Source organism: Alligator mississippiensis, chromosome 7 (genome assembly GCF_030867095.1).
Source record: "Alligator mississippiensis isolate rAllMis1 chromosome 7, rAllMis1, whole genome shotgun sequence".
NCBI classification, from domain to species: domain Eukaryota; kingdom Metazoa; phylum Chordata; order Crocodylia; family Alligatoridae; genus Alligator; species Alligator mississippiensis.
The window spans coordinates 83,493,243-83,609,846 of record NC_081830.1 but is presented as its reverse complement, the minus strand read 5'-3'; the positions used below and the strand labels follow the sequence as shown (position 1 = coordinate 83,609,846).

Here is a 116,604-nt window from a genome sequence, read left to right as displayed (position 1 = left end):
CGGTGGACGTTGCCCCCTCTCCCCTCCCCTGAAGGGCCAGGTGCTGAAGGCTTGGACAGATGCTGGCTCTGGGCTGGACAGATGTACGGCCCCCAGTCGGTGCTGCTACTTTGGTGCAGAGCAAGCAGTTGCCCCCTCACGCCAGGCTGGGTGGGGGTCATGGAGCCCCAAAGCCATGGGGCTGGCTGGGCTGCTGAGGTCCAGGCAGGACTGTTTAGCGTGGCAGCGCTTGCCCTGTTTACCTGCTGCAGTGTCTTGTCGGGGGCACCAAGCATCTGGCATGGGGCACCCCTGCTGGGGCAGAGCAAAAGGGCGTGGGGCCAGTCCCAGCACTGGGTGCAGGGCAGTGTTGGGACGGCTTGTGGGGGCAGGAGGGGATCAGTGGGTCCTGACTGGCAGGGGCATCCTGGATGTGCTTGGAGCAGCCAGGTGCTGGATGGAGCCCAGCACCACAGTTCCCTTCCATTCCTGGGGTAGCCTTGGTGTGGCCTTGCGTTTGCTGGCTCCAGGTGGTGATGCTTCCTCTGGGAGCTGTGCCTGGTCCAGGCCATCAGCAAGCAGAGATGCCCAGCTGGGGAAGGCCCAGCAGCGTCCTGGAGCGTGCTAGCTGGAGTCTGCGGTGCCTGGACCCTGCGTAGCACCTGGAGAATTGCGCTCCCTGCCCAGTGCATCCCTGGCCATGGGGCCTACCTATACCCAGGGTGGGTTCTGGGGGCATGGCCAGGCCCCTTAATGCTGGGGCAGGAGGGATCAGGTCTCCACTCCCAGCCCTGCTGCCAATAGTCCAGCTCACGGCGCTGTCCTAGCCTTGCCTTTGATTGCTCCCAGGATCCGGTGGGAGTGACCGAGGGTGGAAGTCAGTTCTGGGTGTTGCATCCTGCTCCTGTGCCATGTTTTCTTGGCTTCACACCTGGGAGTCCCAGAAAAGAGGCCGTGGAGCCTGTGGCTTGTGGAGCAGAGAGAAGAGGCACAGTGATGCTCTTGGGGCTGGGTGAAGCCTGTGAAGCTGTCTAGCTCCTGGGAGCAGCTCCCCTTGCACTTTCAGGGGTGGAGGTCTGGGTGCAGCACCTTGGGTGATCCCCAGGTTCCTGCTAGCAGCAGCGCACTGTGCGCACGTCCATGGGGCTCTGGCATCACAGCCCCGATTGCTCTGATGGCACGTGTTCCCGCAGGGCTCGTGCAGCCGGTTGCAGTGTCATGGGCTATCATTGGGTTTCAGAGTCCATGCCTGCCCTGAAATGGGGAAGCCAGTCCCCTGCTCCCCGGCGGCTCTGTGCTGTAGTCAGACCCTGCCATGCGTGGAGCTCTAGGCAGCCCATGTCCCAAGGCCTGATCCAGCCCAGGGTCTCTTGCCCCGTGGCATGCATGTCCCAGCTGGGCCCTGGGCCCCAGCCCTGCTACCCCAGCTGTCTGCACTGCATGCCCCCCCCCCCCTCCAAACCTGAGCATGGGTGCCCCATCTGTGTAGCGCTGTGCCCGCTAGGTGGCAGCAGAGGACTGTGGCACCTAGTCGGTCTCAGAGGGGCACCGGGGAGGTGTCCAGGGCCTTGGCTGGGCTGGTCCTTCCAGCTCCTTGTGGTTGTCTCCTCGGTTCTGGTGCCTCCGTGGCCTGGCCCCTGCCCCCACCCCAGGGCTCCTCAGCAGGGTCCCCACCCCTGCCTGCCAGGGCTCCCAGCTGCCAGCTTGGTGCCTGCTCTACCCCTTCCAAATACCCCAAGGGCTGGTGAGATGGGCCCAGGGCTGGTTGCACTGGTCACGGCAGAGGATCCCCGAGAGTCCTTCCTGCCCAGGTCTTCTCTGCCCCTAACATGTAACCCTGCCTGGTACCGACGCAGCTCCCGGCTCCATCCTGAGCAGAGACCCTTCATTTGCTTCATCCACAGCCCAGCCTGGAGGGTTTCCATCAGTGCCTGCCTCCCACCCCGCAGTCCCCGCTCATCCCAGTCTCCTGTGCCCCGGCTAATCCTCCCCCAGCCCTCTGCCAAAGTCCAGCGCCAGGATCAGCTGCTCTGCCTTTTGTCTAAAAATAAGCCCTTATCTTACTGTGGAAAGGTCAGGCAACAGCAGCCACCACTCCCAGCGCCGTGGAGCCGGGCTGGGGCGTGGGGCGGGGCGGGGTGGGGTTGTGGCTGCCTTGGGCTGGGTGCACAGGCTGGGGAAGGGCCTTGGTGGGGACAGGAAAGCGGGGCTGGATGGAGGTGCGGGTGTCAGGCAAACAGAGCAGCTGCAGCACGAATCCCTGTGTCTACTGGGTGGGTCTGTGCATCTGGTCTAGCCCTTCCCTGCCTGCTTTGCCGAGGAAGCGGGTCCTGCAGGGGGCAAAGGGGCTCTGGATAGCAGCCTCTGCTTGTGGAGGTGGGCAGGAGGATGTGTTGCAGGGGAGGAAGGTGTCAGAGCAGAGAAGAGCCTCTAGGTGAAGCCGAGGAGTTCAAGCAGGTTCACTCAGGGCTGCCCACTCCCCGAATCCCCACCTTTCAGTGGGGAGGGGCTCTGAGGCTGCCAGGTGTGGGGGGCATATAGGGCAGCTGTGGGGCTTGTCCCAGCAGGGAGGTGCTTCCAGGCTGCAGGACCGACCCCACAGCTGGGAGCTTACAGCTGCTAGGAGCCTCAGGCCTTGCCCCCACCACAGGCACCATCCTGCAAGGGTTGGCGCAGGGGCAGAGCAAGCCAGTCCTGGCCCTGTAGGTCTGCTCCCCACCCAGGAGTGGCAAGTGCCTGGTGGCTGTCCCGTGGGGGTGGTATTGGGCTCCCAGAGCAGTGGCACGTGTGTCCTGTCCTCTCAGGCCCTTTGCTGGCACCTGCGAGAGCCTCTAGCAGCTGGGGATGCTTCAAGGAAGGAGCAGCTTTTCTCTGGAGGCCTTGCTGGAGAAATGTGGCTACTCAAGGCTGCCTTAGCTGCTGTGGCCACAGACAGGCCCCTCCAGCCCTTCCCTGCTCCTCCGTGGGCCCCTGGGCTGGCTGGTAGGGGTATCAGACATGCCCACACCCATGCCGTTGGTGCAAACCTGCAGCAGGGCTGGCTGTTCCTGAAGGACTGTTGTTCAGGCCGTGACTGTGTTTCCAGGAGGTGCTGGATGGTCCTCTTGGCCCTGTGCTCTGCTGCTGCCTCCCACTGACTGTGCATGAGTTCTTGGTCCACGTGCCTACCCAACCTGCCCCATAGCCTTGATGCCACCCCCCTGGACAGGCAACCTGTGAGCACCTGTCCATCCTAGTGTACGGCTTATCCTCTGTGGCCTCCCTCCAGCTTCTACCGCTGCCAGCTAAACCCCACTTAGTGTGGCCTGAGACAGGCACTTAGCCCCTGGCACTGCCTGGGATTCATTCTCATGGATGCTGGTGCCAGTGTCTCGCCCTGTCTGAGCTGATGGCAGCAGCCCAAGAGTTGAGGTCCCTACAGAGCTGAGAGGTGACTCCCAAGTGCCTGAGCTGCCCAGGGATCCTTGCTGTTTCTGGCCTGGGAAGTGGGTGCCCTTGCTTGCCCCTCCCTTGGCTTGTGCATCATTTCCTCCTTGCAGGGCTGTCCCCATGAGTCGGCCCCTGGCGCAGGTGGCTGGGGGTGCAGAGGGGCTGTCTGGCAGGTGTCTGTGCCCCAGCATGGGGGGAGTTCTGGTCCCTGCCTGAACTCAGGATGTGTCTCGAGTGAATCTTCCTGGCTGCTGGCTCAGCTGCTCCTGCTGGCTCGATTTGGGGATCGCGGGGAGACTTTGGGGACTTCTGCTGTGCCATGCACAGGGCTCTGCTGTGCATGTGTTGTGTGTACCCTGAAACCACAAGCCCTCCTGGGCCCAGCTCTGCTGCACACACATCTCCCCAGGGCAGGAACATATAGCACATGCTGGGAGCTGAATCGGTTGCTCGCTGGCGAGGAGCATGGCATGGGGCCCAGGTGGACCCGAACGGCCCAGCCTGCAGAGAGGGGGAGGAGAGCTACCAACGATAGGCCTTGCTTCACTTTGGGCTGCCCATGCAGCTCTGGCCTGGTCCCCCGGTGTAGCTGCATCCCAGTATCATTAGTGATGCCATGCCAGGGGCCTTGCCCACCTTTGGTAAAGAGCATGAAATGCCAAGGCTGATGGTGGGTTGGATTCCAGGCACCAAGCACTGAGCAGGTGGCCTCATGGCTGCAGGCTTTGCATCCTCCCTCCCCCTGCTCCCATCCCTGCTCCTGACTCTGTCCCCTTCCTCCCTTTTACTGTCCCATCACTGTGCTGCCTGGCATCAGCACTGAGCACCCAAGGCACATGCTCTCCCTGCTCTCCGCAGCTGGTGGGCAAGTGCTGCAGGGCTGGGGCAGTCCTGGGCTGCAGCATGCTCTGGACTGCTCTGCAAAGGTCCTGGTTGGCTGGAAAAGGGCTGATATAGAGGCCTTCCTTGGAAAGGGGTGCCGATATAGTGCCCAGATTTAAGAAAGGGGAAAAAGGAGGATGCAGGGAACTACAGACCAGTCAGCCTCAACTTAGTCCCTGGAAAAATCACGGAGCAGATCCTCAAGGAATTCATTTCATAGTTTCATAGTTGGTAGGGTCGGAAGGGACCTGAGCAGATCACCAAGTCCAACCCCCTGCCATGGGCAGGAAAGGATGCTGGGGTCAAATGACCCCGGCCAGGTGATTATCTAGCTTCCTTTTGAAGACCCCCAGGGTAGGAGGGAGCACCACTTCCCTTGGAAGTTGGTTCTAAGGGAAGTTTTTAAGCACTTGGAGCAGAAGAAGGTGATTAGGAACAGTCAGCACGGATTCACCAGGGGTAAGTTATGCGTGACCAACCTGATTGCCTTGTACGATGAGGTGACTGGCTCTGTGGATGCAGGGAGACCAGTGGATGCGGTGGACCTTGACTTTAGCAAGGCTTTTGATGCAGTCTCCCACAACATTCTCATGGGCAAACTACAATCCATTCATCCAGTCTGTATTTCCTTAAAGTGGATAGAAAACTGGCTGGAGCATCAGGCTTAGAGAGTAGTAATCAATGGCTTGATGTCTAGTTGGCAGCCGGTATCAAGTGGAGTGCCCCAGGGGTCGGTCCTGGGGCCAGTTTTGTTCAATATCTTCATCACCAACCTGGAGGATGGCACAGAGTACACTCTCAGCACTTTGCAGATGATACCAAGCTGGGGGGAGGGAGGGTGTAGTAGATGCACTGGAGGGGGAGGGCTAGGATTCAGAGTGACCCAGACAAATTGGAGGATTGGGCCAAAATAAATCTCATGAGGTTCAATACAAATAAGTGCAAAGTCCTGCACTTGGGACAGAACAATCCCCTGCACCAGTACTGGCTGGGGGCTGACTGTTTGGGAGCAGCTCTATAGAAAAGGACCTAGGGTTACAGTGGACAATAAGATAAATATGAGCCAGCAGTGTGCCCTTGTTGCCAAGAAGGCTAACAGCATCCTGTGCTGCATTGGTAGAAGCATTGCCAGTAGGTCAAGGGAAGTGATTATTTCCTCTCTATTCAGCACTGATGAGGCCACATCTGGAGTCCTGTGTCCAATTTTGGGCTCCCCCACTACAGACAGGCTGTGGACAAGTTGGAGAGACTTCATCGGAGAGCAACAAAAATGGTTTGGGGGCTGGGGCACATGACTTATGAGGAAAGACTGAGGGAACTGGGCTTATTTAGTCTAGAGAAGAGATGACTGAGAGGGGACTTAATAACAGCCTTCAAATCCCTGCAGGGGGGTTGCAAAGAGGATGGAGCTGGGCTGTTCTCAGTGGTGGCAAATGACAGAACAAGGAGCAATGGGCTCAAGTTGGAGCAAGGGAAGTTTAGGTTGGATATTAGGAAGCATTTTTTCACTAGGAGGGTAGTAAAACACTGGAACAGGTTACCCAGAGAGGTGGTGGCATTTCCATCCTTGGAGGTTTTCAAAACCCAGCTAGACAAAGCTTTGGCTGGGATGATCTAGTTGGGGCTGGTCCTCCTTGGAGCAAAGGGTTGGACTAGATGTGACCTCCTGAGATCCCTTCAACCATAACTTTCTATGATTCTGTGAGGAGGATCTGCGGAACTACAGAGCAGTCAGCCTTTTCATACTCAAAGATCATGGAGCAGGTCCTCAAGGAACCCATTGTGAAACAGCTAGAGGAGAACAAGGCAATTGGGAGCAGCCAGCATGGATAGTGAGAGCAAGTCATGGCTGACCAACCTGATTTCCATCTCTGATAAGGTGACAATCTCTGCGGATGGGGCAGAGCAGCGGATGTGATAGCCTGTGACTTGAGCAAGACTTTTGATCCTGTCTCTTGAGACACTCTCATTAACAAGCTAAAGAAATCCAGATTAGGTGAGAGAATCGTAAGGCTGATACATAGCTGGTTGGATCATTGTACTCAGTGAGTGGTCCTCGCTGGCTCCATGTCTAGCTGGGAGGAGGTATCAAGTGGGGATTCCCAGGGGTCTGTCATGAGTCTGGTATTGTTCAACATCCTCATTAAAGCTATGGCTGGAAGGAGCTGCAATGGGCTGGGGCAGGCAGTGCAGGCAGAGGCTTTGGGAGCTTGAGCTGCTCAGCCCCAAAGAGTCTCTAATGAGCGCATGCAATACAGGTTGCTCAGGCTTACTGCATTTCTCTCAGGAGGAGGTGCCTTGCCTTGTGGCCCTACAGCTATTCAAGGCCTCCTTTCTGCTTTGAGTCCTGCTGATGTACTTGGGATAAAATGTGCTATTGCTGCTTCCTGAGACATCACCGGGAGCATCTGTAAGGCTATATAGAAGAACTAGAGAAGGTCCAGGGAAGGCCAACAAGGACGATGAGCAGTATGGAGGGGCTTCTGCATGAGGAGAGACTGAAGAGGCCAGGCCTGTTCAGTTTAGAAAAGAGATGCTTGAGGGGTCACATGAGAAGGATTTACAAAATACTAAATGGTGAAGAGCAAGTCAACAGGGATATATTATTTACTGTCTCTCGCAATACAGGAATGAGGAATCACAAAATGAAACTAGGAGGTACTAAGTTTAAAACTAACACAAGGAAGTTCTTTTTACATGGTGTGTAATTATAGCGTGGAGCTCCGTGCCACCCGATGTGGTGGAAGCGGACAGTTTAGCCAGATTCAAAAAGGGATGGGACAGTCTTGGAAGAAAGGGGCATCAATAGTTACTGAGTGAAGGAGTTAGGAATACGGTCTCTGAATCAGAACTTCCTAGACCAGCAGTTCCCAATCTGTGGTGCGGGTACCACCAGTGGTATGCAGACAACCTGCCGGTGGTACACATTAGCAGCTTTATTATAATTACTTTATATGACAAAAATTTGCTGGTGGTACTTAATGTTGTATCCTTTTAAATTGGTGGTGTGCAATCTGTTCCAATTTGGGAACCGCTGTCCTAGACCTTAAATGTTGGAGGTTGCAAGAGAGAGAGGAAGAGTGGAAAAAACCGTGGTCAAAGCCAGTTCACTCTCCCTTTCAGCATCTGCTCTCTGCCCCCATGTGTGTCAGGCCTATTTGTCCCTTTGAAGGATTGTGGGCCAGTGCCCACCAAGTAAAGCTATAAGGCTCCCTTAAAAAGGGGGCTACTGGGCAAGTGGCAACTGATTTCAGGGGACAAATGATAAAACAGGGATGGGAGGGAAGGCCAGAAGTTAACAATGAATGAACTGAGGTGGGACACAGAGTAGAGCATACCTGATAGCGCCCACTGGCCATCAAACAAATCCAAAGAGCCAGCGGATGCTACCTAGTGAAACTCTTCCTGGAGTTTGAATGTGTGAGGGGCTGGAAAGCAGCCCCGCAGTCCCTGGGTGTCCTCCTGGCCAGAGCCTGGGTGTCGTCTTGGCCAGAGCCTCCTTCCTGGCGAGAGACATCGCTAGCTTGGCTAGGGCCTGGAGGAAGTTGATCAGGAGGTCCCAGGACTTGGTGGGGCTGTGGACAGGGACAGCATAAATAAACAGGCAGAAGGGACAAGTGTTGGAGACAGTCCATGAAGTGCACCAGATACTTGCCTGTGGTGATGGCTTCATGGAGGAGTTACCCGCTGAGGTCCTCAGTGGCTCATGGGATCAAGGTAGAATACAGACTTGTCAACTGGGGACCCCTGTCTTCACTGAGCATGTCCTGCCACTTGTTGTCAGGGCAGGATGGTGAAAGGGGGTGGACCATGAGTGTGTAGAGCTGGTAGTGATGGACAGTTCAGAAGTAGACCGGCTCGGTATCCCCCGACCTACTGAGAGGGTGGTGCAGGGAGTACCATGGGGCCTGCTGAGGCAGGGGCCCCACAACAAGCTCCAGTGGGCTGGGGGATATCAGGGGGCAGGGACTGCCCTCTCACAGGGCCTGGTTGATGTTGGTAAGGGCAGGATGGCTTTGACCTCTTAGAGTAGGCAGCAGGGCACATGCAGTGTGGGCAGCTCCATGCACTGGGCCAGCACACTGGGATCCACCCATGCCTGCTTGGCATAATACAGGAGGTCTCTGATATGGGTGATGTTGGCCAGGAGCATCCTCAGGTGCACCCAGGGCACCCCTGTCATTGGCACTGCCAGCTGTGGGTTTTTCAGCAGGGGCCCGGCAAGGAAGTCAGGGCCCTGGGTGACCGTTCCTGGGGATACAAAGGTGGAGACCAGCTTCCACACCTTGAGAAGGTCCTGGTAGAAATCTGGCAGGTCCTCCATGTCCTGCTTGTGGAGACCTCACAGGTAGAAAAGCTGCTGGATGTATTGTACCACAGGCCTAGTTGGGCCTCACCACAACACAGAAAAGTATAAGTGCCCCTTAAGAAGGGAGGTCACTGGAGACATACCAACTGATTGCTTGGGACAACAGAAAAGAAAACAGGAACGGGAGTGAGGTCATAGGGTAATAACTAATGCATCGGGAGGGGACATCGAACAAAGCACACTGACCAGTGCCCACTGAAGGGGCCAAGGGAGCCTGCAGATGCTGACCAGTGAAATGATCTGGATATGTGAGCAGAGTCGTGCCAGAAAAGCAGCCCCATACTTGCCCAGGCTTCTCCCAGCCAGAGCCTCCCATACCACAGGAGACTGGGCAAGATGGCCCTATTGTCTGCCCCAGGAAATGGCCCTTCTTGCCCAGTGTTTCCTATCCTGCCAGCCAGGCCTTGTGCTCTCACTGGCCACCAGCTGACAAGGGAGCAGCAATGCAGCTTGGAAGTGTGACACATGTACATGGCTGTGCTGCTCCTGGGCTGATTAAACTCCAAACCCGAGCCAGTAAGGACCAGTTCAAAACACCATGTCCACTCCCAGCCCCAGGAGATGTACTATTTGGCCAGGTTTGGGCATGGAGTCACAAAGCGGCTCCTGGTATCATGGGCCACGCTGTATTTTGGGACTCCCCTGGGGTGTTTCATCATCAAACTTGCATGAGTTTCCCTTTGGCATAGTAGAAAGGGAATCCCTCCTCTCCAGATCCAACCCCATCTGAGGAAGGGCTGAGCTGCTTCAGCTGACACTCCCCACCCCAGAGGAGCTCAGTTGGAGACAGGGCACAGGCAGGGTCCATTTAAGCCCAACTGGATGAAACCTGGCAACCTTCTCAGTGAGATGGCAGGTCTTTGGGTGGGAAGAGTCCAGCCCTTCCAGCTCCGTCAGTGGCACCATCACTGCGTTGGCCGTGTCGGAAGGGCAGGACACTGCAGCAGGGGAGTCGAGTGGTTTTCTAAACTGGAGTTGTGTGCTCTGGGACTGAGGCATGTTTCACTGTCCCCCAGTGTCACTATGGGGGCTGTTTGGGGCCTGGACATTGGTGTGGGGATGATGCCTGCTTCCTGGCACTGAAATGGCTGACTGTTGCTCCCATAATTGCCACTCCACCTGACAAGGCCAGTGCCCAGAGAGAGCATGCAACAGTGGCTGGAGGAGGCTTGGATGGGCATCCCTACTGGTCCTTCCTTTGCCAACCTTTGCATTATCTTTGAATCTCTCTGTTTTGCATGTGAGTGGCTTAGTCTGCCTCTGGCCAGGGTAAGTTGAAGTTAGGCACCATTATCTAAATGAGGCTGAGGGCAGTAGTGGAAACACCAGTGTCTCAGGGAAGAGAGTTTTCTTGGCAAATCCAACCCTGTCATAGGCAGCAGGTCTTGGTCAAGGGTTCTGCCTTGTCTGATGGGAAGATGCAAGATCTTTCTGGCTGTATTGGTCACAAGTTTCATCATGTTGTGTTGGAGCCTCTGGAGGCGGGGGGTAGCCAGGGACTCTGTGGTCTGAGAGGGCTTCCTCTGGCACCCTTGGCTGAGGTTCCCATCTGTAGACATCATGAAGACCCAACACCTTGTAGGATGTAGTCTCTGACTTGGGGATCCATAAGAGCCTGGCTGCCTGTTGGACATCCTTAGGATTTCCAAGGTGAGACCACTTTTAAGCGGGTCACTTACCCAGCTTTCTCCTTGAGGCCAGTCAGCCCCACGTCCAAGGTTTCCAGCCCACGTATTTCACCTGGGATGGCCTTGTCCCCACAGGAAAAGAAAATCAACAAACCAAGCAAGCATGCCGGCAAACAAGCCCAAACTTACAGTCTGTCTTCAGCCTTTGGGAGGTATGAGATGGACTCTGTACAACTTCTTTCCCCCTCATATCCTCTCCTCTTGGTGCTTTCTTAACCCTCTTTGTAGCTCCAGCCCTAATTGCTGTTCACACTTTGCAGCTGGCTGGGTATGTCTCAGGTTTCTGGGCTTTGCTGGATGCTGCCTGGGGCTGGAAGAGAGTCCTGTCTGCTTGCCTTTTCTGTAATACGGCAGGTGTGTTTTGTTCTGTTTTGTTTTTAAACCTCCCTCAGAGGCATTGAGTGTTGGCTGCAGCCAAGTCTGGGGATGGGGACTGGGCTGTGCCAATGCTCCTACTGGACCAAAGCCAGAGGTTCCTGGCTAGAGGGTCTTGCTCCTCCGTGCAGGGTCAGACCGATGCCACATTTGGGTCAGGAAAGAATTTTACCCCTAGGTCAGACTGGTATGGACTGGGGGGGTGGGGGGACGGCTGCCTTCTTCTGTAGCAGCAGGTGTGACCCTCTACCTGGGATCTTTTAAGTATATTAGCACGGTTTTATAGCAGCAGGACATTGGCTGCTGTGGTCCCCCTGCTTACCTGTGGCATGTTCGCTAGTGATGTCTTGTGTTGTGTCAAGGTTGGATTGCAAATTGGCTGAAGGGTCGTACTCAGAGGGTGGTGGTGGATGGGTCATATTCGACCTGGGGGGAAGTGGGCAGCGGAGTCCCCCAGGGCTCGGTCCTTGGGCCCGCACTGTTCAATTTCTTTAGCAGAGATTTGGACGATGGGGTGAAAAGCAACCTGTTCAAATTTGCTGATGATACCAAAATCTGGGGTGAGGTGGGCATGCTAGCAGGGAGGAAAAGACTGCAGCAAGACCTGGATAGGTTGCAGGGGTGGGCTAACAAAAACAGGATGTGTTTCAATACGGACAAGTGCAGGGTGCTGCACTTGGGCAGTAGTAACCAGCAGCACACTTATAAGATGGGAAACTCCTTTCTTGAGAGCACGGAGGCAGAAAGGGATCTTGGAGTCATCATTGACTCCAAGATCAACACGGGCCGACAATGCGAGGTCACGGTCGGCAGGGCTAACCGGACCCTATCGTGCATCCACAGGTGCATCTCAAGTAGGGCCAAGGAGGTGATCCTCCCCTTCTACGTGACACTGGTCAGGCCGCAGCTGGAGTACTGTGTCCAGTTCTGGGCACCCCACTTCAAGAGGGCTGAGGACAGCATTGAGAGGGCCCAGAGGAGGCCACCCACATGATCAGGGGACAGCAGGGCAGACCCTACAATGAGAGGCTAAGGGACCTGAACCTGTTCAGCCTTCACAAGAGAAGGCTGAGGGGGGACTTTGTGACTGTCTATAAACTCACTAGGGGGGCCCAGAAGGGTTTGGGGGAGACCTTGTTTCCCCTAGCGCCCCCGAGATAACAAGGAATAACGGCCACAAGTTGTTGGAGAGTAGGTTTAGATTAGACATCCGTAAGAACTACTTCACAGTCAGGGCGGCTAGGATCTGGAAACGACTTCCAAGGGAAGTGGTGCTGGCTCCTCCCCTGGGGGGCTTTAAGAAGCGGCTCGATGCCTACCCGGCTGGGGTCACTTGAGCCCAGTTTTCCTCCTGCCCAGGCAGGGGGTCGGGCTTGAAGATCTACAAGGTCCCTTCCGACCCAACTTCTATGATTCTATAAGGTTGATGGTAGTTTTACAAAGAGTTTTGAGGATGGGTGTGTGTGGGATGGTTTGGATGGGGTTGATCCTGCCTCAGGCAAGGGGTTAAACTAGATGAGCCCTGCTCACTGCTCTCTGATTTCTATGAACTACCTGCAGGTGGGTTTCAGCCCCCTGAAGGCCAAGGACCTCCTTCCACTGCTGCTTTCCGCTGAAGTCTGTCTAGATCTGTATTGCAGTGTTCTTTATTTGCCAGCAGTGCTTGGCACTGGAGCCTTTTCCCCAAAGTTTGCGTTCCCTCCATGGAGGACTCCAGGGCTGGCCAAAAATAACGCTCAGACCCCCCCCAGTCTCCTCCAGAGGTCAACACCCTCCTCACCCCCATGTCCTCTTCTCTCTGAGACTGTGCAACCCCAAGCAGGTAGGGAGCTGTGTTGTTCATGTCCCACCTCCCTCCTCCCCAGCCCTGCAGAGAGAGTCCTGTGGGCGTGGAGCCCCTTTGAATGCCTAGAGGTAGAAGGGGGCAGGTGACCCGCATGTGGGGAGGCCTGGGGAGGGAGGTGACTCAGCCTTTCTCCCCCAGCTCCCAGTACAGAGGTGGCATGCTGCAGAGGGGCACTTTGCCCTCAGCTGCCTGGCACTGGCCTTCCCTCTGCCCTGCCTGCTTTCTCTCACCTGTGACCAGCCTGGACCCTGGCCCGTGCCCAGCCCATACAGGGTTAATTTCTCCATGCAGCTCAGAGGAGCTGCTGGGCACTCCCCTCCACCCCAGAAATGTGGCTTCTGTGCCCAGTATTAGATGCCAGGGATGAAACAGGTGCCCCCCTGCCCTAAGGCTCCTGCAGCATTGCAGCCCTATCACACTTGGAGACCCCTGAGCTGGCCATGAGCACCAGACTCGTGTGGCTGCCCATGGAGAGGATGGAGAGTCCTGTGCTGCTGTGGGTGGTGGGGATGGGCTTCTCCAGAGCTCTGGTTTGAAGAGGCAGGTAGGGATGAGGTTCTCCAGTGGGGGGTGGGATGCAGGATTTGGCGAGATCAGGGCTGTGCTGGGGGGAGATTCTTGCAGTGGCTCAGCTTGGGGCCCCTCCACCCAAGCAGGTGCCTGAGACCCTGAAGGCTTCTGCAGCGTGGGGCAGGAACAGAGATTTTGCCCCAGCTGCTAACTTGGAGACTGAGGGCAACCCTGGCTGGGGAGATCAGCCCTGCCCACCTGCTCCTGGCCCGTCAGCCCTGGGCAGGGGGCAGTGGGACACCAGGGAGTACCCTTGCCCCTGTGCTGGGCATCTGGGTTTGTGCTGCTCCAGGGCAGTAGCTCAGGGCTCCCCCAGGCTGGCGGCTGGGTCCTGGGCTCCATGCAATGTGTGGGGGTGGGGGAGCAGGTCTGAGGGCTTCCTACCCCTGTGGCACAGATGCCCCCCACCACCAGACCCAGGCTCCTGAAGAGAAGGAGCCAAGTGGGACCTAAGGAGTGGGGCAGGACCATAGTGAGGTCACTGACACAGTTGTGCCCATTTCACAGATGGGGTAAGTATGGAGGTGTAAGTCCGTGATGCCACCAGACATGTGACTGAGCTGGCAATGGAACCGCTTCTCCTCCTTCCCCGGCCCCTTTGCTAATACCCCATACAGGCCCTACCTGCACCTCTGCCTGCAGTGCCCATGGGCTGGCCATTTCCACCCACCTCCAGGGCTGTGACTGCTTGCTGAGGTGTCTTCAAGGGATGCAGGAACGCTCCCCTGCCAGGCTTCCCTATGGACGGCTGCAACCATGGGGTGATGTCCTGGGCCTGGCAGCTTGTTGCAGGGGCTGATCCCAGAGTGGGGATAGATGCAGGGTCTCATGCTCAGCTCCCTCTTCAGGTGCATGTCTGAACACCAGCCCTGGTGCCAGCTCCTCCTTCATGCTCCTTGCTTGGACAACCCTGTGCTGACCTGCTGAGGGCAGGGGGCTGCCTTCTAGTTGCTCCCCGCAGAGCTACACAGACACCCCGCAAACTTCAGAGGCTGGCTGGTACTTCCCATGTCCAAAGCCCATGTGAACTCTGAGCCTGCATGAAGTGATCCCTAATGGTGCTTCCTGACCCACCCATTCCCTGCTGGCACCCAGCACTTGGGGGCTGCTACCTGGATCAGTGCCGGCTGGGTCACAGCCTCATGTCCCAGGGTGCAGGTATGTGGCTGGGGGAGGTGGGGTCATGTTGTGGGCCTGCACGTGATGCCCTAGAGCTCATCTGCCCTTCTCTCGTGGAGATGTCCCCCTTGCTCTGTGCTGCTGGAGCCACAGCCCCTCAGCGAGCCAGGCACCGGCATGTGGGGGCCGAGCTGCCTGGCATCCTCCCCCCATCTAAGCTCACCAGCTAGTGCAGCACAAGGCCTCTGCTGCTCACTAATGCAGGGCTCTAGGCCAAGGGAAGCCCATTATCCAGCTAGGCCCAGGCCCGGCAGTGCTCCAGGAGCACATTACCTTGAGAGTCATGAATTAATCATGGGTCTTCCTGGGCACCCGCTGCAGCCCCCAGCTGAGCCCTTTCCCAGGGGCTCCCAGCTCCATCTGGGTTTCAGAAGAGAAAGCTTCTTGACCCTGCCCTCTCAATGGCTCCCCCGGGTCCTGCCTTTGAGGCAGCTCCTCTGTCCTTAGCTGGGCGCATGGGACTCGCAGGGCTATAGACAGCCAGCACCTGGGTCCCACAGCTGGGAGACTGGGCTCCCACCAGGCCTGGCGCTGCTCAGGCACCTAGTTAGAATTCTCCATCCAGGCCAGTGGTTTGGAGGCGGAGAGGGAGAAGGAAGGGTTAAAGTGCCCTCCATGGGGTGGGGAATGGGCCCCTTTTGTGCCCCCCCCCAGGATACTCTGTGATTTTTGGCATTTTCTTTCCCCCTCTTTCCCAGGGAAGCCCCATGGCTTCTGTGTTTGCTGGCCAAGAGATTTGCAGCAATGGTGGCCTCAGCTCTAAAGAGCCTGATACTGAAGAGATCAGCGCAGCCAGGGCTGGGCTCCGTGCAGTGGGGTTTGGAAGCGGCTCTGATTTTACGGGCCAGGCCAGAGTACATGTGCAACTCCTGAGAGCTTGGAGGGAGCTGGCTGCCTAGGACAGCCCACACCTTGGGGTGGGGGGCGCCCTCCAGGTCTGCATCCCAAAGCTTTGTTCATGTGGGCTCCCAGTGATGAGACACCTCTGTCTCCCCCCCACAGGTTATATCCACTTTCTGCAGAACTGGGGAGATCCCCCCTCCTCCTTCCATGTCTGACTGCAAGCCCATGCAGCCCCAGTGCAAGGCTCCCGTGTTGCTTTCCCACAATTCTGGGCTTTGCTGGTTGCCTCAAGGGGCAGGGAAAAAAATGTCCCCCTCCTGCTGCTACATGTGTCATGAGTTTTTCACCTCTCTCAGGGGCATTGGGTGTTGGCAGTAACCCAGTCTGCTGATGGTGACTGGGCTGTGCCAATGCTGATGCTGGGACTTAAAACTCAGAGGTTTCTGGCTAAAGGGTCTTGCTCCTTCACGCAGGGTCAGAACGATGCCATATTTGGGGTCAGGAAGGAATTTTACCCCATGGTCAGACTGGTACGGACTGGGTGGGGGGGTTGCCATCCTCTGTAGCAGGGGACATGGGGGGGTCTCTTGAGTGTAGGTTAACAACCTTGTACAGAAGCAAGGTGTTGGCTGCCCTTTTACCTGTGGCTGGTTCGGGTGTGCTGTCTTGTGTCGGGGTCGACTGTATTTTTTCTAAGAGTTTAGATTATGGATTTGTACAGGATAGTTTGGATAGGGAAGATCCTGCCTCAGGCAGGGGGTTGGACTAAATCAGCATTTCTCAACCTGTGGGTCGTGACCCAAAAGTGGGTCACAAGAATATATGAAAGAGCAGTTCACAAAGTTTAAAAACAGATCAAAATTTTTTAAAAATGGATTGTCCTTTAAAGGAGAAAAATGTACTGGCTTTCCCCTTGCAGGCAGGCAGAGTTCCAGCTTGCAAGGGGATGCTTGGGGTCCCCCATGCCCCCCCCCCCCAGCCCCACATACTCAGGGGGTGGAGGGCAGTGGGTTGGAAGTGAGGGGCACTGGGTCAGGACTGGCCATCAATGTCTACAAACGGGTCCTGGCACAAAAAAGGTTAAGAACTGCTGGACTAGATGACCTCTGGAGGTCCCGTCCAGCCCTACTTCCCTATGACTTCAGGGGCCTTTGGAACGGGCCCTGAGATCTGCATCTTGCACAGGGAGGGAGATCACTTCTGTATCTTCCGTCTGAGGAGTGAATTGCAGAGGCGTTCCTCAAGGCAGGCAGGGTGGGGTGCCTCAGCCTGCCTGTCTTGTTCGGAGTCTTATCGCCCTAGCAGCAATTTCCTCTGCTGCCCATCCTGCTGCCGGTGTCTCCGTGTCTCCTCCCAGCCCTTTATTTCCCCGGCATTTGGTTCGTGCTGTCTGCATGTGTTTATCCATCCACTCCATCACGTGACACTTGGTCACCTCTGGGTCACCTCTGCCGTACGTGGAGATATGCGTGTGGCTGGTGACAAAGCCAGTGTCAAAGGTCCTAGAGACAACGTGGGCAGATGTGGGCCAGGGCACAGAAGGGCCTGGCTGCCCCTAGCTTTGAACTGGGAGAGGAGCCCAGGCTTCCCAGTTGTCATCCTCAACCTCTGCAAAGGCACCAGGGAAGGCAGGATCCACAAGCCCCCATGTCACTATTGCCACCAAATAGCAATATCTCCCATTGCTGGTGGCCCTGATGGGCTTTGACCCAGCAGCTGAAAGCCAGATCCCCCTGGGGCCATCTGGGTTTTGTGATCCACAGCTGATCCCAAGGTCTCCAGTCTCCCAACACACCACTGAGCTGGGTAATAGTCAGTGCCTCCAGAGACCTCACACCTGAGCAGCTGTGGTTACTGAGGAAGCATCAGGCTCTGGGTGGACACATTATGGGTGTGGACCTGTTCCAGCTGGCTGCCAGGGAGTCCTCAGCACAGTGTCTTCCTGGGGCAGGGAATGGCACAGCTGCCTTCTGTGGCAGAGGGATCAGTGTGGGCCAGGTGCAAGGTGCCCGGCTGTCACAGGGAGGGGTCTAGCTACACAGCTCAGGGGTGAGGGGTCCTGGAGTTTGCTGAAGGGATGGATGGTGGTTGTGAGCAGCTCAGCCCAGGGGACTTTGGCCTTGAGACAGTTGTGTGTATGTAGTGGCAATGCCTGGCCAGTGGACTGGAAGAAGGAAATTCTCCCTTTACAGCAGCCCAGAGAGGGTGTTGGCCCTGGCTCTGGGCTCTCTGCATGCCTGATGGTCTCTTCCTGGTCCCCAGGCATGCGTTGCCCTGGGCTGCTGGGGGCTGTGCATGGGGCTGGCTGCCAGGGTGGGCATCACTGCTGCAGACTGGAGAAGGGCAGTGTTTGGGGGTCACGCTGGCAATGCCCCGTCACTGGAGCTGCCCATGAGGATCTGGCTGTCTGTGGTGAGTTCTGTGCTGGGCCTTTCTCAGATGAATCCCTGGCTCTGTGAAGGCTTCCAGCTTGGCTTTGAACCCCGCATCCCTCTAGGGTGCAGCCAGAGCCTGAGGCTTGGCCTGGGCTGGGACAGAAGGGCTGGGGAGGGCTTTGGCAGCCTCAGTTCTGGTTGCTCCCTCCCAAATGGGCATCAAGGTGGAACTGTCAGGGACTGCAGAGCTTCCTGTGCCCTGGGCTGGCTCTGAGGCTTCCCCCTGTAGCAGCCAGCCGAGGTGCAGCTCCCTGCCCTGCAACCCCCCTGCCCTGCCAGAGCTCGGGCAGGGCTGGAGACTCGCTCTGCCCGTTGCACATGAGCACTGTCCGTGCTGTGGCCTTGGGGTAACGTAGTGCCCCCAGCCCAGGTCCCAGCCCCAGGCCCTGCCCACGGTGCTGCCTGGGTCGTGCAGTGCCCCCAGCCCTGGGTGGTACCCAAGTGTTGCCCCAGGGTCCCACAGCGGCCCCAGCCCCAGCACGGGCGCTGTCCATGGTGCTGCCGGGGGCACCCCAGCATCCCCTGCCCCAGTCCGGGCGCTGTCCGTGGTGCTGGCGGGGGCACCACCCCTGCCCCTGCCCCTGCCCCTGCCCCTGCCCCTGCCCGGCGCGGTGCTGCGCGGTGCTGAGCGCTGCCGGGGCCGCGCCGCCTCCCCCCCCGCCCCCCGCTCCCCGGCAGCAGTGACGTCGTCGGCCGCGCAGCCGGGCCCGCCCCGGAGCCGAAGCGGAGCCGGAGCCGGAGCCACCCGCCGCCGCCGGGCAGAGCACAGGGAGCGGCGGGGAGCGCGGCCCGCGGAGCCTGCAGCCGCCCGCTCGGCCCATGCGGCGCTGGGGCCATGCCCGCCGCCGGCAGCACGGGTTGACGCCCGCCCCCGGCCCCCCGGGCGAGTATGGGCTGTATTGGCTCCAAAACCACCATTGGTAAGAGCGGCGCGACGGCCGCGGCCGGGCCGGGCGGGGCGGGGCGGGGCGGGGCGGGGGGCTCCGCGCAGCCCTGCGGGCGGGCGGGGGGAGCGGGGTCGGCGGCCGCCCCAGCCGGGACCTCTCCCCGCAGCGGCGCTGTGCAGCCGCCGGGGCTGTGGCGTGCGGAGCCGGAGCAATTAGTATGCAGCCAGGATGGCTGTTGCCAGGGAACCGGTCTCCTTAGGAGACCTTCAGCGTCCCCCGAGCCCGCTCCCCCGGCAGGCACCGCCGGCCCCGGCTCGTGGCAACGCCGCCCCCGCGGCAGAGGCTGGTGGGGCCCCGGCCCGGCCCGGCCCGGCCCGGCGCAGCGCTGCGCTGCGGGGCGCCCGGCCGGGAGCAGTGCAGCTCTGCAGCCCGGGGCCTGGGGCAGGGTCCTGTGCTGCCGCCCCCGCCCCGCACCTGGCCTTGCTGCATCCGGGTGGGGGCGAGGGGCACTGGAAGACGGAGTGCCCCCACCCCGGGCAGCCTCCCGGGCACACACGCCCCTTAGGCACGGCGCTGGGCGTGCGGCGCCTCCCGGCTGTGCCTCGAGCGGCCCCGGCCCTGGGAACTAGCCTTGCGGCTGCGGGACGCGCAGCTCCTGGGCCACAGCCGCCGCCGGGGGAGGTGCGGCGTCCCCTTCCTGCTGTCCCAGCACCAGGCCCGGGCAGCCGTGCCTGGGGGAGCGAGCACCTGTTCCGGCGCGGGCCCTGGGGCATCTCCCGCGGGGACAAGCTGCAGCTCGGGGAGAGCCCCTGCTCCCCCCCCGCAGGGCCCAGCCAGGCCCCGTCCCCTCGACCCTGGGTCCCTCTTCTCCGATCCGTGCCCCGGTGGATGTGCAGGCTCTGGCCCAGCAGCTCCCGCCTGGCTCCCTGTCCTGTCCCTTGCAACACCTGCCCTGCCACTCCCCTCCCACCACCAGAGCCTGGGCCCAGCTGGCCCCAGGCAGCCCCCAGCCCAGCCCAGCTCTGCTGAGTCTTCTCCCTGCCCCATAGCACCCCCCTCAAGGCACATGTGGGTTTCCCTGCTGCAGGCACAGCTGGGCTCTTTTGCTCTGTGCCCCCTTCCCTGCTCGGGGCTTTGGCAAGTCCTAGTGGGGCCCTGCCTCCCTGGCCATGGGTGCCCCAAGCCTTGGCTGAAGCACTTCCTGGCCTTGTTCCAGGCTGAGAGCCACGGTCATGGCCCCCCTGGAGCTTCTGCTTGGTCCCCTGAGCCGTGCTTGGGCCTGATCCTGCCTGGTCCTGAGCTCCCTGGAGGGTGTGGGGTACAGAGTGCTGCAGGTTCCTTGCTGCGCCTGGTTGTGTCCTGCCTCTTGGGCCCAGTCATGCCCCCATGGGGCCAATGCCATGCTGCGTGCCCATGCCAGCCATGTGCTTTGGCAAGCATGTGGGCTGGGTCGGATCCTTTCCTTCTTCCCCCCTCAACCTCTGTTTGCTTCCCAGACACCTTTCAGGTTCATGCCAACCTGGTGCTCCCAGTGGGGCTGGTCTGGGCCCTGGTGGCTCCCTCTGTGCAGCCCCAAGTGTGCTGGGGTCTCTGGCGGGGGTGCAGGGGCAGCCTCTTCTGCTCCCCTCCCTGGCTCTTCCCGTATCCCATTGATTTGCACTCCCCTTCCCACACCCCTGCTGCATGGGCCCATGCTCCCTGCCAAGCCCAGAGTGAAGTCCATGGAGCTCTGGCCCTCAGTGTCTCCTTCGCGTTAGTGCCAGACCACTGGCACGGCCCTCCCAGGGCTATTAGCTCCACTTAGCCGAGCTCGAGCCCGGCTTCCCCTGGCACAGTGCCATGCTCCTCACCCCGCCTCACCTGGGGACAGGGCCAAACAGGAGGAAGGAGCATGGCCTGTGTAGGGTTTTGGCATCCAGGAGGGGAGCAGTTTGGGCAGGGGCTGAGTTGGGCTGTGGGGCTGTGTGGGAGGAGGCTGCTGTTGAAGGGGTCTCCTTCTTCTCTAGGCAGGCCCCTCACCCACAAATCACAACCCAGCCCTTTCTTGCTGAGCACCCCCCTTACCATGCTTCTTGCTTAGCACCTGCTCATGCCAGATTTAGGCATCATTAGGACACCTGAACCCCAGCCCTGGTCCATAGCATGGGCAGTGGTGTGTGCCCAACTCCACATCCAGGTAGAGCTAGGAAAGGGTCGAGCTGCACAGTATCCCCAGCCCCAGTGCCAGAGAGGTGGCAGCCATGGCCAGCACATACTGTGGGGCAGTGGGCACCTGGCAGGGCAGAGGAATAGGGAGCTGTTGCCAGGGAGAGAGGAGGGCTGGGTGGGTGTGCTGAGGCTGTGGGGGCTGTACTCTGTGGGGGGGATCTTGAGTGGGGTTTGGTGTGTTCCACGCACGGGTGCCCATGCAGGTGTTTGGGCTCATCTTGGTGTGTGTGTTTGGGGCCCGTGGGGAAGATCCTGGGGCCAGGGCCCATCTCCCCCCACTCCTTCCACAGCCCATATTTACATAGGGTGCCCAATGCACCATGGGGCCCTCTCCTCCCCCAGCACTGGTCCAGATCACAGGGGCAGCCCTCCCCTCTGCACTGGGATGAGTCCCACAGTTGCTGACACCCTGGGTAGGAGCATTGGACCTGGCCCCTGGCACTGCGCAGGTGGTGCTGCCTGCCCCAGCCTCACGCGCATGCATGAGCAGGCCTGGCTGGTGCGGAGGTGGGTGCTGCCCATGATGCCAGGGCTTTGGCATGCACATGGCTCAGTGGGAACATGATGTCCCTGCGTTGGAACGGGCTGGAGCCAGCCTGGCTTCCTTGGACAGGAGCCTGCCTGCAGGATGCCCAGGCCAGCCCCCTCCTCTTCCTCATGGTCTGCATGCTCCAGGCCCGCTGCCACTCCAGTTTAGGGGCAGTGGCCCCTGCCTACCCCCCCAGCTTCCCATGGCTGGTAGAGCTCAGCACCTCCCATCTGCTTGGCTTCCCCACCATCCTGGCACTGGCCCTGCTCCCTGCTCCCTGCCCTGCCAGGAGATCCACATGCCCCCTCCCCCCCGCCCCACCCAGCACCCCAGACTGCTACTCTAAGCATGTCCCCACCAGCAAAATGCAGACGCTTCTGGGGTGGAACGTGGCAGCTGCCCAACGGCTACATGAGCCAGTGTGAGTTGGCTGGGAATGTGGTGGGGTCCTTGCTGCCCATCATTTTTCAGACCATGGGAGAGGCTGCCCTCCCTCCCTGACATGGCCTGCGAGTGCCAGGCGCGGCCCTGGATCGGTGCTGGTGCAGAAGGACAAGCACCCGCAGTGAGTCACCAGCCCCCTCCCTGCAGGGCTGGCAGCTCTGTAGAGGCCTCCCCTCTGAGCATTGCTCAGCTCAGCCCAGCCCGAAGCAGTCTGGTTTCCTGCCCTCCCCCTGTTGCCTTGGGCAGCTGCTGCGGGCACTGCCAGGCTCTGCGGCACCCACACCACCCCCATGCTGCACCTACAGCTCAGTGCTGGGTGTGCCATGGACACAGGCAGACCCTGGAGCCTTGCTGTCGTAGCCACAGCTGTCCTTGGCCTGGCTGAGGGTGCCTAGGGTTGAGGGTGGGGGGCAGGTAGGGCTGTGTCCCCAGCTCAGGTTGGCAGGGCCCCAGGGTCCTACTGGTCTGCTCTGCCCAGATCCCTCTGCCCTTTCTCCTATTCCTTGGGGACTTTGCTGGCTGTGAGTGCAAGGGACTGGATTCTGGAGGCCCCTCCTGGCCCTAGTGTAGCCAAGACTCTGCTGCCAAAGAGGCAGCCTGGCCTAGTGGTGAGAGCATGGAGTGGGGAAGCTAACTGTTGGCTCTGCCGGGGGATGCTGTGGGCTTGGGGGGCGGGAATTCAGTAGCTTGGAGGTGAGGAAGCTGTGGTGGGGAAGTGGCCAAGTCAGAGGCAGCATTGCTGTGGGTGGGGGCGTTGTAGGTAGGCCTGATGGTCCCTGCCCAAGGCAGTGCATTGCATGCTGGGAAATGGCAGCCCTGGGGGCTGTGGGGGAGGGGTGCTAGGCTGGTTCTTTGGTAGGAATCCCCCCCCCCCCCCAACCTTGGCGCTGGCTCTGCGCTGGCCCCTGGGCTCCTGCCCAGACATGTAGGCCTCAGCCCTGCTGCTGTCATGGTGCCCCTCTAGTGACAGGCTCTGGGGCAGCAGGGCAGCGCTCGGCTGGGCACAGCTGGGCCCATTGCAGCCCCAAGGCAAGGCCAGAGACCCTGGGAGTGGGTAGTACTGGATGGGGGCGAGCAGCTCTGGCCTCAGTCACTGCAGTGGTGCCCATCGCTGCTGCCCTGCCTTGGCACCCTGCTGACACCACTTGGGGACTGGGGGAGCACTACTGCACCTCCCAGGCTGGCAGCTGGCATCGAGCTCTGGATTCAGGCCCCAGTGGCCCCTGCCCACCCAGCTATAGGTGGCACCAGGCATTGTGGTGTGAGATGCCAGCTGTGCCTTGCTCATGCACTGGGGCCGTGCATGCTGGCATGCCTTCCCCCTGCCCACCTGTGATCAGCCCTGTAAGCTCTGCCTGCAGCCTGCCTGACAGGGCTGCTTCTCCCTCCCCTTCATAGAGGTCTCCTTCCCTGCCCTGGGTGCAGTGCCCCCCAGGACCGCACTAGCCTGTCAGAGCCAGCCAGGGACTCACTGGGAGCCTTGCCCCTGCAGGGCATGTGTTGCTCTCAGCTCTGCCAGGGGAAACTTTGTATTTGGCTTCTGACCACCCCCAGCCCTTGGGCACATGTATGTGAGCCTGCCAGGGCCCTGCCTTCAGGGTCCAGGGAGACATCTGTTCCCTGGGCTGTGGGTAGGGGCTGGGCTGGCTGGGACTCCCAGCAGAAGGGGCCTGGACCAGTTTGGAAGGCTGCCATCAGTGCTTACCCCTCACTGGGCCAGCACGAAACTGGGCCCGGGGGGACTGAGTATCACCCCAGCGTCATCTCGCAGAGCCGGGGCTGTCTCCACACCACCAGGCCCTGTCTGCCCTGGAGGCTTCCCCCATCTGTCCTGGCAGCATCTGGTGTATAGGGTGCTCTGGCTCCATTGGAAGTAGTTGCAGCTTGAAACAAGCCCTTGGCTAGAGAAACAGTGCCTCTGAAATGCTCCTAGCATGGTGTGTGTGTGGGGGGGGTGGGTTGGCAGCCAGGCCAGGGCCTGTCCTTCCCAGGTAGATACACAGGTAAGCCCTGGTGTGTGCTACCTCCCAGCACCCGACCTGCAGAGGCCAGCAGCCCATTACTACCTGAACTTGCACTGTCACTGAGGGCAGAGGCCAGGTGCGTGCATATTACAAACATTATGACAGTGCCTGGGGGGGTGCAGAGTCTGTGTGTGTCTGGGAGGTCCCAATCCCAGGCCAATGCCAAGCTGGGGGTGGCAACAGGTGGAGCCTGCTGGCTGGCAAGGGGACTGCACAGTCACCTGGCATTGCCCAGGGATACTGGAAGGGGTGCTGCCACTGGCACCCGCTGTCCAGGACTGTGAGATCCCACCTGGCTGTGTCTGCACATGCCTGGCATGTGTGTGCTTTGCTGGTACATGTGTGTGCATGGGGATGCTCTGCTCTGCAGGGGAATTGTCCTCTCTGCAGGCGCCACCGGGGCCAAATCCCCAGGCCTGGTGGGGCCAGGGTGTGGAGCGCTGGTGCTGACATCCCGCTGTGCTCTCCCCACAGTGGCCGTGGACACAAGGCTGCACGTGGAGTGGAACGAGGTGAAGTCCCTGCGTGCACTGTCACCCGTGGGCAGCACCCGGACCTCGCTGGTGCACCGCCTGGCTCGCCACAGCTCGTTGGACAGCCAGGACTCTCTCGAGGTGGGTGCAGGACGGGTGCGGGGGGGAGGGCTGCAACTTCCCTGCATTTCTTGTTGCAGGGGACCCCGGGCGTGTGCTTGCTTGGGGTCCTGGGATGAGGGGGTGAGACAGAGCTAGGGAGGGGTGGAGCAGTTTGGATGGGTCCTGTGCCCCCCGCCCCACCTTAGCAGTCACTGAGCTTCCAGGCACGTGCCCTGAGCCACCCGGCAGCTCCAGTGTTCTTCGGTTCCAGCCCCCCTGCCCCTTCTGGCATGTGAATCACAGCAGCCCCATCTCTGACATGCCTGCAACCCCCCAAGATGGTCCAGCCTGGCCACGGGCCTGTTGAGAGGCACTTGGGCCATGTCAGGGCAGTGCCAGGCACTGGACAGTGTCCCCAGGCATCACAGCCAAGAACTGACTGGCAGCCCCCCTTAGTCTGGCTGAGAGCAGGGGCTCCTGGGCATGGGGCTGGGGTACAGGGCTAGGCTGGGCGGTGTGGTGTGGATTTGGTATTAGGGTCAGACTTGGCTAGGAGGTGCAGCGCCATGGGGTAGGGCCAGGCTGGGCTGCTCCGATCGCAGTTACTGGGAGAGCAATTAGATCAGGGCATGCTGCTGGCAAGGACATGACCGGGGCAGCCGGCGCTGGCTGCTGGGTCCCTGGGGGGCTGGCCCACTTCATCGTGCTGCTGAACTTGCTTCCCCTTCCCCCAGGCTTTCTGCGTGGGGATCCCTCGTCCCTGCCCTGCCCGATCCAGGCTGGCCTGAGGTCTGGGTCTGAGCTGGAGGGTTCGAGCTGTCAGCTCCCCGCTCTCTGGTGAGGCCGTGCAGAGCGTACAGCTCCCTCGGTTCCTGCCCATGCTGGAGCTATTGCCCATTATGAGCATCTCTCTGCTCCCCTGAGTGCCCTGTGCACCCACCCTGCTGAGCTGCTGGGCATCTGGCATGATTGTGCCGGCTCTGGGGGGTTGTGCCCAGGGGTGTGGGGGCAAGAGCTGAGGCTCTGATGGGGCAGTTAGGAGCAAGGGCCGGGCTGATCCATGCTCTTTGAGTTCCCCTGTCCCCTCAAGGAGCATGGCCCCTTTCCCATCACCCACGCTAACCCCCAACCTCTCCCCTGACCCAGACAGCACTGCCAAGGCCTGTGTTGTCCTGTCCCAGCCACAGAGCCAGCCTGGTCCTGGTCTAGCTCTCGTCAGACCTTTAGGTGGGGCTGGTTGGGGCCTCTGCTCCAGGCAGTGGCTGTGGTTGGGTCCATCGTGCCTTCCCTTGCCAGAGTCTGCCAGGGCCCCTCATTCCCTGGGCATCCATGGCAGTGATAGCAGGGGTGAGGCCTTGCCCTGCAGCCCCCTCCCCACTCCTGCCTTGCTACCCCCAGCCCCTGTGTGTCGGGGTTGAGATAGCCCCCAACCCCAGGATGCAGCACCAGGCAGCATGAATGAGCACAGTGCCCTGCTTCTCAGGCTGGGGGACATTGCGTGGGCACCCAACGCAGGGCAGCTGGTGCGGATGCTTGGCACCAGCGCAATTGGCAACAGCTGGGCTGGGTTGGTGCTGGCCTGGTGCCCATCTCTGCTGCAGGCAAAGCCCGAGTCCCAGCTCCTGCCTCAGCTTCATGCCCCCCCACCACTTGCAAGTGAGCCCCACCTCTGGCAGCTGGGACTCCAGAGCCCATGGGAGTCTTGGTGGCTGCAGGGCAGGAAGGGATGGGAAGGGGCAGGGGTCGCTGCCATGTTGCACTGGTGCAGTTATATGGACTGGGGTGTCCATGGAGGCTGGGGGCTGTGGTGGCCTGGCCAGGCCTCTCTTCCCCTGGGACTGGCTGATTTCTCCTGCCTGGCTGGGGCTGGCATGAAGTCAGCCTTGCACCATGGCAGGGTTCACAAGGAGGGGACCGGTGGCATCAGCGGACCATGAGCCTGCAGCTGGTACAGTAGGGCACCGGGGGGCTTTGCCCCTGCCCCTCCACGGCCAGCAGTGCCCAGCCCACCTGGCCCCCGCCTTCTGCACCCTGTGCCTTCGCCTGGCTCCCCGCGTGCTCCCCTCCCGGGCTGCACTGACGTCAGTGCCGAGCCGGCCTGTATCCTGGGAGAAATCAGTCCATGGTGACTGGTTGCCATGGAAATACACCTTGTTGCAAGCTACACGTCCGGAGCAGCTTCCCAGGGAGGCAGCAGCCGCCAGCGGCAGGCAGGGGCTGGGCAGTGCCCACAAGGCTCCCTGCAACGCTGGCGGGCGGGGGGCGCCGGGAGCTGTTCCAGAGCTGAGCTGAACTCACTCCCACCGGGGTCTGAGCTGCACCCAGGGCTGTTCCTGCAGTGATGGGCTCATGGCCGCATGTGGCAGCAGTGGTGGAGTGCCTGGTGTGGCCTGTGCTCTTGCTGTCTCCCTGTCAGGGCAGCTGGCATTGCCCCTTGCCCTGCCACTTGCATGGGGTGGGAGAGTCATGCCGTGGGCTGGGGGCAGGGCTTGGCTGGGGCTGCTGGGCCTGGGGGTGGAGCTGGGCCTGTCCCTCCTGGCCACCCCAGAGCCCCTGTGCTGTGTGTGCTTCCCCTACCCTGTGGGTGGCTGGTGCCCATGGGCCGTGCGGGTGCCAGGAGGTGCTGCCTGCCTGGGCTGGGCCTGGCGATAGCACTCGAGGCTTTGGTGGGAGCTTCTGGCTGGAGTGAGGCAACAGAGGTGGCTCTGCTAGGTCACACAATATCATGAGATTGGGGGTCTTCCCCCCTCTGCCTGGTATGGCCTCTGGGGCATGGGGCAGCTGGAGCAAGTAGGTGTGTGCATACATCACTGATGTGTCACTCCCATGTGTGCGTGTGTGTGAATATGTGTGCGCCTGCCCACCCCCAGACACCGTGGGAGACTGCAACAGCGTGGGTGCACATATACAGTGTGAACGTAGGGCACCCACCTGCCTGCACGTGTCTCATGCGTGCACAGCCTGGGAGCTGGTGTGCCCAGCACGGGTGCGTAAGTGGCTGGCTAGCGGGTGAAGCTGTGCCTCTCCAGTATGCTAGTGACGATATGATGCCAGGGAGGACATATGCACATGTGTATGCGTGTGTGTCTGTAGCATGTGTGCGGGAGTACATGCATTGATTGTGGGAGGGTATCTCAATACTGTGTTCACAAACACACACACACACACACATACTGTGGGAGAGATTGTGTTGCCATGCAAACATTGCCTGCATGCATGTGCACATATATGTATGCAGAGGACACGTGTGTATGCTGCATGAGTGTGTGTTCCTCCCAAGACTGTCCTCTGTGACCCATGTGCTGCTGCTCACGTCCCAGCTCCGGCCTCCCCTGCTTGGTGTTTGCTTCTTCCTGCCATGTCAGGCTGGCACCTGCCATCGGCAAAGGGTGGGTGCAGCATTAGCCCAACAGCCTCATATTGGCGCAGCCCCAAACTGGGCACAGATGGAGCTAGGGGCAGCCAGGCGGTGAGCAGGGAAGAGCTGGGGCACAAGACATGTGCAGAAGCTGGCTCCTGGGCAGCTTGGCCTGGCACCGCTGCTGGGCTGTGCCCTGTGGCTGTGGGCTGTCAGGCCCTAAGGGCAGAAACCCCTTCAAACACTGATTTTTTCCCCCTCCTGCTTCAAGCTGAGTCCAGTGGGTGCCAGGGCGGATTTCAGCCCCCCGTCCCACTGCAAGCTCTACAACAGAAGCAGTAGTAAGTTGTTACCCTCTGGGAGGCTCTGCCCTTGGAGGCAGTGGAGGCCCGTGGTTCAGCGGTGGGTACTCAGTGGCACTCAGGACTCCTGGGTTCCTGTTGGTGGTGTCCTGTAGGACCTTACAGGCCCTCAGTCCCACCTGCTTGGCTGCCCCCTTGCCCCTTTCCCAACAGCCCTCCCCCTCTGTGTGCCAGCCTGGCCCCATGGCAGGGGTGGGGGCTGGCATGGGCTGGGTCTCATCCCTCCTTCTCCTCTGGCTCAAGGTAAATGTTGAAGACACTGTCGAAATGTTACCCAAGTCCCGGCGAGCCCTCACCATCCAGGAGATCGCTGCCCTGGCCCGCTCCTCCCTGCACGGTAACACATGGGGGCATGTGTGGGTGTGCGGCAGGGGGGCGGTGTTTGGGGGGCACCGTGAGAGGCCAGGGGAGGGGGCTCACAGGGACAGAGAGGGTCTGTAGGGCATGGGAGGTGCTGGGGTGTGAGCACCTGGAGGGGGCGGGTAGCTCTGTGGGGTGGGGTTGGAAGTGGTTCGTGGGATGGGGGATCCCCCCTGGGACGGGGAGAGGTCCTGTGGGGGACACAGCTGTGCCACGGGGTGGGTGCCCCACCCAGGCACGGCCCCTGATGCTGCTGCCCGCCTGCAGGTATCTCGCAGGTGGTGAAAGACCACGTGACAAAGCCGACGGCCATGGCGCAGGGCCGTGTGGCACACCTCATCGAGTGGAAGGGCTGGTGCAAGCCCGTGGACTCGCCTGTGGCTCTGGAGAGCGCCTTCAACTCGTACTCGGACCTGAGTGAAGGGGAGCAGGAGGCCCGCTTTGCCGCAGGTGGGGCGCCGGCTGGGGCTGGGCGGGGGTGGGGGGCCTGCCTGCTGGGAAGGGGTCCCTGGTGTTCCTCCCTCCTGGTGGGTGCCCCATTGCCACTAAAGCAGTGGCAAGAGGTGAGTGCCCTGCCCTGTCTGGGCCTAGCAGGGATGGAGGGAGGAGGGTTGGGGGCATCCCCTCATTTCCCCCAGATCCTGAGGGCTGAGTCTTGAATGGTGCCCCCTCCCCAGCCTGGGCATGGCTGTGCTCCCCAGACCCAGGGATCAGGACAGCGGGCACTGCCCACTCCCAGCCCCCCAGTCAGGCTCCCCTGCACAAGCCCACCCTGCTTTTTGCTGTCTCTGGTGCCCGTTGCCTGTGGGTCTGGGTGACCACAGCAGAGCAGGGCCCAGCCTGCTCGGGGTGGCGGGGGGATTCATGGAGGGTCCTTCTGCCTGCCCCTCCATTGCTGGGAGCCCCGGGGGGCCTGGAGATGCTTGGGAAGGATGGACAACACCAGCTGTGCACAGGGTGGGGTGATGCACCCTGCTCAGGCAGCTCCCAGTATCCCCCGCTGCAGCCCTGTTACTCAAGTGCGCTGTCATGGGACGTGGCTGTCACCACGGAGCCCAGCCTGCCTTGGGGGGCCACAGGGTGGCCTGGCGATATGGGGCGGAGTGCAGAGAGGCTACAGCACGGAGCTCGCCAGGCCTGATTGGAGCGTCCGTCTGCACAGCCCAGCACCGGGCTGGCAGCCCCAGAGCTGCGCAAGGAGGGGAGATGTGCCCCAGACATTAGTCAGCTGGGAGCGCAGTGCGGTGGAGGGCGTGTGCGTGTGTGTGTGCAGAGTGGTGGCGTGTGCGATCTTGTGCAGGGCTGTGCTGTGCCAGGCGTGGGGCAGGCGTGCAGTGTAGTGCATGGCGTGTGCAGTGCTGGGCATGGCTGTGTAGTTCTGTGCAGCTTTTGCAAAGGGGCCTGCAGGCCTGTGCAGTGCCAGCCAGGGGTGTGCAGATCCAGGCATCACTGTGCAGGGATGGGGGTGACGTGGGAGTGCAGTTCAGTGCAGAGTTTTCAGGGGCGTGTGCAGTGTGCCCAGGGGGTAGGCACATGGTATTTTACTGCAGGGTACAGACCTGTACCGTGCGGTGCATGGCATGTGCTTTGCTGTGCAATGGGTCCAGACCTGTGTGGTGTGTTGCATGGTGTATTCAGTGCTGTACACTGGGTGCAGACTCCTGCAGTGTGTGGTGTGGGCAGTGTTGTGTAGTGGGTGTAGACCTGTGTAGTGTAGCGTATGTCATGTGCAGAGCTGTGCAATGGGTGCAGACCCAGGCAGTGCCATGCTGTGCAGTGGTGCAGACCTGTGCAGTGCAGCAGGCGACATGTGCAGTGGTGTGCAGTGGATGCAGATCCCTGCAGTGCAGTGCATGACATGTGCTGTGCTGTGGGTGCAGATCTGTGTGGGGTGTTGCACTATGTATGCATTGCTGTAGAGTTGGGTGCAGACCTGTGCAGTGTATTATGTAGTCAGTGCCGTGCAGTGGGTGCAGACCTATGCAGTGTGGTGCATGCTGCACTATATAGGGGGTGCAGACCTGTGCAGTGCAGTGTATGGCATGGGCGGGTGCATACACAGGCAGTGCTGTGTAATGGGTGCACATTTGTGCAGTGTAGTGTACGGCGTGGGCAGGGCTGTGCAGTGGGTGCAGACCTGTGTGGTGCAGCCTATGCCATGTGCAGTGTTGCACAGTGGATGCAGATGCAGGCAGTGTTGTGCAGTGGTGCAGACCCACGCAGTGCTGTCTCTGATGTGTGCAGTGCAGTGGGTGCCAGCCCGCAGTGTGGTGCGTGCTGCACCATGCAGTGAGTGCAGATCTGTGCAGTGTAGCATATGCCATGTGCAGTGTTGTGCAATGGGTGCATGCACAGGCAGTGCTATGTTGTGTAGTGGGTGCAGATCTGTGCAGTGTAGTGTATGGCATGGGCAAGGCTGTGCAGCCCATGCCATGTGCAGTGCTGTGCAGTGAATGCAGACACAGCTGCAGCTGCAGGCAGTGCTGTGCAGTGCCGTGCCTGGCATGTGTAGTACTGTGCGGTGCGTGGGGTGTGCCATTCTGGGTGTGGCTGTATGAAGTCATTTATTTCTAAAAGCCCCTAGGAGCTCAGCCACTGGTTCAGTGGCCAGTCTGGGAGCTCGGGGGCAGGGCAGGAAGGGCAGTCCCAGTGCACACCCTCCGAGGGAGGTGGCTTCCATGCCAGGGCAGGCTGGGAGCCCAGGCACTAGCTGCACAGGTCACTCCCAGCCTTCGCCCTCCTGCAGCCAGCATTGTCCCTGCTTGGCCATGCCACTTCTTCCTGCCCTCTCCAGGGAGCCATGTTGGCAGGTCCCCAGGGCTCCCGGGCATGGCATGTCCACATGGCCAAGCTGGCACCGTGGCCCAGGGTGGAGCTGTGGCCCAGAGCACAACTCCTCTGCTAGGGGAGATGCGGGGACTTTGCAGTGGGGCAGGGAGAAGACTCCCCAGGCTGAGCGAAGGCCAGAGCTGAGCAGGCCCTAGATCCTTCCCAGAAGCCTTTGCAATAGCTCCCCCAGATGCCTTCCCAGGTGGGCCTGGCCAGCCAGTGGGGCCTGGTGTGCCTGGGGAGGGGTGTTGTCTAGGGACCCCTTTCCCACCCCAAACCAGGACTGTGCCTTGGTGCTAGCTCCTGGGGTGCCACAGTAGGTCCCAACCCCCCTCCACCTCCCGCCCCCCCACGCTGGGACGGTGACGCACGGAGGCAGCTGCAGCCCCGAATTAGCCACTCGAGAGGCTCCTTAATGACCGGGTTGGCACAACGCTGATGACGAAAGGGCCCATCCTGCCTGGTGTGGAGACGTCACCCTGTCCTCAAGTCCAGGTGCCCCGCACCCACTCCTTCTTCCCCTGTGCAGTGCTGGCACCTTCACACCGGGAGCCTGGTGCCTGGCTGGGGAGCAGAGGGGAACTATATCTTGCTTCGGGATCCTCCAGATTGGGGGGTGGGCCCCTGCTCTGCTACCCTGCCTCATCCCCTGCTCCCATCACCAGGGCTGGGGGCACATTCAGCAGCCATCGCCTCTCCTGGGCATGACCCTGTGTGACAGGCTGTCCTGGTGTTCATGCCAGGCACCAGCAGCCCAGGCAAACGCCCCGTTATGCAGTGCCCCCCTCTTCCCTTAGCACCCCCTTGCTAGGTGAGGATGATTAACAGGTGTCTCCCCCCACCCCCAGGGGTAGCGGAGCAGTTCGCCATTGCAGAGGCCAAGCTGCGGGCCTGGTCGTCTGTGGACGGGGACGATTCCAACGACGAGTCCTATGACGAGGACTTCGCCATCAGCACCGACAGCGCCCAGCCAGCTGGTGAGGAGCAGGCGTGGGGGCACGGGTATCGCCAGTCACAGTGTAGCTAGGGGGGCACCGACTTAGGGTTCCCTGGATGGTGCCCCCCACCCCCTGGAGTCAGTGCTGCAGCCCCAGCCTGTGATTGCTCCCAGGGCCAGACAGACCCCGGCGGCCCACGGGCCATACAGTGGGCATGGCCGGGGAGCCCTGGTCCCTCTGTGCAGTGCAGCACCCCCTCCTGGACACGGGCCTGCAAGAGACCCAGGGCTCCCCTCTTCCCCTGAGCTGCCACCATCCACCCCCACAGCGCCAGGTGCTGAGCTGCGCTGTCGGGGCCAAGGCTGCCCGTGGGTGTCAGGCTCTCAGCTGCCTCTTTCCCACAGGTGCCCGGCCGCTCTGGCACTGCACGCTCAGCTCTGCCGCGACCCTCGTGCCTTGGCACACGCAGCGGCACCCACACGTGGCCTGGCCAGGCGTGTAATCTGTGTCCTTCCGTGCAAACAAAGGCCTTTTCTCGCAGTAATTAGACGCCGACTAATCTTGGGCCATTTGCATATCAAAGCCGTCAGCAATAATCTGCCTGACGAAGGGGCTAATTACTCTTTGCTACTGTGAGGGAGGGGGAAGAGCAGGGGATGGGGACACCTGCTCTGCCTGGGTTTGCCGGCATGGTGCAGGGCATGGGAGCTGCTCAGCGGGGCGCCCTGTGCCCACGCCATGGGCTCCAGGCCTCCCCTGGCAGAGCTGTGGCAGGGGCCCGGGGCATGAGGGAGGGGCAGTGGGGCAGGATCCCTGCCTGCTCTGCAGCCCCAGCTCATCCAGCCAGGGGCCACCCCAGCTGTCCTATCCCCCGTGTCCCAGCCCCAGGGCAGCTTGGCTGCTGGCAGCCCTGAGGGTGCCTTGAGCCAGTGGTCTTTCCTTTCATCGTGGACTCCCGGGGGTGGCCTCAGCCTCCCTCCTGCCTTGGGCCACTGGTTGCCTGCTGCGTGGGTGGAAGTGCACGGCGCATCTGCACTCTCTGCGTGCGGCTGTGGGGAGGCCTGAGTGTGGGCCCCTGGCTCGGCACATCCCTGGGGCATCCAGGAGCTGTGGCGCTGCCCATGCCAAGATAGAGGGAGCAGAGAGGGCAGCTGGGGCAGGGGCTGTGCTGAGTCCCCACAGCTTGCCCAGCCATGGACCTGGGGGTGGGAGCCTGGCCCAGCCCTGCTGGAGGCCCATCAGTAGGTTGTTGCAATGGTTTCTGTGACTGGGGCTGGCAGCAGCATCACTGCCAGGTCTCTAGAGTCTGGCCTTGGCCTGTGACACGGCCCTGACCTGGCCAGCTTGGCATTCCCACACCTCCGGGGCTGGGCTATGCCCGGCTGCATGCCCCCCGCCCCAGCGATGTGGGGCCTCTGGCTTGTGGCCAGAGCTGGCTTCTGCTGAGTTGGGGAAGAAGGGGGTGCCAGGGGGGAGGGGAAGCCATGTTGGTGGCAATGGGGTGGGGGCAAGGGGCAACAGGCAACCCCTGGGTACCCTGGCAGGGGTTGTGGTGCCAGGCCCAGGGGTGAGCCTGGGCCCCAGCCGGCCAAGGTGCCCGTGGTGACGTGCCCGCCCTGCCATGTGTGTGTTGCAGATGCCGCGGGCCAGCTGCCGCCTGGCTCCCTCCTGAAGGACTTGCTTCACAGCCGCCTGGGCCAGCTGGGCGGGCGGCAGGGCTCCTGTGAGCCCGAGACCGACTCCTCTCAGACCATCTCACCCGAGACCTTGTGCTCGAGCCTCTGCAGCCTGGAGGACAGCCTCATCCTCAAGGAGCTGGCCTCGCCGGCCGAGCTGGCCGCCAAGCTGCTGGGCGCCGTGGCCGGTGGCGACGAGCTGCTCTTTGCCAAGCTGCCCCCGCAGACTGGGCACAGTGCCTTCCGGAGCTTGGCGCAGCTGGACTGCCAGGACTCCATGTACTCCATGTCCTACACCGAGTCCTGCCTGTCCCCCACGGAGGACGAGGAGGTGGTGGGCAAGGACTCCCACACGCCGTGCCAGCTGCACGGGGACAGCTGTGGGGGGCGCCGGAAAGTCTCCGACGTGGCCTCCTCCGGGGTGGTGTCCCTGGACGAGGAGGAGGACGACGAGGCCGAGGCGCCGTGAGCGGCCCGGGGCGTGTGGCATGCTGCATCTCTCTCTCTCCTGCTCCGTGGCCCCCTCCCTGCCCTCCCCCCGTTCCTCAAGAGGACGATGCCGGGGTCAAGCCTGGCGGTGAGGGGCAGGGGGGCAAGCCCTCTCCATCACCCCCCACCCCCACCTCTGCGGGCTGGGGCGCGGGCTCGGGGCCTGGCACCAGCTGGGTTTGCTTGCTGTGTCTCTCTCTCTCTCAGTTTCTGTTGTCTGTTTTTTTGCATGAGAGTGTTTCTGGGGATTAAACCAAACCGAAGCCAACCCCGGCACAGAGCCCGCTGGCCCCGCTGCTCTCTGGGCTGCTGCTCCGCCGGGTGCAAGGCCTGGCGCTGGCTGAGGAGGGTGGGGGGCATGGCTGCTGCTGTTCCCAGCCACCTGGGTGGACCCCAGGCCTGGTGGGGCTAAGCCGGCTCTGATCAGCCAGGGCTGGCGCAGATGGCTGAGGATAGAGCAGGTTGGTGGAGAGGCATGGTCCTTCCCCTTGGACAGCTGGCATGTGCCTGTCGGGGGGGCTAAGAGATGAGGCTTTGCTATGATGCTGTAGGGGTGTCTCTGGTTGCCAGCATGGAGGGAAGCCGGGCGGGCACAGGGGGCTCTCACAGGTCGATACCGCCCCTTGGACTCTCCTTCCGGGGGTGGGGGGATGTCGTGGCTTCTGTAACCAGCCTTGCCGCCTCCTTCCTGGTCTGGGGGCCTTGGCTTGGCCTCGGCCTTCAAATATAAATATAACCTGTTGGACACTGCGGGCGTGAGGGCTGCGGTTCCTTCAGCCCGGAGATGGGCGGTGGAGACGGGTGCTCTCTCTGTGCCGCAGTCGGGGAGGACGAGCTGGGGGTCGTGTGGGCTCGTGCACAGACAGAGACGTGGGCTCTCTCGCACGGGACCCTGGTGTGCACATGCACATGTGGGACGGTTCCCCTTCGGCCCCGGGCTGCCCCCTGCTGCCAGCCGCAGCTGCGCGGGGTGGGATCCGGCTCCAGCCCGGGCCCTGGGCGGGAGCATGGCTGCGGGCTGGGGTGCGGGGTGGGCACCGTGGGGGTGGCAGTCTTGAGTGGTTCGGGTCAGGCTCCTGCTGAGGTGTGGCGTCAACCCAGGCCTAATGCCCAGCCCCACCTGGGCCCCCTTGGCACCACGTCTGTGCCCTGTCCCACAGGCACACACCCTTGTGGCACATGGTGTGGCCTGCCGGTGTCACACCAACACACTCATCCCCCCCACACATACACGTATCTCCCCATGTGCACATGCCCCTCACACATACACGTGTGTGCACACCCTACCTCACACACTCAAACCCTGCTCACACACACACACACACACACACACACACACACACACACACACCCCCTTTGCAGACTCCCCCCACACTCATCTCTCTTACACACACACACACCCCCTTGCACACTCCCCCACACACACTCCTCACCCCTCTCTCTCTCACACACACACACACATACACCCTGCTCCCCTCACATGCTCTCATGTGAGATACGGCAGTGCATACAGACCCGTGCGCTTCCACGAGGCACGTGTGGGGGTGTGCCGGCACATCCCCAGGGATGGCACGTGCCCATGTGCCTCGCAGGGATGCTGCACACACAGGCAGGCATGGCTCAGCAGAGGCCGTGATCCCACAGCATACTCCAGCCCTTGCAAAGGTACATGCCCACCTACACCCGCACCCACCCTGTCGCATCACTTCCAGCCACCCAAGCTGGGCAAGGGGCAGTGCAGCGCAAGCCCCCGCAGCTGCTGCTGCCCTCCTGGGGGAATCCAACCTCTTGCTCTTCAGAGCCCTGCCCCAGGACTCTGAGGGCAGGACCAGGCCAGGGTCTTGGCCCCCTCCAGGGTCACCTGTGCCCCAGGGGCTATTGCTGCCCCAGTGTCTTTGCCCCCTCAGGGGAGCGCTCCGTGCAGCCATGGGGACCCTGTGCTAGAGCAGGGGGGTGGCCTAGGGTCCTGGGTTGGGGGCAAGAAGGTGGGGCGGGGGGGGGGGGGTTGGGCACTGCCTGCTGCAGCAGGGGTGGGGGAGGGCTCAGCGTGGTGCAGGAGGGCAAAGTGGGGGCAAGAGGGCAAAGTGGGGGCAAGAGGGAAGCTCCCAAGGGCACTGGCAAGGGGCTAGGTTGGGGGTTGTCCATGCCTCATGCTGCAGGGAGCGTCTGGCTGCTTGGGGGCGGGGGGGGGGGGGCGTGAATTGAGCTGGGTTCCCACCCTGCACCCAACCCAGGACTGTGGGGCTGCCATGGGTGTATCTCCAGTGCCCACACTGCTGCGGGGAGCTCCAAGACCTGCATGGGGGCAGCCTGCCCAGCCCCAGCCCCAGCCTCCAGCCAAGGCTAGCCTGCGGCCTGAGGCCTGCACCCTCCACCTGTGGCCAGAGGCTCCCCAACCCCTTGGGCAAGAAAGGTGCTGACCCCCTCACTCACCCCTGTACTTACACACACACACACACACACACACACACTCTGACCTGAGCATGCTCTGGCCTCTTGCAACCCCCTCCCCGCCACCCCCCCGGCTTATTTCTAGTGCGTATGCGCCCCCCTGCCTCCTCAGGCCTTGGCCCCGCATGGTGCCAGCGCTGCTTCTGGGCAGGAGCAGCCCATGTCCAGCTGGGCCTGGCATGATGCTGGAGCTCTGCAGCCCCCTCCACAGCTGTGCCAGCCATGCTCTAGGCTGGCACCCACCTGTGCCTTGCCACCCTGTTGGCATCTGCTATCCAGAGTGCCCAGCCCCACCTGCCTCACTGCAGCTAAGCATCCAGGGCCCCATAGGCCTGCACCAGGATGAGGGCCCAGCAGCTGGCAGCTGGTGTCTCTGGGTAGGGCACAGCAGGGCCAGAGCCTGGTGCTTGTCCTGTTCCCCCCCGCATCCAGCTGTGTCCACACTCTGCAGCCAGTGCCTGTTGCAACATGCTCCAGGTGGGTTTGGCCATTGGTTGGGGTGGGGGGGGGGAAGAGGTGGGGGGTCCCTTCTCCCTGCAAAGAGCCAGGGGCTTGAAGGGTGGGGTACAGACCTCTGGGCCCCTGCGTGGCTGGGTGGGCTGGGTCTTGGGGTGTATGCAGGGTAGAGGGGGGCAGGGTACATGCAGAGATGTACAGGAACAGGCGTGGGTGTATACATGTATGTGTGTTTGTATGGCTGGGGGGGATGTACATGCACATGTATACACACATTTGTGGGAGGCAGCCATGCTGGGTGTTGGCGTGGGTGTATGCACACGTGTACATTCACATGTATGTCTCCATGACACCAGGGAGGCTGGCACACCATGACTCTGCAAGCATCACCTGGGCATGGTGGGCACCTCTCTTATGCTGTGCCCCTCTGCTGGCCTGGGACTGGCCCCACTGCTTTGTGCCCTGCAGCGTGGCTTGCAGCCCTGTGGACCCAATCCTAGCAGAGGTCCCACATCCCTGTGGCCAAGGGACTGCATGCCCCACCTGCCCCCACAAACCCCAGACCCCTGCTTCTGGGGCCATGGAGAAGCTGGGCCTGCGCACCTACACACACACACACACACACACACACACACACACACACACGGCCCAGCCCCTCCAGGCGCTATCAGGCCTGGCCGCCTTATCTCACATTCCAGAGGCTCTGGTGCCCAGGCCCCCTTGCTAATTATGGGCATGGCCGTGCTGCGGCCACCCTGCACACCCTCCACCCCCCAGCACCCGCAGTGGCACCATGGCGTCTGTCAGCTCGTCCTCCACCTACCGCTCGGAGCAGATCAGCACCTACAGCAAGAGCGGGGCCCCCGGGGAGCCCTGCCGTGAGCCGCGGGGTCCCTTCACTTCCCGGCCCCGGGATGCCTACAGCTATGCAGGTAGAGGTGCATCTGGGCCAGGGACAGCCAGGCTGGGGAGGGGGCAGGCAATGGTGGGGCAAGGGTGAAAGCCTACTACTGCTACTGGCACCCAGCACGGGCCCCATGGGTGGTGGGGATGGGCCCTGTGGAGCCTGGCCAGCCCCAGCCCAGCACAGGACTGGCCTCAAGCCCTAGAGCTACCCCCGGTATCCCCGGTGGGGCAGAGCTCCCCTGTCAGGCAGCCGCACCCCACACTGGCCATGCTCCTTCAGAGCAGAGCCCGGTGGTGGCACTATTGCGGGGTGACCTGACAGCAGCCGGTGCCACAGCCCAGGGACCAGCCCCAGGCACTGGGGCAGGGACGGGAAGGCTGGCACCCCACTGTTTCCACACTAGGGCAGGATGGCCCTGCTGCACCCAACTGGCCTGCTGTTCACCCACTGCCCCAGAGACTGCATAGAAGCCTTACTGCACTCCTGAATCTCCACTGAGCTGCATTATGCCCCGTGACCCCCCCCCCCCCGCACCCCTCAATGTTCACTGCAGCTTCATGGCACCCACTGCACCTGAGCCTTCCCTGCATCCTCAATGCACCCAAAGACACTCACCACCACACACCTGAATGTTCGCTGCATTTTCATGGCACCCAGTGGATCCCCCCCACTGCACCCCTGAATGTCCACCATAGCCTCACAGCACCCAGTGACCCCCTGATTCTTCACTGCCTCCTCAGTGTACCCAGTGACCCCCCCCAACCACACCTGAATGTTCACTGCATTCTCACAGCATCCAGTGACTCTCACTGCACCCCTGAATGTCCAATGCAGCCACACCATACCCAGTGGACTCCCCCCGCTCACCCATACCCCTGAATGTTCACTACATCCTCATGGCTCCCCGTGACCACCCCACTGCAACCCTGAATGTCCACTGTAAGCCCCATGGCACTCAGTGACCCCCCCCCCCCCGCACTGCTGAATATTCACTGCAGCCTCACTGTACCCAGTGCTCCCTCCCACACCCCTGAACGTCCATGGCATTCTCACGGCACTGAGTGATCCTCCCACTGCTCCCCTGAATGTCCACTGCAGCTACACTCCAGGGACCCCCCACCCGTCACTACAGCCTCACTGCCCACTTGGATCTCTACTCTACTTAACTTGCACCCAGTGACTGCACCACACCTCCGAATCTCCACTGCATCTTCACTGCACCCACTGCACCCCCTGGAGTTTAACTCAATCTGTACAGCACCCAGTGGACCCCCCCACTGAACCCCCTGGATCTCCACTGCACCCAGTGCCCCCCCCCACATTGCACTCCTTGGATCTCCTCTCCATCAATTCACTCCACTGCATGCCACTGTATACATGACTGCCCTCACTGCTCCCATGATTCTCTTCTGCATTTAGGAGCCTCACTGCACCCTCACTGCACCCAGTGACCCCCCACCCCCACTACGCAAGGCCTGGCAAGCCCCAGCAGCTGGGGCATCTCGCGGCAGCCCTGTGCTCGTGGGCTGCATTCCTATCTGCCCACCACGCTCTGCCCAGGGTCCCCCGCAGGCCTGTGCCCCCTCGGCCTGGGCAGCAGCGTGCACGCGGGCGGCGACTGCTACCAGGTGATGGCTGACGTGAGCCAGTTCGAGCCGCAGGATGTCGTGGTGACCACGTCCAACTGCCAGGTCGTCATCCGGGCTGAGAAGGTGAGCGGGGCAGTGGGACAACAGGGACCAGAGGAGCTGGCAGACCCCACTCCTTCCCCTCCATTCAGGACTCTTGCTCCCCCCCTCCACAGTGCCCCCTGCTTTCTCACGGAGGTGAGGTCCTTCATGTCCCCACAGGTGGCAGAGGATGGTACTGTCTCCAACACGTTCACCCACAAGTGCCAGCTGCCCGAGGACATAGACCCGCTGTCCGTCAGCTGCTCCCTCACAGATGCCGGCACCCTGGTCATCACCGCCATGCGCCGGGCTGGCTGGGACCTGCCGCCCCTGTACCGCAGCGAGCTCCAGTTCTGAGTGCCGGGGGGCAGCCACCAGCCACATCCCAGTATGCACTGGGCCTTGGGCACCATGGCTCAGGGAGGACTGGTGCATGCTGGTTGGGGAGGGGGTCTCTGGGCCAGGGGAGCATCTCCGGGGCCCAGACTCCTGGGTCTGTGTGCTGCCTGCTGTGCCACTGTCATGAATAAAGGCTGTCCTCAGTGCCATGTGTGATGAGCAGGGGAGGGCAGGGGCTGCTGCTAGTTGCTGGGTGGGGGCACTGCACGGGCAGTTGGGGCAGGGCCCAGTGCCCTCTGTGGAGATAGCAGCTGGCCCACGTGCTCAGCCTGGGGGACAGGCAGGGCTGGCTGAGCTGGGAGGGAGGCCAGGGCTAGATGTGCAGGGGGCTGGGAATGAGGGAAACCACTGCCTGGACACCTTCCCCTATCCCACAAAGCCCCAGCTGCTGAACTGCAGGGGTGCATGTGCACATACATGTGTGCAAGTGTTTGTGTGTGTGCACGCACCTGCCCAGGCCAGTGCAGGTGGCAGGGGCCTGTGTGCCAGTGCGGTCCCGCCTGGGGCTGAGTTACCTCCCGTGGCAGGAGGGAGGAAGACAGGCAGTGGCTGGAGCCCTGCATCAGTGCTGGGGTGGAGGCTGCAAACAGAGGGGCACGACCTCTGCCCCACAGTGGTCGCCTGGTGCAGGTGCAGCCCCCAGATGCAGGGTGGCATGGTGCCCATCCTGGCTGTGCCCATGGCCCCCCTGCTGCCTTGGGTATGCAGCCAGGGGGCATCTCCTCACTCTAGTTATAAAGTCCTTTTATTAAATTAATATAAAAATCTCTGTATTTACATCCTGGCACTGGCAGGGCCCAGCCAGACCCGGGCATGGACCCGCCGGGACCTCACACTGGGCGCTGCAGGGGGAGGAGGATGAGAGTACCCCTGGATGGGGGCTCAGAGCAGCTGGAGAGGGGGGCCCAGCTGCCACTCCCCCATGCTACCAGGCCTGCCGTGCATTGTCCATGGGTCTGCGGGCAGGGCCGTGATTGCCTGGCGATTGAGTAGGATGGAGCGGGAGAGAGGGCACTGGGGGCAGAGCTGGGGGGTGGTGGGGCAGGAGGGAAGGGCACCATTGAGGCTGGGGGTGCCCAGGGCTGGGCTGGGGCCGGGTGAGCGGGGAGAATCCAGGTCTGGCTGTGGACGAGATGCCCCTGCAGAGGGGACTGGGCTGGATGCCCAGGCAAGGTCCTTCTCCCCTGCCCCCCGCAGCCAAGCCCTGGAGCCGGGTCCACTCAGCTCTTCCTCTAGCAGTGGGTGCGGCAGGGTGGCAGTGGCTTCCTGTGGCTCTGCCCTGCCCCCCAGCCTGGCGAGAGGCCGCCCTGCGGCGGTGGTGAGTGGCAGTGCGGCCACAGGCGCTCCTCTCACTGGCACTTGTCGTCGGTCTCGGAGGGGCTGGACTCGCGGGGCAGGGCATGGCGCTGGCGCCGGTCCCACAGCTGGTGGATGCTGGTGGTCTCGGGCTCGCTGCTGCTGGTTGTGCTGTCCCGGAAGCTGGCCAGGGGTGGACGGACCTTCACGCCTTTGGCCGTGACCGAACCCTCGATGGCCTTGCGCAGCTGGGGACACATGGGCATGTCAGGGGTGGGGGTATAGGGCACCCTGCCTTCCCCCCGGCCCTTGCCAGGTGCACAGGGCAGGTAGAGCCCCTCCATCCCCTCCCTGGGGTGTTGTGCTCACCAGCCCCGGTGGGGGAAGGGTGCTGATGACCCCTGGGGGTGCAAGGGGCTGTGGTTTGCCCCAAGGCACCCAGCACCCCCAGGTGAGTCCTCCCCCACCCCACGGAGCCCAGGAGAGGCCCCCGGGCCAGCTCACCTCTTTGAGGGACACCATGCCAATGAGGCGCCCGATGCTGGTGACGTACGCGTGGTCCACGCCCAGAAGTGAGAAGATGGTGTGAGTCTGTGAGAGACGAGGCCTCAGCCGGGGCACGGGGCAGCAGGGTTGGGGTGTAGCCGGGACCCAGCCAGGGCATGCGGCTGTGGGGCAGGCATCCAGCCAAGTCTCCCATGGAGCCAAATGCTCTCCAGCCCTGCACACGGCCTGAGGCAAGGAGGGCCCCAGGGTCCTGGTGAATCCCAGGGGAGACTGGATAGCCAGGCCCCGAGTCCAACACTGGCTTCTGGGACCTGGGAAAGTGGGGTTGGCTGGGGCCATGGGCTGCAGGGCAGTGGGCAGCCCCGCGGCTCTGGGTGCGTGGCCTGTGCCAGCTCCGCAGGGCCCTACCTTGTGCAGGGAGGTGCGCTCCACCAGCTGGAAGGGTGCCGGGTCGATCTTGCTGTTGTTGAAGTTCACCAGCTGCTCCAGCTGCTGCTCCTCCCACTCCATGATCTGGGGGGCAGAGAGGCCGTGAGCGCCATGGACTGGGGCTGCCCACGGGCACGGCTGCCAGCCCTGGGAGCAATCACAGAGCCTGACTGCCAGAGTAATTCACGCAGGGTTAACCGTGCCCAGGCAGCCGGCAGGACCTGGGGTAATCTGTGCTCAATGTGAGCTCTCAGAGGAGACCCCAGGTCAGGGCTGGGTGCATGCCCAGTGCCAGGCCCAGCCCTGCCACAGTTCTTGGTGCCTGCTCACCTCTGACGGGCTCATCTCGTCGCCTGGCTGGTACTCATCCTGCAAGAGAAGAGGGCAAGGGGATGAGGAGGGGCATGGGCACCAGGAGCCGGGGGGCTCCCAGCCACAGAAGAGGCATCTGGAGAGTGCCAGGCTGGTAGGGAGATGTGCATGTGGGAGTGTGTGCCCATGTGGGCACCAACCAAGGGATCCTGGGGCTCTCTTTCAGCCCCGCGACTCAGAGCTGAGTACCAGCGCCCCCTTTTTCTTGCCATGCCCTGTGCTGGCACTCCTGTCCTGTGCCCACAGGAGCCAGCAGCATGCCCCTGCCTGCTCTCTGCCCCCCGCACCCACTCCTGCCCCTTCCTCCAGGCGGCTGGGCTGACCGTAGAGCCACTCCCTGCCCTGCCCTGACTTCCCAGGGGGAAACGGGCTGCCCCTGCTCTGTGGGCCCCTCTGGAGCTGCCCAGGCCTGGTGCCACGGGGGCGCTTGGCCCTGGGCAGTGCTTCAAGCCAAAGTCCCGCACCTCCCCTGGCCCATTTGCCCCGGCTCCTCCCAGATGGCCCCGGTGGGACCCTGCAGGGCAACCTCCCATTTGATTGGGGATGAGATTAGCGGGGTGGAAGGGTGTTGATCTCTGATTGGCGACTGCGAGGGGATCGTCGCAGGATTGGTTGGTCAGAAAGAGTGGTTGAAAGCTCCAATTGGAGGAGCGGGAAGGAGGGCAGGGTCTGATCAGAGACCGAGCTGTGCGGAGGGCCCCAGGGCTCAGGCTGGCTCCTGCGGGGAGTGGGGTGCTCGCTGCCCCCTAGGTTCTCCCCATGGCCTGGTGGCAGGCAGTCCTTGCCTGGCTTTGTGCCTCAGTTTTCCCACCTGTAAGTGGGGTGCAAAACTGTAGGCCCCACCCACTGCAGGAGGAGCAATGCACAAGAGAGGCTCTGCAGGGGCCCTCAGCACAGCACGGGGTAGGAGGGGCCTGGATCATGATTGCTGAGATAAGATGGGGGGTCTGATCTGTGATTGGCTGAGACGAGAGGGGGTTTGGTCCGTGATTGGCTGAGATGAGGGAGCCGAGTCTGGGACTGGCCTAGGCCTGGCACGCACTTACCACCACGGAAATGCGGACGCGCTTCGACTTGCGCTTTTCAGACCCTGCTGATCTCTCTGCCTCCTTAGCGGGGAGACAGACAGGAGAGAACACAGGTGCATTATGGGAGATGGCAGTGCCAAGGCTTGGCATGGCTCCATTGGGCACGGACTGGGGACTGGCACCCCTGGCACAGCCAGGCATCCCCTGCAGTGTGGACAGCCAGGGTGGCATCATGTGGGCTGGGGGGGTGCTCTCTGCAGACTCAGCCAGGATGGGGGCAGGGGGCACGGGGGGCACATGGAGGGGGCTCACCTCAGCAGGCTCCGTGGTGGCATTGGCACAGAAGAGGCTCTTGAGGGCAATCCCTGAGGTATCCGTGCTGCCAGCTGCACACACACACGCAGAGGGAGCGTCAGGGTGAGCCGACTGGGCACCATGCCCGTGGGGCGCAGGGGCACGGTGGGGGTCACTCACCTGTGGGGCTCTCGGCCAAGCTGCTGGGCACTCGCTTGAGTGCTGGCTTCAGAGGCTTGCGGGTGTCTCCGTGGGACGGGGTAAAGGAGGACTCCTCTGTGGTGATCTGAGTGGCAAGGGGACAGCGTCACTGGCGGGCACGTGCCCAGGGCACCGCAGCACCAGCCAACCTGGCCACGCGGTGGGTCCCTCCCCCCAGGCCTGTTCAAGGGGGCACGGACCAGGGGCTCCATCACGGGGGCTCACCAGCCAGCCAAGGGCCTGGGGGCCCTGGAGGGATCAGCTTTGGGACCCCCCCTTACCAGCTCCCCCACTTTGGGGACCCACATCTAAAGGGCCAGTGGCTGGGGCGTCTCACCTGGAAGTGCACACCCGTGTCAGCTGCCCTGCCCTCTTCCTCGCCCTCGCCCTCATCCTGCAGCTTTTCGCTGGGCCCCTTCTGCGGGGCTGAGGCCTGTGCCCGCTCCCGTGCCTGCTGCCAGCGCCGCTCTGGGCTCAGCTGGTTGCTCAGCAGTGCCACCACCTGGGCCCGCTCGATGGAGCCCAGCAGGATCATGGACTCTGCGGAGACAGGCCCAATGCTAGCTGCCCTGTGCCCTGCCTGGCTCCACCACGCTGGGCAGGTAGGAAGCCCATGGCCCCCACGCGAGTCTCTGGGCATGGAGGAAGCCATGGCTGGGTGGGCAGGAGACCTGCAGGAGCCATGGGGAAGGGGTGAGCCATGGGGCTGCATGGGGTGCTAGGACTCCTGGGCTCTTGACTCGCTGGCTGGCCTCAGGGCACCAAGGAAGCTGGGAGCAGTGGGCACTGCCTTGCCAGCAGTGCTGTGGCCCTGGGAAGGTTGTGCTTGTTTCTCCTTCCACAGCCCCAGGACGGCCCACGCTCAGCACCCAGAGAATGGCAGCTGGCAAATCTCAGGCTGCGATTGCCCACCCATGCCCAGAGCTGGGTGAGGGCCTGGGGGATCCCAGCGCCTGGCTCTTGCCAGGGAGAGTGACAGGGCCACAGAGGCAGGTGGGGCTCACAGCTGAGCTGGGGGGAACAGGTGGGTAAGGGACAGGGCTCTGGACAACCCCCAGCGAGATGGGCTGTGGCAGGTCTGGGACCCCCGGGGTTGGGGGGTGGTCTCACCAGCCGACTCGACCAGCGGCAGGCTCTTCAGCTTGGTGCTGTGCAGCACAATCTGCAGGTCGCGGTACTTGCAGTTGAGGGTGACATACTGCATGTCCCGCACCATGATGTCCTCCACCCGCACATTGTACTTCCTGCGGGGAGCGGGGCCTCAGTGCGGGATGGGCATGGGAGGGACACCAGTGCCCCAAGCTGGGGGTGGGGGTCTGGAGCAGGGGCACTCACTCGTGGTGGCCCCAGCCCAGCTCGGGCAGGTAGGGCAGCTTCTTGATGCGGATGATGCTGTCATAGAGAGAGGGCTGCAGGCTCTGGGCCACGGCGTTGGCCAGGATGACGGCGATCATGACGGGCAGGATGTGCGAGATCTGCCCCGTCAACTCGAACACGATCACGGCTGTCGACACCGTGTGGGTGACGGCCCCCGAGAGCGCAGCCGCCCCTGCATGGGGAACGGTGCCCGTGAGGCCGGCCCTGCCTCGGCCCCCACCCGGGACTGCCTCAGCCCCTGCTTCAACCCCTCCTAGGGATGCCAGGGGCTGCTGTAGTAATGCCCAGGCCTGCTCCGAGCCCTGGCACCCTGCTGTCCCCACAGCCCAGCACAGGTGCACGGTGGCCCCTGCCCCAGCACAGCCCTGGCTCTTACCTACCACGGCGTAGCCCCCAGGCACGATGCGGTAGGTGTTGCTGTCGGCGTGGATGCCATCTGGGAACCAGGCTGCCATGCTCTCCCCAACCAGCCGCCCGAAGGCTGCGCCTGCCCAGGATGTGGCATCAGAGGGGTGTGGAGCATCTGGGGTCAGCTTCCCCCCTGCTTGCGGTGCCCGGGCACCCATCATCCTGGTGCTGAGGCTAAGCCTGGAGATGCCTCTGAATGCCTCTGCCCAGCCGGGGTGCAGGCAGCAGGGGACCCTCCCATAGGGGATCCCCTAGGGGCAGGGCTGGGGTGAGGGGGGCTCGCAGCAGGGGGAGGGGTCCAAGGGCCCATGCCCAGAGCTGCACACAAGGCTGGGCACAGCACCAGGGACTCCCCCAACTCCAAGGGTGCCAGCCACATCAGAAAGCCAATGAGGAGCTGTATGGTGAGCACAGGGGATTGTGGGTAAATCCCCCCCTCCCCCCTGGGCTGTGGTGGGCAGCAATGTTGTGGGGTGGGTGGGGGGAAGCCAGGGGCAAGGCCAGGCACAGCTCACCAATGACGAAGACGGGCATAAAGGCTCCACAGGGCACCGGGATGGTGGTGGCCAGGGCCGACATCCAGAACTGGGGGCAGAGACAGGGGTCAGCAGGTGCTTGCTGGGACCTCCAGCCCAGCTCAGCCCTAGCCTCAGCCCCTTACCCCAGCCTGCCCGCTGGTCTGGGCATGGTCCGGGGGAGGGAGTCGTGGCCAGGGAACGGCTGGGTTGGGGTAGGCAGTGGGCAAGGTGCCTGTGCCCTGCTGTGAGCTGAGCCCTGTGTCCAGTGGGGTGCCCACTTCCCCCTGCCATGCTGAGGCCATGTCACCCAGAGAGCCAGGAGAGCCTGGCAGTAGTGGGCAGAGCAGGGGGCAGCATGGGGCTGGGCACTCTTGGCTCCCCAGCTCCTGGGCGCTCGGGCTGAGCCCTGGGGCCCCTGACACCCCTGGCAGGGACAGAAGCCAGTGGGAAAGGCAGGGGCACAGCTCAATGGCAGGCCAGGGCCAGGGCCAGGGTAGGGGCACTGGCAAAGGCTCCCCACGCTGGCACAGGAGCTGCATAGGAGCCTAAAAGTGGAGGGATGCCAAGGCTGTGTGTGTGAGGGAGCCCGGTGGGGCTGTGGATGGTGACTGAGGGCATTGGTACTGCTGGGGGGATCTGGCTGGGCAGTTCTCACCTGACCTGGTGCCTGGCTGGGGACAGGGGAAGGGGCACGGTGCCCGGGGGAACTCACTTTCATGAGGATGAAGACAACAAGGGTGACGAAGACATTAGAGCGGGGATGGCGCCAGGCCTCGGAGATGCCCACGTACTCAAACTCCTCAGCCAGGCCCTGCTTGACCCACGTCCGGTTGTCGAAGAGGGTCACCAGCGTGTCCTTCTGTGTGAGCTGAGGGGCAGGAGCGTCAGCCAGGGCTGGCAGCTTGGGGCCCCCAGGGCACGGGGCACAAGCCCTGGCTGCCTCCCCCACCAACCCCGCCATGAGATGCTGCTGGCCCAGGGGGGTCAGGGCCATCACTGGGGCACAGCAAGGTGTGCCCCCAAGGCAAGGGGCTCTGCACTGCGGTACCTGGCCAGCCATGAACTGTCCGAAGCCAGGCGGGAAGGTCAGCGTGGAGACGAGCAGGGTGACCAGTGCGGGGAAGAGCAGGCGCCTGTGGGAGCAGCACCCGCAGCCATGACCCCTGCAGGCACCGCGGCCCCCCACCCCGGCACCCGCCATCACAACCACCATGGACCCCAGGGGCCTCCCGGCTCAGACATCCCTCTCCCTGCCACAGGGCTCCCCCCTGCCGCAAGCAACCAGCCAGGCCAGGGTGCTGGGCTGCCCCTAACCCCGACCTGCCATCAGCCAAGGCCCTGGGATCTGGGGGGCACTCACTTCTTCATGAGGAAGCGATTGATGGTCTTCTGCTTGCGCATGAACTGCACGATCTTGCGGTTGAAGTAGACGAAGAGGGCGCCGCCAAACCCACTGGCGATCCTGGGGCGGGAAGGGGTAGCGTGAGGGCACTGCAGTGCCAGGAACCAGGCTGGGCAGCCCCACCCAGGCCAGGGCACCACGATCCCCCCAGCACCACAAAGCCCCTCGTGCCCCACTCCTGCTGGGGTATCTCTCCTGGTGCCTGGGCTGACCTGGGTGGGCACCGAGTCGGGGGCCCCCACTCACCCAATGACAGCGAAGGCGGGCAGCTCCTGCAGGTCGAAGGGGAAGTCCAGGCGGAAGCGGGTTTTGAACAGGGCTGTGATGGTCTCTGGGGAGCAGAGGACCCCATGATGGGGATTTGGGGGCCCAGCCTCCTCCTAGCACCCCACTGCTCTTGGACAACTCCTCAAGCCCATGGCAGGGGAGGCACCTCCAGCTTGATCCACCAGGCCAAGCACTGGGCAGCCCTTCCCAGCTGGGGTACCTCCATCCCGCCCCAGGACCAGCCCTGCCCGAGCCCTGCGCCCCCGGGGTACCTTCATCCTTGTTCCACACGGCCAGGACGCGGAAGATGAAGGCGCTGAAGGTGGCAGCGAAGAAGCCGCGCCAGTAGTTGCGCACGGCGAAGAAGGTGGAGGTGACCTCGATGCTGAAGAGCACGCCTGCGGCAGGGAGAGGCAGGAGGAAGGCGGGAGCCGGCACTGCCCCTCCATGCCAGAGAGCCCCTTGGGCCCCGGCATGGGGGCCTGCCTGGACACACTGCTGCATGGGAACCACCCAGGCTGGGTTAGGAGTGCACCCACACAGGTGTTGGGGGGCCACGGAGCTGGGGGGTGTTAGTGGGGGAAGAAGGTCCCCCTCCTGTGGCTGCCCGTGCCCCAGTGGGAGCAGCGTGGTGCATGGTGTGAGCAAAAGGGTAGCATGGGGGCATGAGGGGGCAGCCCTGGCTGGGGCCCATGGGATGGACACGCGCACACAGACGGACGAGGACACTGCGCAGCACAGAGGGCACAAGCGAAGAGTTAGACACGTCACCAACCTAGGAGTGCAAAGCTGCGAGGGAGCCTTGGGGCCAGAGCTGGGACCTCCCTGGAGTGCAGAGTGGAGGGGAAAGGAGCAGACATTACACCTCTGGGAGGACAGTGCCCCAAGCTGCTGCTCAACCATGGGCATGGAGGCCAGGCCTGGCTGGGGCCCACTGGGCTGGGTGCTGCCTGGGGGTTGCAATGCAGTGAGTCCTGGGGTGCCGGGGCCCACACAAGGCATGGGGGCCCTTGAGGTTAGAGATGGGAGCAAGAGGGGAGGCAGGTCAGAGCTGGGCGATCTAGATGCCAAGTGGACCCAGGGGAGAGAGGAATGGGGGGAGCAGCTGCCCCCTCCCCAGGCTACCTGGGGGTTGTGGTGAGACCCTAGCGCCTCGGGGAGCAGAACCAGGGCCAGGTCCAGCCTGCGCAGTGTCCAGACAGGCCTGGGGGTCTGGGCTCCCCCCAAGAGTGGGGTGCCAGGGAGCTGGAGGCAGACACCTGCCCAGGGCAAGGGGGCCTGGCATCGACCTGGCTCCGTGTCAGGGACCTGATTGCTGGGGGTGTGCATGTGCGTGCATGTGTGCGTGTGTGGGGCCCAGGACCAGCGCGGGGCCCTACCTCCAATGGGGGCGGCAAAGCAGCAGCCAACTCCCACAGCACAGGCAGCCGCCAGCATCTCGATGTTGCGGGACTCGTTCTGCAAAGCAGGAGCAGCCGGGGGCAGGGGTGAGGAGGCAGGACCCTGTGACTGCTCCCTGCAGGGGACTAGGCACCCGCTTGCCCCTGCCAACGGCATGCCAGCCCCAGCACATGCCTGGTCATGGCCTGAGTCCCCCCAGCTTGAGCAAGAGACCCTGCCCTGGGCTCCCCCCATGCCCCATCCCCCAGCCTGGCCTGCGCGAGGCCAATTGCTCAGCACTGCCTTGGCACCCACTGCACTTGCTCCCTCCCTCCCACCCCCAGCAGACCAGACCAGACCAGACCAGGCCAGGCCACCCCTCACCCCCTGCCTGGTCTTGGGTTTTACCTCATAGATGCCCCCGAAGAGGGAGAGGAACTTGCTGAGCAGGGCGGCACACATGCTGGCGATGTGGACGAAGGGGCCCTGTGGGTAGAGTGTAGTGGGAGAGGTTCCTGCGGGCACCCAGAAGCGGGGGCTCCCTGCCTCCCATATCACGTTGGTCTTCCCTGCCCCAGCTCCCCTCCTACCTCCTTGCCCAGGGGCATCCCGCTGCCCAGGGCACAGGTCAGGCCAATGACCTTGGCCACGAAGGTCTTCAGGGTGAGGTACTCCTTCAGCACCACGCCCCGCAGGATGGTCTTCATCTCGGGGATACCCGAGCCTGCAAGAGGGGACAGTGAGTGCCTGGCAGGTGAGCGCCTGCCAGCTCTGCCCTCAGTTCCACCCAGAAAGAGGGGCATGGTCCCCCCAAAAACTCCCCTCGCCCACAGCCCCTGGGGCCTGGCACTCCCAGGGAGCCCCTGCACAGCCACTATGGTTCCCCCAGCCCAGCCCAGCCCAGCCGCAGGGCAGGGCGGGCTCTTACCGACAGCCTGTGGGGCCAGGATCTGGGTGAAGCCGGCGGAGAAGGTGATGAGCACCATGGGGTAGGTGACCCAGGCCATGTACTGCAGGAAGATGTTGGCATCCAGGCCTCCGTACATCCACTTCTGGGCTGCAGGCAGACAGGCAGGGTCAGTGCAGGCACTCGCCTAGCCTGTCAGAGCCCGGGGCAAGGGTCATGGAGGGGAACACAACCCTTGCCCTCAGCGGAGGGAGAGCATCCCTGCCCCTGCCCCTGCCCCTGCCGGGAGCTGCTGTGCTATGCAGCTGCAGGCACCAAAGCTGGGCCCACGGAGAGAGGCAGACTTGGTGCCTCTGGTGGACACAGTGCCCAGGCCCCCCGCAGATGGCAGGGGCTTTCCCCACCCCACCAGGGCCCGTGGCTATGCCTGACCCAGCACCCAGGTACCCCCCACCCCGAGGCCCAGCACCTTCCCTGGGAAGCAGGTGGGCAGGCTGCTTGGCATGGGCTGCAGGCACCCCCAAGCCCCTGGGGGTGCTCTCCTGCCCCGTACCTTGCAGGCAGGTGGCGATGGCAAAGTCCATGGCCCAGCTCACCAGCGCCATGAGCAGCCCCAGCAGGATGAGGAAGATCCAGTCCTCGCCCACCTTGGAGATGAGGAACTTCTGGCACCGCACGGTGCAGACTAGGGGCAGAGGGGGCAGCCTGAGTGCCGATGCCAGGAGGACAGGGTGGCGCGAGGCGGCGGGGGGTGTCACGGCCTCCCTGTCTATCCCCGGGCTGAGATGCTGCGGTGATGGGCACAGCTCCAGCAGACCCATGGAGGACTGCCTCAGCAGAGCCCAGGCTCCCAGCTCCCTGGCTCAGGGGGGCTCAGGGCTGGGGTGCATAGGGGCTGTGCCAGGCACTACTGAGAGCTAGCAGGGGCTTGCCTTTACCCACACGTGCCCCCCAAATACTGAGGGCTGGACTTTGCCCAGCCCAGCAGGCTCCAGCATGAGGTGCCTCCCCATGGGGGCAGGGGCTGGACTCTTTCCTGCAGAGCCAGGGGGCCTGAGCACTGGGGGCAGCAGGGAGGTGAAGGGGCTGTTGGGCAGGGTGGGCACAGGGGCCTGGGCACAGCTTGCTGGTTTCCCCCAGCCAGGGCCTCACCATGTGCCCCTGTCCCGGGTGTGGGTCTGGCCCACACTGGCTAAACACCGGGAAGAGCCCATGGGACGGCTCCATTACCACTGGGGGCGGTGGGCACTACCCTGCTGCCCTGGAGTGCAGGCTTGGGGTGCCCTCTGCTGGGGGAACTTGCAACCACGGGTGGGGGACCGGGAGCATGGCTATGTAGGGCAGGGCAAGGCTGAGCCAGGCTGAGGTGGGGAGCTCCGCTCCAGCCTGGTCCAGGTGCCCTCAGCTAGGACCAGCCCTGCCAGGGGGCTGCCAGAGGGCACAGACACTGGGGTCCCACAGAGGAAGGGCTCCTGCCTGTACCCACCTCTCAGGGGGTCCCTGGCTCTGCCTGCTCTGCCCACATCCCCCATCGCCAGGTGCCCCCACCATGGCATGCTACACCAGGGCCCTCCATGGGGCAGGTGGCCCAGTGCCCCCCTCCAGCCCCACATCAGAGCCTGCCTTCTCCTAGCCTCTGGGAGATGAGCTGGTGCCCAGTGCTTGCCTGCTTTCAGCCCCCAGCAGCCGGAGGGCAGCAGTGCCCAGCCCAGGGCACTACGGCGGCAGCTTCAACCCAGGGCTCTGCTCTGGCTGGCGGCAGGAGCCGAAGGGCCAGCAGCCAGCCGGGAGGGGTCCTGGGGAAGCTGGGCACCATTGCAGCCGGCTGGGCACTGGCATAAGCCGCCGGGAGCCAGCGGCAGCGGCATTCGGGCGGAGAATGTGCCCCAGGAACAATGTGAGCTGGAGCCCTGGCCGTTGCCAAGGGAACTATTTTAAGGTCTTGGGAGCGGGTGGGCAGCAAGTCTGGGCTGTGCCCAGGGCAGGTGGGTACGGGGTGCCCCTGCTGCATGGACACCAGGTTGAAATCCCCCAGGACCCCATGCTCAGCTGCAAGGTGGGGGCACACCCCCTTGCACACTTACATGCACACACACATGCATGTATACACGCAAGCACTTTCTGCAGGCCCCTGCCTGGCCCCTCCTCATGCCACATGCTTGTGGCCCCAAGTGCCAGCACCCCTATGGGGGCACACAGCCCTCCTCCACCTCCCCTCTCCTCCGGGCGCGGTGTGATTTGATGCTGACATCACACCGCCGTAGGGATGTCACACACACCTGCTTCCCCAGGCTGGGCAGCACTAGGACAGCCGCAGACCTGCTTGGCCCGGTTGACTGGGGGGGATGAGTCACGGGACCCTGTCACAGTGTGTGTGTGTGCATGTGCATATGCATATGCGGGGGCGCGTGCGTGCATGTGTTTGTATGTGTGTGTGTGTAATGCGTGTGTGCACATATACGCATGTGTATGCGCGTGTATACACTGAACAACCCCCCCTTCAGCCTCACACGTGCCTGTGCCAGGTGGTCCTCATAGGGGCATGGAGAGGGAGGGCAATCAGAGCCCCTGGGCACTGATAGGGCAGGGGCAAGCAGGGCACAGAGATGGAGTGGGCGGGCACTGGCACAGGGGTGGAGGGAGGAGTGGGGCCCAGCTAGGGCCGCAGGTTATTTTGGGTGGCCACGTCCCAGCGGCCTGAGCGGGCAGGTGCCATTGTCCTGGCGGGTAACTCTATCTGTGGGCTGGGGCAGCGGGCGGTGCCAAGGACGTGGTCGGCTCCCCGCGGCTCTGCTGAGGTCATGCAGGCCCGGCCTATTATTATGGGTCAGTGGCTGCGCTCCTGCCAGGAGGCACTGGCCGGTGAGGGGGAAGGGGCCTGGCAAGGAGGGCTGCGGAGCCAGGGAGTGAGGAAAACAAAGAAGAAAGGGGCCTGGGGAGCCCAGCAGGGCCAGGCCGGCACCGCCCGCATGGCCCCTGAGTCAACACAAATGTGGCCCGGGGAAAGGAGCGGTGGGCCTGGGGCCAAGGGGAGTGGCACGGAGGAGGCCTGGGGGCACATCCATACATGTGCAGACAGGGACTGCGTGTGCACACATATGTGCAAGAGGGCCCAAGTGTGCACTGGTGTGCACACACGTGGGAGCTGAGCTCATGTAAGTGTGTATGCATGGGGGGGCTGAGCGTGCACCGGCATGCATGCATGTGGGCAAGGGGGGACAAGGTGTGTGCATGAGGGACTGAGTGCATGCCAGCCTGAACATGTATGTGCAGCAGAGACTAAGCGTGTGCCTGAGGGGTTGAGTGTGTACCAGCTTGCAGCCTACAAGCATGCAAGGGAGAACCGAGTGCGTGCTGGCCTGCACACGCACAGGAACTGAGCCCATGTAAGCATGCGTGTGCACAAGGGGCTGAGCGCTTGTAGGACTGAGCATGCCATCATGTGAAGGAGCATGCCAAAGTACATGTGAGCCACCTGAGCACATCCCTTGCGCACAAGGGACAGGGTGTGTCTCAGCGGGGGCCAGCAGGCGCCCCAGTGCACATACCCACAGGCCAGGGGCCGGCGTGCACGTATGTCAGAGCTGAGCTCAGAGGAATGTGAGGGGCTGGGTGTGCACAGGAACGAGTGTGCTCCAGCATGCTCTTGTGCACACAGTGTGCACCAGGGGGCTCTTACGCATGTGCCCTAGGGACCAAGTATGCACACCCAGGGCCATGCATGCAAGGAGGATGGGTCCTGCCCACCCTGCCCCTTTGCCCCGCCTCCCCCCCAGCTCCTGCTTACTGCGGCAAGGGGCACAGCGGCTCTGGCTGTACTCCAGCAGCTCTGGGGGGCGCAGGCGCTCCCTGGGGAAAGCTTTCCAGCGCTCCTGCTGCACCCGGATGCGAGCTGCCTCGTCCTTGGCGAAGGCCCCCAGGTCCTGTGTATAGCGCCCATACATCTGCCGGAGAGAGCAGCGTCAGTGCCTGGGGGGGCACAGGAACGGTGTCCCCCCTGCTGCTCCCGGGGCCCTGTGGTAGGGCTCAAGGGGAGGGCAGGATGCCCTGGGAGACACCAGGACCCTCTAGGCTGCCGGGCATTGCGATAACCCAGAGCCGGACCCTGAGGGGCACTCATGTCTCCACCCCAATTGCACCTGCCCCCAGCCGTGCCCACGGCTCCTGGCTCCAGGCCATGTCCGATTCTGACTGGGCAGGCTTTGTGGGAGGAGGACAATGTCCTGCCCCCCTGCAGGGCACTGAGCCCCCCACGGTGCCCCGGGAGTGCCAGGCCAGCACAGCGCGCATAGGCAGTGCGAGCAGCCAGCAGGACACAGGCCAGCCCAGCAGGTCCAGCGCTTTGAGCTTTCCAGCCTGCTGGGGCCCAGACAAAGCACCTCTGCCCTGCGGAAGAGCCCTCTGGCTCCAGCCCATGCCAAGAGGCGCACAGAGCCAAGAGCACAGCCAGGGGGTGGGAGAGGCGGGGGCTGGCAAGGCTGGGCATGGGGTAGGGGCTTGGGCAGAGTCTGCAGGGAACCTGGTACTGCGGGACGCAAGAGTCTGGCCAGCCTAGCCGGGCACCAGGGAAGTATCTCTCAATGGGCTGGATCCTGGCAGTACATGGTGCGAGCACCCCACCCTGCATACCCCTATAGGTACCCGGCCCCTGTCTCCTCAGGGAAAGATCAATAGCAACAGTGTGCCCACCCCAAAATGTCTCTAGAACTGGTACAGAAAAGGGGCATGGCCATGGGCTGTTATCAGCCCTGGTACTGCCCAAGCCAGCACCCCACCAGGGCTGCCAGGCATCTGGGTGCCAGCTCTGGGAGCCAGGGCCAGGGCAGGCAAGGCTGGGGCCCTGGGCACCATGGATAGCCAGGAGGCCGCAAAGTTGGCACATGACAGGAAGATGCCTGTGCCAGTGCTAGGCGGGTGGCTGTCCTCAGACAACCCCGTGTGCCCATTCTCCCCCGCACTGGGCAGTGGCAGGGCTGGGTGGGTGGGCAAGGGGGGTGCTGGGCTCCATGTGCCTGTTGGCAGCACCTCCCCTGTCCATGTGCTTGGATGCCTGAGGGAGAGGGGAGGTGGGGGGTTTCCATCTCCCTAACATGCTGCTATGTATTTGCCAGCTGCTCTGCTGCCAGGGGTCCCAGGGCTGGCAGGGCCTGGACGGTGCTGGCGCCTGCTGACAGGGGCAGCTGCAGGGCCCCAGCCTGTGGGAGCACCGAGCACCCCCCTCCCCAATCCTGCATGAGACCCTGGCATGGCGGGGGCCCATCACAGACCCCTTTGGGCATGGGCAGTGCCAAGGACTCTGCTGCCTGGCTTCCGTCCCTGGGGCCGGGCCTGCATGCCAAGTGCTCGGAGCAGTGAGCGGGAGACAAAGGGAGGCTTCAGCCAGGGGGGAAGGGAGTGCAGGGGCTTGGCAGCAGGGCCTGGGCATGTCCAATGTGAGCACCATAGCGATGCCCTGCAAAGGCCTCCCTCAGCATCCTGGGCAGGGGAGAGATGGGCTTGCAGCGAGAGGGGGGCTCTCGACCTGGACACCGGGGTTCAGAATGCCCCTGAGGCCTGCCTGGCGAGACAGCAGGGCCGGGCAGGGGACGGGGGCAGCGCTGCCCTGCCCTGGGCACCACACCAGTTGCTTGGAGCAGACACCAAAGATAGGGCACGGTGCCCTCCCAATGGGGCCGGGGGCAGCGGTGGGGAGCAGGCAGGGGGTGAGGCACGTGGCTGACAGGCTGACGGGTCCAAGCTGCACTCCTCCACCCGCTGCTTTCCTCACTCATCACTTCCAGGAGGCAGGGGAGGTGGGATTGCTCAGCCAGCACGTGGCCCTGCGGCTGCCCAGAACCTGCCCCAGACTGAGCATCAGACCAGCCTCTTGGGAGCAAAGTGGGGATGGGGCCGGGGCTGGCTGGGCAGAGCTCTGTCCGGACCAGAGCTGTGCCGAGCCTCTGCCTGCATCCCCGTGCCCAGGCATGGAGGAAGGGGGTGCTGGGAGCTGGGGTGGCAGGGGTGGAGAAGGGGGTAGGGGGCAGGGACCTGGGCGGTCGAGGAGGCTGGGGGGAGCCAGGGAAAAGCAGCAATAGGAGAGTGAAGTTGGGGGTCCTGGAGGGGGGGACAATTGGCCAAGGCAGCTGGGCTGAGGGGCCCCCATAGCACGGAGGGGGACTGAGCCGGTTGCTGGCGTCTGAGCACAGGGCAGCCCCTTTTCATTAGCCCAGAGGCAAGCTTGGGGCAGTGACGGGCCATGGGAAGGGCAGGGCCCAGCTGTCAGGGTGCTCTGGGTCTGAGTCCTGCCCCAAGGCCCCGTTGGCACTGTGTGGCCACGGCGCTTCCTGCCCCTGCCCAGCTGGGAGCCCTGTCCACGCTCGCGCCTCCCAGCCCCAAAGGAGGGATGTGCTCCAGGCTGCTGAGGAAATAAGGGTGGGGGCCCTGCTGGGCTGCAGGGTTCCCCCACTTCTGAGAAGGGCCCACTGAGAGCTGGCTGGGACATCACTAACAAGACATTTGGCTGGCAGGTAGGGCCACGGCAGCACCAGCCAGGGCCATGTCCACCTCCAGCACATGCAGGGGCCTGGAAATCCTCCTCCCCAGGATGCCGTCACAGGGCGGTTCACCAGGAGACTAGCAGGAAAGGGGAACAAAGGCCGCATGCACACGCCAGGCAGCCTGCCGCCCAAGGGAAGGAGGATGCAGGAGCTCTGGGGTTGGCTGGAAGGAGAGGGTGGCCCCTGCCAGAGACCTGATGGCTATGAAACCAGGGTGATGGCTGCACAGCACCAGGGGGTAGAGCGGCAGGGTAGGGGTCAGGACTCGAACCCAGGGCACAGCCTGGCAGCTAGGCAGCTTACCCTGCCCTGCCCTGCCCCTCCTGTGGCCTGGCGGTGCCCTGAGCTCGTGCCTGGGAAGGGCTCCAGGCTTCCAACACCTGGGCCCAGGGTGCGGCACTCGCCTGCGGACCTATCTGCCTTGTCCCCAAGCAATGGGGTGGGGGGCAGAGCGTGCCCAGCTCCAAGCCCTAAGGGCAGGTGGTTGAGGGGGCATGAGGTGTTTCAGACCTAGCACTGGGCCTGGCCCAGCCCAGCCAGAGAGGAGGAAGGCCTGAGGGCCGAGACCTGGCTTTGGCTCTGCCACAGCCTCCCGGTGTGACCCAGGCCATGTCCCTTCACCTGTGTGCCAGGCCATGCAGTGGGGACAGTCCTGCCCCTCTCCAGCCCCTGCTGGCCATTTCCAGAGCTCACGAGGGCTGGGCCGCGCTCCTGCCAAGACACACGGCGCCTAGCGTGCTGGGACCAGCCTCAGGGACGTGGGCTAGGCGGGATGAGGGGCCAAGCAGCCCTCTGTTCCTGGCGGCCCATTTCTGGGCAGGGCGGCCCTGGGGGTGCGGATGGGAGGGCCATGCCCCTGGATGACCAGCCTGGAAGCTGTGCCCATGGCCTGTCTGCCCGCCTGGCCCTCTCCCGCCCACGCCCCACCAGCTGGGCCATGTGCTCCTGCTGCCCAGAGCCGGGGGGCCGGCCATGCTGGGGATCAACCGGCTTTGTTCTTCCCAGAGCAAAAATATTGACATAACTGAGGCCGCGAGGCCAGCGCACGCTCACCCCCACCATGGCTGCAGGGCACAGCCCACAGCCCCCCACCCAGGGCCCTGATGCTCCTGGGCTGGTGGGGAGGGTCTGATGGGGAGCCGTGGCCATGCCCGTGGCTGCTCCCCCCCTTCCCCCCACACCCGCAGACCCCATGGCCGGGCGCTGTGTTTGGGTTCCCAGGAGGGGTTGGCCACAGCCTGCCCCCCCTCCCTGCCCACTTATTTTTCAACAAAGGCCTTTTGAAAACAAACAGCGCTGAGGCTCCAGCCTCCGCCGAGAAGCAGCTGAGCAATGACCCAGCCTTCGGGGCTGGGCGGGGGGGCAGGGAGGGCCGCAACCCCGAGGCCTTTGCTCTGCTCCGTGCAGGCTCTAGGCAGCCCCAGAAGCCAGGAGAGGGCATTGGGGCCGGTTGCTGGCAGGGGAGCATGGGGGAAAGGGAGAGGGGAGCTGGTATAGCTGCCCTGTGATGGAGGGAGGCATAGTGTGTCCCCCACACACCGGGCAGGGCTTGGCTTTGCATTTGCCTGCACTGCACGGCTGCCCCTGGAGCTGAGATTTGCATCTCAGCACCGGAGAAGCAGTCGGGGCACGTGGACTGGCGCTGCCACCTCAGCTTGGCTCCAGGAGCCTCCTGTAGGGCAGTGTCAGCCTCTGTGTGGGCAGGGGGTTCCTCCCACGCCCTGGTGCCCTGGGACAGCCAGGGCCACGCCTGATCTCTTCGATGCAAGGCATGGCTGGCACAGGGTGCTCCAACACCATGCCCCTCCAGCCCTGCCAACTCCCTCCCTGCCTTGTGCTTAGACCTGGCACCTTTGTGGCACAGGTCTAGGTGTCTGGCACGTGCCCTCTGCTTGGCCTTGGGAGCTGCTGATGCCCTGAGCCAGCCAGAACTCCCTCCCCAACACCGCAGTGCCACTGGGGTGCTGACATCGGGCCATGGGAGTCCTGACCCTGGCACCACACTCTGGAGATCGTGCCCAATTCTGGCTGGGTTGGGGCTGGAGAAAGGGGGGTCCTGGTGGGCAGTGCCAGGGGTACGTGAGCACGAAGGGGCTGCCTCTCACTGCCCAGGCACTCCTGGCTGGGCACAGAGGCCCTTTCTTCTGGCAGGCCAGCCAGCACCCAGGAGTGCCAGCTACAGAGGGAACGGCAGCAGCAATCTGTGTCACGCCGCATTTATTAGCGACTCTCCCGTAATCGCCCTGATCTGCAGCGGGAGGCACTGAGAGCTGCTTGGGAAGCTTAAGCCTGGGGCCCTCTGTCCCGGGAGGGCATCGGGGGTACACGGAGGAGTGAGGGCCTGGGCAGTTGCTGCGGGTAGGGGGGCATCCTTTGGCCACCCCCGGTGCCGGGTTCTCTGCTGGCTGTGGCTTGGGCCAGCGCCTTGTGGCTGGAAGCTGCGGATCACAAGGCTGGTCTTAGCTACGCAGCCCTGACTCCTGGCACCTGCCTCTGCCTGGGAAAGGGGCTCAGCTGCTCCCTGACGGCCTGCTGCACTGCGCACACACAAATACACGCATGCACACACACACATGCACCCACACACACTCACATATGCACTCACATACGCCCCCATATGCATACATGCACCCATGCATGCTCATGTACACGTATGCACACACATGCACAGCAGTATATTGACCTAGCCGTGAAGCTCAGGCTGGCAGCCAGAAGAGATAAGAGGCTGAAGAAGAGCCTCTGGTTAATGGCAAAGCCAAGGAAAACGGGCTCTGCCAGGAGATGACTTGGGACTGGGTGGGTGTGGGGAGGGCCAGGACACAGTCCCCACCTTGAGGAAGGAGATTGGGGCTGGGCTGACCCTGGGCAAGGGGGCAGGTGCAGGGTGGAGGAGACAAGGGGAGAGCAGGATTGAAGTGTGGCAGGAAAAGGAAGCTCCTTTGAGCCCTGTGAGATCAGATAGTGCAGCCGGGAAGGGGGAAGAGCCAGGATGGGGCCCTGTGCTGTCAGCTAGTGCTCCCCCCAGGCCCTCAGGGCAGGGTACTGTCGGAGGGGAGAGCCCCACTGCGCCCCTGCTCCAACCGACCTCCTGACAGCAAGGCCAGCCACCCCGCTGTTGTTCCTAGGGGCTCCTGGCTGGAGCAGAGCCAAGGGGAGAGGTGCTGGGGCAGGGGTAGCGGGGTGGGCATCCCAGCATCCCATATTGCAGGGCCTGGTGAAATACAGGGGCCCCCAGCAGACATTCATGTCCTCACTGGCCCGAGGTGCCCAGGCCCAGCCTGGCTGTTCACAGAAGCTGTCACACCAGGCTGGAGGGAACCCTGGAGTCCTGGCATGGCCCCATCCCACCTGCTGTGGTGCCCGGCCAGCCCAGATGAACCGCCAGCTGCAGCTCCACTGCCCAGGGGCTGCTGGCCAGGGGCTGGGCAGCTGCCACCCAGAAGGTCCAGGGGCCAGGCGGGGCCTTCGTCTTGGAGGCCGCTGGCCCCATCCAACCCCTGGGGCGGCGCTCACAGACCACGTGGCCTGGCAAGACCTCAGGGTGCTCTCCAGGGCACTGCTATTGCCCTGTGCCCCTCGGCAGCGGGTGGGCTGTCACGTGCCTCCTGCCCCACCCCCTCACCGTGGGCGGGGAAGGAGGGGGACCAAAGCACAGTGCAGAAGAGCAGGTCCACCTGCTCCAGGCTGGCAGGGCAGCACAGGTGCCCCTAGCAGCCCATCACGAACTGCAGGGGCAAACGGGCTGCGCAGCAGCTAGAGCCATGCAGGGAAGTCCATGGGGAATTGGGGGGATGCTGAGGGGGGGTTAATGCAGCCACCTCTGGGGTGCAGCAGGGAAGCCAGGGTCCCTCCAGGCAAAGCCATGCTGAGTGGGGCACTGGCTTCACTCCAGAAACAGCTGAGCCTTTTGGCACCCCCGAGGCCCAGCACAGCGTGCAGCCAGCTGCACCCACAGCGGGCAGGGGCAGTGCTGCGACTGGGCCGGGCCTGCGGTGCCAGTGCAGGGAGTGGGGCTGGATCCACGGCCCTGGAGAGCATGCCTAGCCCCCAGGGGTGCTGCATGTAGCTCTAGACACCCTGTGTGCCCTGACTGGGTAGAGAGGAGGACAGTGCCTTTTTCTGGGGCGCTGTGCCCAGCTCCCCAGCTCAGCTCCAGCCACCTCCTCCTTGGAGCAATGCTGATAGGCGCTGGGAGCAAAGCTGCACAATAGGGCACTGTCTACAGCCTCTTTCATGCCTGCCGGCTTCCTCCGGCCCTTTTCAATGGCTCTGTGGCGACCTTCTTGGTAGAGAGGCACCCCAGGGAGATGGGGAGGGCAGCCACCGGCCTGGCCACGAAGGGGAACACACCCCTCGCTTGGCCACCAAGTCAGGGAGAGGCAGGCAGGAGAGGCTGGGAAGGCTCCTGTGCCCCAAATAGCTCCAGAGCAGGGACAGACAGCGGGTGAGGAAGAAGCCAGCAGGGTTAAGATATACAGAAGGGCAGACGGGGGTCCCCCGATTCCTGGTCCTGACACAAGTTCAGCCGCAAAACAGACCAGTGCTGACACCTGAATTGCCATCACTAGGCTCCAGAGTGAACAGCACCAGGAGGGAACTTCGCTACCAGCGCCTCTCAGGCTCTCTGCGCACCCAGACGTGGCTGCCCTGCTGGGTCACAGGCTAAAATTACAGTCACCGCCATGGGGGCTGTGGATGCTGGACCTTTGCAAACACCACCCCCGCCAGACCCTGGGAGGGAGCAGCTCCAGACTGGAGGAGGGCACCTTGGCTGGCACAGCCAGGAGCTGGAGGGAGAAGGAGGGATCCATGCAGCCCCACTCTTCCAGGGCTTGGCACTGAGGGGTGGAGAGGCAATGCTGGGGGAATGGGAAAAGAGGGGGGTGCAGCTGGGGGGCAAGAGAGCTGCAGAGGGCAGAGGGAACAGCTGAGGGGAGGGCGGACCCCATCCCAGCCGGTCCCCACGGCAGGCCTGAGCCGTCAGAGATGGCAACCACGGGCGGCGCCAGGGCTAAGGTCACAGACCTTGGGGCTGGGGCTGCGCGCAGGGGCCGAGCCAGCCTGCACCGCGCAGCAGGGGCTGGGCAGGACGGCCCCAGCCGGCCCCGGAGAGGGGCAGGGAGCCCACCCTCGACCCGCCAAGCCCAGCGGAGCCAGGCTCGGGGCTCCCCACAGCCTGGCACCCCCGCGGGGATGCAAGCAGAGGTGCCAGGGGAGCAGGCGGGTGCCGAGCCAGGCAGTGCCCAGTGCGGTGCTCACCAAGGTCTGCTCGTACTGCAGCTCCCGCTGCTCCATCCCGTCCGCCGCCATGGCCCCGGCCCCGGCCCCGGCCCCGGCCCCGGCTGCTGGTCCCAGGTTTCAGCCGAGCCCCGGCTCCAGCTCCTCCCGCCGCAGCCCCGCGCAGCGCTGTTGGGCGGCCCCGGCCCTCGCTCCGCCCTGCGCGGGGGCCGGAGCCGGAGCGGGGCGGGCTGCGCTGCGCTGCGCTGCGGGGCCCGGGGCACGCGGGGTGCGCCTGGCACGAAGGGCGCTGGCAGGGGACCCGCTGCCCCCGCACAGCCCAGGGCGGGGGGGCTGGATGCCAGCCTTGGTGACCACGTGCAGCAGGGCACGGTGCCCCCGCGCAGCCGATCCTGGGCACCCAGGGCAGGCGGGCACTGAGGCTGCCCCGGGACCTGGGCATGGGCAGCCTGTCGTGCCCAGGCTCCTTCTGACCCGCCATGGGCCAGCGCCCACCCTCCCCAGAGCAGCCCCCAGGGCCACAGGTTGGCTTCATGGCTCTGCCCCCTCGCTGGCCACGTCTTGGCCCCCAGGCTGAATGCACCTGGCCCTGGCTTGGGTGCCCTGGCGTGACCCCTAAACTGGATTTGGGCGGTGGGGCCCAGGCACGCGGGCAAAACCCTCTGGAGGGATTGGAAAGGAAGGCGGCACACAGGGAGTGGGGAGCCTGGGAGCCGTCCAGCCTGCCGCCCTCGTTCAGAGGCTTTCCCCTCCACTGCGCCTTGTTTCCAGGGCCGGAGGGCAGCTCTGGGGGGGTGAGGAGGTGGCTGGTCCCTGCAAGGAAACAGCCAACCTGCTGTGGGCTGCTCAGACAGCGCAGGGCATCTGGACGCTGCCCCAGCAGGGAGAGACCCCAGACACAGTGGGGTGCACTCCAGAGGCCCATGGGGCAGGCAGGAGCAGGGGGTGGGGGTGCTGGCCTGCCTAGGCACCCACCACTGCAGGTACCACCAGTCCCAGCAGGAGCCTGGGGCTCCAGACTGCCAGGAGGGGCTGGGGCCATGCTAGGGGATCCTCAAGGAGTTGGGGGTCTTTCTGGAGGCTGGGCCCAGCACAGGGGGCACGAGGCAGCCTTGTGGAGACCCGGTGTCAGGCCCATGGCTCCCCACCGACCTGGCCCCCACCTCCTCAGCTCCCATTGTCCCTCAGCAGGACTTTGCCCCTGCAAACAGCAATAAAGCAGTGGCTGTAAAGGAAGATAATGAGCTCATCAGAGCAGGACCTTTCCCCTCATAAACCCTGGCCTTGCCCAGCCCCACACACTCACCCACTTCTGCCGCCCCCACCCCACCTCTGCCTGGTTTGCACAGCAGTGGGTCTCCTGCACAGCTCTCACCCGGGACACAAGGGGACATGCCCTGAGCTGGCACAGCAAGGCTGGTGACCCCCCTGCCAGGCACCACTGCTCCGTAGTGTAGACACGCACCGGCGTGAGACCCCGCGCCCGCAGCCCTGGTTGTCCTTGAAGGGACCAGCCCTTCCTGCAGCTGCCCCCGCTCTGGCCTGCCTTGCTGCAGTGCATTGTGGGGATGCCTGGCCAGCAATCCTGGGAAACGTGAGAGGGATATGATCAGCACCTGAACCCTAGTGCCCGCACCCTGGGTGGACTCCCAGGACCCCTCAGCTCCCAGGAGGCGAGCAGGGGAATGCCAGGCTTGCAGAGCAGTCAGCTGGGGCACAGAGCACCCTTTGCCCACAGAGGCCTGGCCCCAGCTTCCTTCCCACTTGCCCCCATTGTGGGTTGCGGTGGGTACCTGGTGGCAGCAGGTGGGGGCTGGCATCAGGGGCTGGCCTGGTGCCAGGCAGGCAGTGCCCTCGGCACAGATAGAACAGGCAGTTCCAGCCGCCCGTGACTGATTGTTGAGTGCAAACCGGTTGGTGGCCGGGACTCTGGTAGAGTCCAGCTCATTGTTCTGCCCCCGGCTCAGCCTTCACTTTCCCAGGGGCTGGCAGGTGGGGAGGGGACCCCATGCAGGTATAAACTGGCACGGTCAGGTGGAGCCCTCTCCCAGGCTGCAGTCCGTCCCCCCCCCCGGGTCCATGTTGCTTGGCCATCCAGACTGCTCAGGCAGAGCCACAGAAATCCTATGGCCATGTCTTGGCCACCACCCTGCCAGGCAGGGACACCAGGCCCTGCCCACGTGCCCCCTGCTCAGGACCCTCTGCATGGGGTGGGACAAGAGTCAGCAGCAAGGCCTGGGGAGTGGAGAGCCCAGTGCTGGGCCTGGCCTTGGCGGGAGCAGGACACAGATGTGGCCAGGCCTCCGGGGTGAGGTCTCACTGGGGACATCTGTGGTCTCTGGTTTCAGCCCTTTCCGCTCTGGGACTAACAGCTGCAGCCTGGAAAAGCCCTGCTCCTGGCCTGTGGCAGGGGCAGGGATTGGGCCTCTGCTGGGAAAGGCTATTCCAGCCCTGGTACCAGCACAGCTCATCCAGGGACAGTGGCCATGCCCAGGCCATTGCGCTGCAGAGGTGTTGGCAGGACTGCCTAGGACTGAGCATCCATGTGGGGATCTGGACCACCCCCTGCTTCTTTCCTCCAGCTTGAGAGCAGGAAGAGGCCAAGGTATGGCTAACGTCTTCGCTCTGGCATGGCAGACCATGGGCAGGGTGCCACGTGCCTGTGGGGCCCTCGATGTCCCATGCTGAGCAGCAGCAGCCCCTTGCCTCTGTGTGGCTGCAGTGGGTCACCCCAGGGACTGCAGGCTGCAGGGTGTGCTGGAGGCTGGGGGTGTAGCCAGGCTGAGCGAGGCAGGGGGTGTGTTGGTGGAGGCAGGTCTGTTGGGGCAACTGAAGCCCACCAGCCAGGGATGGGCCCGACCACGGGGGCTGGCAGGGACCCTGGGGGGTGGGAGATGGTGATGGCCGCCCTTGCTCAGCAGGGGGAGAACAGTGTCTTCTCAGCACACAGCATCAGCCTCCTCCTGACTTGGAGCCAAGCACCCGCCCCTGGCAGCCCTGCTCTTTGCCCCTGGGTCGGCATGGCCCCCACCAGCCTCTTTCGTACATCCTCCCGCATCCCCTGTTATCAGCTGTTCCTGCCGGACAGGGCTGGACACCGTGTTCCTGGCGTGGGCTCCGTGCCCCTCCAGGACCGGGGCGGGGGGGTGCAATCGCCCAGCCCCTCCACGCTGATAAGCCAGGAGCAGCCCAGGTCTCGGCCCGCAGGGGAGGCTATGGGGGTGTGGGTGCAGGAATGCTTGCACATGGAAGGGCACAAAACAGCTTGGGCAAGCTGCCAGGCAGGGGGCTTGGCCCTGGGGGTGGGGCCTGTAGTACACCACTAGCCAGTCTCCAGCATTGTTGCAGTGGGGGGAAAAGGGGGCCATCTTCTTCCGGCCACCCACCCCATGTGGCCAGAAGGTGCCCCAGCCTGCAGAAGGCACTCATCCCCCAGTACCCCCAGAGGCCCCCAGGGCAGGGCCTGCACCCCTAGACCACCCCCCAGTCCAGCTCCTGTTCCCTGGAGGCACTGTTCAGAGACCCCTCACCCCCATGCCTGCCTCTCCCTACCCTGCTCCCTGGGCAGCCACCCTGGGAAAGCTCCTTGCTCTCCCCAGCCCCATGTGCCCGTGGGCAGGTCCCGGCCCCTGAGCTGGGCTCAGCACATTCATGCCACCCCCTCTGTCCTGTCAGGGTACAAGGGGCCTCCCTGTTCCCTGTGCCAGCCCCGTGGGCACCTCATCCCAGGAAGTGGGTGCCTGCCTCCCACACCGGGCACAGACAGCCCTGCATGTCCGTAGCCACAAAGGGTGACTGTAGCTGCTGTGCTCACCTGCTGCAGTGCTTCCAGCTGCCAGCTCCCCCCCAAGGAGCAGCAGCCAAGGGGCAGTGACCTCTGTCCCTGTGCCCAGCCGGGGGAGGGAAGGGCTGCAGTGGCAACACCACTCCCCTTCATGCCTGGCTTGCAAAGCCTGATCTCTTTGCAGGCAATCGGGGTCTAAGAGCTCATTAGCACCCACCCTGCTTGTGGGCACAACCCAGCACGGCGCCCAGGCCTGGGTACAGTTGAGTCTGTGGGGACCCTGGGCCTGTCCTGGCCTGGAGCTCCTGGCAACATCAAGCAGCTCAGTGTGCCCCCCTGCCCACTATAGCAGCCTGGGCAAACCCTGGGGGGGGGTCCTGCCCTGCGCTGGCCCGGGCACTGCGAGGGTCTGAGGCTCCCCCTGGTGGGCAGTTGTGGGATAAGCTCCCTGAAAGCTCCCAGCCCAGCCCTGGAGCCAGCCCTTCGCTCACTAGTGCGGGGCAGAGAGGCCCGGATCACCCCATCACTGTCATCCGACTCCTGCCCGTGCAGGAGAGTGCCGGGGCGACTGGTGGTTCCTGCTCTCTGCTCCCTCTGCTGCTCCAGTGCCCTACCCCATCCCCCTGCCCCTACCCCAGGCCCTGCCCCCTGGCCCAAGGCCCTGGATCAGATGGGCCTGACTGTGTTGGTGGGATGCAGTGTAGATAGTCTGCACTGTCTCCACGACTGTGTGTGTGTGTGCGCACGAGCATGCGTGCGTGCACGCGCAAGGGGGAGGGGGTGTGTACAGGGGCCCTGTGTGTGTGTTGGGGGTATGTAGCAGGGGCATTCCAGGTGTGGGTGTCTGTGTGCACGTGTGCAGTAGGAGCCATGTGTATGCAGTGTGCACACATGTGTATCTCAGGGGTGCAGGAGCCCAGGCAGCCATGGAGCACTGCGTGGCACACCCCCGCCCTTGGCAGGCCCGGCCTGACAGTGCCATTCACTGCAATGCCCCATTTCAGAGCATGTCCCACCCACGGCATGGCCGACATGGGCACACGCATAGATACACACGTGCATAGTCATGTCCCCCAACATAAGACATACACTCATGCAGTTTCTGCAGGGCAAGGCCAGCCCTTCTCAGCTCCTGGGCACTGTGAGTCTCTGCCCATGCTTTGTAGCAGAGGGGCTGTGCTGCGGTTGACTGGCTGACAGAGCACAACGCACCTGGCTGCCCCCCACCAGGACTGGCAGTGTGTGGGGGTCTCCCCTTCCCCATGGGAGGGGTGTGAAGGTCCCTGAGGCTGCCCTAGGAGCTGGGCCCAGACACCAGTGTCCTCTACCCAGAGCAATTGCCAGGGTGGGGTGCTGGCTGAGCCAAGCCATGCCAGTACCATGCCTGCTATGGGGATGCTGGGCCCCACTGCCCTTTGTCTCCCTGCCATGGGGCCTGGTTTTACCCCCCCGCCTTCCCCCGCCCACCGCCCCTGGGCTCAGCCTGCTCTGTGCTTTCTGCAGTCTGAGCAGGATCCCATGCCCATACTGACACAATGCTGTGTCCTCCCACCTCCGCAATGGTGATGCCAAGTGTGGAGGGAGTCTGCTCTGCACTGCCTCCCCAGGGACCCTGTGCTGTGCCCACAGCTGGGCACTAGCTCATGGCAATGGGGCAGCAGGGAGACTCCTGCCCTCCCTTGAGTCCTGACTGATTTTCTATGGGGAATCTGCTCTGGAGGGAAAGGGGCCTGCGGGAAGTGGGGCCAGTACCCATTGTGCCCAGTGTCCCATGAGCTCTGTGGGCAGCCAGGCACCCACCTGCTCTGGGGCTCCCCTGGGTACCTCACTCAGTTCCTGTGCCCAGGTGCCCCGATCTTCTGCCGTGCTTTCCCCACCTATTCCTTGCCCACTTCTTCATGCCACCCTAGCACCCCCACACACTCCTGGCAACTCTCCCATCCCCACCCCATGTGCTAGGTTGCCTCTTCCTCCTGACAGATGGCACCTGTCTCTAGGTACCAGTTTCCTGTCTGCCAGAGATGGGGCTTGTTGTTGTGGGGATGTGGCCTCTCCCCATGTGGACAACTCAGTGCCTGGCTGGCACAGGGGTGTGTAAGCAGGGCTTCCAGACATGGGCCCTGGATGGAGAAGGACAACTCAGAACAGCCCCTCTACGGAGCTGATGGGGCCCTGTGGCCCATGGCAAGAGTCACGGAGAAGTGGGGCTGGAAGGGCCCTCCAGAGTCCAGCTCCCTGTCTGAGGCAGGACCAGCCCTGTCCAAACCACCCCAGGCAAATCCATCATCTAACCTCTTAGTACAAGTACCATCAACCCTGACACAAGACAAGACATCACGCCCGAACCTGCCACAGGGGAGGCAGGGGGATCACAGCAGCCAATGTCCTGCTTCTATAAAACGGTGTTAATATATGCTCAAGAGATCTTCTACAGCTGTGCTTCCAGTACAGAGGAAGGAAAATCCCTTCCCACCCACGTCCGTACCAATCTGACTGGGAGTAAATGTGGCAAGTCTGGCCCCAACGTGGCAAGTCTGACCTTGAGCAGATGGTCAGACCTAAGTCCCAGCAGGAGCATGGGCACAGTCCAGTCATCATCCCCAGCCTGGGCTGCAGCCAGCACCCAAGGCCTCTGAGAAAGTTTTAAAACCCTCCTGACACATGTAGCAGAAAGAGGGCAGGGGACAACTAGCAAAGCCCAGAAGCCTGGAAAATACCTGAAGTCAAACACAGCATCTCTATGCCTAGATCCCCCTGAGCAGTGGCTGCCCAGCCTCTCCCTGAACACCTCCAGCGATGGAGAGGCCGTGGCTTCCCTAGGCGCCTGTTCCACTGCCTCCCTGCTCTAACAGCGAAGAAGTTTTTCCTGGGATGCATGCTTTGCTGCAACATCGAGCGCTTGGTCCATGCCCTACATTGTGCAGCAAGAGGGGAAAGAGGGGGTTCTCCCTCTGCTTTCTGGCAGATCAGGATCTGAAGCCTGCTACCATGTGCCTGCAGCCCCCTCTGCCTGCTACCTGCAGGGCGCCAATCAGCCACTAGGGGGCGCTCCAACCCCACCTGTACCAAGGGGGGGGGGGGAAGCAGGTGACTCCGGGCATGGGAGATGCCAGCCCCAGAGGCTGAGATGGAAAGCCATGAACATGCCAGCTCACACACATGCCAGCCCCTGTGTGCCCTTGTGCCAGCCCCCGTGGGTGTGTGGTCAGCAAGGGGACATGGAGCCCAGCTCGGGTTTCACCTGGCGTTTAATAAATACATCATCTCCAATAATCCGTCTGTGTGGGGGGGACCCCAGCCCCCAGAACCATAAATTACACAGCCCCCCAGAACAAGGATGGGGCAGGCCAGGGGGAGGGGGACTGTACACTATGTATAGGTTGGGCATGGGGCACTGTGCTATCTGCCTCTGCCAGGGACTGGACAGCCCTGGCACATGGCCCTGGGCAGTGCCCAGCCCTTGGTGACCCCGAATGGGCTGCGGCTCTGCCCTCCCTGCATTCATGTTAAGTGCAGAGCTGTCCCTGGCCTCCTGTGGCCCAGATCAGGGCTCCGCTACCAGCTCCTCTGCCAGGCTGGAGCAGCTGAGATGACCCATACCATGGGGCAGAGCAAGGGCACAGCTGGGCTCCTCCAGCACCACTGCCCAGGCCTGAAGGCAGAACCCATCACAAGTTGAGCTGAGGATGTCCGAGGGTCAGTCCAGCCGCGGACCCCAGCCCCAGCCAGCAGGAGACAGCACCGCGGCCGGGGTCCAGACCTGTTCCCCAGCAGCTGCCATGCTCTGGCCACTGGCTGCCCGGCTAGTGGCTCCAGACCTCCGGGGCATCATCGTGGGGCTTCTCGAGGACATCAGAGAGGGTGTCCGGGGCTGCAAGACAGAGCTGGGGTTAGGGATGGCGGGAGCAGGGACTACGTGGGCTGGGGGCACAGGGGATGCACCAATGCCAAGGCTGCCCTGGGTGAACCCAGCTGGTGCCTGCATGGCACAGAGGCCCCGGCGTCCCAGCAAGGCCATGGACATGATGCCCTCCACCTGCCACTCATTGCAGCTGGGCACAATGGGGCGGGGGGACACCAAAGATGGCAGAGAAAGCCGGGCACAGTGCTCACTCACCCTGGCATCTGGTACAGCAGCGGTTCTCCTTCTTGGCACTGCCAGAGCAGGCGGAGGGTGGGCACTCCTGGCGCTGGCAGTGCGTCTCCCCCGCCTGTGAGGGATGAAGGAGGCAGGTTACAGGGGGTCCTGGCCAGGCAGAGGTGGGGGGAGGCTGCAGGGAGATGCCCCAGGGCAGGGGCTGGGGCAAGGCCTGGCTGCACAGAGCTCCTCTGCCAGGAACCATGCCCATCTCCACCTGGCTGCATCACAGCACTGCACTGTGCAGCTGGGCACATGACCGGTGCCCGTGCCAGCCCCCCACCCCGACAGCATATCCCATACCAGTCCTTGCTCAGCCACTGTGCCAGCCCCACCAGGGAGTGTGTCCAGTGTGAGGCCATGCCCAGCACCTGTGCTGGTTGTGCCAGGAGTCACTCACCACACACCAACAGGTAATGCACTTCATTTCACCAAAGGGGGGCACAGTGGGGTGCCAGCTCTCGTTGTTCATGTACCAATGGCGCCCAAAGCGGCAGGCCCGCGGGCCATCCGCCTGCATCATGTCCGACAGCTCGGGGGGGCTCTTCTCTGGGGCTGCCGGGGCACAGCAGGGGTTGGTGCCAGGCTGGGGAGGGGGTGGGCACTGGGCACACACCTCCACCCCCAGCATCTCCTGCAGGCTGCCCCAAGCAGCAGCCTTCCCTCCCCCTGGGGCAGTCCCAGGCTGCTGGTGCTAGAGCAGGAGCAGCCTGCGATGCATGAGAGCAGGAAGGGTACAGTAGGCACGGGTGCTGAGGGCACACAGGCCCATCAACCCCAGCCTCCTGCCCCCACCGGTGGCAGGTTCTTCCTAGCCTCTAGCCCACCAAGCCCTGGCTCTGAGCAGACCAAGAAGACCCATTTACCTGGGTGGACATGGGACTCACCTGGGCACTGTTTGCAGCAGTCGGAGGGGCTCAGGCGGACGGGGTTGGTGCAGCTCAGGCGCGGGCACTGCACCTTCTCACAGTGCACCTCACCGGTTGCCCCCTGTGGAGAGACAATGGGGTGGAGGAGGGCAGCCATGGAGTCCTTTGCCATAGTGGGCACGAGCCCAGGGCGAGGAGCTAGGAACTGGGCTATCCTAGGCCCCCCAGCCCTGGGCTCCCCCTCCTGGGGCAATGCCTGGAGCGTGGCCTCTTCCCATGGTACCTTGCAGGTGCAGACAGCACACTTGATGAGGCCAAAGGGGGGCACCACTGGGTGCCACTGGGTGCCAGCTCCCCGCCATGTCTTGTCGCCGTCGAAGTAGCAGCCTGTGGTGGAAAGCAGATGGGGGGAATGTCAGGGCTCTGGCTCTGAGCCGGGTGGGCAACACCCCAGTGCCGAGATGGGCACTGCAGCTAGAGCCCTGCCCCAGCCCCCCATGCTGCCCCAGGACTCACCCTCGCTGCTGTCTCGTGCCTTCTCTGCCTTTGGCACATCCTGGCCAGGCTTCTTCTCTGTGTGGATGGGGGCACTGTGAGGACAAGCTGGGCACCCCCAACTCCCCAGCCACCGGCCCACCACTGTGCCCCCCGGTGCCTTCCCAAGGATCTCCTCATGAGGGGAGACTACAGCTTTGCCTGGCCAAGGGGGAGGGCAGCGGGGCATCTCCCAGGGGCCAAGCAAGGCTCCTGCTGCCCCCTCCCTCCCCTGGTACCTTCGCAGACAGGGCAGCACCGGTCGTCGGGGTGCACCTGGCGCGTGCAGTTGAGGGGTTGGCACAGGATGGGATCGCAGATCACCGTGCGCTTCTGTGGACAGCAGAGAGGGGTGCAGCTGGCATCAGACTCTGCACCCCCCAGTCCTGGGCTCCTGCTGCGGAAACCGAGGAGGGGCTCCCTCAGGGCAGCAGCAGTAGTAGGCTCTTGCCCTCCCAGGGGCAGGGGGCATGGCATGCCAGGAGCCCCAGCCCTGGAGAGAGGCCAAGGCCAGGGCACCAGGCCTGAGACAGGATCCTCTGATAGGGGTTGGGGGTAGAAATGCTCCCTGCCCTGCACTGCCCAGGCCCGCATGCCCTGCTCCCTCCTGTCTGCCCCAATGCCCATCACCTGGCAGCTGCAGAGCGAACACTTGGGGTCGTAGGCAGGGGCCCAGCGGGCACCGTGGGCCCGGGGCTGCCCCTCGAAGAAGCAGGAATTGGGATCCTTCTTCAGCTGCTCCACGTCCCGTGGCCTGGAGGCCTCCGGCAGATCGTCCTCATCCCTGGGGGCCAGGCGCATGCCACCCACCTCGCACTGGTTGGGAATGTGCACCTGTGGGGGCACGACATGGCATGGCAGAGGGGGCATGTGTCTGGCAGGGCAGGTGGGGTGGAGGGAGGGAGGCAGGGAACTCCCCAAGCCCTTGAGGCAGCACAGGTGGGGGGCCTGGTCATGGCTGGGGGCAGGAGAGGGACCGGGCCAGAGCTGGGAGTTAACTCCTTTGTTTCCCCACACCCCCAGGCCTGCGTGGGTATGGCAAACCCAGCAGGGCAGCTGCCCCCATCTCCCACTCCAACCTGGATCCCACTGGCTGCCCTGCAGTGGGGTGGGGAGGGCACGGGTTGGCACCTACCCGGCCCCGCAGCTCCCCGCGGGGGTGCAGCTTGGTGCTGACTTGCAGGAAGGCCGTGCCCTGTGCCAGGTGCTGCAGCAGCTCTGCGTCCAGGTCCTTCACCACGCCCTGGGCCTGGCATGGGGGGCACATGTGAGAGAGACCAGTCCTCCCCGCCAGAGCCCTGGAGCCACCACAAAACAGAGGAGACCTGGGCCCCTCCTCGCTCTCCTGCCTCTCATCTCCCAGCCATGCTGCCCCTCGTCTCCCCCAGCTGCCCCAGGCCTACCCCTTCCCAGAGCCCCCTGCCCAGCCATGGGGCACCCCTCTAGCTCCCCATGCCCCCTCCATGGCTCCTCCGCACAGGACCCCCCAGGCCACTCTCTGCCCCTGTGCCCACCTCAGTGCCATAGAAGCCCTTGAGCAGGCGCTTGGGCTCACGGCTGCGTCCAGCCAGCTCAGCCACACCGTGCAGGTGGGCACTAACGGTGCCATCATCCGCCCGGCCCAGCCCAGCCACAGCGATCTCGTAATGCAGGTGGCAGTGCTCGTCTAGCCACAGCCAGGCATGGCCCCCGGCACCTGTCCGCACGGCTGGCACCACGAACTGCCCCGCCAGGGGGGTGGGCAGCACTGTGGGTGAGAGGGTGCGGGGTCAGGTGCTGGGGGCACAGCACCACCCCATACCTGGTGCAGGGCGAGGCGCACCCCCTATCCTGTGGCACAGGGCACGGGTACCTGCGTATCGAGCCAAGAGGCCACTGTAGAGCAGGGAGCTGATCTGGCCCCGCAGCTCCCCCTCCTCGAAGTCCTTGGTGGCCACGTTGAGGAAGAGCTCGTTCTGCAGCAGCATGTGGGCGTCCCGGGCTGTCAGGTCCTGCCATGTCCCGCTGGCCTGACCGCAGTGGGAGGGAGGAGACAAGGGCACAGTGAGAAGCTGCCCCCAGCTCCAGCTCTCACACCAGATGCCAGGGTAACAGCCTACTACTGTTGCCGGCCCTGGCTGGAGCTGCTGCTGTAGCTTGAGCACTGTGGGCCCCAGGTTCACTCCCCTGCCGCAGAGATGGCCAGCCTCCCTGTACAGGCACAGACTGGCTAGCATTGCCCCTTGAGCTTGGACAGGCTGGGGAAGGGGCATGGGGAGCAGAAGAGGGGGGAGATAGGGGCTGTGACAGCCCGGGGAGAGGCCCAGAAGACAGGGCCCAGCATTGTGGGAGGGGGCAGATCCCTGTGGAGAGGGGTGGGGGGTGACTAGGACACATGGGACCTGTCTACGTGACACTGCTGCTCAGGTGGGGAAGGCTGTGCAGCCTTGTTAGTGCTGCACGGGGCCGGACCCACAGCCCCACGTCAGCTAGGCTGGGGGCCCAGGGAAAGCCAGCTCACAGAGGATAGAGCTGTGCCCAGGACTGGGCAGACCCAGCCCCAAGGTCTTTATCCTGCCAGTGGAGCCTCTGAGTGCAGCCGGGAGGGCTGGAGGTGCAGGACCAGCCGAGGGGAGCCAGGAGACTGTGTCCCAGGGCAGTGGAGGGGATGCAGGGAGGGTCTCTGGTGGGACAGCAGCTGGCGCAGCATGTGGCCTTCTAGACACCATCCACAACTGGCTGGGGGCTCGGCCCCAGGCCGGCTGCAGTGGGAGCTGGAGCCAACTGGGGGCAGTAGGGGTGTCAAGCAGGGTCCCTGCTGTGAGCTGGCTCCAGGAAGGGCAGAGGAACCCTTGCTGCCTGGAGGGGTCTCCCTGGGAGAGTCCCAGCTGCTCCCTAAAGTGGGTTGGATCCATCCAGGTACCAAAGCCAGAGGCAGACTGATCCTGTATGGCCCTGGCCCCTGCAGGCAGGCCAGGGGTCACCCTACGGGCTCACCAGCCCATCCTGGTAGCTGGGTGTCATGTCGAACAGGATGTTGCGCCTGCTTTTCCTCCGCGGCTTAGTTTCCAGAGTGATGCTGACAACCTCGCTGCCCGTCCCGGCCACCTGGACCTGTTGGGGGAGAGGTTGTGCCCCAAAGATGGTCTTCATAGGGCTGGTGCCTCTGGCAGTACTCCATAGCTGGAGACAACAGCCCCTTGGGGGTCTGGGGAGCCCCCAGCAGCCTCTTGGTGCAGGCGTTTGGCTTAGGGTGCAGGCTCCCCTGTCACAGCACTGCCTAGGGGGGCACTGGCTGCCATAAAACACAGAGCCCCACTGCTCCAACCACTAGCCCACGCTCCCTTCCTGCCCTGGCCCTGTGAGATAGCCACACTGGGGACCCCAACCAGAGGATCCAGTGCTGAAGCTGAAGGGGGTCACTGGTCCGGCCCACCCAGTGGTTGCAGGTCAGCCTTGTAGAATGAGGGTGGAGAAGACCTGTCCAACTGCACACACATGGTACATGGGTGTGCCCCCCGCCCCCGCCTACCTGGTACTCCAGCGTCCCGTTCTCGTGCAGCGCCAGCTTGGCAGAGCCCACAGCTCCTGTCTTGGTTGGCACCAGGGCATCAGCCCCACACAGCACGCTTTGGATGGCTGCAAGAAGAGGCACAGGGGCATGGGGCACTCAGGGCATGGCACAGATCCACCCTCCTGGAGCACCCCACTGCCCCATGGCAGCTGGACACTCCTGGAGGGAGTCAGCCAGGGCACCAGGCCATGTGCCACCCATCCCATGCCACAGGGTGGGCAGGACTGGCAGCAGTGGAAGACTCCACCCCTTCCTCAGAAGCCCCACCTCCTCTGTGGAAGCCCTGCCCCTTCCCCAGGAGCTCCAGTCTCTCCATGGAAACCCTGCCCTCTGACTCCAAGGGTGCAGGGGTGTCTCCTTGCCAGCCCCCGGCACTCACTGTCGCAGCTCCTCCTGGGTGCAATGGTGCCGGCGAGCTGGCACGGGGGCCGGCCCTCGCTCTGCACTGCGATCACTAGCTGCCCCTGCCCCAGCCACTGCATCTCGCGGGCTGACAGGTCGCTCAACACCTCTGCAAAGTCAGGGGCCTGCGTGGACAGCAAAGGAGGATGGCAGCAGTGCTCAGCCGAGGCAGGAGATGCCTTTGCGGGGGCAGAGGGGGAGGGGAAGGGAGTGGGGGGTGCTTACCTCCTCCGTGATGTTGGTCCATACCTCGCGCACCACCCGGCCCTGGTGCTGGATCTGGAGCCGCAGGGGAACCCACGGGAGCTCTGGGTGGAGAAGGGCAGTCCATGTGGTACCCCACCATGCCCCTGCCAGCCCCCACCCCACTGACCTCCCTCACACCCAGTCCCAGCACCCAGCACATGCCCCCACCCCGCTGCTGTGACCCCCCAGGCCACCACACACCTTCTCATCCAACCGCTGCCCCCATACACCCCAATCCCCCACCAAACAGCCATGCCTCACAGCCCCCGCCACCTCCCAGGTGCTTGCACCCAGCTACTGACCCCACAACTTGACCACTTCCCATGGGCCCTGCCCCCCACAGACACATCCATCCCCATAGACAGTCATAGAGAAGCTGGGCTGGAAGGGACCAGGGCTCATGCAGAGCTGAGGCAGGATCAGTTCTGTCCAAACCACCCCAGACAAATCCATCATCCAACCTCTTATTAAAACTACCATCAACCTGGACACAAGACAACCCAGGCCCCTGGCCCGACCCTGCTCCTCACCTTGGGCGCCCGGCTCCAGCAGCCCCTTGGCCATGAGGAGGAAGTGGAGATTGTTCTCTGTGTCACTCAGGGTCAGCATGGCGATGCCACCCACACCCAGGTGCGTCGGGTCCACTGAGGTCAGGATGGCGCTGAAGGTCTCTGGGGCACAAAGGTCACACAGGTCACTCCAGGCAGGCAGAGGCAGGAGGGGAGGCGGGTCAAGAGGAAGGCACCTGGTGTGGCCTGGCTGGACAGGTGCGCAGGGCCCCTGGCAATGGGATGCTCCCCAAGGGGTGGAGAGTATTCCTGGGGCCTGGCTGGGGCAGGGGAGGGGAGGAGAGGCCTCACCGGCAAAGAAGGCCCGGTGCTTGAAGATCTGGCCCTGGATCTCGCCGGCCGGCTGTGCCTTGGTGACCAGCGAGACGCGGAGCTGCTCGGCCCGCAGCAGCCGGATGGAGGGTTTGTGCAGGTTCCACCACACGCCGCAGATCTGCGGGGAGTGGGAGGTGCTCAGGGGGTGCCCCAGCCCCGGCCCCAGCCCCAGCCCCAGCTCCCAGCAGCACCCCGGCCCTCTCACCATGGTGTCCTGCGGGTCCACATTCCTCTGCACAGGGTGCTCGAACAGGACGCTGCCATCGGGCTCTGTGAAGCGGACGCGGCTTGGCCGGCTCAGCCTGCGGAAAGGAACCGGCACCAGACCAGGCTGAGCTGTGGGGCCTGCCTGGAGCTCCAGGACCTCCCAAGTGGTCCCAAACCAGCCCCAGCAGGGCCAAGGGTCCTGGCCAGCCCCTGCCCTAAGCGGGGGCTCCTGATGTGCTCCCTGGCTGGAGGGAGCATGGGGAGCTGGGCAGTGCCCCCGCTGGCCTTGCTGGGCTCCAGGTGCAGCTGCTGGATGGGAGCCAGGCTGTGGAGCTGCCTCCACGCGCCATCGAGACTTTGGGAGGCTGCGCCAGGCCCTCCCCCGCCGCCCAGCCCCTCCAAAGGAGGGAGAGGGGATGACTGCATCTCCTGGGCTGGGTCCAACAAGGCTGGGCCATGGGAGGACACCATCCCCTGGGCATGGGGGGTAAGTTTGGGTTGGGGCATCTGGGGTGGAGGGCACTGGGGCTTCTCCTGGCTGGCTCGCTGGCAGCCAGAGTCTCTGCATCATCCCTCGTGGGGCCAGGGGCAGGCTGCAAGCGCCAGACATGCACCGGCACTCTGGCGTCTGGCAGGGCGGGAGCCAGACAGGCCTGGCGTGTGCCGAGGCGTGTACACAGGCGCTGCCATGAGTGCATGCATGCTTAGGGATGGAGGTAGCATGGTCAGTGGGGTAAGGTGGAAATCTGTGGAGCAGATTTTTGGGCAGCTTCCCCCAGAGCTTTGCTGGGACACCCCCCTGGGACAGGGAAGGGGCTGGGAGCTCCCTCTCCCTGCCCCACCCCACAAGCCTCCTGGTCCTGGCCTGGGGCCTGGCTCTCTGCTCCAAATCCCCCTTAGCACCTGGGGATGTGCACCTACCATCACTGCCAGGCTTATCTAACATAGGCTTTGCATCCTATAAGGGGCTGGGGCAGGTGCCTCATCTGCACAGCGCCCGTAAGGTCAGGAGGCATCAGCCCTACACCCCTGGGACTACCCCAGGCACTGGGGGGAGGTGGGGTCAGGCCCAGAAGCAGCCCCAGGATATCACCCCTGGATAGGAGGCACCTTGATGCAATGGCTGGGCCCTTGGCTGTGTAAGCAGAGCCCCAAACCCGGCCAGGGATAATAAGCATTCGAGCTCCTCTGGCTACACGGCTCGGCTTGGAATTAGTCACCACTTTACTATGCAAAGCCTGGAAAGGAGGAGGAGAGCTGCAGTGCTGGGAAACAGGGCCCAGCCTCCCCCGTGTCCAGATGTGGGGATCCCCAGGCTGCCAGGGTGATGGGAAGGGGAGGGGGGTGACAGGCTGCTGCTCCCCAAGCCTGCCTGGGCCGGGGGTCCCCACTAGCAGCAGCTGGGGGCATGGGGAGGCTGGGAGGGGGCTGGGCCCACGACCATGTGTGCTTGGATCCTGTTTATTGGCTGCCATCCCATTCCCTTGAATTTGTTTTTAATAAAAACCTTGAGGAAAGGAATGTTCCTGCTTGGGACGGAGCCTCGGAGCCTCGCGAGCCCCGGGAGGACGGGCTGGGGCAGCCCAGCTGTTCCACATGCCAGGCCAGCTGCCCCACAGCCATAGTCAGCCAGCAAATGGTTAAAATACCCCCTCCCCCCCACACCCTCCCAGTACCCGCGTGGCCACAGCCCTTTGCAGCGTCAGGATTTGCTCCCACCTCTGCCCCAGAATCTGGGGTGCCAGGTGAGCTCCTTGTGATGCCCTGGTGGGGGGAAGGCAGGTGGTTTCAGGGCCTCAGGGGTGGGGGAACTCACCGCTCATAGCTGATGGAGAAAAGCAGGTAGGAGCGCACGAGGGTGAAACTGGCTTTGGCCACGGCGCCGGACTCAGGCTGTGAGGCGCTGGTGAGCAGGGCCACAAACTCTGTGGCAGGGGGAGACAAGGTCAGTGCATGAGGGGCACTGGCGGGCATGGAGGTCTGGGCACCTGAAGAATGCCACCCCCCCCCTCTCAGGTGGCACCAGAGCAGGCTGCATGCCAGGGCTGGGAGCTCCTAGCCTCAGCTTTGCAAGTAATAGGCCAGCCCCTGTTTCAGCACCTGTTCCTGTTCCTGCCCCTGCCTCAGCCCCATCTTGATCCCAGCTGCCTTCAGCCCATGGGCACCCTGGTCAGGCCGGAGCTACCTGCCCGGCTGTCATCCCGTGCCAGGTCCTCGGTGTTGAGGTAGGAGCGGTCATTGTGCAAGCTGTCCTTGTCCTGGAAGTTCTCAAAGCCATCCAGGGGTGGTTCGCGGCTCTTCTCAGCTGAGGGGAGAGGAGACATTCTGGGTCAGGGACTGGTGCCTCTAGCGCAATGGAGGGGAAACTGAGGCACAGTGAAAGGCAGGGCTGTGCCGGGCTTGTCCTGCCAGGACTGGGCAGGCTCAGGAGGGGAATGCATGCCTCTCTGGCCTTCCTGCCTATAAGCCAGCCACAGCCCACGGCCCTATAACATCCAGGGTGGGAGGCAGGTAGGCATGGGGGGGAAGGAGCAGGCTGCTGCCCTGTGCATTCCTGCCACCCTCTCTCGGGGCAGGGACCCTGCCACCCCTGGCTGTGACCCCATGGGTGGTTTCCAAGGGAAGGCCTTCCGGTGCCTGCAGTCACCCCCTGCCCCAACTCCTGGCCTGTGCTGGCGGGCTGGCCCGTCACATGTCTTTGGTCACCGCTTCCCGTTGCTGTGAGACCCAAACAAACAGGGAAATTCTCTCCACGGGGAGAAATGAGGACACCTCAGCCCACACCATGGCCACAGCCACAGCCATAGCCACAGCTCCCTCCCCGCCCAGCTTGGCCCGGTCCTGCCAGGGCCTATGCCTAGTATCCCCTCCTAGCCACAGCCTTACCCTTGGGGCAGGACTTGCAGCAGTGGCCTGGCAGCAGAACAGCCTCGCTGCAGGGCAGGGGGGGGCAGTCGTGCTTAATGTTCTTGCAGCTGACTTTGCCCGTGGCCTTCCCTCGGCGGCTCCTCTGCTGCAGGGGGAGAGAGGTGTGTGCACGGGGGCTGTGGGGGGCAGGATGCAGGGAGCCTGCCTGCTGCGGGGGAGGCAGGGTGTGTGCATGCATGGATGCATATATATGTGTGCACACTCGTGTGTGTGCATGTGTATGTGTACATACATCCATGCATGTGCACATGTGCCTGTGCAGGTGTGCAGGTATGTGCATGAGTGTATGTGTGGGTGCAGGCACATGTATGTGTATACGTGTGTGCATGTGCCCGTGTAAATGGCAGGGCACCTCACTGCTCCAGGAGACCTCGGCAGCACGGACCCAGGGGCAACCTTTCCCCACCTCTCCAGGGTGAAGAGGGCCTGATGGGGGAGCTGCCTGCTGCAGCCCTGGGGGCTGGGGTAGGTGAAATGCAATGGGGCTGCACATCCTCCATGAGCTGGGGCTGGGGCTGGGGCTGGGATGGGATGGTCTGGGGCCGGGCTTGGCCAGGGCTGGGGTTGGATCCTGGGTGCAGTGATGCAGGGGGTGGGCTGGGACAGGACTTGGACTAGGCTGGGACAGGGATGAACAGGGCTGGGCCGGAGCTGGGTCCCCGCGGGGTGATGCAGGGGGGCGGGCTGGGGTTGAGTCCCGGGTGCGGTGATGCAGGGGGGCGGGCTGGGGCTGGGTCTCCGCGCGGTGATGCGCGGGGGTGGGCTGGGGTTGAGTCCCAGGTGCGGTGATGCAGGGGGGCGGGCTGGGGCTGGGTCTCTGCGCGGTGATGCAGGGGAGGCAGGCTGGGGTTGAGTCCCAGGTGCGGTGATGCAGGGAGGTGGGCTGGGTCCCCGCGCGGTGATGCGGGGGGGGGTGGGCTGGGGTTGAGTCCCAGGTGCAGTGATGCAGGGTGGCGGGCTGGGGCTGGGTCCCCGCGCGGTGATGCGGGGGGGGTGGGCTGGGGCTGGGTCCCCGGGCGGTGATGGGTGGCTGTGGGCTGGGGCTGGGTCCCCATGAGGTGATGCAGGGGGGCAGGCTGGGGTTGAGTCCCAGGTGCGGTGATGCAGGGGGGCAGGCTGGGGTTGAGTCCCAGGTGCGGTGATGCAGGGTGGCGGGCTGGGGCTGGGTCCCATGTGCGGTGATGCAAGGGGGTGAGCTGGGGCTGGGGGCTGGCCGCGCCCTGCTCCCTCGGAGCCCCGGACCCGGAGCGGGAAAGCCATGGGGAGGGGCCTGGGGGCTGCGCCTGGCTCCGCAGGGCACGGAGGACCGACCCCAAGCGTCCGGGGCAGGGGGTCCGTGCGCCCCCTCCTCCCCCGGCCCGGAGCCCGGCACGTACCGGCTGGCAGGAGCAGAGCACGCAGGGCATCACGCCGAAGGGCTCGCCCAGGTCCGGGTGCCACGACTCGTCCAGCGCGTAGAAGCGGCCGCCGAAGGAGCAGCCTGCGGGAGCGCACCCTGAGCGCACGGCCCCGGGCACGGGGCACGGGGCACGGGGCACGGAGCGGGCATCCCTCCCCTCGTGCCGCCCGTGCCAGGCCGGCCGAGCACCCGGGGGCACGGGGCTGCGGGGCTCCTACCTGCCGCCGCGCGGGCGGGGAGCGGCTCCGCGTCGGGCTGGATGGGCAGGGCGGGCTTGGGGCGGGCGGCGCGGCCGGGGCCCGGGCACAGGGCGAGGGGCAGCAGCGCGCCCAACACCAGCAGCGCCGCGGCGGGCATGACCGGGCCGGGCCGGGGGAGCCAGGCGTCCGGCGGGGCGAGGCGGGGAGGCTGCGCCGGGCCCCGGCCCCCGCCGGCTTTTATAGGCGGCGGCAGCAGCGCAGAGCCCAGGATCGTCAGCAAACAAAGGCTCCGCGAATGAGGCTGCGGCCGGGCCGGGCGCGGGGCCCAGCGGGGGAGCGGAGCGGAGCGGGATCGGCCCCCCGGGGCGGTCGCGCTGCTCCACCAGCCGCGGGACCGGACGGGACGGGACGGGACTGCCTCTGCCTCTGCCCCGGCAGCCCCGGAGCCCGGCGGCGCAGCCGGGACCCCGCACAGCGCTGCACTCGCCCGGACCCCCCGAGTCACCGCACCGGGACCCCCCCGTGTCACCGCACCCGGGACCCCCGAGTTACCGCACCCAACCCCACCCTTATGTCACCGCACCGGGACCCCCTGCGTCACAGCAGCGGGACACCCACCTGTGTCACCGCACCCGGGACCCCCTGTGTCACCGCACCCAGGACCCCCTCCTGCGCCACTGCACCGGGACCCCCCCGTGTCACCGCTCCTGGGACCCCCCCGTGCCACCGCACCCAACCCCACCCTTATGTCACCGCCCCGTGCAATCTCTCCACGTCCCGGGGCCCCGTTACGTCACCGCACCCCAGATCCCCTCTACGTCACGGCAACCCTCTACATCGCCAAAGCCCAGGACAACCCGGCTCGGCCCGGCCCGGCCACCCCGACGCCTCACCGCAGGCGCCCCTGCCCCGCTCCACCGCTCTCCCCGCGAGGAGCCGGGCCGGACGGACTGCGGGATGAGCTGCCCGCACCGCTAGCCCGGCCCCGGCCTCGGCCCCGACCCCGGCCCCGGCCCCGGCCCCGGCCCCGGCCCCGCAGCACAAGGGGGTGGGCGCTGCCCTGAGCAGCCACGGGGGCCAGCGCTATCTCCTGCTGGGAGCCAGGGCTCCTTGCTGATGCCCTGCGGGCCCTCGAAGGGAGCAGGGGGCACTGACTGTGGAGGAGACACAGGCGAGGTGAACCCAGCCCCTTCCCAGCCCAGCCCCAGCTGCTTAGGAGCTGTCCCCTGGCTATCAGCACTGCAGAGACAACCGCTAGCCAGGGTCCCCCTGAGCCCCCTGGCCCTGAGGCAAAGCTGTACCAGGTCCTGCAGCCTGTAAGGGGGGACATGGCTGCCCCTTGTCTTGCACACAGCAGATGCCAGCCACTGGGCACCAGGGCTGGCAGGGTAGTTCAGCACTAGCCCAAAGCCAAAACTCAAGAGGCCTAGTGAGATCCCTACCCTAAGCCCCTGCTACAGGCCTGTGCCCTGGCCCTCTGGGGGGCTGTGCCCAAGCCCACCACTGGACCCACCCTTTGGGGGTGCAGGGTGCTAGCCCTTGGCTGGCCGGGCTGCCAGGGGAGGGTGCATAGCCCCAAGGCAGTCTGTGCTGCTGGGACAATGCAGCGCGCTCCAAGAAGCCTTGCCAAAATCAACGTGGATCCGCACACACATGCCGGCCAGCTGTGCCGGGCAGCCAGGGAAGCTGCTGCTGACAGGAGGCAGCTGCCACGGGCGCGGGGCCTGGGGATGCCTGGGTCCCTTCCATGCAGCGGTGCTGGGGAGCCAGCCAGCAGGTGCGTGGGTGCTGGCCCCGGGGGCGAGGCATGGGTAGATGCCTGCTGCCAAGACAGAGGCAGACTTTCTCTGCTGGGCCAGAGAAAGGGGCTCCCCATGAGCCAGCTCTAAGCTGAGGAATGCAGTTGGGGCTTCACCATTGACTCTATCTACTCCGATCACTCACTGGATGGGCTCCTCACCCCACGGCTGCTCTGTGCTGGTCCTACAGGCCTTACACTGCCTTGACCCCGCAAGCCCTGTGACCCACATCTGTCACGTGCTGGTATTCCCATCCTGGCCCCCACTTGGAGGGCTCAGCTCTGGACCAGTGCTGGTTCGGCCAAGCTGGATGGTGCCCCCTGCTCTTGGAGCGCAAGGAGCTGTGGTGTGGGAGGGTCCTTGGGTCCCATCCACTGTCCTGAGCCAGCTCCCACCACAGCTCCTTCACCCGCATGGGGAAGTGGCCATGCACAGTCCCTGTCACAGCACTTATCCCGGGATAACTCAGCATTTTATCCCGGGATAACTGGCAAATGGAAATTTCCTCCTGGCTTCCCCAGAAATCAAGTCACAGTGGAGACCAGCATTTACTCCAGCATCAGTGCCATGTGCTGTCCCTCCGCTTTACTGATGTTGAGACTAATCAGGAATAAATGTCATGTGTCTGCAACCTGAGGCCCCTCGGGATACCCCCGGGCTGGGGAGTGCCTAGGGGTTAAGGACTGAGCCCCTGAACCAGACTCACTAGTCTGGGGGTGCTGGTGTGGGGCAGGGGGACAGCTGGGTGCTATAGTATGGAGCTGTAAGTACTTGAGGCCAGACCCTTGTCACTGGCATGCCTTGGGGTCTCTGGCCAGCCAGGGTGGGTAGAAAGCATTGCCTCCTACCTCTCCCCAAGCGCTTGTCACGGTGCAGCCAAATGTGCCTCAGGGCCTGCACTGATGGCTGCAAACCAAGGCTGGAGGGGCTGCATGGGAGCTGAGAGCCCCCCAGCTGGGGAAACTGAGGCACCAGGGGGCATGAGCTGCCCACAGCCCCTTCACGAGCCAGGGGGTGAAACTGGGATTGAGGGGTCCTTTGTTCCAGCAGGGGGGGAAAAAAAGGGTGGGGGCGTTCCTTGGTTCAGCCAGACACCACGCACCACGTGCCGACTGCTTCCACCCTATCCCGGAGCAGGCAGCTGGCGTGTGTGTGCGTGTGTGTGTGCATGTGTGTGTGAGCACAGTGAGGAGGCAGGGGTGTGGAGCCGCAGGGGGCAGGAATCCAGGCAAACTCCTCCAGCTGCTGCAGAGGCTGGGAGCTGACAGAGCCGCGGGGGGCTGGGCGGGGGGGGGGGGGGTGTCCCCAGGAGGCTGTATCTGCGCCTGTCACAGCCATAATGCTGCATTCATAAGAGCAGCCCCCAGCCCCCCCTCCCGCCTGCAGCTCTGGGCAGTGCTGCAGCTGGGAGCCGCTTCCAGCTCTTCCCCTGCAATGTTGCAGGGAGCCTGGTATGCTGGGGGCACCCCTGTGCCCCAGGGCTGGCGCGTGAGGGGCAATGCCCACTGCAGAGCAGAAGAGGCCCTTCTCCTTTTGCCAGTTCAAGCAGGACCCAGCTTGGCCTGCTTCCCTGGCCCCAGCACCCCACCCCACCGAGAGCAGGCTGGTGTGGTGGGCCATGCTCAGCTGTGACAGCCTCGCCTGGCTACACCAGACTGCACCCAGCACATCCGTGCCTGGTGGCAGCTGGCGGGTCCTGGCCGTGAGTTGTCACTGCAGGACACCAGCTGATGTGCGGGTGGTGAGGAAACAGGCGCCAGCGGTGCCTTGGCTGGGCACAGCGGGGCCTGCATGGAGTTCATGGACCAGCCCCACCGGTGCCCCCGCTGGGGAGGGGGCTGGGAGGGGCATGAGTCCCTGTGCCATGCGGGCTGGCGAGTGGCAAGGGGAAGATGCAAGCTCCCATGCCCCTGCCTTACAGCTGCCCCAGGGTGCTCCTGTCGGGTACGGGCGTGCTGCACCCCCCACCCCCCACCTAAAACCAGCCCTGCCCAAGGTGGTGGCCACACCTATTTCCAGAGGCCACGCCCCCACAGCCTCCTGCACCTGGTGGAGAGCTTGGGGCTTGCTGTTAACTCTCCACCTAGGACTATGATGGCCCAGCTCTGCGCTGCTCCAGATCCCTCCTCCTTTGGCCAGCCCCCCTGGAAGACATCTCTGTGCCCACCTCTGCTGCCCTCAGCCCTGCTCTGTGCATCCCCCGTTGTCTGCTGGCATCTGCTGCACTTTGAACACACCGGGCAACAGTGGACCAGTCCTGTTAGCAGCACCCAGCCTGGCTACCCTGGCTCCCTCTGCCCCTGCCCTGCACCTTAGGGCCAGCTGCAGGGGGCTGGGGGCACCTCCTGTGGGTGCCCAGAGCTTCCAGCACCTCCTTTGGTGACTCACATGTGGGGGGGGGGAGAAAGTGCCAGGCCCCCCCAGCCTTGGGATGAGCTTTCCCATGACTAATCCCCCCTCCCTGCGGCCCAGCCTGGGCTGGCTGCCTGCGGTGTGCGGTCGCCCAGGCCAGGCCCTGGTCCCCAGAGCCTGGCTCACTGTGATCTGTGGAAACATCTCATAACTCACGTTGGATGTGGGGATTATGGCGAGCTCCGCAGTATTTGCACAACTGGAGCTGGGCTCTGGCGGCCAAGACAAAGACCCTGGGGGGGAAGGAGGAGAGGGGAGGGGGACAAGGGGGGGGGGGGGCTAACAGGTACCGGGGGTGGGGGGAGCAGCTGCCTTTTGTCTGTCACACATGGATTTTATTATTTCCTCGCACTCGCTCCCAAGCTTCCCCAGCCGCATCGCACAGAGTGGAGCCAGGGAGGGATGTCTGGCTGTGGCAAGGGGCTGGGGCTGGTCCAGAGGGAAGCCCTGTTGCCACGGCCACACTGATGCCAGCTGCCCCATCCTGGCACTGGGGATGCCCCATCAGGCTGGGCAGCTGCAGGGGGCAGCATCTGGGCCCTGTTGATACCAGGACATGATTTGGGGCATCTTAGCCCAGCAGGGCCTAGTAGGACTCCCTGCCAGCTCTTCTCTGCACGGGCCCTGAGGCAGGCACTGGGCAACTCTCCCCTGCCTGTGTGCATGGCGAGGGCAGCAGTGCCTATGCCCCTGGCAGGGAGTGCTCACTCCTGGGGGCTGTGGCTGGCTGGGGGCTCCAGGCAGCAGCTCTCAGAAGAAAGCGCTGACGGACCCACCTGGGACACATGGCCAGAGAGCAGCAGTTTGGTCACCAGCTTGGAGGGAGACTCAGCAGTCAGGTTGGTGCCCGGGTCCCCCCACCATGGGGTCACAGGGCTGGTGGGGCCTCTGAGGTCCCAGCACATCCAAGTCCCTGCCTGAGGCAGGATCAGCCCTGCCCAAACCAACCCGGACATGTCCTTGTTTCACCTCCTCCCAAGGCTACACGAGCCACCTTCAGAGGCCTGGGCTCCTGCAATACCCCAACACTACCTGTGTCTGTACCCACTGCTCCATCGATCCGATCAAAGGGATCGTGCACAGGGATCCTGGCTTCTCACAGCCCACCCTGTTGCACAGCTTCAAGGCATGTTGCCCAGAGACACCCAGAGCCCCCGCACCCACCCTAGGTAAAGCCAGGGGATGAGGCCTGGCTGTGTCCCGCTGCTGCCTGGGGTGGTAGGATGTGCTTGAGAGATCCAAGGCAGAGGACTGTGTCCCCTGCTGCAAAACCCTCACATTGCTGTCTACAACACCATACCCATGTTGGCAGACCGGGTTGTGGGACAGGGGAAGCTCCATCCCATATGTCAGCCTATCTGCTTTGACACCCCTGTGAAGGCAGCCACACCAGCCACCGCTCCCTTACAGGGGACCAGGCCTATGGGGATCAGGCCATGAGGGTGCATCCCGGGGAAGTAGGAAGGTCATGTGCAGAAGCACCAAGCCCCGCTGTACCTTGCAGGGTAGGCGGTAGACAGAAGCCCCGGGGGCCTGTGTGATAGCACAGTGTTAGGAGCAGCGCTGGTCCAGAAGACACTAACGTTGGAGGAAAGGCTGTTGTCCAGGGCTGAGTTACCCTGGTGTGTCTGATCCCATGGGCAGTTGCCCTCTGCTCCCTTATCCCAGCACAGAGAGCCTGGGGGTGACTATGGAAAGGAAGCCTAACCAGAGTAAAAGCTTGGGGTACATTACCCCAGATTAAACGCACTGTGTGTCTACACCCCTGGGGGCCAGAGCCTTCTTGCAAGTCCCCCTCCCTAATTTCTCATAGAGGTTTCCTCTGCGGGGGCTGCACAGGGGTGGGGGGAAGGATCAAAGCTAGCGGCTGCATGTGCATTTGTGCAGGGGAATCCTTTCTGCCCCAGCCTGGGCTACTGGGACAGCCATGGGGGTGGGGGCTGCTATTTGGAGTGGGGATTAGCTGCCTGGGAACCAGCGGCCCGGGGCTGGGGGGTGTTTGTTGGGGCTGGCTCCCAGCTGCGCCCCCGGGGAGCCCTGCCACACACAACGAGGAGGCAAATATTTGTGCCCAGACTTCACAGCCCAGCGAGAACAGCCGCATTCCTGCCCCCAGCCACCTTAACCCCTTAGTACCCGGCTGGCTCCTGCCCCCCAACCCTGGGCCTGTGTCCCGGGCAGCCACAGCCCCATGCTCTGAGGGCTGGGCTGCCTGCTGGGCCGTGGGCAGGGTGCTGGGCCTGGGGTGGTGGGATCACACATTGCTGTAGGGATACATGGATGCCACAACCCAGTGCACACTGGCTCGCAGATGCAGGCATGTACACGCCTCTCCGCAACCTCCCCCTGCACATACAGGCCTCCCAGCACACAAGCACAGGCACATGCATCTCCCAGCCAAAACCCATGAAGTACACGGTCATGCACATGTGTGTACACGTACTGCTGCTCCCTGCTCATATGCTCTTGCCACATGCGCTTTACCAGCTGGCATGAGCAGGGTCCTGCCCACAGCCCCACCTTCCTGGGCTGGGACCCTGTGTCCCATCCTGTGTCTGAGCATCCTTGAAACAGGCCTAACTGCACTTGAGTCTTCCAAGAGGGCCCCTGTGTGCAGGGCCAGGAGGGGGTATGCAATGCCAGTGCTTGCTGCACCCCACCATCTGGGTACCACGGGACTAGGATGGCAGCACTTCCCTCCCTGGAGACAGCACCTGCTTCAGGGCTGAGCCTAGGCAGCCCAGGGCATGGGGGTGGCCAGCAGGGAGAGGCCCCATGGCTCTTGCCACTTGGCATTGGAGCTCGCAGCTGCTCACGGGAGCTGTGGGTCCCTCCGCCAGCTCCATACCTGCACAAAAGGAAAGGTGAGGGCAGGAAGGCAGTGGGGCCCTGCCCTGGCTGTGGATGCCACCGTGCCCGGGCTGTGGCCTCTCTGGCAGGTGGGAGGCTCTCAAGGCCTTGGAGGCTGTGAGGTGGGGGTGGAGGACTGGTGCCCCCCAGGGAGGAAGGCGAGGGGGGCCGAGGCAGCGTGAATGAGGTGCAGGAGGACGTGTTTGCTCCGGATGTGGTGTTTATTAGCCATTTGCAAATGCAAAGTGGGACCAGGAGGGAAGCGACAGCTCATCAGGGCAGGAGCTCAGAGGTCCACCCCCCACGCCCCAGAGCACCAGCCACCCCAGGCCTGGAGCCCAAGGACCCTGGGAGTGCCCTTGAGGTGCCCATGGCCTGAGCTGCAGCAAATGTGTCTCCCACTGGCCACTTCCCACCTTGGACAGCAGCAGGAGAGTGATGGTGGTGAAGGGGGCTGGCACCAAGGCCCGTGCCATGCACATATGCACCTGGGTGGGGGGGCTCTGCTCATCCCTCGGACTTGGCATAGCCCCTGCCCTGAATCCCCCCTCCCCGCCCCTCCCAGCACAGCTGGCCCTGAGTATACACAGCTGTTTGCTCAGCAGCCCCCCACCCCACCCAGGGCATTTATGAGGGGGCTTTATGGCCATGGGGCTTCAAAGGACCTGACCCCCCCCAGGGCCTGTTACCATCCTGGCCTGAATGGGGGGGCAGGATGTGGGTGGCCCCTTTCCTCCCAGAAGCCTGGAGGGGGGGCGGGGGCAGGGGGCCTGCCCTGCTGCACTGAGAAGGGCTCCCTCCCCCAGCCTGGCTTCGGTGCTACCATTCACACCTGGGCAAACGGGCTGCTAAGGGCCCCCCAGGAGGCCATTCTCAGCCACTTTGTCCCATGTGAAGAAGCAGGGGGGTCACTTCAGCACCTGGGCAGCTGCCACCCCCAGCCTCAGGGCATGACAGCCAGATGTGCCCGCGGGGAGGGGGGAAGGGCACTGAGTGTCCTGGGGTTCACCCTGGCACTGCAGCCTGCCCCTGCGGCCCCACGGTGCAGGTGCCTGGGCTCTGCCCTGTGCTCTCAGCTGTGCCATGCAGGGGAAGAGGTCACAGTGGTGGCAGCACTGGCAGGGGCACAGCCTATGGGCTCTCCTGGGCTGGGGGAAGCCAGTACCTGCTGCAGGAGCCATGCATGTCTCTCCACCCTGTAATCCCAGGTCAGGGCATGGAGAGCTACCTGCCTGGCCTTGCTCTGTGCAGATGCTGTGCTCCCTCCAGCTGGCTGCAGTGCCCAGGGCCTCTCATCCCATTACCCTGGGGCTAAGTGGCTGCTCTCAGCTTGCACCCCCTGCCAGGGCCTGGCATGCAAGGCTCCGGGGTGTGCGCATGGTGTGTGCTCAGGCCTGTGCACATGGAGGGCAGACCGGTGCCCCAGGGGGGCTGCAGGGAGGCGGGTGGTGTTGTCACCCCCTTGTGCCCGCAACTGTGGGTCACCTGCCTGCCACGTGCTGCCCCCAGGCCCTGCACCAGGCCCTGCAGCCAGTGCCTAGAGTTGCATGCTGGGCTTGGCTCAATCCCAGGGGCACCTCCAGGCTGAAACATGGCCCGGGCAGCTCCTTGGGGAGCTCTAGCCATGGAAAGAGCCAACCTGAGCTGTGGGGGCTGCAGTTTCAGGGCCACATAGTGCTGGCTCCCCATGGCACTGCCCCCAGACTCCTTTCTGCAAGATGGATCCAGAGAATCAGAGGGTTGCTGGGGCCCCTGGGGAATGGGAAGGCAATACCCAATGCAGTGGTGGGGAGAGGGGCTGGGAATCTCCCAGGCCGTAGGGTACACCTGGGGGAGCCCCATCTGCCCGTCCAGTCCCTCAGGCGAGCAGCACCCCTCCGTGCAGCTGCAGGCAGTGCAAAATGTCAGGGGAGGGCTAGGAGCCTGGCAGCCTGGTGCTGGGGCTGGGACCTGCCTCTCCCATCAGGGCAGCCCCGGGGCCCCCCAGCACCAGGATCTGGGTCCCCACCCCTGGTATTCCTCTGGCTCCAGCTTGGTGGGGGCCGGGGCTGTTGCTGGGCCTGGTACCTGGGAATGCCAACACCCCAAGGCCCTGCATCGCTGCTCCCCTGCCCATGCCAGGATCCACTCCATGCCTGCTGCTTCTCACTGGATCCAAACCACCTTCGCTGCCCTGATGCCAAAGGAGGTTGCAGCTGCAGCCCAGGGCATGAGTGCTGTGGGCAGCTCAGTGCCGGGAGCAGGCCCTGGGTTATGCCATCTCTGTTGGCAAAGCCCAGAGGCAGCTGCGTGGGCATGGGCACAGGGCACTGGTGACCACCTCCCAGTCTCTGGCAGAAGTGGGGTCAGGGTGGATGCCAGGCTCAGTGCCCTCGCTGTGGGCACGGCGCAGACAGAACCGGGCTGGGCTGCAGGGGCCACGGGGCTCCCAGTGGTGTCGGTGCTGGTGCCAGGCTGGAAAGGTGCAGCCCTGCACGTCCGCAGCAGGCGGAAGCCACATACATCCGCATTGGGCAAGGCCCGGAGCGTGGGCAGCCGGGGGAGGGAGGGTTTGGAAGGTTGACCTTGGTGTCCTGCCTTGTGCCACAGACCCTGACGCACAGATTGAGGCACCCGCTGCGCTCTCCCCTGCTGCCTGCTCCACTGCCACAGGCTGCAGGGTGCCCTGGAGCCCGGTGCAGCCCAGCCGCTGCCCAGGTGGGTGCCTGCGGGGCAGGCTGCTGTGGGGGCAGGGAGGGAGGCTGGGCCCGGGAGAAGAGACCTGTTTGCTTTTGCCTGCTCTGTCACCCATCCAGCCCCTGCCGGGAACCGCTGGCTGCCTGTTTGTGTGCGTACCTGCGTGTGCCCATGTGTGAGTGCGCACAGCTCTGCAGGTCTGGGGCCCCATCCTCCCCCCCACCCAGGACCCCCAGAGCCCAGCCGGGTGCAGCTGCGGCTGTGCGTGGGCGCAGGGTGGCAGGTGTGTTTAGACTGAGCACACACCGGGCCATGAAGCGTGCAGCCCTCTGCGTGCCAGGGGGGCCTGTGTGTGGGGGGAAGGCGGTGGTAGCTCTGCCGAGGCCCTGGCGGCGTGGGTCTGGGGGCTTCACCAGCCACCGCATGGGCAGTGCTGGCAGGGGGCATCAGCCAAGGGCTGGGGATGCCTGCGGTTGCCTCCTCCCACCCCCCTGCCTGGGCCTGCTCCTGCACCCTCCTGCCCCTGCCACCACACAGCAGGGCAGGGATGGAGCTGCTGGCCCTGTCCTGGTGGTGGGTGAGGGGGACCGTGTGTGTCTGGGTGCATGTGTAGATAACAGTGTGAGTATGCTGGAGGGTTGTGAGGGGTATGTGTGTGTACGTACGTGAGGGTGTGTGTGTGGGAGGATGCATCTCAGCATGGAGCTACAACCCTTCCCCGGGGGCTGGGACCTGCCCTGTGCGGTCCTGGGTGCCAGAGGCAGGGGCTGGGACGCTGGCTCACTGCACCATCTCCCTGCAGGCTGTTCCCAGAGCGGTCCCCAAGCCCTGACCCCATCTCTTGCAGGGTTTTCTGGCCTGAGCCACTCCAGACCTGCGTCAGGCCCAAGGTGCCGGGAGGCTCCCGGTTCACGAGGGCGGTGGGAGCACCGGGGTGCCTGGAGGCCCCAGCCTGTGCCGGGGACCTGGTGCCTCTGGCATCCCACTGTGCGCACGCCCCCCGCACGGCGAGCCAGGGAGGAAGCGTCTGGAAGCAGGAAGCCGCTCGCGGGCCAGCACTCGTCCCTGCTCCTTGGAGAAGCACAACAGGAAGCGGTGCTGGGCCAGCCCGGGGCTCCGGCCGCCTGGACTCGGGGCCCCGCTGGGAGCCGCCCCCCATGGCCGCTGGCGAGGAGCAGGGGAGCAGCTGCAGGCCGCCAGGAGCAGGATGTGGCGCCCAGACAGCCCCTTAGCATGGAGCTGAACCGTGAGTGCCCCACGCCCAGGGTTGCTCCTGGAGTGGGGGTGGGAGGGCGGGCATGCTCTGGGGGCAGAGGAAACCAGGATGGGGCCCTGCAGGCCACGCCACCAGGGCTCCCAGCCCTGCCCCTCTGGCACCTCCCAGCCTCGTCGTCCTGTGGCTCATTCGCATGAAGCAGCCACGTGCCGCGGCTGGCCAGGCTGGCACTCCACCCCTGCAGGCACGTGGGGCCTCTGCCCGCTGGCTAGGGGCATTTCTCACCCCTGCCCTCAGCTGGGTGAGAGGCAAAGGGGGTCGGGGTTGCCCGGCCATGGGTCTGGGACAGCCTAGTGCTGGGTCAGGGAGGCTGAGGGCAGAGGGACAGGGTAATGGGGTAGGCAGGGCAAGCGGAGATGAGGGGCAAGGGCAGGGCTGCTGGGGGCAGAGGCGATAGGACCAGGCATCCAGGACCAGGAGGGGAGACCCAGGCGTGCCAGGACAAGGGAACATCCCAACTAGCATGCCGCATAGCACAGGAAGCCCCAGGCTCGTGGGTGCCCCAGCTCATGCCCGGCTAGGGAGCTGCTTTGACCCCTGCCCTGGTGCCATCCTGTGGTTCTGGCCCGTGGCGCCCCGGCCTCCCTGTACGTGATGCTTCTCCCTGTGTGAAGCCCGGCAGGCCCCTGCTCCAGGGCTTGAGAGTGAAAGCGGCTGTAGTGCCGCCTGGACATGCACACGCACACGCACACACACGTGGGCTTCTTATCGGGAGCGGGAGCCGCAGAGGAAGCCGCTCATCCTCCCCCAGCGCCGCCCGCTTCCTAGGGAGCAGGCCGGCAGGAAACAGCCTGGGAAACCCCACCCCAGCTGGAGCCTAGCCCCATGGCGCCTGCCCCCCCCATATCCGCAGTATCAATATGCCAGACCCCAACCCCCTTCTTTCGTCACCGACTGGGTGCCAGGCACCCCTGATGGCAGGGTGTCCTGCCCTCTGCCCTGCCACCTTTACACAGATCCCAGCGTTGTGAGCAGCTGGATCTGACAGTTGAGGTGTTGTAGACCCCAGGGCCGGATCCTGCCCCACCTAAACAGGTGCGTTGGAGGTCACCCTTTCTCCAGGGGCTTGGCTCTTAGGTGCCAGGGTTGAGGGAGACAGGACCTGGCCCTAGGCCTAGCGGGCTGGTAATGCTGCCCATGCCGCTGCACTGCCAGCTCTGCCTGGCTGGTCTTCTTTATGGAAGACCAGCCTGGCAGAGCTTTATGGTCTTCTGTATGGAAGACCAACCTCCACTCAGCAGGGCGGCTGTTCTGGGCTGTGGGGAGGGAGCGAGGTAGCAGGGGGCTAGGAAATGCTGGGAAACAGAGCTGCCTTGGAGCATCTGGATGGCTTGGGCTCCCACAGGCAGCTCCAGTGAGTGCAGCAGCCCCAGGCGCCCCCAGGTGTTGCCCGTCAGGGATCTTGCTAGTCGGGAGCCCAGGAAACCGGGAGCCCTGGAGCCAGGAGCAGGTGTGCAGAGCTCAGCGCAGGGCCCTGCAGGGGGATTGCCAAGGCCAGGTTTGTCCCATCGCGGTCACCACTCCCATGGCCTGGATACTATGGGCTCCTGCCCAGAGCAGGGCCAGCCCCTGCCCTGAGTGAACCCTGGGTTTCAGGGGGCAGAGCGGTAATTATCCGACCCTTCACTGAAAATCAAACCCACCTTCATGCACATGGAAACAAGCCCCAGCTCTGTGCTCAAGCGCTCGCTCCCGAAGCTCCCTGGGTACGGTGGTGGCAGACGTGGACCAGCCGGTCACATTTGCACAATCAACAGCAGCGTGACAAGTGCAGCGGCAGGAGGGGAAGTAAGAAGGTAGATGGGAGAAGGGCTGCCTTGCCTGGCCGGGGCAGGAGGGAGAGATGCTGTAACAGACAGTGGCCAATACTAGATACTCCACTTCCCGCATTCAGATCTTTGTATCGGAGAAGAGATATTAATTAGGGGTTGGAATTTGTTCAGCGTAACATAAATGATTGGAGACTGCAGTGAGCGAAGACCAAAAGAGCTCAGACCCTGGATTTGGATTCATGTATGTATATGAGTAGTTTGACACAGTGACTCTCCCGTGTCAGGCGATATACATAAAAGCCAAGGGGCTGAATGGCAGTGCACAAACATTTGCTGTAAACCTCAAGGGCTTGGTTTTTCTATCAATCCAAAATGTCCAATTTTCCTCTGGCTAGACATACAGAACAAAAGGATGCCTTGTATACTGTGTGGGGAAAACCTGGCCTCGTAGAGGAAGGGCAGGAATGATTTGGGATGATAGAAGGGGTCATTATTAGGAGAGATGGGACCAAATTAAAAAACAGAAAAGAAAATGTGATGGAGCGGTTGTGTCAGGGTGATGGTTTGGGAAGAAGACCATGCTCAGAGCTAGCCAGGGTCATGGGGGGTCACCCCAGCTTTGGTGGGGCAAGACCAGACCCAATGCTCAGTCTGCAGGGGATGGGAAGTGCCAGCCCCTTTGCCACCCACAAGCAGGCCATGCCAGGCCGCAGAGGGTGTTTCCATGCCAATAGCCATCCCTCCTGCAGCCCAGCGCAGTCTGCACCCAGCAGCACCTGGTTGGGGGTGCATACGTGTGGCTACGCTGCAGGAGGAGGCAGGCAACTCTCACGCACGTGATGCAGCCGGCGTGGCTGGCACGGGCTGTGCCAGCCTGGGAGCTGCCTGGCACCACCCAGGCAGAGCAGCACATGTGATGCACAGCAGGGAGCAACTGGGACAGGGCTAGCAGTACACAGAGATCAGTGATGGGGGGCAGGGAACCCCACTCCTTGTAGGGGCCAGGGGAGCTCTGCCCCTGCCCAGATCTTGAGGAAATCCAGTGCGTGGCATCTTGCCTTTCTGGTCCCACAGGCCTGCTGCTCCTCACAGCCTTCCTCCTGCATGTCCGGCTATCCAGGATGAGCCCAACCCGCCTGGTCTGCGACAGCCGCCTTATCCACAAGTACATCGCTGAGGCCAAGGACATGGAGAGGAGAGCGGTGAGACCTAGACCAGCCTGGGCTGGAGCTTTTCCCTGGCTGGGGCTCCTGTCCTGATCCCTGCAGCACCCCTCATGGCAGGGTATCGGGGGCTCTGCCACAGCCCCGGCCCCCGCCCCCCTTGCTGGGGACCCCCGGCACTGTGGTGAGGGAACAGGGCAGGGTGACCCCCCACCCTGCACAGCCCTTTCCACTCTGGGGCCAAGCCTCCAGTGGGGGCCTCATGCTCCTGCTCTCCTCACAGGGCCTGTGCCAGGAGCTGCTCCCACTCCCCAAGCCCGTCCTGCTGCCCCTGGTGGACTTCAGCCTCCGCGAGTGGAAAGTCAAGACCGTGAGTGAGGTGGCAGGGGGTCGGCAGGGGCTGGCATCTGTGCCCCCACCATGTCAGGGACTGTGGGGCTGCCCCTACACATGCACGGAGCATGCCCCTGGCAGGGGAGGTGGGGAATAGATACCAGTACATATGGGGCTTGCTGAGGGATGTGCCCCCCCAGCAGGGGGGACTACGTGGCCTTTGCGCACAGCCAACCATGGAGTTCCTGGTCCCTCACCAGGCCATCATGGAGCTTTGACCTGCCTCTACAGAGTAACCCCAGGCCTGGCGCACTGCGTCTGGGAAAGTGCCAGGACCCAAAGTATTGGGGGATTGTTCCCCAGATCCCACCCACAAAAAAATGCAGCCCTTTCTGTAGGCAGAGCTCCCCCCAACATTTCAGGCCCACCGAGTCCAGCCCAGCCCAGCCCAGTGAGGACCTGCATGGAGAGCTGGCCAGATGGGCAAGGCTTGGACCTTCTGCTGCCTGCAGTACAGCCCCTCTTCCCAGCCCCACCAGCTCACCCATCCCTGTGCCTGCAGGCACCGAGGGTTGATGCAGCCCCCGCAGCTGGAGCTGCACCCTGGCTTCTCAGTGCTTGCCCTGAACAGTATTGCCTTCCTCAAGTGCTGGTTTAGCCACAGGCATGCCCAACCCTGGCCCCCAGACCACTGGAGAGAGCAGGGCCCTTCTGGCAGATGCCCGAGCCTGGTCCTTGCAGTGCCGGGTTCACACGCTGCCCCCCTCTCCCCTGCAGAATGAGACCAAGCGGCAGGAGATCCTGTGTGACCTGGCGATGCTGGCAGATGCTGTGACGGCCGCACAGAGCCACGTGGGGCTGGAGTGTGCAGGTGCCCTGCTAGAACAGCTCTACCGCAAAACCAGCTCCTTCCATCTGCTGCTGCAGACTTTCAGCTGGCAGGTGAGCCCCACCCCCACCCCCCCCACGCTCAGGGGATGGCTCCAGGGTCACTGGCCCCCAGGGTTTGCCCTGGGGCACCAGGAACCACTGATTGAGCCTCTGCTCTCTTGTGCCAGGTGGGCGCTGGGGGCCCCAGCTGCACCCCACGGACCGTGGCCCAGAGCCACCCCAGCACTGCATTCCTAGCATACCGGCAGCTGGTGCAGGGCAAGCTGAGGTTCCTGTTCCATGACCTGGCCCGGGAGTCATGTGCTGAGGGCAGCCCTGGCAAAGCCCCAGAACCCCCCAGCCCCTCAGCGGGCCGGTGAGAACATTGCATGCTGATGGTTAGATACCATGGGCAGAGCGGGGCCCTGCTCTCCAGGGCAGGGCAGGTAGAGGCCCTGTTGGAGATGGGGGCTGCTGCAGCCACACATTCGCACGGACAACAGGCAGCAGGTTCCTCTGGTGTGACAGCCTACTCCAGTGGTGAGTGGCCCAGTACCAAGGGGCAGGGCTGGAAGGAACCTGGCCCCAGGAGACAACTGGCTGGAAGATGTGGCTCTGCTTGGCTCAGGGCTCCTTCAGGATGCAGGGCAGTACGTGCTTACAGCAGCTTGCTTCCCCGGCAGTACAGGGCCTGCAATGCAGGCACTGTGAGGCCCCATGGGCAAGGCCAAAGGACTTGATTTTCCCATGGGCACCAGGAGTGGCAGCAGGGTGTGCCCCCCCCATGCCTTCATCCCAGCGCACAGCCAAAGGCCCTGCAGCCAGACTGGTCTGATGCAGCTGACCCAGCTTCTGTGCCTGCTGGTTTGCTGCTGCAGGGATCAGACAGCAGAGTGAAGAGCAGTGCCTGGGACAGAAAGGACAGAGGTCCTAGGGTTTACTGGAGGCAGGGGAGTCAGGGTCTTTCTACTGTGAAAACCTTTTCCGATTAAAGAGCTATTTTTCTACCGTGCCTCCCCAGCTGCTTGCCAAGAGGTGATGGGCAGGGCAAATGGCTCTGCTCCTACATAGGATGGCTCCACCGGTTATGAGGACTTGTGAGAGAAGGACCATCCCCAGGGCCTCAGCCCCCTTCTGCAGATCTTGCCCCCAGCCAGGAGCCGGGGTTCCCGGCTGAGAATGGGCACTGGCTGATGATAGCCACCTGGCACCCCCCTGTGGCAGCAGCTGGAGCTGCAGGCAGGCAGGCAGGCGCTTCCCCAGGACAAGCCCCTACTCCCCATGTGTGGCTCACATCCCTGCCATAGGTGGCTGCCAGGTCATGCCCAGGAGTGATGGAGGCCAGCAGGGCCTGGTTAAAGAGCAGCATAGGGCAGGGGCCCTTTGGGGTGGTGCAGCTGGGCTACCCCCTCCTCCTCTTTGGGCAGATGGTTTTCCCAACTCCCAGGATAACCCCCTCCCTGCCTGCAGCTGCTCCTCCATCTCCCCCATTCTCCACACCCTGGCACTGAAGTTTTGGTGGCATTCATTCATCTTCCACCTGATGCCAAGGAACTCAAGGCTGCAGAGGGCAGGTTGTGCCTGGCCTGTACTTTGGCCTTAGCATTTCAGCTGAGGGGCCTCATCTATGCAGCAAACCTTCCCAGAGGGCTTTGCCTTCAGCTGCTCCTTCACTGAAGTGCCCTGCTCACACTGAAATGAAAAGGCCAGGTCTACTCTGACATGGACAGTTCTGTGGCCATTTCATGCCCCCTGAAACAGTGGACTGCTGCAGCTGGGGGCTGCAAATCCCATCCTTTCAGGAAGTGGGTGTCTTGGATACCCTCCTGCTGTGACTGGGAAGCCCTGGTGGAGGTAACAGCACAATTCCAGTCCACTCAGACAGAACTGAGCCTCCGGCCTGTTATAGTGAAGAGAGAGCAGTGATGTCTCCACCTGTGCACACAACATGGAAGCACCCGCCAGGGCCCACAGGTAGCCTAGAACTAGAGCTCGGAAAGGAGAACGCACTGGGCAAAACGGAGGGGCTGCTAATGATTTCACAGCTGATCACGTCAACAGGGACAGGAGCTGAACAGTGCAGGGCCTGAGAGTCCCCAGCCCAGGGCTTGCAGGGGTTCAGTCCTTCATTAGGCCATGGCTATCATTCCCCAATGCGCTCAGTCCCATTGCTTACCTACTTCACACCTTGTGGAATTCTGTGGGAGGCAAAAGCCAGGACAAATCTGAAAAACAAGTTTAATAGCGAACCAGAGGGGATGGGCTCAGGAGCTGCTGCCCTCCTCGCCAATACAGCACATGGCCTGCCTAGGTGGGTGGCATAGGCTGTACTGCAGCCTGCAGTGGAGCCACGGGGCAAGGATGTAGCCTCCCAGCTGGCCGAGGAGAGCATGTGCCATAGGCAAGTCCTCCAATGACCGGCACCTGCAGGCAGGGACCTAGGAGCTCACCTGCGTGTGACCAGCCCCTACAAAGGGCAGTTCTTCAGAGACTGGGGCATGAGCTGAGGTCTCAGCCTGCTCGGCAGAGAAGCAGTCTCCTGGCCTGGATGGCAACCCAGCAGAGATGTGAGCAGTGCAGGCCTCTGGGCTGGCTGCACAGACTGGAATGCATGGCAGGGTTCAGGCCCACGCAGATGAGGGGTGAAGGAGCCAAACTCCTGAGGCACGGATCAGAGAGGTTGCTGGCAAGTCCATGTCTGTCCAGACAGCCTGTCAGGCAGGGTCCCTGCTGCCTCCTGCAGACCCTCAGCTCCCGCCCCTTAGAAGGCCAGTTTCTTCATGAGGAGGTACACCCTGGAGTCCACTTCGAAGCCATGCAGGTTGTTGGCATCTCCCTGGAGACGCATGAGCAGCCCTCCATAGGACACGTAGGCAGAGCTAGGGTGGAGGGGAAGGATGAGAGCAGGGTAGGAACTCGGGGGAGGCTGACCATAGCCCCAAGCTCTAGAAGCCTAGCTAAGAGGCAGCAGCACTGGCTCATCACGGGGCTGAGGGAGCTGGCTGCCAGGGCAGACTCCAGCCAGCCCCTCAGGGAAGCAGTCCCACACGAGACCAGCGTACTGGGCAGCTCAGCACAGACTGCTAGCAGAATCAGGTGTTCCTACCCCCAAGCTGCCAATCTGGCACCCAGACAGGACATGGACCACCCCCCACCCCTTGGCATCCACGAAGGACCAAATTCCCAATGAATGACAGGGAAGCAGCACAGGGGAGACACTTACAGTCGCGTGGCAGCCTCCGTAGACGTCTCGTCTCCCTCAATCCTGTACACCTTCCCATACATCACATACTCAAACTGGTCAGCCCTGTGAGAGCAAGACAGCAAGGCTGGAGGAATCGGCATGACCCTGGACCCAACCCTCCTGCCCAACACAACCCCCCTCCAGGCTAAACCCCTGCCAGCTAACACTGAACGCCCCCAGTCATCCTTCCACCCTCATGCAGCTGATCAGCGCTGCAGGCTGAAGCTGTCTGCCTCTTTTTTTCATTTGGTGACAGGCTCCCATCCAACACCACGGAGCTAGGGGATTTTTTTGGCTAATACGGATGGCCACTTATTAACCAGCCATATGGGCCAACACCAATCTGATAGCCAATATACAGCCTGGCAACTTGGAGAGCAGCATCCGGCCTGTAAGCCTGGGGGGCGGGGAGGTGGGGGATGGGCAGGCAGATCAAGGCCCACCACAGTGAGGGAGGACGTGGGACTGGGGAAGGGGCAGGTGCTGCCTGGCCAGGGTGGTGAATGGGCCCCTGGGGTAGGTTACCTCTCCCAGGAGTACACACAGCAGAGAAGCTGCCTCCTCCCCAGACACAGCTCCACCCTGCAACTCACCTGGGGGGCCCATTCACTGCCCCGGCTGTGCAGCACCTGCCCCGCCCCACTCCCTCCCTCACCGCGGGGGCCTCGATCTGCCCCCACACCCCTTCCCTCCCACTGACTCACCAGCCAGACGCTGCTCTCCACAGTGCAGGGCCGCGCTCCTGGCCGAGCGCAGGCTGAGGCTGCTTGCATGCGCGCGGCATTTAGTCGGTGACGTTATCGGCTATGCCGGCCAAAAAAAGCCAACCGCCGATAACGTTAATCGCCGCCGATCTGATACATCACCGATGTATCTGCGCCCTCGACACGGAGCCCCGGCGAGGAGGGAGACCGAGAACAGGCGGGGACCCGGTCGGACGCGGCAGGGAGGAGCGTCGTAAATACACAAGGCAGGGGTTGAAACAAAGCCAGGCTGCAGACACGGGCGCGCCCGCGCCCCTACCTGGAGGGCCGGTCGTCCGTGGGGTTGTACTCGCCGTCGTCCAGCGTCCCGTCCTCGTACAAGGTGCTGGCGATGACCAGGCGGAACTTGTCACCTGCAACCCGCGGGGTCAGCGCCGGGCCGGGGGCGCGCGGGCCTGGGGTGGGGGGTGAACCCTTCCCCGCCCGCCCGGCCCCGCCCCGCCACCTACCCAGGTCCACGGGGTAGATCTGGATGTTGACGTCCAGGATCAGGTCCATCTTGAAGGACTCGCTCTCGCAGTGCAGGCGGGACACTGCGGGCAGAGCGGGGGTCAAGGCCCGGGGGGGCGGGGCCTGGGATGAAGGGGGCGTGGCTTGGGCACAACAAGGGGGGGGCGGGGGAGGCTGTCCCGGCCCTGCTTACCGCGGTCGAACTTCTTGCCCTCGGGGTCGATGTCCTTCACATCGAAAATGTCCTCGAACAAGATCCCGGCCATAGCAGCGGCCGCGCTCCCCCGTGCCCGGCGCCCGCCGCGGCGACACGCGCTGCTACTGCCGCTTCCGGCCGGCGCGCCGGAAGTGCCTCATCCGTGCGGGGCGGAAGTGCAGGCTCGGGGCGGAAGGGCCACTCCGGGAGGGCGTTCCATGCTGGCAGTCCGTGTGCGCATGCGTGTGCCGGGGCTGGACCCCGGGCTCCCTGCTCCGCGCGGCCGGGCCCGGGATGGGGCGCTGAGCCGGGCGGGTGCATGGCCGACCCGCGGAGGAAGAAGCTGACCAGCGTCGCCATCGCGCTGCTCTTCCTCTCCGGGGGCATCGAGTACGGTGAGTGCCTGGCCCCGCCCCGCGGCTCCCGCTTCCCTTGGACCCATTTCGCAGGCGGGCACACTGAGGCCGGGCAGGATCCGGCCCGCGGGACGGTCCCCAGCCCTGGTGGTGGGTGCGAGCTGGCTCTCTGCTCCCCCCCGGTGTCTACAGACTGGAGCGAGGGATGTTTTTAAGGCCAAAAGGGGTCTTCTCAGACCTACTGTTTGACTTGTCGGGTCACGTGAGGTGCTGGGTCCTGGATCCTGAAATAATTCTTCCTCCTCCTGCGTTTTCACCCTTGTGACACGGCGGTCACTGGGTCTGCGGCGTTCTGCGCCCAGCCCGCAGGCCTGTCCTTGCGGGAGCGGAGCTGACTTTGCTGTTTCCTCGGTTAATATTTTACAAGGTGCAAGCTGAGCCTGCAGCTCGGGTAGGCCCGGGAGGAGCCCGTTCCTGCTCTTCGCACCAAGGATCTCCGAGTGCTGGGGGAACTGGTAGCCCAGCGGGGAGCAGGGCAGGAGCGTTGACTGTCCGGGAGCTCCCGACCGCTGCAGTCCTACCTCCTTCTAGGAGGAGGCTTCAAACCCAGCGGGGATTGGGGTCTGAGTGCCGGGAGAAGTGGTGGATTGCCAAGTTGTCCTTCCCTCGGGTCCTCTGGGTTCATCCCCCTGCTGGGAGCAGCCAAGGGCTCAGCAATGTTAATGCAGCAAGGACCAAGGGTGGATGCCGGAGCCGAGTGTCATTCCCCTGCCCTTGCCTGTCTCGCCACCTGGGAGAACGTGGCAAGTGCTGGCACTTGCGCGGCTTCGCGACATAAACCGATTCCCCGTGCAGAATCGGGCTGGGGGGAGGCGCAGTTGGCATTGGCCATTTGGCTTGTGAGGGCAGCCAGGCGAGAAGGTCTGTTGTTACGGGGCCTCACCCCACCGCACTGCACCTGGCAAAGCAGCTTTCCTTGGCAGCTGGGTGCTTCAAGCTGAGCTGACCGGTCCGGTGACGTGAGCCACTGGTGCCCTGGGGAGCGGAGCCAGGGAGCGTCTAACGAGGAGGTGGTGTTTGACATGGCAAGGGTTTGATTGAGGCACGTCAGTCAGCGTGCCGGTCCCAGGCTGCAGGGCCCAGCCTTGGCACCCTCTCACCTGCTTTCTGCCTTGTCTGAGCTTGCGCTTCCTTCGGTCTCTGCAGCTGTGGGAGTGCTCCGTGTTCCCGGATGTTTCTCACCCTTCCTTTTACTTCCCTTTGTGCCTCTGTGCTTCCCAGGGGTGTTGCCCTCACCCCTTCCTCCCAGAGTTGGGCTGCCTTTCCACAGCTGCTGTCTGGGGCATGGCCTCACAACTAAGATGAGCCCCTGCCTCCAAGAGCCGATGGCCCACTCTAATGAGCCCAGGTGTGGGGAAATGGGGAGAGGCAGGGACTCAGCCGGATTCTCCCTGCAGCTCAGCGGCAGGTGCAGGAGTCTGACTTGGGCGTCTTGTCTCCATGCCCGTCCCCTGGGCATGCCTGTCTGTGCTCAGAGCATGCTGGGAGGTGCTGGCTGGGGTCTGTGTCCAGCCGTGCCCCTTGTGCTATCACGTCGGCACCCACGCCGACATTCAAGCAAAAAAGGGTCCCAGGTACCCGGGGGTTACGCAGGCCAGGTGCAGACTGGAAAAATACGGGCCAAACCCATGGCTCATGTCCCACAGCTGGGAACACTGCGGGGTGTTCATAAATGTCGCTCGTCTTCCCAGCTTCTCCCATCAGCCCTGATCTCCTCCAGCATGAGTCAGCTCCACTCCTGCTGGCCCAGTGCCCAGCTGGGCCCTGTCCAAACTCACCTCTCCGCTCAACCCATTCCTGCCACTAGTCTTTGGTGACCCTTCTAGGTCTTCGCTCTACCCTCCTTGCCCTCTTGGGGTTTCCTCTGTTGAGTGAGCCCCAAGAACCCCTCATCTCCATGAACCCCACTTCTTGGTCTGTCTCCCTTCTGTATTCTCCTGGATGTCACCTGCCTAAGAACAGTAGGGTCTGGACTGAGATTCCCCCCCCACTAATTTACAGCAGCTTCCCTTTTCACCGAGGCATGGGGTCATCTCCAATGTCTTCCACGTCCCAACTTTGCCTTTTCTTTCTCCATGATCCAAGCATGCTCTGTCCCCCCTTGAGCTACCGCTTTGCAGTCCCTGCTCTCCCGTTCTCCGGGAATGTGGGAAACTGAGGCCCAGGGGTTAGTCAGTCCTTGGTTTATGTTGGATAGGGCCACAGAGCCAGCCCTGGTGCGTGGGCGGGAGGGTGCTGAGTCCTCCCAAAATGAGCAGGGGGTGGGGAGCTGCATGCGCTGCCAGCTCGTAGAGAGGAGGCCTCCAAGGGCAGCAAAAAGACTTTGAGCCAGGCAGATCTCTCTTTGAGCAGCCAGCTCCGTCGTTACAGAGGGAAGTAGGGCAAGGGTGAGCAGGCGGGGGCGGGCGACAGTGTTGCAGCACCTCTGTCCCTTGGGGGAAAGCAGGCAGGGGCGAGCTGAGCCTGGAGGGAGAAACTGGCCATGGGGCCTCCCTGCCTGACACCAGAGACCTGCCCTGGCCCTGCTCTTGGTGCCCAGGGTGACTTGGGGGCCTTTCTGCTTTCTTGGTCCTGGACCTGAAACTCCAGAGCTCCCTTGCAGGTGATCAGAGAGCAGTCCCTGAGCCGTGGGGCAGGGCTACCTCTCGGCTGCCTGCCGGGGACATCTGGAGTTGGCCGGTCGAGATAACCTGTGCTTTCAGGAATGGGAGGGTGTGGGGCAGCGCAGGGGGCAGTCCAAGGCAGGCTGGGGGGATCTGCCGCTAGCTGTACAGAGCTTTGTGGAGCTTTCTAGCTGTGCTGCCTTTGCAGGGGAAGCGACCTGGCCATGGCTGCTCTAATAGCATGTCCTATGCAAAACGTGCTGTCCTTTCCTACTCTTACTGCTGACCAAATGCCTCAGGATATGCCAGGATATGATGGACTAGCCAGGTGCAGCCTGAGAGGGGAGGCTCTGAGCAGGCAGGGGCATTGCGGGGGTCCCCATGTCTCTGGGAAGCCAGTGCTGTCTCCTGGGGGAGAGGGAAGGACTAGGAGAGCTCGCTGTGGCTGCGGAGGGTCTGTCTGCATGGCTGATGCTTCGCCTTGCTGTGCCAGGCATCAGGAGAAGCCATCCAGCTGCCCCAATGGCTGGATCAGCTGAGGTGGGCAGGGTGGGACCCCCAGATGGTGAGTCTCAGGGACCCAGATGGCCTTTGCTGTCCTTGTCACTGGTCAGCCCATGCCAGTTTGGGGGGTGGTGGTCAGGAGCTGGGTGGCCTGGCGTTGTGCTGAGATGATCCAGGATCAGGCTCAGTATCGGTGTGGGGTGTCCTGGTAGGACTCAGCCTGGGGCTGTCTCTGACTGTCTGTCTGTCTTCCTTGCCTGCCAGCGGTGATCCTGCCAACCATCTGGGCCTACCTGCAGACTCTCCATGCGGAGCCGTACTTCCTGGGCCTGGGGATTTCTGCCTTCAGCCTCACTGGCCTGCTGGCAGGGCCCCTCTTCGGGCTCTGGTCGGACCGCACCCAGCGCACCAAAGCAATCATCCTCTTCGCCAACACGTTCGAGATTGCAGGTGAGGCCGTGAGAGCAGACTGGGGGGGACCTTGTAGTTCAGATTCCAGCCCTCCCTGAGGGAAGACAGCAGCGCCACATTTTATATGCAGCGGCTGAAACTGCGTGGCCCGTGGGAAGGCCCATGGTGCAGTGTGGGACCCGCACACGGGCCTGTGGGGTTGTCCACAGCCTGCGGTCACGCATGCATCCTGTGACACGTACCCCATGTTGCTGGTTCTGGGGAGCTGTCTCCGGCTGCCTCAGCCCCATGGGCTGTCTCGTTGCACCTTCCTCTCTGCGTTACCTGTTGCTCTTGTGTCCCCGATTCAGGGAATTTCATGTACTTCATGGGCATCTCCAAATGGCTTCTTCTGGGCAGCCGGCTTGTGGCAGGTAAGAGCTAGAGGCATCCAGGCCTGTATCCTAGGGGCTTTAGGTGCCTGTGCCATTTCTCTCACCCCTGGCCCTGCACATTTCTGTCGTAGGTGTCGGGACAGGAGCAGGTGCCTCCATCTTTGGGTACCTCACTCGCTCCACCACCTCGCAAGAGCGCGCTACGGTGTTTGCAGTGGTCATGGCATGTCGGCAGGTCGGACTGTTGATTGGTAAGAGCCTCCTTTTTGCTGGACCAGGTGGAGGGTCTGGAAGAGGGAGCACGAGCTGCACAGAACTGGAGGAGCTGTCCGAGCTCAGCAAGATGGAGTTCGATAGAGAAGTGCAGGGGGCTGCCTGGGAGGAGAAATCCAAGGGTGAATACGAGACTGGGGAGAGCTGGTGAGGCAGCAGGACTGCAGCGTAGGACCCGCGGGGGCACTGAACAGGAGGCTGTGGCATGGGGCTGTGGAGGGAAAGACTGGTCTTATTCTGAGAAGCGCAGGAGAACCCGCATCATTCGTACCGCGGTGGCTGACAGCTTTGTGTCAGACATAGAGAGCTTTTGTCCCAAAGGCTGCTGTTGCACTTAAAAGTGGGTTTTTAAACCTACCTAAGAATTGACACAACACTCAGTTGATTAATAGCATAAAGGCTTGCTTTAATAACTACCAACAAGCTACAAAACTGACTGACAAAAAAGACTCTTGCCCAATATAAAACGAGCTATTACAGAAAGTCCTAATATATATTTAGCTGCATCAGTGTTTTCTTCCCAACGCAGGCAGGGGAGCTAGTCCAGTCTTGCAGCCTTTACTCATGGGCCAGGTGCAGGATGGCTTCTTGATCTTTTCTGGGTTGCACACCTTGCTGGCAGTTCGGTCTCGCTTTTTATACTGTTTTAATTGTAGGCTCAGCCTCAAAGCATTTTTCCTTGATGGTTGGTTGATTAAAGTCCGAACAGAACAGGGAGGAAAAGGGCGACCTTCATGTTACAATTGTTAAACTGCCTGGCTTCTGTTTTTGGATTTGTCTAGGTGTGAAGACTTGTGTTTCTCGCAGCTACTGAAGTTATGGGTCAGTTAAATGTGACGAGTCTTGAGTAGCTAAACAGGATGCCTAGAGGCATTGGTTACCAGACCCGTTTTGGGGTATTTGTTTATCAGTGGGGCAAATTTGCAATAGCTTGTACTGGTGATGGTCTATCTACAACACTTCAGACAGACATTGAATGATTGAGACATTTGTAATGCCTTAGACATTGGATGCATGTTTTGAGAACTATGAGGATGTCCTGTACAGGACATCTTTCCTGTATTCAATACACTTTTTACAGGTTTTGCTTGAAATGCATGTTTAGTCTTTTGTTTTCTTTAGTTGCTAGTTCAGTTGAAATGTATATGTAGTTTCCTTGCCTTCTCTAGTTATGCTGGCTCAGCCTCTTCCTTGCTTTCTGAGCTTGGAGACGCACATGTGATGTGTACGTCAGGTCTTTGCCAACAATTTTCCTTTTAGAGGAACCATCACTCTTGTTATTTTATGGCATGGGTCTGGTATTGGGTGCCACAAGCTCCACTGTCTCTGCGCCTTAATAGGTTGCAGCCATTGTGGAGACTTGATTTATCTTGTGGCAGGCTTGTCACCACAACCCAGTCTTGCCCCAGCCACTGTCTTGCATTTTTGTGCAAGAGACACTTTCCAAGCTTTCACAGCCAGCAGTTGCTTCTCCACCCAGCTGGAGCACAGCTGCATCCTGCAGAGTGCCTTGGAGGAGCAGCGCCCTGGGCAATACAAGCCGCAGCAAACAGCTCGAGTGCCTCAGGGGCCCTGTGCAGCTGTTTGCTGTGCCTCTCTTGACCCCTGGTTACTTGGCAGGTCCTTCTCTCGGCCAGGGGTCAGGAAGGAACCTGACTCTGCAGAGCCTCTGGGGTCGGCTGGGCTAACAGGGGCATCGTTTGTCAGAGGTGTTAGCTCCTCTTGGTGCTGGTGAGGCCTCGGCTGGCGTCCTGCATGCAGTCCTGGGTACTGCTTTGAGAGGTGGAGGTGCTGGAGATGGTCTGGAACTGAGATCAGGAAGGCTGAGATGTTTAGGAAAGCCCATCTAGGAGGCTAAGCAAGTGGGGGTCTAGGGATGGGAGGATGGCAGGGGCCTTAAGGCTCCTGGGGCATTAGGGCTGCCCTAGGCAGGAGGGGGATGCACTGTTCCTCACATCCCCCCAGGGCAGGGTGGGGGGGAATCGGTTTAGCAGATTTGGGGCCGGGAACAGCACGGTACTGGAGCAGGCTGCCAAGGGAGGGGGCAGGGGAGCCTTGCACGTGCAGGCTTGGACAGACCTCTGACAGGGTTGGTCTGGACATCCTTAGCCTTACCTCAAAGCCAGGGAGGTGTTTGTGTGTATGCATTTGGGGGGCCGAGGCTCTGCTTGACCAGCTCTCGGGGTTTGTGGCAGGCGCCTCCTGAACGCTGTTCCTGACCATGTGCTGCAGGATGAAGGGTGGGCCTGGGACCCTGGCATTTCTTGGGTGGGGATGGGGGCAGTGCTGGGTGCAGGGTGGCTGTGCCTCTCTTGCGGAGGGGATTCGCTTGCTGGGTCCTTTGCAGAGGGTTTCCTGCCAGAGCACTGAGCGCTTGGCAGTTTGAGGCAGTGAGGGAAGGGGAGGGGGTGCCCGTCAGGGTAGAAACACCCTTAGTGGCTGGCCTTGCCCCTCCTGCCCTGGGGTGCGTGGTAGCAGGGGGGCCCAGCCCTCCTTGCCCTCTGGTTTCCTCCCAGTGCCTCTGACCCGCTGTCTGTCTGCACCTAGGACCTGCCTGTAACCTCTTCCTGCGGCTCTGCAACTTCCGTCTGGGGCCCTTTGAGGTCAACAAGTTCACATCCCCTGGAGTGAGTCTCTGGGGGTCTTGGTCCTGGGCTTCTGGCGATGGGGAGGATGTACAGAGCTCTGAGGGGCCCTGGGGACCCTGGCAAGAGGCCACAGAGGCTCTGCTATCCGTCCTTCTGTCCCTGTGTCCACACAGCTCTTCATGTGCTTGCTGTGGATCCTGCTCCAGTTCATCGTCATGGCCATGTACTATGACCTGCCGCCCTCAGCCCACCTGCAGCGTGCGGCCCTTGTGCCACAGGAGGAGGAGGAGGAGCCCTTGGTGCCTCATGATGCTGGCCTGGAGGAGGGGGCTGAGAACAGCCGCTATGGCAGCACCGGCTCTGACCTGCAAGCAGCTACCCCCAGCGGTCCTGACCCCCATGCAGGGGATGAGTACCGCTACGTGCCCAATGGACACCTGGCCGAGGAGGAGGCCCGGGACAAGGGGAAGAGCCAGCTCCAGAATTTAAGCACCATGAAGGGTGAGTGTCCATGGCCTCAAGGGGGTCCTGGCAGTTGCCTGGGGGGAGCACAGTAGTGGCCCTCCCTGTACAGCTCCTTGGCCTGGGCATGTGCCAGTGGTCCTGGGGATGGTGCCCACAGCCAAGTGTCTCCATGGACACACGTGTTGAGCATGGGGTGTGGCAGGCAGGGGTGTGCTTGCCCCAGAGGCCACCTGAGTTGAGGCAGCGATGGGTTTCGTGGGGAGAGGAGGTGTACCCAGAGGACCACCCCCCCGCACCTGAGCTTGGGGCCCTATTGTGCTGGGTGCTGCCCATTCACATTGTAAGAGTCAGGCCCTGCCCCAAAGACAGGCCAAGGACAGGGGAGAGCCTGACTCAGCTTCTACTGGGTGCCTGAAGCCCACCAGGAAATGGGAGACTCTCCCTTGAGTCCGCCAGAAGCAGGGCTTGGCCTGAAGGGACTGGGCCACGTGGGGTGGTGGGCCAGGCTGGGATCGAGCCTGCAGCTCTGATGGTGCCCTCAGTAGCCGGTGGATGCCGGGAGCATGATCTGTCAGCCCAGCGTGGCAGGGGCTCACGGTTGTGGAGTGGTGTCGTCCTTGAAGCAGCTGTGACGGGAACCAGGCACATCCAAGTGTCTCCATGTCCTGCCTGCTGTCTTTGCAGAGTACCTGCGGGAGGAGGTGGTGGTTTTGCTCACTGCCCAGTTCATCACGCTCTTCAACCAGACAGCCCTGGAGGTGAGGAGCAGGGCGCTGCAGGCAGCTCCCACCCTTCAGCACCCACTCAGGCAGGCTCTTCTCCAGAGCTGGGGTGGGGGTGCCTTGGGGTCCCAGCCCCACTCAGAGCCACCCTGGGGTACGTATAGGAAGGATGGGACATCTTCTCTAGCCCCTCTGAGGTTCTGGATGTGATTGTGGGGGAGCCGGCATCTGCTCTTGCCTCTGCTTGGTGTCCTGGACTCCTTCCAGCACCCAGCTGCGGGGGGTGAGGATGCTTCTCTCACCTGTGGTGGGGGGCTGGTGGCGGGCTCTGAGCCCCTGGCTCCTGGAGACCTGCCTGGTGAAAGTCTCCTTGTGGGGCAGGATGTGGCCATGCCCAGGCAGCAGAAAACGCTGTCTTGGGCAGGGGAGCCCCAAGGCTTGGCCGCACGGCTGAGCAAGGCTAGGCAGCCTGCCGGGGAGGGCAGTACCTATTACCTGTCCACACCATGGGCACTGCTGCAGGCAGGCTCCTCAGACCCTCCACTGGAGCGTGGCACCTGCCCTGCTGTGGAGGAGCCCTCATGCATCTGTCTCTCTCCAGACCATGGTGACCCCCATCACCCAGCGCTACCTGAACTTCGGGGAGCTGGAGAACAGCATCATGTACTTCCTGTGTGGCATTGAGGTGAGACAGATACTGAACCCCAGGGTGGGGCATTGTGGGGGGCTCATGGTCCTTCCTTCTGTCCTAGCTCTGTGCCAGGGTCCCCACGTGTTAACCCCACTCCCCTCCCTGCCCCAGGTGATCTGTGGCTTCTTCCTGGTGCGCTGTCTCAGCACGCGCCTCCCCGACCGTGTCATCCTCGTCCTGGGGCTCATCATCTGCAATGTGGCCTGTGTCTGGTGCTTGCTGTTTTTGGCTCGGCCCCAAGGTAACTTGCAGGGGCCTGTGTTTGTTCCCTGCGGCCAGAGGTGGGGAGGGTCCCACCAGCCCTGCAGAGGATGCTGTGGGGTGCCTGGTGTCTGGTGGGCTGGCCCAGCAGGCTCCATATTGCAGGGCAGCAAGGGGCTGCTGCTTGCTGCAGGCGTGGCTGCATCCCCTGCTCCCAGCCTCCTCCAGCCCCATCAGGGTCCCTAAAGCAGGTGAAAATCCCCTGCCACTTCCCCTTCTTTCTTAGAGGTGCATGCTTGTCCCCCTGCAAACTCCCCTGTCTGCTGCTGCTGCTTTCTCAGGGGCTGGGTCAGGTCTGGGCTCAGAGTAGTTCCTCCCCCCCGCCCCATGCGGTTCCCTTGGAGCAGGCAGAGGGAAGGGGCAGCCCTGCCCATCACTGCTGCACCTGTCCCCTCCCCAGCGGCGTGCAGCCCCCCACAGGCGGGAGGGGCTGTGATGCTTCCACGGCTCCTGGGACACAGTGGCAGCAGCAGGTTGGGGACTGGAAGGAAGAAGAAGAGATGGGTTTGCCTCTGAGAAGGGAATGGGCACCTTTACCTGCTTTAGAAACTTCAAAATGCCACTGCACCCACCTCCATACAGCCCCCTGTCTCGATGTGCAGCAGAGGCATTCCCAAGGGAGAGGATGTAAGGGTGGGCTTCATCTGTTCTTTTGCTCCATGGCTAAAGGTGGCAGTAGCTGGCACAAGGTAGCCTGGGGGGAATGTGCCAGGGGCTTAGCTGTCTACTGCACAACCTGTAGGCCCTGGCTTGAGGTCCCTGAGGGGAGTGCCCAGGGCTGGCTGTGGCTCCCAGGGGTCTGGAGGCTTCTCCACCCTTGACTGACTCTTTTGTCTGCTGTGCCTGCAGGGAGCTTTGGCGTCCTGCTGGGAGAGCTGGTGGTCGGGGTGTTCTTGCAGGTCCTGGGGCTCCCCTTTGTGGCCGTCTCCCAGGTCTCGCTCTTCTCCAAGGTGACAGCCGAGAGGACACAGGGTGAGTTGTGGTCCATGGGTTTCCCCACACTGCGTGGCACAGTTGCTCGACAACCCCACCATCATTGCCTCTTCTCGGTGGACCCCTCCCCCAGAGTTCAGGCATCTGCGCCCCCTTTGCGCCCAGGTGCCATGGTGAGGGCAGTAATGCACTCAGACCTTCAGGAGGATGCTCCGGCCCTCCCACCCCCTTCGCTTAGGGTCTTCCTTCTCCAGGCATGCCTGGTTTGTGCCCTGGGGCTCTGTGCTGGGGCCTGGCTTCAGCCTCAAGGAAGCCAGCAGCTGGGGAAGCATCAGGGAGACGGTCTTCATCTCCCTTTGTCAGCAGGCTCCCAGGGGGATGCTCCCTCCTTATCCAAATGCACTGCAGCTGGGCTCTCTCAGCAGGGCTCACTGCTCCCTCTTCAAGGGACGGACCTCCCTGTTATGCCCTTGTAGCCAAATCTTGTCCTGCTCGCAGACCTGTGCTGATCCCCACCTTCACAGACCACTCCCTACATGGCACCCTATTGAGTGCAAGGTGACAGGATCCGAGCATCCTTTGGGTCAGGCCAGCCTCGCAGCTCACAGTGTTGATGCAGCAGTATTGCCTAATCTCCCTTGGGTTAAACCCATGTTGCTTTTTACCCTGCTTCTGCTTCCAGCCTCCCCGCTTCCAGACACAGGGTCTAACCCTTTGTGCTTTTCGCCCGCTGCAGGGTTCAGTCAGGGGCTGCGGCGCTCAGTGGGGGGAGTGGCCACCATCCTGGGCCCGCTGTGGGCTGGAGGCCTGACTGACAACCTCTTCATCATGCTGGGGGTGATGATGGGCCTACTCAGCCTGCTGACGGTGAGCATCTCCCACCCACCCTGGCTCTTTGATCCTGTGAACTGCTTGCTGATGGCTTTTCTGCTCCCACAGGTGATGGTCGGGCTCTCGTACACCTACTTGGTGGAGCCGCCCAGGGGCTACCTGTCGGAAACGTCCCAGGAGGAGCCAAGCTCGTGACCTCTGACCCCTCCATGGGCTGCCAGGGGGACAGCTCAGACTGAGGTGAGGTTGTTAAGGTGAGAGCACATGGGGGGGCTCTGAGTCAAGCATGCCATTGTGTCTGGGGGGGCTGGCAGGAGCCCAGCAGCCCCTGCTCCAGGCTTCAGCCAGGCAGAGCAGTGCAGCTGTCTCCTCCTGGAGGTGCCTGAGTAGGAGGGGGTTTAGGATCACCCCTATAAAATCTCTCCTGTCTGTCTCAAGCAGGAGTTGGATTAGATGACTTCTGGAGGTCCCTTCCAGCCCTGCTTCTCTGTGATACAGAATTGTGTGACGATGGCAGAGAGCACGCAGCAGTGACAAGCTTCAGGCTCCCAGTGTGGGCTGCTATCACCGCTCTGCTGCATGGAATCATAGAGAAGTGAGGCTGGAAGGGACCTGCAGAGGTCATATCTAGTCCAGTGACTCTGGCAGGGTCACCCTTCCCAAACCATCCCATACAAATACATCATCTAACCGCTTAGTAAAACTATCGGCAACCTTGATGCAACACAAGACATCGCACCTGAACCTGCCACAGGTAAAGCAGGGAACCACAGCAGTCAATGTCCTGCTTCTGTATGCTGAAGAGATCCCACGTAAAAGCTATGCCTCCTGCTACAGAGGAAGGTAGAAACCTCCCCAGTCTGTGCCAGTCTGACTAGGGGGTAAAATTCCTTCCTGACACCAAATGTGGCATCGGTCTGACTGTGAGTGGAGGGTCAAGACCCTCTAGCCAGGAACCTCTGGGTTTAAGTCTCAGCAGGAGCACTGGCACAGCCCAGTCAGAGTCCCCAGCCTTGTGTGCAGCCAACACCCAGTTCCTCTGAGGGAGGCTTAAAACCCCCCTGACACATCTGGCAGAAAGGTGGGGAGGGGGTAACCAACAAAGCCCAGACGCATGAGCAATACCCTTAGTAGAGCTTGGGCACAGCTACACCTGGATCGTCCCCACCAGTGGCTGTCCAGCCTCTCCTTGAACGCCTCGAGCGATGGAGAGCCTGCAGCTTCCCTGGTGTCTATGCCACTACCTCCTTGCTTTAACAGTGAAGCAGCTTTTCCTGGGATCCAAGCTAATCCCACCTTGCTGCAACTTCAAGCCAAGGTGGTACAAACACCTAGACCAGGTTTATCAAAATCTGTTGGCAGCCAGAATATAGGAGGGAGCTTAGGACATTGCCGAAGGAGCAATGCCACTGGCACCCATGGAGGGTTTTTAATCGGAAGCATTCACAGCTGAAGGTGGATGTACTTGTCCTAACACCCTTAACTCTGCCCTCCGCCTTGTTCTGGAGGTAGTGTCAATCCTGCCTCTGATTCCCTGAGATGTCTGTTGCCTATCCCCTTCCCTTGCTCTGTACGACAAACCTCCCAGCCCTGACGTCCGAGTCACAGCCTCCTTCCAGGTCACCTTCCCATTACCCAGCCAGGCCACACCAGGTAGGTGAGGAGGAAACGTGTCCACTCTGGAAGGAGCACTGATCTGCAGTGGCTGGGCTAAGAACAGCTGCAGGAGCAGGGGGTGGCAGGGTAGTGAATGCCATTCCTATCTTTAGAAAAGGCTTTTGGGCTGACTGGAGGAATTACAGCCCTGGAAGTGCCGCAGCTGTGCCCGGCGAGCTGGGGAAACCAGCGTTCAAACAGCCCATTTGTCTGTCAGTCTCTCATCTGGTCTTAGTATGTGGAAGTGTCCGGGGATGAGTGGATGAAGGAGAATGGCTTGACACAATTGATTCAGCTTTCTAATGGCCCCCACAGGATCTATGAAAGATGAGCAGTGAGGAACTCGGTGTCGCCCTCTGCCAACATCTGGTTAAGCGGCAGAATAAACGGGTCTGTTTACTTGCTGGCAAACGGCTGACAGCAGCAGTCCTGGTTTTGCTTCAGCGTTGATAGTGTTTGCCCCATGGTGGCAAAATCTACCATTGCTGAAATGTTGAGGGACCTGAGGAGGCTGTGAGGAATGGCAGAGGCCTGGTGCCGCTCAGTGCACGAGTAGGGTGAGGATGGAGGAGAACCATGAGGTGAGACCAGCCGAAAGAAAAAGCTGGAGCTGCTGTGGAGGGTTTTGACAGCCTGATACAGGCTCAGTGTTGGGGGTGCTGGTCGTGCTGTGGACAGCTGGGTGAAGCCCAGCTGCCTGGCCCGATGGGTAAATGAGGGGGTGGGAAGAGTGGAGGCCCAGACTTGCTCCCCTGGGCAGAGGACAGGGCTGTTAACTCAGGATAGAGGGGGCTGTGACTAGCAGCTGTCCAGTCAAGGCCCAGTTGGCTGGGTGGAAGCTCCTTGCTGCAGCAGGGGAGCAAGGAGGCATCAAGGAAGGGCAGGGGCGGCCAGCTGCGTGCATGTGCCCTGGCTGCCCCAGGAGGTTGTGGGGCCCATAAGGCTGGCAGGACACAGAGAGGGGCTGGGCACGTGTGAGGGTGACGAGGGTCCCTAGTCCGAGCAGGTGGAGAGACAATGCCTCTGGCTTTGGGACTGGGTTTAAGCCACATCATTCCAGGCCTGGCCCCAGACGCACACCTTCCCCCCGGGCAGTGGACGCTGGGGTAGATGGGCTCGGGGTCTGGGAGTCCCCGTTTTCACCTTGACCATTCACCTACGCCCCCTTGCACTCCTTCCCCCTCCCACAGCTCCCAGTCACTAGTCCACACAACATGGGTCCGATCCAGCCCCAGGCTTCTGCCTCACACTAGGCCTGGCACTGTGCCACCCCCACCCCCCACCTTAGTGGCTCCTGGTTGTGCGGGTCCACCCTAACTTTCCCCCCCTCTTCTCTCAGGCAGGTCTTGCTCCGGCTGGCACTGAAGACCCGTGGGTCCCAGCCTGTTACCCTGGGGCTGCTCCCCTTCTGGGCAGGGGACGGCAGAGTGGGACCAGAGCTCACATCCTTCTGAAGAGCATCAGTGCTGTCGAAATGGGGGAGCCCCCTCCCTGTTCTTCTGGACTGGCACCCCCTGCCCCCATCTCTCCTGGGTGACACTCCTCCCCTTCTCCCCATGCCAACGGGGCCACAGCTGCCTGCTGCCTCTGGATGGAGGGCAGGATTCCCTGGTGGAGAAGACAAAGAAGAGGTGCTTCTGGCCTCTGTGTGGGCAGCTGCAGGTGCTGAGCCGTGGACCCAGTGGGTGCAGGTCTCTGTCTTTGGTGCTGGATGCCTCTCCCAGGCTGAGCTGCTCCTGGGGGCTGTAGGTGGCTGGGGACTGCCTGCTCATGCCAGGGCTGTGGCATCCATGGTTAGCAAACTGGTGTTTCCTCTATCTTTTCACCCTGGGCATTTCCCAGTGTTCCCACCTCTGGCTCCAGGTGGGGGGCTGCTCCCCCCCCACTCCGCGCTGGCGGGGGTGGGTGAGGGAGGGCTGGGCTCCACTCCCCCTGTCTCTGTGTCTGTAACGTGCGTGCGTATGCGTGTGTGTGCAGAGATCAGAATAAACCCAGGTTAAGTGGCCAGGTGGCTGTGGGGCTTCATCCTGCCAGGTTGCCATGAGGGTCCCTGCCCCATCTCTGGTGCACCGGCTCTGTCCGACAGGGCCAAGGTGGGGTCCAGAGGGGGAAGCAGGTGGGTGGGAGAGCTTGGGGGGGTCTCAGAGAAGCCTAGTGCAGCCTATGCATCTCATGCTGCTGGCGTGGGGTGTGTGGGGGAAGCCTTGCAGTGGCTGCAGGGCTGGTCTGAGCCATTCCTGTGCCAGCCATAGGGTGAAGGAGGGCAGTGTCTTGCTGGAAGGAGCTTGGGCAGGGTGCAAGGCTGAGTCTTTCAGGTCCAGCTGGGGGCACAGATCCCTCTGCAACCCCTGGTGCTGCTGAGTTGGGGCAGGGGCAAGCCCCCGGGCACCGGGTTCAGCTGGCAGCACTGGGTGAGCTGGGGCAGGCTTGGGAGAGTCCTCCCTGAGGCATGCACAAGTTTCTCTGTGGCCCTGGGTGCTGGTTCTGGCTGTGGTTGGTGTCTCAGCTCCGTGCTGGTGGCAGGGTGAGCAGAGCACAGACTTGCCCCTGGCGGGGCAGGGCAGGGGCTGGTGGAACTGGCTGGAGCTGACCAAGCAGCTGAGCTGCCCA

The 116,604-nt window shown here is 63.0% G+C and overlaps 7 protein-coding genes across 14 annotated transcripts; 4 read left to right on the top strand and 3 right to left on the bottom strand.

The window, feature by feature from the left end:
• The first annotated feature begins 18,235 nt into the window (after positions 1–18,235).
• Positions 18,236–35,024, top strand: FAM131A (family with sequence similarity 131 member A). The gene is made up of 6 exons (XM_059731213.1): positions 18,236–18,515; positions 24,162–24,301; positions 28,226–28,319; positions 28,610–28,792; positions 32,020–32,148; positions 33,746–35,024. The coding sequence occupies exons 1-6, from the start codon at positions 18,485–18,487 to the stop codon at positions 34,252–34,254; spliced, it is 1,086 nt and encodes a 361-aa protein (XP_059587196.1). The 5' UTR covers positions 18,236–18,484; the 3' UTR covers positions 34,255–35,024.
• Positions 35,025–37,929: 2,905 nt separating this feature from the next.
• On the top strand, positions 37,930–40,303 carry LOC109284550 (heat shock protein beta-7). Its single transcript, XM_059731200.1, has 3 exons — positions 37,930–38,113; positions 39,649–39,800; positions 39,939–40,303. Exons 1-3 carry the CDS (start codon positions 37,975–37,977, stop codon positions 40,113–40,115), a joined length of 468 nt encoding a protein of 155 aa, XP_059587183.1. The 5' UTR covers positions 37,930–37,974; the 3' UTR covers positions 40,116–40,303.
• A 581-nt stretch (positions 40,304–40,884) lies between these two features.
• On the bottom strand, positions 40,885–62,452 carry CLCN2 (chloride voltage-gated channel 2). 4 transcript variants are annotated; one of them, XM_059731198.1, is made up of 24 exons: positions 62,339–62,445; positions 54,331–54,487; positions 51,097–51,228; positions 50,565–50,693; positions 50,227–50,360; positions 50,045–50,122; positions 49,636–49,714; positions 48,529–48,654; positions 48,236–48,320; positions 47,948–48,049; positions 47,636–47,720; positions 47,300–47,455; positions 46,585–46,654; positions 46,038–46,148; positions 45,620–45,833; positions 45,395–45,528; positions 44,622–44,824; positions 44,264–44,369; positions 44,102–44,175; positions 43,808–43,870; positions 42,720–42,758; positions 42,369–42,473; positions 41,958–42,044; positions 40,885–41,701 (listed from the first exon to the last, which is right to left on the bottom strand). In XM_059731198.1, the coding sequence occupies exons 1-24, from the start codon at positions 62,387–62,389 to the stop codon at positions 41,507–41,509; spliced, it is 2,715 nt and encodes a 904-aa protein (XP_059587181.1). In that variant the 5' UTR covers positions 62,390–62,445; the 3' UTR covers positions 40,885–41,506. The 4 variants fall into 4 exon arrangements, with proteins under 4 accessions (XP_059587181.1, XP_059587179.1, XP_059587180.1 ...); XM_059731196.1 differs by having other exon boundaries at positions 48,529–49,714; positions 62,339–62,448; XM_059731197.1 differs by lacking the exon at positions 43,808–43,870 and having other exon boundaries at positions 48,529–49,714; positions 62,339–62,448.
• A 6,879-nt stretch (positions 62,453–69,331) lies between these two features.
• On the bottom strand, positions 69,332–81,782 carry CHRD (chordin). Its single transcript, XM_059731195.1, has 23 exons — positions 81,480–81,782; positions 81,239–81,342; positions 79,821–79,947; positions 79,120–79,239; positions 78,751–78,859; positions 76,933–77,029; positions 76,704–76,845; positions 76,374–76,514; positions 75,823–75,905; positions 75,575–75,722; positions 75,154–75,260; positions 74,619–74,735; positions 73,495–73,651; positions 73,157–73,389; positions 72,778–72,891; positions 72,273–72,476; positions 71,882–71,975; positions 71,625–71,681; positions 71,392–71,495; positions 71,127–71,229; positions 70,640–70,794; positions 70,219–70,312; positions 69,332–69,972 (listed from the first exon to the last, which is right to left on the bottom strand). The coding sequence occupies exons 1-23, from the start codon at positions 81,616–81,618 to the stop codon at positions 69,905–69,907; spliced, it is 2,817 nt and encodes a 938-aa protein (XP_059587178.1). The 5' UTR covers positions 81,619–81,782; the 3' UTR covers positions 69,332–69,904.
• A 5,869-nt stretch (positions 81,783–87,651) lies between these two features.
• On the top strand, positions 87,652–97,620 carry THPO (thrombopoietin). Of its 2 annotated transcripts, XM_059731193.1 has the most exons (6): positions 87,652–91,219; positions 92,046–92,444; positions 95,321–95,448; positions 95,693–95,779; positions 96,520–96,684; positions 96,801–97,620. In XM_059731193.1, exons 1-6 carry the CDS (start codon positions 90,877–90,879, stop codon positions 96,990–96,992), a joined length of 1,314 nt encoding a protein of 437 aa, XP_059587176.1. In that variant the 5' UTR covers positions 87,652–90,876; the 3' UTR covers positions 96,993–97,620. The 2 variants fall into 2 exon arrangements, with proteins under 2 accessions (XP_059587176.1, XP_059587177.1); XM_059731194.1 differs by lacking the exon at positions 87,652–91,219 and having other exon boundaries at positions 91,258–92,444.
• Positions 97,621–98,833: 1,213 nt separating this feature from the next.
• POLR2H (RNA polymerase II, I and III subunit H) lies at positions 98,834–101,406 on the bottom strand. Its single transcript, XM_006260771.4, has 5 exons — positions 101,264–101,406; positions 101,070–101,153; positions 100,880–100,973; positions 99,836–99,919; positions 98,834–99,491 (listed from the first exon to the last, which is right to left on the bottom strand). Exons 1-5 carry the CDS (start codon positions 101,334–101,336, stop codon positions 99,374–99,376), a joined length of 453 nt encoding a protein of 150 aa, XP_006260833.1. The 5' UTR covers positions 101,337–101,406; the 3' UTR covers positions 98,834–99,373.
• Positions 101,407–101,478: 72 nt separating this feature from the next.
• LOC102558466 (major facilitator superfamily domain-containing protein 8) lies at positions 101,479–115,999 on the top strand. 4 transcript variants are annotated; one of them, XR_009463537.1, is made up of 13 exons: positions 101,479–101,661; positions 105,054–105,239; positions 105,551–105,613; positions 105,706–105,825; positions 108,395–108,474; positions 108,609–108,936; positions 109,585–109,658; positions 110,224–110,307; positions 110,425–110,554; positions 111,424–111,546; positions 112,244–112,374; positions 112,447–112,592; positions 115,338–115,999. XR_009463537.1 is itself a non-coding variant. In XM_019478924.2 (13 exons), exons 1-12 carry the CDS (start codon positions 101,586–101,588, stop codon positions 112,531–112,533), a joined length of 1,482 nt encoding a protein of 493 aa, XP_019334469.1. In that variant the 5' UTR covers positions 101,479–101,585; the 3' UTR covers positions 112,534–112,578; positions 115,338–115,999. The 4 variants fall into 4 exon arrangements, 2 of the variants coding, with proteins under 2 accessions (XP_019334469.1, XP_019334468.1); XR_001372140.3 differs by having other exon boundaries at positions 115,334–115,999; XM_019478924.2 differs by having other exon boundaries at positions 112,447–112,578.
• The last annotated feature ends 605 nt before the right edge of the window (positions 116,000–116,604 follow it).

What these genes read in the sequence shown, in the direction of transcription:
- THPO (XM_059731193.1), top strand. Translation starts at nt 90,877, where the DNA reads ATGCCAGGCTCAGTGCCCTCGCTGTGGGCACGGCGCAGACAGAACCGG. An exon ending in GCGAGTGGAAAGTCAAGACC is followed by an intron (nt 95,780 to 96,519) that starts GTGAGTGAGGTG and finishes TCTCCCCTGCAG; the next exon opens with AATGAGACCAAGCGGCAGGA. An exon ending in TGCAGACTTTCAGCTGGCAG is followed by an intron (nt 96,685 to 96,800) that starts GTGAGCCCCACC and finishes CTCTTGTGCCAG; the next exon opens with GTGGGCGCTGGGGGCCCCAG.
- LOC109284550 (XM_059731200.1), top strand. Translation starts at nt 37,975, where the DNA reads ATGGCGTCTGTCAGCTCGTCCTCCACCTACCGCTCGGAGCAGATCAGC. An exon ending in GGATGCCTACAGCTATGCAG is followed by an intron (nt 38,114 to 39,648) that starts GTAGAGGTGCAT and finishes CGCTCTGCCCAG; the next exon opens with GGTCCCCCGCAGGCCTGTGC. An exon ending in TCGTCATCCGGGCTGAGAAG is followed by an intron (nt 39,801 to 39,938) that starts GTGAGCGGGGCA and finishes ATGTCCCCACAG; the next exon opens with GTGGCAGAGGATGGTACTGT.
- POLR2H (XM_006260771.4), bottom strand. Translation starts at nt 101,336, where the DNA reads ATGGCCGGGATCTTGTTCGAGGACATTTTCGATGTGAAGGACATCGAC. An exon ending in GGGCAAGAAGTTCGACCGCG is followed by an intron (nt 101,154 to 101,263) that starts GTAAGCAGGGCC and finishes CTCTGCCCGCAG; the next exon opens with TGTCCCGCCTGCACTGCGAG. An exon ending in GATCTACCCCGTGGACCTGG is followed by an intron (nt 100,974 to 101,069) that starts GTAGGTGGCGGG and finishes CGCGGGTTGCAG; the next exon opens with GTGACAAGTTCCGCCTGGTC.
- CHRD (XM_059731195.1), bottom strand. Translation starts at nt 81,618, where the DNA reads ATGCCCGCCGCGGCGCTGCTGGTGTTGGGCGCGCTGCTGCCCCTCGCC. An exon ending in GGACCAACATCACGGAGGAG is followed by an intron (nt 75,723 to 75,822) that starts GTAAGCACCCCC and finishes CTGTCCACGCAG; the next exon opens with GCCCCTGACTTTGCAGAGGT. An exon ending in GTGCTGTCTGCACCTGCAAG is followed by an intron (nt 71,230 to 71,391) that starts GTACCATGGGAA and finishes GTCTCTCCACAG; the next exon opens with GGGGCAACCGGTGAGGTGCA.
- LOC102558466 (XM_019478924.2), top strand. Translation starts at nt 101,586, where the DNA reads ATGGCCGACCCGCGGAGGAAGAAGCTGACCAGCGTCGCCATCGCGCTG. An exon ending in GCAGGTCGGACTGTTGATTG is followed by an intron (nt 105,826 to 108,394) that starts GTAAGAGCCTCC and finishes GTCTGCACCTAG; the next exon opens with GACCTGCCTGTAACCTCTTC. An exon ending in GACAGCCGAGAGGACACAGG is followed by an intron (nt 111,547 to 112,243) that starts GTGAGTTGTGGT and finishes CGCCCGCTGCAG; the next exon opens with GGTTCAGTCAGGGGCTGCGG.
- CLCN2 (XM_059731196.1), bottom strand. Translation starts at nt 62,389, where the DNA reads ATGGCGGCGGACGGGATGGAGCAGCGGGAGCTGCAGTACGAGCAGACC. An exon ending in CCCGCCTTCGCTGTCATTGG is followed by an intron (nt 48,050 to 48,235) that starts GTGAGTGGGGGC and finishes TTCCCGCCCCAG; the next exon opens with GATCGCCAGTGGGTTTGGCG. An exon ending in AGCGCACCTCCCTGCACAAG is followed by an intron (nt 42,045 to 42,368) that starts GTAGGGCCCTGC and finishes CGTCTCTCACAG; the next exon opens with ACTCACACCATCTTCTCACT.
- FAM131A (XM_059731213.1), top strand. Translation starts at nt 18,485, where the DNA reads ATGGGCTGTATTGGCTCCAAAACCACCATTG. An exon ending in TGGCTCCAAAACCACCATTG is followed by an intron (nt 18,516 to 24,161) that starts GTAAGAGCGGCG and finishes CTCTCCCCACAG; the next exon opens with TGGCCGTGGACACAAGGCTG. An exon ending in GGCCCGCTCCTCCCTGCACG is followed by an intron (nt 28,320 to 28,609) that starts GTAACACATGGG and finishes GCCCGCCTGCAG; the next exon opens with GTATCTCGCAGGTGGTGAAA.